The following is a 144179-nucleotide window of genomic DNA, read 5'->3' on the forward strand; positions in this document are numbered from 1 at the left end:
TGGAGAGGTTTTCCATTCGTTTCGCTCGGGGGACAATCATAAAGGCACTCGATCAGCTTTCGAAAGTGCGCGCATGATACGAGGAATGTGTCCTGTAGGCTGCGATCAGGAGCCAGGTGTTAGTTTAATTGTCCTGCTAAAAGAATCCCGATGTGTTTTCACTGCTGCCTGGGTTTCAACAAAGTCGAGCGACAATGGCTAAACAAATGTTATTTCATTGAAGCGAGAAATCGTCTTGGATTTTCATGATAGATAAAATGAAATCAGAATCAATGAAACAGAAATCGAATGGTAGCATCTCCGGTGGTTAGCAGATGGGTGGGTCCAGGTTGGCTTATTGTTAGTAGATGGGGTCATTTTGTGTTTATTACCAGGAAATTTCTTCTAGGGACGGTGTATCCTTAGTGACTGTCTACTAAGGATACACCGTCCCTATAGTCGCACTAGTGGCTTTTTACGGCCGTTTTGCTATTAATTGCTTCAAAATATTTGTTTATAAGTGAAGGTCACGAGCTATTTACTGAAATAGTTTCGAATAAACTTTAAGAGCCAGTTCGCGAGAGTCGCAACCCCTTCTTGTATCGATGTTCTTCGATCAGGCTGAAATTTTCAGGGATTGTTCTTCCATATAAAAGAAGATGTTTTGCAAAATTTAAGATATTTATATTAGGGGGAAGTGGGACAAAATGACCCCCAATGATTTAATGTTACTAAACATGCTAAATCATAAAAATTGTTATAACTATAGTAAAAGTGCACGGATTATGTTGAAATTTGGCATGATTACTCTACGTTATATAAACTTTAAGGTTGGCATGGTATTTGGATTTTGAAAGTACTTCAAATCGAGAAAAACGAGTTTTTCATAAAAAGTTTAGCGATTTTCAAATCGATTTTTTTCTTGCCAACCGAACTAGGTCAAAAAAGTAAATATGACATTTTGTAGGGCAACTCATGGGCTTTCATTTGAAATATGATCCAGATATGCCGTTTCAAAAATTTTCGAAAAAAAATTTTTTTTTTCGGAGTTGTGTTTGAACTCAAGCCATTTTGCGAGTACCGCAACCCCATTGCATAGAGAGGTTGTATTGATGTTCTCCGATCGAGCTGAAATTTACAGGAGGTGATTTCCTATACAAAAGAAAATATTTTGTAAAATTTCAGATTTTTATATTAGGGGAAACTGGTACAAAATAACCCCCAATGATTGACTATGAAAAAAAATATACAAAATGAATTAAACTGCTCTAGCTATAGTAAAAATGCATGGATTTGTGTGAAATTCAGATTTTTATATTAGGGCAAACTGGTACAAAATAACCACTAATGATTTAATATGAAAAAAAAATATACAAAATTAATTAAACTGCTATAGCTATAGTAAAAGGGGTCCAGATAGCCGTGGCGGTAAACGCGCAGCTAATCAGCATGACCATGCTGAGGGTCGTGGGTTCGAATCCCACTGGTCGAGGATCTTTTCGTAAAGGAAATTTTCTCGATTCCCAGGGCATAGAGTATCTTCGTACCTGCCGCCCGATATACACATGCAAAAATGGTCAATCGGCAAAGAAAGCTCTCAGTTAATAACTGTGGAAGTGCTCATAAGAACACTAATCTGAGAAGCAGGCTTTGTCCCAGTTGGGACGTAACGCCAGAAAGAAGAAGAAGCTATAGTAAAAATGCACGAATTTGTATGAAATTTGGCATGTTTACCTTACGTTATATGCACTTCAAAATGAACATGATATTTGGGTTGAAAAAATGTTTCATATCGTTAAAAAATAATTAATAAATAATAATGAAATAAAAATAATAAAACATCTACCGAAAGGCTAAACATTACATATAATTTGCAATTGGATTAGATGGACAAATTGATGTGAAGATTTGCGAAAAAGTTACACGTCTTCTCAGTGAGAATCGAACTCACGACTCCCCGATCTCTAGTTGGGGCGCGTTAACCACTACGCCATGAGAGGACTCATGAACGCAGAAGTTAACCTGAATTCGATTTCAGCTCAATAATCACGTGGTCCTCTTTCGCAAAGTGCACCTCTTTCGGAAGAATTAGATGCCCATCCAAACACAACGCTTTCTATATATATCCAATGCCTAGCCCGAGAGCGCATTGTTTTTTAGATATAGGAATAGCACACTACACTAGCCAGCAACTGCGCTGGCTGAGGTTTCTATTGTGTGGGCTTCCAATGGGTCGCGACGTTCTCAAACGACCGGTTACGGAACATGAGTCCGTTGCTCGATAAATACTTGTTTTTAATTAAGGCGTAGTGGTAACGCGCCCCAACTAGAGATCGGGGAGTCGTGAGTTCGATTCTCACTGAGAAGACGTGTAACTTTTTCGCAAATCTTCACATCAATTTGTCCATCTAATCCAATTGCAAATTATATGTAATGTTTAGCCTTTCGGTAGTTGTTAAACTTCCACTCGGCTGGTTGGCCGTAAACCACGATTCATAATTAAAACAAGTAATAAAACATTTTTTTTATTAATTTAGTTTTTTTAATCGACTTTTTTTTTGTAAACCAAACTAGGTCAAAATACTAAACATGAAGTTTTGTAGGGCAACTCAAGGGCTGTCATTTGCGGTGTACCGTGGTGAATCAAAATCCGGACGGTACCAATATCCGGACATTCTGATAATATTTACCAACAAAATGCTTAATTGAAGGTTAATATGATTATTTTAATTCTAAAATATGCTTTTTGTATAAAGATTATAACATAATAATATACAAAGTTATAGTTTAAAAGTTTAGTGACACCACATTGCAAAGATATGATGTAAATACAATTTAAAATAGTAAAAAAAAGATGTCCGGAATTCGAGCCAAATGTTTTTTTTAATCCGGACATTGTATTGGAATCGTATGTTTAGATGCCATAATTACACAATTTTCAAAAAAAAAACTGAAATAATACTTTGAACATTATCAACACATAAGTAAAAAAAATATAAACAATGTGCGTCGTTCATTGCGGATTCATTGAACCAATCAGTGATGATTGCAGTTTAAACCACAAACATGTCTGTCCAAACAACTAATTCACAAACATTGCTTACTTTTGCATTTTTAAACGTATACAGAACACATGCATTCTACTATTTATTAAAGGCATGATATACTTTGTTGATTTTGAAAAGCTTTGCTTGGTCCAATTTTAGAATTTCATGTTGAAACAAAGTTGTTTGGATTTTGATTTAAAAGTGTCCGGATTTATAACTATGGTTTGCTGCATTTTTCGTTGTAGTAACCAAGTTACAATAAGCACAATTTAAAGTTTATCAGCTATCTCATAATAATCTATAGTTTTTCAGGATTTGTTCGTCACTATTCAAAAAGGAACCCATTTGGCAAAACTACACTTTTCATAAGGAAAAAGTGGGTCAAAATGACACCCAATATTTTTGGGTCGGAAAATACACAAAATCGTAAGAACTACTGTAACAATTAAATGGATTTTACTGAAAAGTATGTTTATGCAAAAATAGATAATTTTCGTGGAAAATGCAATTTTTCACTCTTTCGTGAAATTTGCAAATCGAGGCCAGTAAAAGTCGAAATTCTATTCACGATATTCAATTCTATTCACGATATAAACAATACAGTGCACATTGGGGAATTCCGAACCCAAAGGTGGAAAAAATTGATAAATTCCACAATAGAGAGATAAAAAATAAGTTTTATAGCTCATTCGAAAGGAAATTTTCTCAGGAATCGATTGGTGATGGTTTCATGCATGTGGGGTCACTCTGGGATAAGCTATGGTGCCCGTTTTGCCCCAATTCCTTGAAAATTTTAGATTTTCATGTTGTTTTGAGTAAAACTATTTTATTGTGGAGATTATTTCCCATGAAATCCATCATTTCTAGTCCATTCAACAATGTTTCACAGAGAACGTTATAAAAAATGGAAATTTAGGGGATTATGGGGCCAAATGTACAATGAAATATTTTTGAAGAGGAATTTTTGTTTTAAATTTTTTCAACGTGTTTTATATTGAAATAAATTCCAAAATAGTCAAATAATCATGAATATAGCTTGCAGAAATAAGTTGTAGTAAAATTTTTAGAATATGTATGATAATTATGTATGCTCTATGCAACATATTGTGAATAATTTACCTTCTTATATCACAAATTCCAAACATTTCCAAACGATGTGCGATAGTTTGGGTAAACGATATTGATCTAAATGATCGATTGCCGTTAGCCTCATTGATAGGAGATAGTGGGAGCATATAGATTTTTGGCTATTTTTGCCCCAATTCCCCTAAAAACGATTTCTTTCGTAATTAATTCAACTTTATTTTCCCAAATCAAATTTATTGTGTACTGAATTGTTTATTCTGTATCTAATACAATATTTAAATCATAAAACATAGGAGACTTTGGGGATCCTTTACCCATAAACAAAAAAATAACCAAATAAAAAAAATCAAAAATGAATCAGGATCAGGTTAGTTATTCAATCATCACTGTAGCAATTTCGTAAGAGACAAATTGCATTTTACAAGAAATAATTTTGTCTTTTTATGGATATTTGGCATTCAATATTCCAATTGCCATCATACACTACAGAAAAAGTTATCATAAAAGTGATAATGCAGTTGTTAATAATGCTCAATTCAAGATTTTTCCAAAATCGATCATTAATTTCATTAGTATAATTTATAGTTACTATGTTTGTTATGTTGTCTCTACAATTGCTGCTAACAGATTGCTTGACATCAATGTTCCTCATGGTGAACCATACTTTGTTAATATTGTAAACAGTAATTATGGTTTCATCTGTTTGACTTAATTTCAAGCATGTTCAAGAGCCTTCTAAAATGCATAACAAAATTATGGGTGAAAATATGAAAAAAAATCCACGAGCTCGGCTAGGATTTGAACCCAGGACTCTTGTATGCTAGACGAGCGCTTTACGGGCTCGGTAGCTTAGTTGGTGAAGCGCTCATCTAGCATACAAGAGTCCTGGGTTCAAATCCCAGCCGAGCACGTGGATTTTTTTCATAATTTCACCCATGGTTTGTCCATCTTTACCACGCGTAATGAGTTAATTAATTTAATAACCATGCGGATTGGATTACCGAACAGCTTAATATAAGCGTCAATTTATTTTGAATTAAGCATTATTATTTACAACATCTTCAATCAAAATGTGCCATATTGAAATATATGGAAGACTTTGTTTGTTTATGATCACTTTTTCAGTAGTAGGGTGCAGGCAGAGCTATTTGGGCACTTCCACGCAATTTTATTCTCATGAAATTTCTTCAAAATGCAATTTTATTCTCATGAAATTTCTTCAGGTATGATTGTGTAACTAATTTAATTCTGAGTGATTTGTTTCAATCAGAAAAAAAACTGCAGATGGTTACTAAATGGATCCATTTTTGAGTGTTTTTATTTGTTTTTTTTTTTTATTTATGTGTAAAAGATCCCCCTAATCTCCTATGTTTTAGGATTTAAATACTGTATCAACTACTGAATAAACAATTTAGTACATAATAAATTTAATTCGGAGATATCTGTTCAATTAATTATGAAAGAAATCGTTTTTAGGGGAATTGGGGCAAAAATAGCCAAAAATCTATATGCTCCCACTATCTCCTATCAATGAGGCTAACGGCAATCGATCATTTAGATCAATATCGTTTACCCAAACTATCGCACATCGTTTGGAAATGTTTGGAATTTGTGATATAAGAAGGTAAATTATTCACAATATGTTGCATAGAGCATAAATAATGATCATACATATTCTAAAAATTTTAATACAACTTATTTCTGCAAGCTATATTCATGATTATTAGACTATTTTAAAATTTATTTCAATATAAAAACACGTTGAAAAAATTTAAAACAAAAATTCCTCTTCAAAAATATTTCATTGTACATTTGGCCCCATAATCCCCTAAATTTCCATTTTTTATAACGTTATCTGTGAAACATTGTTGAATGGACTAGAAATGATGGATTTCATGGGAAATAATCTCCACAATAAAACAATTTTACTCAAAACAACACGAAAATCTAAAATTTTCAAAGAATTGGGGCAAAACGGGCACCATAGCTTATCCCAGAGTGACCCCACATGCATGAAACCATCACCAATCGATTCCTGAGAAAATTTCCTTTCGAATGAGCTATAAAACTTATTTTTTATCTCTCTATTGTGGAATTTATCAATTTTTTCCACCTTTGGGTTCGGAATTCCCCAATGTGCAGTGTCTCATAACAGCCATATGTGCAGTCAGTCTAAAATAAACCAAACTCAATTATTTACAAAATGATCTCTAGCAAACATACCATCAAGGTACACACACATATGTGGCCCTCCCTATCGAAACCATCAAAACATTACCCAAATAAAAAAAATGCGATAGTTGATTCCCAACCAAACAGCGTGAGAAGAAACAACGCTTACTACTGAACTGCCGAGGCTGCTAACGAAAACATTGGTGCAATGCCTTTTTGTTATACACATAATCAATTTTGCAAGGAAGTGACATTTCTTTCAGATATGGCAGCGGCAACACGGTATGATTTAATCGGTATAACAATTACCGACAAGAGGTCTCCATACGTTGCTCACACCGTCCGGATTTTGATTCACCAGGGTACACCTCAAATAAAAGTCCTTGAGTTGCCCTACAAAACTTCATATTCAGTTTTTTGCCCTAGCTCGGTTGCCAAAAAATAAGTCGATTTAAAAAAAAACTAATTTTACAAAAAACAGGTTTTCCGCGATTTGAAACATTTTTTCAAATCAAAATACCATGTTCATTTTAAGGTTCATAAGTAAACATGCCAAATGCTCGATCGGAGAACATCAATACAACCTCCCTAAGCAATGGGGTTGCGGTACTCGCAAAATGGCTTGAGTTCAAACACTACCTCGAAAAAAAAATGTTTTTCGAAATTTTTTGAAACGGCATATTTGGATCATACCTCAAATGAAAGCCCATGAGTTGCCCTACAAAATGTCATATTTACTTTTTTGACCTAGTTCGGTTGGCAAGAAAAACATCGATTTGAAAATCACTAAAATTTTTATGAAAAACTCGTTTTTCTCGATTTGAAGCACTTTCAAAATCCAATTATTATGTCAACCTTAAAGTTTATATAACGTAGAGTAATCATGCCAAATTTCAACATAATCCGTGCATTTTTACTATAGTTATAACAATTTTTGTGATTTAGCATGTTTAATGACATGAAATAATTGGGGGTCATTTTGTCCCACTTCCTCCTAATATAAAAATCTTAAATTTAGCAAAACATCTTCTTTTATATAGAAGAACAATACCTGACAACTTCAGCCTGATCGGAGAACATCAATACAACTTCCCTTGGAAAGGGGGTTGCGGTTCTCGCGAACTGGCTCTTAAGCAACCTTACACCTATCTATTGTACATATAGTAGGATGTATTTTATTTTTAAGCAAAAGAGGATGAGTAGAGTGTGGTCTTCGATTTCGTTGCATGCTCCTGTAGGGAGAGCGAAGGAATCAAGGCCAACCGTGTTTGGTTCGCGTGGTGCGAATGTGAAAAGATATTCAATTTATTTATTTCGTCAATCAATTGTAGACTACATGTTTGCTTAATACCACAGAGAACAGACATGGAGGCTCGAACAAAATTTCATCTGAACCATGTGTAAAGGTTCGAATCAAACATCAGCGCACAGTGGGACGAAACTGAAAATTGACGGTCAAAACCTCTAAGAGGCATTTTAGCCCATATGTGTCTTCGGGACATTGTCTTGATTTAGCATCCCGAGTAATAATAAAAAATAATTTTTACATTAGACTTAATAGGGCACCCGATCAAAAAATATTTTTATGAAAAAACAAAATTTGGGCGGTAATTACTTCAGCAAAGTTTTAGATCCTTTCATTTTCAACAACTTTGCTGAAGATACTTGATATTTTTGACTTCGTTTTCACGGTTAAATTTTTAAATTTAACCTATTTTATTATAAATATCAGTTTTTTGACCATTTCTATGCTCAATGTGCAATTTATGAACATGACATGTTCTACAACATTTTATATATTACAAAAATACACAAATTTGTCGAATATATCAAAGCTGTGAAATCATCACATCGAAAGATATAATGAAATTATGTTAAAATTTATATAATTTTCGACCATTTTTCAAAGCAAGTTTCTCCTGAATCGGCACTTTTCGGCAGCCATATTTAGTATAATTTGATGCCTTAATATATCAGCGAAAGCCTCATGGTAATAAAATGATCGGGTCTAACAGGGCACATTGATTTCAACTATTTTTTGACAAGCTTGGAATTTCGATCTTAAATAGTTTTTTTTACCCTTTTTTATACTCACTGTGCAATACTCTGTATTTATTATATCACGAAATAACATATTAAAACAACACTTTTGTCACACTAAAGCTCAATTTTAGCGTCAAATCGTAGTTGTCGATAATTTGGCTTCTGTCACAATGCGTGAAAATTTTAAAAACAAATTATAATATGGTCGGTGTTCAAATAGACTGAACCAAGTGGTTTTCAATGATTTCAGGAAAACGCACCCCAGGCATTTGAAATATCAAAATATTTGCATTAGTTTTTTGTGATGATGCAACTTATCTATTTGATGAAACGTCTGTATCAAAATACCATCAGAAAAATAAAAAATAATGGAGGTCTTATCATATCTCTATGACACCAAAATACCATCTGGTCCAGTCTCTCTGAACACCGATCATATGTATTTTATGATAAAAAGCAAATAACAATAGTGCGTGAAACATTATTTTACCAGTTAAACACAATTCCTCTCATTTTTCAACCATTAGTTTGTTGTGTCGGCAGAAGTAAACTTATGTCCGAAATTGCTGACACATAAAAAACCTACCTAGTAAATTCTCAAAAATAGTATTTATTTTAATAAAAACATTGTTTTTTTTATGCAATACATTTACAGCTTGTCAGTTTATACAAACGGCTTCGACATAATTGTACAGATTTGTGATATTAAAAAATAACAGAATATCCCAAGTTTATTGATTTCACTGTGAGCACACAATAGGTCAAAAACTATCTGATGTCAAAATAGAATTCCATAATTGTCAAAAAATGGTTGAAATCAATAAGCCCTGTGAGACCCGATCATTCTATTGCCATGAGGCTTTCTCTGATATAATAAGGCATCAAATTATACTAAATATGGCTGCCGAAAAGTGCCGATTCAGGAGAAACTTGCTTTGAAAAATGGTCGAAAATTATATAAATTTTAACATAATTTCATTATATCTTTCGATGTGATGATTTCACAGCTTTGGTATATTCGGCAAATTTGTGTATTTTTGTAATATATAAAACGTTGTAGAACATGTCATGTTCATATATTGCACATTGAGCATACAAATGGTCAAAAAACTGATATTTATGATAAAATAGGTTAAATTTAAAATTTTAACCGCAAAAACGAAGTCAAAAATATCAAGTATGTTCAGCAAAGTTGTTGAAAATGAAAAGATCTAAAACTTTGCTGAAGTAATCATCGCCTAAAAAATTTTTTTTCAAAAAATATATATTGATCGGGTGCCCTATTAAGCCTAATATTAAAATTATTTTTTATTATTACTCGGGATGCTAATTCAAAACAATGTCCCGAAGACACCTATGGGCTAAAACGCCCCTAAGAGGTTTTGACCGTCAATTTTCAGTTTCGTCCCACTGTGCAGCGCCTCCAACGCAGACAGCCCGACAGACAAACTCGTTTCGACAACACGATGTCACTAGTGAACATCAAAATACATTAGCACACAAATCAACGCTAGCGACAAGTGGCAATTTTTGTCATCGACACTAGCGCCATAGTGTAAAAAGCGGCAAATTTGTAGCGTTCTCAATTTGACAACAGCGCCGCGTAACAGTAGCATAACGACATACTTTGAAATGACCAGTACAATGCTTTACACACGCTGACGAGAAAAGATGAACGTCTGTTTTCTGTGTTAATACTATGTTGTATTAAATCGAGGATGGATTACCAACTGGTGAGCTCGTTTCATGCTTATGATAATACATTTTCATCCTGTCAACGTTACGTTTATATAATTTTCAAACAAACTATAGATGGTTCGTCACTACCGTGTACACCAGGTAAAATGAACGTACCTCATGCAACCCATCGGGGTTTATTTTTAATTTGAACTCCTAGTTATCATACCCACAACGCAAAACCGTGTTTCTGATTACCTTCGGCTGGTTTGTTTTGATTCTGTGTTTCACAACGATCCATTTCACTTCATTGTGTTCCACGAATTTAATTACCTTTGAATCATTTTTAATTTGAACAATGTGTAAATTAGTGGGGGTCAAATTCAAAAGTTGTCAGATTAAAAGTAATCAAAGCAACGGGAATACCGTAAAGCGAAGTATCTTTGATGATGCGGGTAACTTTGATAGTAGGGGACTCACATCATACTAAGGCTATGATTTTTTGTTGGTATCGATAACATTTAAAGCTTATTCGAATATTAAAAATCGATGGCATTTTAGCATTTTTGAAACCTTTAAAAACAATCTGTTCTACAGCCATTATTTGATAAAAAGGTAAAGAGTTCGGCACTTATCCATGATAGCCCAGTTATAGCAGAACATGAATCCAGTCTCAAATCGCATAGTGAAAATCATTTTCACAAATCGACGTCGAATATCTCCATATAATGTTGAACACCTAGAGGTATGTAACGCCCTGTTTGCTCTAAGTGATTCATTCGGTTTTGTTCGAAATGTACGTTTTTAACTTCCTAAAATTTTTATTTATGTTTAATTCATTGTTAAAATGTGAATAGCAATCGATATCTTTACAGAAGTATTATTTCATATTTATTCATCCTGACTTATAATAGTGTTCGTAACGCATGTTTGAACATAAAACACTTTCGTAGTCGATATTTTCTACAAATGCTGTTATTTTATGAATAAAATCTTATCAACATTCTCTATTAACATTCTCCAATCAGGTCCATCCACAATGATTTACCCCAAAGCCAAAAATCGACTTTCAATTATATGAAAAACTATCGATCCATTTAAAACTAATCGTTATTCAATCCTTCAACTGCACACACGAAGCTCATTTTACCGGAAATCGGTGAGTTTCACCGTAATCTCAAGAGCTGAACAGTTCGGTGAAATAAAACACCGTAAGTTCGTCGGAATTTAACGGATTCTGCTGAATTTTTACCGAATACTGTAAAAATTTACCGTACTCCGTTAATTTATTTTACCGAACCGTTCAGCTGATGAGATTTCACAGGAATCCGTAAAATAATTTAAGTGTGCAATCGATAAGTAAAATACCAGTAACTGTTCTTATTTAAAAAATATAAAAAAAATCATTTAAATTTAAATTTTAAATAATTCTGTTTCATATTGTTTAAATTATATACATAGAAAAGTTCTTGCTGAAAACAGGTCGTCATCGGCACACATCGTAAGGGTTCCATTTTAATGTCACTGTTCGCTAGGAAATGCTTAAACTAAAGGTTCTTTCAAACTGGGGTCCGCCCTTACGCCTTTTCGTCCTTTACGCCAGTTAGCTAAATAGTTTGCAAAAAAGCCTATCTTTTATAAATCTTAGGTATTTCTTCACGCGATATGTCTCATAGTTTCCTTGAAATACATAGCAAAATTATTGGCATCGTATGGAGGACGGATATAGTTTTCATTTGAAGTTAAAAAAAATTTGGCGAACATTTTCCATTTGGCCGCTTTTTCTAAGTTCGTCAGAAAAAACGTTTTTTGTCATTAGCACACCGCTTGTTTTAAATACTACGATTACCATCAGAAAGCTGAGAAAAAACTGAGTAAGTTGGGCTACAAAAACTGGGTGAGTAATGGTATTTACCCTATGAAATGAACGACTTGCTAAATTATGTTATACGATTTTTATGTATATGGCGAGTGTAATCGAAGCAAACATCTTTTTTTTTGTATAACAAAAATAGTTATTTATGCAACAAGTTGCAAAATGATGATTTTTTCAGCACGAGTTGTACATTTATCCAACGAGGCTCGCCGAGTTGGATAAATACAACATTTTTTGCTATTTCGTAAAATGCCGATTCAACTGGATGAACTCTGAAAGCACAAACAAACATTTCAAGAGAATTCACATGGGCATACAGCCATGCGTAGTTGCAATTCAGTATTTTTCAATCACGTAGGCTGTGACACAGTAGTACCCATGAATGTCACAAATTTTCTCGCTCCCATCTGTATCATGTAGATCTTTATGAACCAATGCACGAAGTCACAATTTGACGTTTGAGCGGTGCCGTGTTATTTATGTGGCCATGGTAACGAGTGAATTCGGCACCGCTCAAACGTCAAATTAGTGAACTCGTGCATTGGTCCATTAGAGGAATGAACAGGTAAGAAAGAACAGATATGGTGGACGATCCGATCAGAATGGCCAACCTGTGTCGGAGCCTTATCGCACAACGGATGTAGACTCTAGTGAAGTGACTCGTCAAATGGAAAGTCACTTCGCTCGAGTCGAGAATGACAACCTCGCTATAGGACACCGACAATTCTCACCCCACGCCAGACGTAGAATAAACTCAAGAATCAGATGCAATTGGGTCCTAAAATTTTTAATGAAATCTTGTTTTTATTTAATAACATGAAAAAGCATGTTACTGTAACTACTTTAGCAATTTTTCCCGCTCAAATAATGGCTATATCATGTTTAAACTTTAATTTAAAAATTTGGTCCATAAATGAACCTTGACACTTTTGATCATGTTTGACGTTCGCTTAGTCGACAAAAACACCACAGGGGTTTTAGTTCGACCACTGGGGTTGTTCCTATCTGACATTTCGTAAGGGACACGGAAAACAAAATACACCCAAAATTTGAGTTTAAGCCAAAGGATGTGACAAAATCTAAAAAAATGTTTTTTTGAGCTTAAACCAACGGAAAACATTAGAAAATTGAGTAAACATGTATTTTTGGCCTAAACTTAAGCGTTTGGCTCTATAATTGGGACAGGGCTTTAGGACCCTATTGTGTTTATTATGTGCGGCTTGTAAGGCAAGACGAGTCGGTGAGGTGTCGACTCGCTTCCATTTGATTAACATTAGTAGCCTCACGTCACCCAAGGTGAGAACGACTCGTCTCGACTCACACGCCGCGCAGAATAAGCATGGCATGAAAAGCCTGGGACACTGGATTATTCGGTTGACGCCTACCAAAACAGTACTAAAAAGTACTACTTAACTCATTACGATACTCCTGAGTATTGACATTACGTCCACTTTGGGACAAAGCCTGCTTCTCAGCTGTTCAATTTCGCTATTTTTTTACATGTATGTTGGGCGGCAGTTAAAACGATAATTTATGACTCTAAATATCAAGGATTTCTTTTTAGGTGAACCTACCTTGATACCTTGATGGCTACAGCGTAGTATCACGCCATTGCCGGGCGTATTGTAGAGTTCCATCTTCGTCGGTCTTAGGCGAAACTTCTCCAGTTGCCCCGAACGTTTAGGGTCGCCAGGTCCTCTTCCACTGTGTAGCATGGTCACTTTTGTGTAAATATTATTTTAAGATTTATTCAATATAAATATAGATGTACATAAATTGTTATATAATTATATTTTTTTCATGTTCTTCAATGTAAATTTATTATTCGTGTTAATTTATTTTTCATTTAATCATATATTATTTCATTGTCAAATTTAACAAATTCAATAGTTCACTTAAATATATGCGATATTCAATATCACAGTTCAAAATGAAATGCACTTTTCCAAAACCGCATACAAAACTTGCATACAAGTCGCCTTCTACCAATACTATATCAAATAAAAGTCCCTGTCGCCTTACACACTACACCACGAAACACGAATAAGCCTAAGGTTCAAAGTTCAAGCCCGAACGTTAACGATCGTTATAAATAGATCGGAGTCCAAAAATAGACGGAACGATACAGGTCATTCAGATGGAATGGTAGCGAAAGAGATAGCGCTTCAATCGGTTCTCATTCGTAGTTGATGAGGATCGTCGTTTGAAAAGGTCGTGAACTTACTTCGGTGATTTTACGTACTTCCGTCCACGAAGATGTAAAATCACACCTTATCTGAGGACTTTCAGAATCTCTACTCGTCCATTTTGACCTGGACCGTGGAAGAGGCGAGAGTGCGTGAATAATCGTTAAGTGTCGCGATGTGTTTAATTTGGTAATTATTTAAAAATGTGAGAAGTCTTTTTAGATTAGAAATAATGTTACTTTTTGTTCCTTTCTGTAGTGTAGTAAAGTTAGCCTAAGTTCAAAAGGTTACGTGCGGTCAAGCTAGTTTGTGTGTGCGTTTGTGAATAAAAAAGGTTTCTCACGTTTCGCGTCGTTCTACCTGTTTCTTTTTCTGTTTTTTGTACGCCAGGATAGACTGCCTGGGAAATCAGTCTCTCCACTCACGTGTCTGAAGCGAACAGGGAAATTTGAATTAGTGAGTTCTTCCAGTGATGATACTCGTGAGTGGTGTCTTTTTGTGTCGGTAGAACGACGGTCAGCATCAACTATTTTTTTGAGAATCGCTTGAGGCGACCTCTATAACTGAGAAATCTCGATCCACTATACCTTTTGAGTTTTCTGTATCGTTTCCTAAATTGCTATTTGGACTCTTATAAAACAAACCCGCCCTGAGGTTGGGTTTCTTGCCGGGCAAACATAACTCGACAGACGGTCCTCTTCGGAGGTGGCGCTAAAGCCGTCTGTTTCTTGAGCCAGGGAACGAAACAGGAGACGTAAAACCTTTAGCCGTATTTTACGTGCTACAACTGCGTACTGCCAGCGTATTCGAGGTCTTCCCCGAAGCCGTCGACCTCTACCTGGTTCCCTGCTGAATATTATTTTTGTTGTTCTTGAGCTGTTTGATAACATCCTTAACTTCACCTATTGTGGGAGTTGGCAGGGAGACGTGCCATCCGCCGTACTGATGAAGCCATTTCTCCTGCTGTCTTGACCTTCCTCCTCTGCGCCGTTTAGGTGTTCATCGTAGTGCTGCTTCCACCTTTCAATCACCTCACGTTCGTCCGTCAAGATACCGCCATCATTATCCCGGCACAAAGCCTTTGCGGGATGCATTGAGTTTCTTGTAGAACTTACGTGTTTCTTAAGAAGGAAACAGCTGCTCCATCTCTTCGCACTCCAACTCTTCCAGGCGGCGCTTTTTGTCCCGGAATAGATGGGTTTGCTGTCTTCGCTTCTGTTTGTATCGTTCCACGTTTTGACGGGTGCCTTGCTGCAGCATCATCGCCCGCGCTGCATTCTTCTCGTCCAAAACCGTCTGACACTCCTCGTCGAACCAACCGCTCCGTCGATTTCCTTCCACGAACCCAATGGCACCTTCCGCTGCATTGTTAATGGCTGCGTTGAGACTACTCCAGCAGTCCTCAAGAGGGGCTTCGGTGAGCTCTCCCTCTTCCGGCAACGCTGCTTCGAGGCTTTGCGCGTAATCAGTTATGACTTCGGGTAGCTTGAGTCGTTCCAGATTGTACCGTGGCGGGCGTCGGTACCGAATGTTGTTCACAACGGAGAGTCGTTGGCGCACTTTAACCGTCACTAGGTAGTGGTCCGAATCGATGTTTGCGCCGCGATGGGTTCTGACGTCGATGATGATGCACGGATTAGACCAACACACGTTTTGAGATTTTCAAATCAGTTGAGCACAAACAGTGCATAGACATATCAAAACCATATGGTCAGATGGAACTTAGGCTTAGGGGATTAGATTATAAAATAACACAAAAAGATTGGAAAATGATTGTCAATGACAGAAGCTTGGAAATACAGTGGGGATTCGCTCGTTGGGGGTCTGCTACATGGAATGACTCGATTGTTGGATGTCCGCTGGTTGGAAAGTAATCCAACTAAAAAGCACTCAAACACTCAGAAACACGAGTAGTCACAGAATGACTAAATTTTATTAATTTATGACTATTTTCTATCTGCCTCTCTTTCATTCTGCAAGGAATTTTATTCATATTTGTCAATTCGCCTGGGTTGAAGCATCGTTCAGCTTCAACCCAGGTGAAATGACATTTAGTGTAGAAATTCACAGCAGAATGAAAGAGAGCAGATAGAAAATAGTCATTTATGCATACACTTTAGTCATTCTGTGACTATTTTTATTTCTGACTGAATGTCACCAGAAAATGTCAAACTGACTTTGACGTCTGAGAACCGTCACATTGAAGTCTTCATATATAGAACAAATTCATATGTATATGTGCGATTCATGACGGTTTGCTCTCCAGATGCGTTAGTGTGTAGCATTTTCACCAGCTGTCAGTCGTTCCAACTAACGGGTCGAATTCGCTAGATGGAAGGCAGTTGTGCTCCAACCAGCAGGGTTCTGAATTTTCGTATCAATGATGCGAAATCTACGATTTTTCGCACGTAAGGAGAATGCTTTTTTCGCTTCCTCGCGTGAACATCTTTTATCGCTCACACTAATTTTCCCTGGAGCTACGATGGTGGATAACCGAAAATCACTCCACTCTGTGGATAATTTGATTTTCACTCCATCATATTTTCGCTCACCAACTGCTCCGGAGAATTATCACTATGTGGATAAACAAAAACTAGTGCCGGCGATGGGATTCGAACCTAGAACATTGCTAAAAACAACCGCGATGCGTGCACGCTAACCATGCTACCACACCAACTTGACGAAAGGAGTGGTTAATTTGGTGCATAAAAGCAACTGCTGCTCGTGGCGATGGATGCAGGAAAAATTATCCATGGATCGGAGAAAGAGAAAACAAACTTCTCGCAGCTGCGGAAATGTGCAATTATCTATTTTCGCTTTGTTTTGTGGACGGATAAAATCCCAAGGCAGCTGATCGCTGAAAATTGCTGTGAGGGATAAATCCATTATCGTGAGAGTGAGTGAGAATTCGGAAGCCTGCCAACCAGCGAACCCCCGCTGTAATGTTAACCGATAGCACACTAGAGCACTTCAAAATAAAAAACTAATATAAAAATCGAACGAATAAACAGAATGGCGTCAAACGTATTGTGTTAGATCCAAGTCAGACGGTGGGGAGAAAAACGGTACACACGATCATTACAATAGCGCCAGTATTGAGAAATGCTTGATGGTCCGAATTAGAACAGGGTCCAAATTGGACCAGCTTCTCCTATGTATCATTGGGAATTGTAATCTATTTATTTATTTATTTATTTAGCTATGATGGAAGCTTTTTATTTGCGTTTTGTTCCCTCTCCATCCAACTGCATCGCTAGCCGAGCGGTAAGCGTTCGCGCTTGACAATCGCCAGATCCTCGGTTCGATTCTGGCCTGCTGCAAGTTTTTAATCATGATATAGTCATTTTTACTGTCGGAATGGAAGCTTCTCCTATGTATCATTGGGAATTGTAATCTATTTATTTATTTATTTATTTAGCTATGATGGAAGCTTTTTATTTGCGTTTTGTTCCCTCTCCATCCAACTGCATCGCTAGCCGAGCGGTAAGCGTTCGCGCTTGACAATCGCCAGATCCTCGGTTCGATTGTGGCCTGCTGCAAGTTTTTAATCATGATATAGTCATTTTTACTGTCGGAATGGTAAAATTGAAAACACAAACTGTTCGAAATAAATGCGCACAATCAAGAGGCGTTGTGTATTTAATAATTTATTTTACCCTCTGATACAGGTATGTTCCGTTTTTATCACGTTCCGTTTTTTTCACGATCCGATTTTGTCACGTTCCGATTTCGTCAACAAATTATTCCGTTTTTATCAACACACAAAAAAAAATATTTGTTCCTTTTTTTTCAAATGCTTGGAATATAATCTTAAAACTTATTTTGAAGCAATTCAAATGTTTTTCAATTTCCTCAGGGTTGAATTTTCGACATTTATATAGGTGGTATATGGTAGGAGTCAAGCAAGGCTGGTTCATTGTACTCTGTAGCCAGAGTAAGGTGGTCTCATTTGGCGAAAGTGGTCTGAAGGAGGAGCTGAACCCGCCTTAGTGTCAAGACTACGATTCAATATGGTTTAACTCCTTCAATTCCGCTTATCAATTAGAGTCTTCAAACTTAGCATGAGCTGTTCGACAAAATTGACGCATGCTTCAACAGTCGGAGATGCTCTGGCCACGTCCTATCAACAATAAGAAAGTTGCAGAGACCTCTACAACATGCATCATAGAATTCTCGATATGAATGTGGTAGACATATATGTTCAGTTCTTTGTCATAAGGGATTTACCTGAGAAAAAAACCAAGAATGTTTGGGCAACGGCCGTTTTTATTTTCTTTTTGATAAGACTGTCGACCCACTCATATTTTGGGCATAATCTTTTATCTCTTCAACTCGATATCATTATGCAAATTATAGCAAACAGCTATTGAGTAGGTCCTGTTCCAAGAGATAGAGAAGGAAGTTCAAAAAAATTTAGCAATCTACTAAAAATTCTGGAATCTCCATACAATAAGTTTGCATCGAGGAAGAGCGAGGATGGCTGAAATGGCTGACAATTCGAGAAACTGTCAATACTGGACGTTCCCACGTCCAGTATGTTCCCATCCCAAATTTTCTGCGATTTTGATCTTTGAGCAGACGTGCGCCCCTTGTCCATATGCAGACCAAAAGGTTAATTAAGAGTCTTATACCAACTGCAATACACTTACTCATTACACTTAACAAAACAGTTTCTAACAAAAATAAATAATTTATTGATGCTTTTGCTGGAGTTTGTACACTTTTGTGATTTTGAAGGGTTTATTTAATATTAGTGTTATTATACAAAAAACTTTAACTTAAGTTTGGTTCAGTGCCAGCCTATTCGTGATCCAATGCAAAGCTAAAAGGCAACGTTGTTCTAGAATGGCGATTAGTGCAATCCCAGTCCAAGTTGGGGTACCTCCACATGAAATGGCTCGATGGTTGGAAAAAGTACAACTAGAAAGCACTCGAATGTCAAGAGTATATGTCAAACTGGCTTTGACATCTGAGAACCGGTGCATTGAAGCCTACATTTATAGAACAAATGTGAATGTATATGTGCGTTTCGTGACGATTTGCTGTCCAGATACGTGAATCTGGAGCATTTTCACTATCTGTCAGCCGTCCCAACTAACGGGTCGGACTCGCTAGTTGGAAGGCAGTTGTGTTCCAACCAGCAAATTCCCACTGTAGTGTTAACTTTAGAAGGAAAATCCCTACAATCATTTTACTAATATAAATTCAAGGCACAAGAAACCGTAAATATTCATTTGAGTTTGCAAAACTTTTGCAACGTAACCAAAAATGTACCTTGGCAAAAAGTTCTCTGTCGATAACTGTGGAAGTGTTTATAAGATCACTAAGCTGAGAAGAAGGCTCTTTCTCATTTGGAATGTATTGTTATAAAAAAGAAGCAGAGGAATTAGGATGAAGAGAAGAAAAAGAAGTTATTTCGTGTTGAATCTTTCTTGAAAAAAATAACAATGATCAGCTTGGCCCACTTTCCACTTTTTAAAATACGACCCATCTCATAATGCAAAGTACAGCTATGTGAGTATCGTTTTAATATTCCAAATTACATTTATTGCAATTCTGACCAAGAAAACAAAAACTATTAATAATAATTCCCAGAATCATATTGATTGATTGGAGTCTGCAATTAATTTTCAGTACGAACCGATACGAATGAACAATCTGAATGCTCCTCACAGCTCCCAATCATCAATACCTACCATGGATACCTTGATGACTACAGCGTAGCGTCACGCCATTGCCGGGCGTATTGTAGAGCTCCATCTTCGTCGGTTTTGGGTGAAACTTCTCCAGTTTCCCCGAACGCCAGCGTATTCGTGGTCTTCCCTAAACCCGCTGTCCTCTTCCTGGATCTCTGCTGAATATTATTTTTGCAATTCTTTCTTCTGACATTCCCACTAAATGACCAGCCCAATGAAATCTGCCGTATTTTACATGCTTGATAATATTCGCATCTTTGTACACTTGATACAACTCATGATTCATGCGTCTGCGCCACACACCGTTTTCGAGTTTCACACCGAGTATTGTCCGCAGCACTTTACGCTCGAAAACACCGAGAGCTTTCCGGTCTGCCTCTTTCAACGTCCTCGCTTCGTGTCCGTAGAGAGCCACCGGAAGAATCAATGTTTTATACAGGGTGAATTTTGTTTCCGTTTGCAAGCTGCGGGACCTAACCTGGTTACGTAGTCCGTTAAAGGCCCTCACACGTCTTTTCACTTCGCGGGAAACGTCGTTGTCACATACTGTCCTAATCATCAATACTGTATATTTATTTGATGAAATTGTGTATTATCCTGATGAAACTTAAGTTTTCTGTTCAAACATGTAAAATATTTTGTGTAAGAAAATTATTCCGTTTTTGTCATGGTTCCGTTTTTGTTAACTGAAAATTGCCGATCGTGTTGACAAAAACGGAACATACCTGTATAGTATTTTCAACCGCAACGTTGTTCTCAGTGAAGGGTAGGTTTTGTGCCTATGAGTCTACACTGAAACAAGCGTTGAAGTAATGAGAACCATGAACAACTTTTTAAATTTACTATTCCAATCACGATTGAGCTATCAAGAACGCTTTTTATTTGCGTTTTGGTCCCCCTCAATCCAACCGCATCGATAGCCGAGCGGTAAGCGTTCGCGCTTGACAATCGCAAGATCCTCGGTTCGATTCTGGCTTGCTGCAAGTTTTTAACCATGATATAGTAATTTTTACTGTCGAAATGGTACCATGGTAAAATTGAGTGGCGTTGTGTAAAAAAAAATAGCAGTAAAAACAGGCACCAAAACGGTTCTATAGTCGAATGAAAGGCAGGGCTAACAGAAACTATATCGTTATTAAGGGCTGTTAAAAAGCCATTTTTGCGAGTGATGAGCCTCTGCGATTTGCTCTCCAGATGCGTGAGTCTTGAGCACTTTCACCAGCTGTCAGTCGCTCAACTAACGGGTTGGATTCGCTACTTGGAAGGCAGTCGTGTTCCAACGAGCAAATCCCCGCTGTATATATTGCTTATTGGTTTCATGGGATGCATCCATCCGAAATCCCACTTTAAACGTTGGGTAGACTGATCTTAGCGTGTAAGCTTTCAAATCGCTGACTTTTCATTTCTGTCCGTATACACGGATAAATAATTCGATACTAAAATGCTTAAAAGTTATACTAAAACCATATTCGGTCTATTCACTCCTTAGAATGCATATAACTGGTTTATACCTTCATAAGTATAATCGGTGTTTAAGATGCGCAATGCTTTAAAACGCTTTTATATTTATGCTTCCGTTACAGTTTTGTTTACTTTTCAGACCCAAACTAGAGCATAAAGAGAACCATAATCAAGTTAACGAAACAAATTGATAAAAATACATTTATTTATTCAATATTATGCTGAACATTAGAATTTGCACTCTTCATGTAATGCAGCGTTCTCAATGGAGTTTAACACGCGCCAATAGTTGCTTGACCATGTTAAAATGCTCGATTATCTTCTTCCCGGTGCCGTTCTCAGCGCATACTACCAACTCGCCTCCATAATATTGCACTTTTCCGCTTGTAAGAAACCTTATTCCGAATTGCTGGTTGTTTTGAGAAGAAAACGACGAACGCGTTGGTGGTTATTAATGGATCATTGAAGGTAGTTTTTGCAAGTGCTCACCGCATCAAAACAAAGGCGCCACTGTATATGGGATTTAACATTGTGATAGCATTGCTGTTCTGTCAAACACACAAGGCTACGGTGGCGCTATCTATGCTTTTCATAGCGGCCGTTTTAATTATTTTAATGATCCATTGAGCAAGTGAAATCTCAGGCAGATCAAGGAAATTGCTGAAAAAGATAGCTAAATTTTTAATTGGTGGGCTATGATATGCTTAAAATCCAAATATGTGAAAAATGTAATAATTGCTTTTCTAACTAGTACCGTTTTGTCTCAAATTCCGAACAGACTCATATTCCGAACACTCAGTTTTTGTAAGGCGGTTTGGTTGAAATGTTTCGCTGAAATATGTCACCAAATAACAAGGCAATGGTAGTCAATTGCTATACAATTATAAGGTTTCCAAAATAATTTATACCGTGGGAGTAGCGATGATTCTCTAGTTTGAGACCAGTAGAACAAGCTCAGATAAATTTATTTGCTAAATTATTCATTTGAATACGATTTATTCGCGTTGTTCGGAATTTGAATCAAGGTGTTCGGAATATGAGACAGAATAAACACAGTGTTCGGCATTTGAATCAAAATGTTGTTCCATACTTTTGCGTAAAAGCAATACTAAAACGAACTATATCAACATTATTATCGGTACATCCAACAGCTAACAGTTAGACTTTGCGAAAAAAAATCAAATTTACACAAATATCAACCAATGTATGCCAGTCAGATGCATTTGAAGTCACTGTTGGCGTTAAGTGTTCGGAAAATGAGTCAAAACGGTATTTCCAAAGTTCTCCGTGTACCAATCAAGTGAAACACAACTCTGCTGCAGGGGAATCAAATTGGACTGGAGATCGTTGCCAGTCTCTGAATAAAAATGCGCGCGTTTTTTTTTTGTTTTGTTTCCTTTGCTTCATCCATTTTTGTTTTGGTGGCATACTTTACGTCTTCAGTTCAATTCAAAAGCCATCAGCAGTCATTCCAAAGACAGCTATTTATATTCTAGTTACTTATAATTAAACCGTATTCTATATATATAGTGGAGAAGCATGTTTTTGTATTATTTGAACTGAATTCACAATGAAATCTAGAAGTTCGGTTCGAAATTGTACCAAACGGAAGGCTGTGACGACGGATGACGGGGTTTGTATTCACTTCGAAGCACGTGCACAATGTAGGGGGACATGAAGTAAAATGCACCAGTTAAAGAAGATGTGCCGAAACGAAGACCAAACAACTTGTCACGTATAAATTGTAATTGTAATAAACCCAATTGGGATGATAGTATTGTCTAACACAGAATACCTAGATTTAAAAAATTAATGTAATGTTCGATTTTCCTAATAAAGGAATTATTGTGTATTTCTTTCACTACTGGACTGCGAAGTGCGGCCTCATAAGTGCGAAAGTGTAAATAAAAGTGCGGGATTGCATTGAATCCGGTTAGTGCCTTCAGATCACTTATTCTTTGATTTACGAAGAATAAGTCCCCCGAAGACACCTACCCGATTTGATGCAATTGCGCACTTTTACTTCACCATGATGTTCAATCGTATTTTATTCCGAAAAATGACCCTTAGTAGATCCATAACTGTGAAGTGACTGTACTGCTTAAAAACTATGACTGAACCTCATTATTTTATCGCACAGGTTCCCCTAAAACGGCAGCGAGAGGTTGATCAGGAAGGATCCGTCCAATATGTGCACCGCCTGCTCCGGGACGTCCAGAACGATGCTGGCCATCCAATTTCGTCGGCAATGTCAACCTACGGCCACAGCAGCATCCTCCAGCTGCCCTTTCAACCGGGCATTCTCACGCAGGACACTATCCACCGGCATTACGAATCCCTGCCATGGAATACCACGTATCCTGTTCCGGTGGTAGTGCATTGCTCAACTACTGGAAATTCCGATAGGAAGAAAGCTGTCGAACCCATGCTGAGCTTGGTGAAGGCCAAAAAGAAGCACCTGACCACTTTAGCCTACATGAAGCTGCTATACGCGAGGAAAAAAACGATTTACCGGAAAGCGTGCAAAGCTTTTGCAGGGAGGCTGTATCCCAACATGGTGTACAAGGTGGCGGAAGAGATGGAACGCGATCCGGACAGGTGGTTCCGGGAAACTTACGGGTATGATTATTATTTTACTGGGGGAAGTCTGGCGGTTGTGGATAGGGAACAAGCAAGATGCATTATTAACTTAGTTGGACAGGAGATGAACGTGATTGAAGTAGTTCGGTTTGAGTTAGATGGAAATTGCGCCAAAATTGACTCCAGCAATCTGAAACGAATCGAACTGGATGAAGAAGATGGACCAGTTTTTGAGATTTGCTGCTTGGACGTGGACAACGAAAGTTGTGATACAGCTTTCAATGGTCTTAGAATTGCCCTCAGGAGGAAACGAAAGATTGAATTGCTCTGTGGTGATGGCGAAATCGATTGCTCAAATATGGAAACGCTTTCATCGGACATTCCCTTCATTAGTTGCTGCTTTCTCCGGGGGAGCAGCAGTAATTCGCTGATCTGCACTTCAGATTTGGGTAAATGTCTCAAAATTTGGGACTATGACAAAAGAGAGATTGTTCATGAACTCCAGCTTAACAAAAGAGGCGAAACAGACGATTGCTGGACCTGTGTGCGGTCTTTCGGAAAGAATCACATAATTTGTTTGGACAGGTCGTCGGTTAAACTATTCAAAACGAAAGCCAACCTTACGTTAGTTCATGGAACTACCCTTTCTACGTGGTTGTGGGCATGCGAAAAGGCTTCCTGTCTAGAAATTGATGCCGAAAACAAACTCCTATTTGTTGGAACCACTCATAAATTGCTCGTTCTCAAGCAAGTCGAACAGGAAGCAAAACCACCCGAGTTCCAGCAGATTATGACCTTCACCCACAATTTGAAATATTTTCCGACGATGATCCGTTTTGCCTCGAACTCGAACCAGAACTTTTTCGTGTGGATCTCCTCTCATCTTCCAGGCGATACGACAATCTGTAACTTTTCAAAAGTCCCCCCAAAACGCTATGCCACTGTTAATCTACCGAGGAAACCTTGGACCATTCAGGAGGCCTTCCATCTGGCGCGCCGCAAAGGGAAATGCATTTTCCCAGCTGCCAATCTCAAACAACGTGTTCAACTATTTCACTCCGGTTTAGCAATTCTAGTCGACCGCGAACGCTTCCATCTATTTCTGCAAAACTCATGCGGAGACGTATTCTACCAGCAAGTCATCCCCGCTTCCGACTCCACAAACTCCGAAGAAATCCCAGCGATTTATCATTCGCTTATGCTTAAACTCAACCACAAAAGCTCCTTCGTCCCCAAAGCGACAGATTTTAAAAACCTTCGAGGATTCAAGAAGATCCTGACCTGCACGAAACTCAACCCGCCAATCGGTCCGGAACCACTGGACACTCCATTCCACAGACGGCCCCGTTGGAAGCAGACGGTGGAAGAGCTCCATCAGTACAAGGATATCCTCGCGCAGGATATGCTCCAGATCTGGGGTTTCCGGCCGGATGTTACTCGGGAAGCGGAGCGCCGACGTCTTTCGACCGAAGAACCGATGGACGTTACGGATCGTATTTCCCACTGGTTGGACACCACGGCCGCAGATGAAGTTACATTCGTCAGGAATCAGAATCTCACCGCGCTTCCGGTGGAGAGTGAGGTCATTCCGATCGAAAGTGATAACGAGGAGGTTCTGCACAGCGTGGTGGAAGTAGGGGAAGACATTAAACCGTTACCGGATGAGGAGGCACCGGAGCTGGACGTGGTGTTTGTGAGGACGGCGATTATGTCCGAAGCGTTGGCAAGCTCAGTTCGGAAGTCTGCTGTGAAGCCAGCTAGGAAAAAATATGTAAAAGGGTTTTAGGAAAAACGCAGGGCAATTGCATTTTCGTTATAATGTTGTATTGAAGTGTGATTTACAGCCATAAATCAGCTCGTCTGTTTGATATTGAATTTGCTGAAGGAATAAATAAATTGTTTCAAACTTTTTCAAATAATGACGTTTGTAGAAGCAGTGTTTTGAGAAAGCCAAAACTAACGAATTCGTTTACGCGCATCATCGAAGCTATTTTATATCACAACCTTGTATAAAACGAAGTTCCCTGGAGGAATCTCTAGAAAAAATCCGTGAAGAAATCCTTATTTCCTACAGATCCCTGGATGATCCCATCTAGAAAAAAATATGGAGAAATCTCTGAAAAACTTAGAGTAATCTCTAGAAGAATATCTGGGAGAATCCTTTGAAGAATCCTTGCCAAATCCCTGGAAGATGCTTTGGAAAATCCTTTGAAAAACATTTTGCAGGAGTCTGTGGATGAGATCTCTGGAGAAATTTCTGAAAAAAAAAACGGTATAAATTTAAAGAGGAATCATGTAGAGATTTTTCTTGAGTACACTCAAAATAATCCATACGTAATTATTGCGTGAAAAATCACGTAGATCCATAATAATGAACCACAAGGTTGCGTATCATCACAACGAAGCGAAAATCGCTGTGTTGCTCCATCGTCGGAGATGGAGAAGTACTACAAGGTAGCAGTTCTCTTTTCGAACGCAAGAGCTTCTCTCTCGCGAAAGGGAAACCATCATTCTGTTTTTTGTATCTTTCACATTCTCCCGCTGCTCTTTGAGTTACCGCCGTTGGCGAACCGAACATGCGTCACTCAGCGTGCTGCTCGTTATTGCATGATATATAGTGGTTAGAACACACGCCTCTCACGCCAACTTATATTGATTTGAACAACCGATACCGTCGAATTACATACATTATATTCGTTACCGCCGTTTTTCTTGTCAAGATCGAAACCGCTCGGTTTACTGTATTCCCTAGATATAAAGGACATTCTCAAAATTGGTGGTAAGTCATTTGGCCTGATGTCGTTAGGCATAAGGCCATATGCCATGAAGCATATTGGAATAAAGGTCATTTTTCGTAATAGTCGTTTGGCGTAAAGAGTCTAAAAAACAGTTTTTTTATGTGGAATTCATTTCCACGTTTCTCTTGAACTCCACTGACGATTTCAGGCTTATTTTGGTATGAATTGGTACAAAAAAGATACCTTATCTCACAATCCTATTCTCTAAAATTATCTAAGGTATGCTTCGGCTTATTTAGTATGCACGGAGATAGGACTCAACTCAATTTTGGGTTGTTTCAACGCAATTCCGTAGTTGAGCCCAATTACTAAGTTTTGGATAACTTTCCAAGGTCCCAACTAGGTAGCCTTTAATTCCATTAGAAAAATATTCTCAATTTTGGGCAGTGTTTCGGAGAGCCTAAGCAAGACAGTTTGTTTTCGGGACGCCGGGAGTTTGTGTTTCGTTTTTGCGCGTTTTGCTGGGCAGTGCTTCGGAAAGCCCAAGCAAGACAGTTTGTTTTCAGGACGCCAGGAGTTTGTTTTTGTTTTTAATTTCGTGCGTTTGCGGGACGTCGGGAGTTTGTGTTTCGTTCTCGCGCGTTTTGCTGGGCAGTGCTTCGGAGAGCCTAAGCAAGACAGTTTGTTTTCGGGACGCCGGGAGTTTATGTTTCGTTTTCGCGCGTTTTGCTGGGCAGTGCTTCGGAAAGCCCAAGTAAGACAGTTTGTTTTCGGGACGCCGGGAGTTTGTGTTTCATTCTCGCGCGTTTTGCTGGGCAATGCTTCGGAAAGCCCAAGGAAGACAGTTTGTTTTCGGGACGCCAAGTAGTTTTACGGTTCGCGTTGTGTGAGTGCGAAAAGATATCCGTGTTCAGTCGAGGATGAATTATTAACTGGTGAGCTCGTTTCATGCTTATAATGACACATTTTTTCATGGCAGCATTATTTTTATGTATTATTCAAACAATCTTTGTTTGGTTCGTCACTCAAAGTGTCGGCATTATGCCTGTTTTACATAATTTCTATATACATATATTTTCTCTCTTTAACATTACTAAAAGCATCTTTTGAATGGTTCGACATTATAGATGCTGACGTATTCTTTAAAACTCCTACCAACAACGTTTCATCTCGAGACAAAAATGTACAGCGTTACTCTTCTGTAATTTTCAAACAAACTATGTATGGTTCGTCACTACAAGTGTCGGCATCATTCCTATTATTATTATTATTATTATTTTTATTATTATTATTATTATTATTATGATTATTATTATTATTAATATACACATATATTTTTCTCTCTTCACCATTACTAAAAACATCTTTTGAATGGTTCGACATAACGGATGTTGACGTATTTTTTAAATCTTCTACCAAAAACATCTCGAGACAAAATGCAAAACTAGCTTTAAGTTTAAGTCGTATTTTCCCTCCTTATCCATGGATCGCATCACTGACCAATGGTGACTCCCAGATCTTTTCCTCCCTCACTAATAAACACCCTTCCCGTGGTGATTGTGGAGATGCAGAGGTATTCTCGGTCTCTAGAAGCAACAATCATTACACCCTAACATTCCTTTCCCATCCCAACTGACTGTAAGGACTTGGCCGGCGCCGTTATTGATCAATAATATTAGATCTGCTAAAATTGTACTTCGAGAATAAGCGGAAACTCCCATTCCTTATTCATTTGGATCGTAGTGCAATTCTTACCAGGTCCGATCAATCACGGAGTAGCAACCATTGACATGTACAGTCAGTCTATGCTATGCTATGCATGCTATGCTATTAGAAAAATATTCTCAATTTTGTGTTAATTTACCGCTGGTCAAGAAAGAGTCATCATGCTACGGTGCATGGTTCACATTGGTACCCCCTCCTACCCCCTATTTATTCATTTTTCATACTAATAATCAAGGAAATACCCATTTTGACGCATTTCACCGATAGAATTTTTAATTTCTTCCCAACATGAAAATATGGCCCATATATTGATCTCTAGCGAGAAAATAATCCGATGTGTGACTAATAAAAGATTGATGTGAAAAGTAGGACTCAGTATGCCTCATACTGGTTTAACATAATGCTGACTTCTCTCCACTACATCGTTGAAACGGTGTGCTGTGCACTGATTAAATTCAGACATTTGTTTAGCAGAACCTGTTGAACAAATTGGAGTTTTAGAGGCTAACATTATAATATTATAGAGTGCGGAGCACGCTATGTCTGAGTCAGACGATTATAAAAATCTAATGTACATCGAATTTTTTCTCGCTAGAGATCAGTATTTGGTCTATATTTTCACGATAGGAAGGTTTCAAAATATTCTATCGGTAAAGTTGTTTCCATTCATTTTGTATGGGCTGAAATGCGTCTAAAAACGGGATTTCCATGGGGTTTAGCATGAAAAATCACTAAAAAGTGAAAAAAAAACACCAGTGGAATATTTTAAAACCTTTTGATTATGAAAATACAACCCAAACACTGTGCTCTAGTGAGAAAAAAAAACCCGATGTACGTTCGATTTTTATAATCGAACGGTTTAGACATAGCGTGCGGAGTTGATAAAATTGCGGGATCGCATCGGTTTGGTTTCCTCACCGTACTTATTTGTCATCTCATGTTGAACAAGTGCGGTGAAGACACCAAATCCGACTAGGCGTAATCCCGCACGTTTAATCACAAACCAGCATTTCTACCCACACGCAACGTGCGCAACGCGCTATCCTTCATTCCACGGCAGCAACAATTTTTCTTTCCAAGATCCTACGAGCCGGTCCCCAACGACTCGCGGCGAGCGTTAGTCAAAACTCGCAGTGAGCTTTCATTGCTACTTGCACTCTTCCCCGATCGCAACATTCCCCGAAGAGTTGTTAGAATCGAGCCAGACTGAGTGGCAAAATGCGCAAACACTCTCCCCGCAGAAGGCTCTCACAAGCCTCCCGACGATGCTATCGGTTCATTCATTCGGGAATAATGCTTTGCTTTCGTTTTTCCGAACGCGTTCATAAGCGGCAAGCGATTTCGAGTCGCACGAGGCGAGTATCAGTAACCTTGATGAACCATTCCCTGACTTCATCTGACTAACGTAACAGTTACCGGTCCTCTGGTGATTTTCACTGTGATGAACCCATCGATTCTACGAGGAATTTGCGTACTTGGAGTTCATTCCGAGCGTGTTCATTCCTCGATTCATTTTATTTTTCGATAAATAGTAAAGATGGCGTGAGTTGGAAATCAACGTAAAGATTTAGGAGACTTGTTATCAATTTGATCAAATTCTAAGGTAACTTTTCTAATGCCACAGTGAGACTTACATTGATTTGAATTCTGCCTCTCGACAGATCATCGAACCATTTTTCGGACAGCATTATTGTTAGCAATGCAGATCACATTGGTACATGATTCTGGAAGAGCTGGTGGCTATCCCGTTGGTGAAGTTCAAGCGTGAGTAAACTATTTTTATTTAGTTATGCTTTTAATTATTACTCTGTTTGCGATGTTCTCTCTCTAAAACAGAAAAGTGGCCTGGAACTGTCTGACGAAAGATTCGAGGATAACGAGCCGAAAACCCACATCAAATCCAGGCAATCTAGTACAGGACCAAATTTAATATCAGATGTGTCAGCATTGCTACGCCGAATGTGTAATACTGTGTGCCAAAACATTGGATCAATAAATGTTATGTTTTATTTTGAACAAGTGGTTTTAGTGAAAAATAATTCGATTTGAGAATAACAATGCAAAGGAAGACGGATAGCACCCATACAAAAGTTTAGTCAAATTTACTGGAAACATACCTTAGGCTCCATGCAACTACTTAGTAAAATATACGAACAAATCACGTAGCTATTACCGATAGAATGATATACGCATTCATTAGTTCGTTGGTTCATTCGTCGTCATCTATGATTACCGTAAAAGCTACGTGATAAGTGGGATGAAAAAAAAAACACGTATGTTTTCACGTAACAATGACGTTTGGATTATTTGAGTGTAGGTAATTCTTAGAGAAATTCCCGAAGAAATAACTGGGAAAATCTATGGAGGAATCCCTGGAGAGATCCCTGTAGGAATCTCTGAAACGTTAGCTGGGTAAATTGCTAAATCATTCAATGAAAGGTTATCTAGCTTAATTGATCATGGGATCTTAGGAAGATTAGGGGTAGTCGGGCGGTTTGGCCAATGGGGTGGAATGAGCACCCCTTGAAAACTGCATAAATTCTTGAAATTTCATCTTAAATAACATGCAAACCCAAAGCTGATGAAGAAATGAAGCAATAGATATGTTATAAGTCAGTGTTCAAAACCCAAAGAAAAATAAATAAATGATGTTCGAAAAAACTGCCCATATTGCCCCGAATGGCTCTTTTAAATTTCATCATTTCAGAATGATAATGTTTGACTGTTAGAATGTTCGTAAAAAATGTCTTCTGGCACGGAGTGTTTATAAATACTAATAACTTTCAAGTGTAGTGACAACATAATTGAATCTTGAGATTATATGAGATTATTTTGCAGTCAAAAATGGGGTGCTCATATCACCCCATCAGTAAAAAATCAACTCAAAAAATGACAAATTTTGAAAAATCAATCATTTATCCGTGAACTTTATAAGACAAATAAAATCATGCGGATCTAGTGTACTCATCTATAAATTGTTGGAAATCATGCAAACATTCGAAAAAATCATAATATTTTCAGCACTTTTATCGACTTTTCCTTAAGGTGGCCAAAGTGCCCCACTTTCCCCTACCTGGGTAGGTAGGTAGGGGTTTTCCTAATGTGGCTATCTAGGTAGGGGTTTTCCAAATGTTCCTAATGTGAGAAATTCTTAGTCCTGGAGAATGATTCCATTATTAATCTTTGGAGAGATTTCTGATCAAACATATGAATTAAATCAAATATAATCCTTGAAGAGATTGTTATAGTGTAACCTCTGAAGAAAGACTTGGAGACATCTCTGCAAAGATCCCTTAAGAGTTTTTATTGGATGAATCCTTGAAGGAGTCTCTGGAGGAATCTCTGGAAGAATATCAGGATAAATCTCTTGAAGAATTGAGGAATATCTGGAAGGATTCCTAGAAGAATCCTTGGATAAATTCCTGGAGAAATCCCAGAATAAAATTCACTTGAGTACTCTATGAAGGATTCACTGGAGGCATTCCTGCGGAAACTCCAGGTGAATTTTCTAGAAAAAATCCCTGTAGAGATTTTCCTGCAGAAATCCCTGCAAGAATCCTTGAACGAACCCCTGCAGGAACTCCTAACAAATTTGCTGGAGGTATTCGTGGAGCTCTATTGGAGCTGGTCTCAAAAATCATAGTGATCAAAAGTTCTTCCCGGAGGAATCACTAGTAACACCCCTAGTGTAATTCCAGGAGAAATCGCTGTACAGATTACTGTAGATTATCTTGGAGGAATTTTATTCCTGGTGAAATCACAGGAAGAGTTTCTGGAGACATTTCGGAAGATATATCGGGAGAAATACTTGAAGTAATCATGATATGTACCAGTTCCTTCTGAAACAATCTAACTTATCGCCTTTCTTGAAGATGGGGCATATTACCCCTTCTTTCCATTCCTTCGGTAGATTTTCAGTTTCCCTGATTGTGCCTATCAGCCGTTGCACAACACAAATAGCCAGCTTCTCCGGGCCCATCTTTATGAGTTATGCTCCGATACCCTCCTTACCAACAACTTTATTGTTTTTGAGCTGGTGAGATGTCATAACCTCCCTCAAAGTAAGGCCTGATTGATTTCCATCGTCCGTAGTACTGAAATATTTAAAAAGTGTGAATAAGTTAGCATGGATGTTCGAATTGAATTATTTAAAAATACATCGCAACTATTTAATGTTTCTCTCCTGAAATTCAGAATTATATTTATTACTTGTATTAATATAAACTATTCTTATATTTTACTTTTCATGTTTTTTTGTTCTCGTTTTTTCTTCTATATTTTACATATTTCACAGTCTGATGAAAAACTTTTGCTTCAGTTTTTTTTTTCTTGTTGTCCCTTTCTTTTCACCGCGCTTTATTTTTGTGGAAAAGAATTACACTAATGTTAATCGTGTCGTCGTAATCAACTTGAATACTTTCATTTTTGATAGCGTTTGTTCTGCACACGATAAGCCGACAGGGATGTTCTTGTAAGTTATTTTTTTAATAAACCGTTTAAATCGATTTGTTTCATTATTTATAGGAAATGGAAAAGTTGATCATCATACTTTCTACTCACATTCGGCCGGTGTTAGCTTTCGTACAGTAATCCTTCTTCGACGACAGGTGTCGGTTTTATACGTGATGGAAAAAATATAGCCTATAAAATTGTAGTTCAGAACAAAAGTCAATCATTTTACACAGAGTAGAAATGTGAAGAATATTTTCCACGTTTGCTATAAAGTTCTATACCAGTTTGCTTCAGTTTGCTCATCTGAGAATGATGATTCGCGTTTCTTGTCTAAAATCATGCATTAAACCTATGTCTTATCCTTCTCAAATCAATCCATTCAGTATGCTTCCTATACCAATCGATGAACCATACACTTTGCTAATTAAAATTGATTCGTTCCTGTGATACGCGGTATGTCAATGTGCTCGATGGACATTAATCATACCGACGGAACTCTGGAAAGGCTCAAATGAAACGTTCTCCTCATGTCTTAGTGTTTTTTTCTCTTAAGGATGCAGCTTTACAAACCGAGTGTAGTTAGTAACACATACAAACTATTATTATTTTATCTCATATCCTTGTAACGCTTCTACAAGAATTTTGATTAATATTTACTATTTTTGACCTCTTTAAGAGGAATACGTTGTTCGCTATACAGGTTGTTTGTTTCCCATCATTTTATTTTGGTTGGCTCCTGATAAATCACAAAAGAGAAACGATCGGTTGATTTTGCAAGTTGTCTTCGTTTTTTACGTTTATTTCGCTACGATCGCTTCAAGATGATCGTATCCGGCTTCGAAGATCATTGGAAATAAAAACTACTAACTAATGTGCAAAAGTCACATCACACTTCGGCTATCGCAGGCATTCAATAGGCTGGAAATAGCACTCAGTTCAAACATTCACATTCTAAGATCTACTATTGTTAGTTTTGTTTTCTACAGTTTGCCCATATTCATATATTCTCATACATGCCTTGTCCGATTCATTCAAATACTGGCACTCACACGTATAATCAACAAAAAAAGAGCAAAGCTAAATCGCGATTGCTGCGTGGACGATTATTTATCTTCTGCTGCTTTTGTCGGTTGGAACCTACTTAAACGAGCCGTAGCTTTGTAACTGTTGAGTTTGTGTTACTGTTAATTACTGTTGGCTACCTACAAGATTGCTAAACTAGCGCTGATTGTTTGTGGCAGTCCCGATCTGCCACTACTGAGCCGACTCAATGGTACTGTGTAGACAAAACGGAAAGACATTTGCGAAGAGGGAAAAAATCAATCGGGTAAAGAGAATCAAACAAAACAGAAACAAAATCGGAAGAAAATTCGGGAAACGGAAGCGTGTTTATCGATACAAGCTGCCCAAAATCTACATCGACAACGGTACAACACACATACACGAACGAACACACCAGCTACACCTCGGAAACCGGTTGCGTTTATCCATCTTCCTTGGGCGGCGTAAACCAGCCGTTCTTCTCGTGAATTTGGACCAACGACTTGAAGCTTTGCTGCGCTCGTGCCAAGCTGTACTGACCCTGGAAAATAGAAGAAGAAAATAAAGTTACTATCATATAATCAAAAAAAAAAAACTGTAAGTCAGTTAAGAAAACCCCAGCTCTAGTTCATATGATGATAAATTGTCGCATAACTTATGATCTCGCGCTAAAAGCCATTGGTAATCAAGTGTGTAGACTGTGGCCTAAAAATCCATCTTCCTCGTGCTGTGTTCGACAAGCGAGATTTTCCTAAGGGCCCATTCACATATTTCATAACGCTGAAGGGTGGGTGTCTTCAAGATGTTACAGGTCATACACAATTCGGAAAGTATTCTTACTAAATGCGTTCTGAGGGGGTGGGTGGGTGTTGAAAATGGCATTTTTGGCGTTATGAAGTTTGTGAATAAACCCTAATAGTGGCAAAGTAGATGTCGGCGTAGTAACTGCCAAAATGCCTATCAGTGACAACCATCTTTCATTCCGACTGCTACAATCGTCTTGAGCGAAATTTGAAGATGACAGTGATTTCAGTCGAAAAACTTTGAAAATGAGCATTACAAGTCTGTATTACATCTTGTCTCTATAACAATTCCTAACAAGAGATTTGTTCTTCTTTAAATTATTGGCTATTCTTTCGAAAGTTGAACTTTCAAAATGATTGTCGACATCTTAATTTTTAACGTTGTCATTAGTGATTTTTTCTTGATAACTAATCTTTGAGCTGTTTAGTGGAATACTTATAAATAAATAAAAACCAGTGTTTGGATTTTGATCCAAATAAGCCGATCGAACCATATTCGGAGATTGCAACAGTTCGCGAACCATGGTACATCGCATTCGGAGAGCCCCATGAATGTAAACATTCACTCTCTCGTTTGGTACGTGGCACGAGAGCGTTCAAGAGCAGCAACACTCAAACTGCAACAGTATCGAGTAATTCGGGTGATTTATGTTTTGCATAAAATTGGTAATAACTTTCCTATTTTGTGGTAATTTAGCCTTAAACACCCTTATTATAATCCATTGGACCATTGAACACCACTTAGGTTGCAAACATAGAACAGAAAATAAAAAAATATTCGCCTCTGTTTCTTGATCAGAATGAGAGTGGGTCAGCGAATGTAACAAGTGTTGACACACAGTGATCAGCGCCAAACAGTGGTGGTGTGTGTCTGTCTTGTTTTCGTTCATGGCTCGTTATCTTCCACGAACGATAAATGTAATGCGTGTTGTATGAATGCAGGCGGATAAGTGGGATGAAATTATGGCTCGTGTGCCAAAGATTGTTAAATTTTCCAAAGCCTAATAAAAACCTAATTTAGTACTATTCCATGTTTTATTTATGATTGTTTTATTAATTTATCGTCGACTGTTCTTTAGCGATGTACTGTTTGAATAGTTCACAACAACCGCGTTGGCAAAATTGAGTGCGTGTGCACCAGATTTTGGTTCTCACTGGGCCCTCAAAGAACAGCTATTGATTAATAGAAGGATAAATCTTTGATTACAAGATCAGGAATTGAAATCAAAAACAAGCAGTACGTTATATTCAGGTTAGCGGATTGAATTCAAGCAATTATAAATATTATATTAACAATATAGCACAGACAAACAGACGTAGCACTCTAATTATTTTCATCACACAGCAGAATGGCGCCCAATTAAAAAACCAAGCTATACCATGGATAAACTTCTGTAGAGTTTCAAAATAATGTATTCACATACGATAGAAGACCATTATGTATTATCAATAATAGGGTAGGTGTACCAGTTATGGCTATAGTGGTTCCCTATTTCGCCATACGTGATATCTTGAATTCCTTCACATTTTGAAAAATCTTTTGTATTTTAGCAGTAAAATAGAGGATAAATCTTGATGTTAAAACATTCGAAAAGATTAAAAATGTAAAAGTTATCCAAATTTTGCATATGGCCAAATAGGGAACCACTATGGCCATAACTGGTACACTTTCCCTATTTGCTAAAACATTGTACAAACTTGTCATTTGGCATAAAGCCATTTGACATAACGCCATTTGGCATAAACAAATTTCATCAAGAACAGACATATTTTGAAAGAAGAGATATAATTCTTGTTCGACTACTCAAGGAGATCAGTGGAACAAATTCAGCATCGTAATAAACTAAATCTTGTTTCTTCGTTCGATCAATCTAGCACTTATCACGTAAGGAATTTTAGCTTGTATTTATAAAAGCCCACTTAACTATTTAAACAAACATTTGAACAAAACACGATTTATTCTTAAACTAGATTTAATGTTAAAGTAAATTGTTTCACAAACTTATTGTAGACGAAATAAAACAGAAATAAAATGAATATCGCGCTCAGTAGTACGTCTAAAGAAGACAAAACAGCGCACAACAATTGGTAACAATTGAGTCGTGTACATGTATAGAGGATAGTTGGCAATTGCTGGATGGTCTTCATAATTGAGTACCGTCAAGCTACCATTCACCGTGCATTTAAGAAAAATTTGCACTTCAAAAATATAAATAACTTTTTCAAATGATTTGAGGCGTACTAGAATACCACTACGTAGCGTGCAATTATATCACAATTCAGGGAAAAATTTAAAACTATAGTAGTATGCGCACTTATTTTTAAGAGTATTCAAATCATCGTTTACAAACAAAAAACATGAAAAGTTTAAAAATTGTCTAAATATTTATTTTAAATATATTCTATAAATATATTAAATATATTAAAATTCTTATAGGAGGTTTGACTGTATTGTCTGAACTATTCCATATTCACTCAAAAACTAAATATGATGTAGTTTAATCACGACATAACAATAAATCTAATATAACCCAATAATTGCATGCCTTTCACACTAATGCACGGTAATATGAACCATATATATTGTAATGGGTCCATTCACCGTGCATTTGCGTTTCGACTGAAACACAATAAAAAATTCTAATTTGCTTCAAATCTCATTGCTGATACCATGAAATACATGTTACTACAGTCGACTCTCCACTTCTCGATGTTCTATATCTCGATATCTCTCCCTATGTCGATGATATCTCAGGTCCGTTCATCCTGCATACAATTTATCTCTCCACATCTCGATATCCTCCTTGTCTCGATATCTCCGTATCTCGATGTGTTCCTGTTAATTTTTCGTTCCCAGTTGTCTCTCTGTATGTCGATATGACCAATATCAAACGTTACTAGACCCAACTTTTGGGGTTCAAAACCAATTAAGAAAGTGCAATGACGTCTGATTGTTTATTATTTTCCTGGTAACGGAGGGTTTTTCAATCTAGTATTCATTAAAAATTTGTTCTTTGTCTCGATCTCTCCCTATCTCGATGGTCCCTTCCATATCGAGATGTGGAGAGGCGACTGTAGTAGTATCCACAGTGAAAACTTGTTGAAATTTTGAAAAATTTGATACTCTAACGTTAAAATGAAAATTGTGATTTTTTGGCGTTTCTACTAAGAGTGTTAAAAAATCTCATTATTGAACAGAATTCACATGATTTTGACTACATAAACTAAGTTTTTTTAAATGCATTGTAACAAGAACTATTTAATTGCAACAGTTCTATATTATTTCGCTAACAAAACAATAATTTGTGCATTTTATATGTATATTATGTAGGTATCTGTATACGTGCAAGGTGAATGGAGGCAGCAGGGTGACTGGTGACTTAACGGTAGCTGTAGAAGTAATCTAGATGCTCTTCTAGAGATTCGAGTATTGTAATCCAACAATTCTAGTTATGCCAAATAGCCATTATGCCAAATTACCATTATGCCAAATTTATTTATTTTTTTATTATCGTCAATCAAAGTAGACTACATGTAGTAGACTACAGAGTTAAAATATAGGGTTGCAAAATGGTGAGTCGACAACCAGGAAGGAGCGTCCAACATAGCTCTGGTCCTCACAAGCCCCTACCTCACGCTTCCACGGGTCTAACGATGACAAAGACCGCCAGCAGAGGGTTGCGTACTTTGCTGGTAGTGCAACCTGGGCACTGTTGTCCTTCTGACATCAGCTAGAGTGAGGAGGTGCCAGGTGGGAGCTTGGGATTTTTACCCTTTCCAAGCGAAACTCGTACATACAGCCGTATGGAATACCACCTTTAGTACTTCCTTCGGGAGGTGACCGAGCGTCTGGTCCATCTGACCAGGGGCTCAAGCATGGTCTACCTAGGATGTGGCGGGGTTTCATCAGTGGGCTCTGGTGAATCTCTACAAAAAACCACATATCTGCAAGTAACCCTGAACAAGCGACCTGGTACCGCTTTCAAAGTACCTTAGCCCTCTGGAGTGCCAACCGGCACATCAGGATGGATGCCAGTAAAATCCTGATTATGGTATACTGGTCACAACGCAGAACAACGGACAGGACACGGATTACGGATTGGATACGTCGACTAACAGTCGTGGGCTGGCAGCGTACTCTACTGTTCCCTGAGTAAGGAAGGGTGACACCAACTTGAAACGGCGAATAGGACTATGAGGAAACTGCCTCCGTCCTGATAAAACCTTGGCAGGCCTTCGTGTACGTTCGAAACTCGTCACCAACCTCGGTGAGTAGTAGGCTCAGATGTAACATTCCTGACTTACGCCGATCCGGCTCTGAACACAACCCCCATGAAGGATTGTGTCAACCCTAGCATGGCCTCCCTGCTTGCATAGACAACCATGGGATCACGAGAGGCGACTATTTACAACGAGTAGAGATAGCGGCTCGAAGGGGGGACCCAATCGAATGGAGCAAATAATCGATTTGGATGGAGAATCTAGTGGAGGGAACGAAGACGCGATAGTATTCGCAAGGAGCGGAAAGATGCAGAGATCGCCAGTGATACCACAGACGGTAGCAGCCAGCACTAGCAGATGCAGAACACCGAGAGAGCTACCGGGAAACCAGCGGGATGCAGGCTTCCTGAGTCAAGTGCTCACACCAAAGTCGGGGAGTAGCACCGCTCAAGACGACCGGCAGCATGATAAGTCGGAGCTGTCGGAAGTAAAGAGGAAGGTCAATGAACTCTATGAGTTCGTCAAGACGAAAAACAACGTCCACCTCAGAATCAAGCAGCTGGTCACGAGCATCAAGTCTGCCGTTACAGCCGCAGAACGCGGGCAGAAGGAATTGCGGAGTAGAGCGGAAAAAGCCGAAAAAGCATTAACTTCGGTGAATGCAACAGCCGTTGAACAGGAGACGCCTAGGAGCAATCCGACCACCCGCACGGAAAAAAGAACGAGGGATACACCAGGAGAGGAGGAAGATCCCAAAAAGCAGAGAAGCGGCAATGAGTGCGTCAGTGAGCAGAACGGCAGTGGATGGCGCACCGTGAAAGGTCAAAAGGAGAAGAATACAGCTCGTAAGGAGAGGAAGCGGCAAAAAAAGGAACCGAAGAAGAAAGAAAAGCAACGGTCACCTCGCGAGAGGTTCAGGGGCGATGCTCTTGTCATTGAGGCAAGCGATAAGACAAGCTACGCGGCGATTCTCAGTAGAGTGAGAGAGGACCCAGAGCTTAAGGAGCTGGGTGAAAACGTGGTGAGAACCAGGCGCACCCAGAAAGGTGACATGCTCTTTGAGCTTAAAAAAGATCCGTCGATCAAGAGTTCGGCCTGCCGAGAGCTCATCGCGAAGTCGCTGGGCAACGAGGCAAGCGTGAGAGCCTTATCCCAGGAGGCAGTGATCGAATGTAGAGAACTGGACGAGATCACAACAGAAGACGACGTGAGGGGTGCACTGCTATCTCAATGCAACCTGGAAGAAGCACCACAGTCCATCCGGCTGAGGAGAGCTTACGGAGGTATGCAAATAGCGACGATCCGATTACCAGTCGCAGCAGCCAAAAAACTCGTCGAGGCTGGTAAGATCAAGGTGGGATGGTCGGTTTGCCCGCTGAAACTGATCCTTCGGGAGACAAATCCGGTGGAAAGATGCTTCAAATGCATGGATTTCGGCCACCGGGCAATAAACTGCAAAGGCCCGGACAGGTCCGAACACTGCAGGAAATGTGGTGTAAAAGGTCACGTTGGCAGGGACTGCCTGAAGTCACCTAGGTGCATGCTGTGTAAGGTGGAGGAAGGTAACGCCCATACGACGGGTGGCTTCAAGTGCCCCAAATATCAGAAGGCGAAGGCAGGGCAGTAATGATGATGGAGATAACGCAGGTGAACCTCAATCATTGCGACGCCGCACAACAACTGTTGTGGCAGTCGACAACAGAAACAAAGTGCGACATTGCGATCATTGCAGAACCGTATCGGGTTCCTCCCGATAACGGCAATTGGGTAGCAGACAGAGCAGAGACGACGGCGATTCAAGTAATGGGCCGATTCCCTATCCAAGAAGTTGTCGAACGCTCATACGAGGGCTTCGTGATCGTTAAAATTAACGGAATCTTCGTGTGTAGCTGTTACGCCCCCCCGAGATGGACACTGGAGCAGTACACCCAGATGTTGGATGTGCTAACCGACAAGCTGATCGGTCGAACGCCGGTAATAATAGCAGGAGACTTCAATGCTTGGGCCGTGGAGTGGGGTAGCAGACTGACCAACGCGAGAGGATACAGTTTGCTGGAAGCTCTAGCGAAGCTCGACGTAAGGCTGTGCAACGACGGTCTCGCTAGCACATTTCGCAAAGACGGTAGGGAGTCCATCATCGACGTGACCTTCTGCAGCCCGTCACTGGTCACCAATATGAACTGGAGAGTTAGCGAAGAATACACCCACAGTGACCATCAAGCGATCCACTACTGCGTTGGCCAGAGAAGTTGTGCAGTATGGCAGAGGAGGAATGGAGAACGAAGGTGGAAGACGAAGCATTTCGATAAGGATCTTTTCGTCGAAGCACTCCGAACAGTAAGCGACGCTCCAAACATGGATGCAGGAGAGCTGACAGAAGTGTTGGCGAGAGCGTGTGACGCAACTATGCCGAGAAAACTGGAGCCAAGGAATCAACGGCGTCCTGAATACTGGTGGAACGACAGACTCAGCACCCTTCGCGCAGCCTGCTTAAGAGCCAGAAGACGCGTGCAGAGAGCTAGATCCGAAGCCAGCATGGAAGAGCGTAAAGTGACCTACCGACTGGCCAGAGCCGCCTTCAAACGGGAAATATCGACGAGTAAAACGAACTGCTACAAGGAGTTGTGCCGGGAAGCTGACGCAAATCCCTGGGGCAACGCCTATCGAGTAGTGATGGCGAAGATCAAGGGCCCAGTTACCCCAGCTGAAATGTGTCCCGACAAACTGAAGGCGATAGTGAACGGTCTCTTTCCTACGCATGCTCCAACAGCGTGGCCGCCCACACCGTACGCTGACGTAGATGAGGAAAATGCCGGTATACAAGTGTCTAACGCCGAGCTGATAACGGTTGCGAAAGGATTGAAGCTGAACAAAGCTCCCGGACCAGATGGTATCCCTAATGTTGCGCTAAGGGCAGCAATCTTGGCGTTCCCAGACATATTCAGGACAGCGTTGCAGAAGTGTCTAGCGGAAGGCTGCTTCCCAGACAGATGGAAGGTGCAGAAGCTGGTGTTACTGCCAAAACCGGGAAAACCGCCAGGAGATCCTGCTTCATATAGACCAATATGCTTGCTGGATACTCTTGGCAAACTTTTGGAGAAGGTCATCCTCGGCAGGCTGACGATCTACACGGAAGGCGAGAACGGATTGTCGAAAAGGCAGTTCGGATTCCGTAAAAAGACTTCGACGGTGGATGCTGTTCGGGCAGTCATCGCGTGCGCGGAGAAAGCTGCCAAGCAGAAGAGGAGAGGCAATCGATACTGCGCAGTGGTAACAATAGACGTCAAGAACGCGTTCAACAGTGCCAGTTGGGAGGCTATTGCCGCAGCCCTACACAGAATGCGGGTTCCCGGATATCTGTGTAAAGTTCTGCAAAGTTACTTCCAGAACCGGGTACTGGTCTACGACACGAACCAGGGACGGATGTCAATTGAAGTCACGGCGGGAGTTCCACAAGGATCCATACTTGGTCCAACATTGTGGAACATGATGTACGATGGAGTGCTAACCTTGTCACTGCCGAATGGAGTCGAGATCGTCGGGTTCGCAGACGACGTCGTTCTCGCGATAACTGGTGAGACTGCGGAGGAGGTGGAGATGCTGACGGCGGAATCGCTAGACACCATCGAATCGTGGATGACTGGAGTCAAGTTGCAGTTGGCTCATCATAAAACGGAGGTGGTGCTGGTCAGCAACTGCAAGGCGGTACAGCAGTTGGAAATCAACGTCGGAGGGCACGCAATCCCATCGAAGCGCTCTCTAAAGCAACTCGGAGTAATGGTCGACGACAGGCTAAACTTCAACAGCCACGTAGACTATGCCTGCGAAAAGGCTGCGAAAGCTGCTAACACCGTAGCCAGGATCATGCCCAACATTGGAGGACCAAGAAGCAGCACGAGGCGTCTTCTAGCGACCGTATCATCGTCTATACTGAGGTATGGAGTCCCGGCTTGGGCTGCAGCGTTGGGAACCAAACGTAACCGAGATAAGCTGGCAGGTACGTTCCGGCTCATGGCTATACGGGTTGCGAGTGCCTACCGCACTATATCATCGGAGGCAGTGTGCGTTATCGCCGGAATGATCCCCATCTGCATCACTCTGGCTGAAGACATCGCATGTTACCAGCAAAGGGACACACGGAATGTGAGGAATACCATTAGGTTGGACACAATGGCCAGGTGGCAGCAGGAGTGGGATAACTCGGAGAAAGGAAGGTGGACCCACAGGCTCATTCCTAACGTGTCGGTGTGGACGACCAGAAAACATGGAGAAGTTAACTTCTTCCTGACCCAGTTTCTGTCAGGCCATGGATGCTTCCGGAAATATCTGCACAGATTCGGACACGCAGAATCTCCACATTGTCCGGCCTGTCCAAATATCGAGGAGACACCGGAGCACGTTATATTCGACTGCCCTCGATTCAGGGATATACGAAGCGAGATGATGCCAGAAACCGCAAGCGTTCTAAATCCGGACAACATCGTGCAGAACATGTGCCAGCATGAAAGCACCTGGAATGCGGTGAACAGGGGAATAACGGCGATTATGTCGTTGCTGCAAAGGAGATGGCGTGAAGACTAGAGAGCTCCGGGTCGCGATCGGAGTAGGCTAGATCCTCCGTCGGGGACTAGACCGAGTAGAGCGGGCGTAGCGTAGTATCGGTTAATAGTCGTCGGGGCGCCTGCAAACCGGAAGCCATCCTCCAACCGGAATTGCAGAACCGACCCTGGCACTTGGCCGACCAACGTCGAGTCGGAGTAGGCTGAGTCCACCGCCGAGTAATTCGCGAAATAGCACCGGCAAATGGTCGTCGGGGCGCCTGTGAACCGGAAGTTTTCCTCCACCGGAATCGCAGGACCGACCTCGGCATCTGCCCGGCCAGCTTTGGAGTAGGCTAAGTCCACCGCCGGGGACTAGTTGAGTAGATAGCGTTGTTGCACCGGCAAATGATCGTCGGGGCGCCTGTGAACCGGAAGCTTCCCTCCACCGGAATCGCAGGACCGACCTCGGCATCTGCCCGGATAGCATCGGTTCGGGAGATCTTCCGCCGCCGGGGAAATCTTCGTCGGAGTAGGATAGATCCACCGCCGGGGACTACTCTGAGTAGTACGTAGCGTATCACCGGCTTGAGTCGTCGGAGCGCCAGCGAACCGGAAGCCATCCTCCAACCGGAATCGCTGGACCGACTTCGGCACTCCACCGGCCTGTATCGAATCATGAAGAAGCGCGTAGCCGGAGTAGGATAGCTCCACCGTCGGGGACTAAGCCGAGTAGCATCGATCGTCACAAACCAGTTTTGGGTCGTCTGGGCGCCAGTGAACCGGAAGTCATCCTCCAACCGGAATCGCTGGACCGACCTCGGCATCCAACTGGTCAACAAGGAGAGCTCGAACAGCAGCAGCGGAGAACAAGTCGTCGTAGAGCAACGAAGTGCACATGAGCGTCCAGTAGAAGATCAACAGAGCTCTGATGCGAGGCCAGCCCAAGGGAAGTATGCGTCGTCGCACAGAAAGCTGTCCAAAGTCCCGGCGAGATGTTCAACCGCCAATTGGGCAAAACGCTCCAAAAGCGAACAAGCAGAACAGTTAGAGGCTGAGATTGAAGAAGTGCATGAGCACAGAAGTGCATGAGCACAGCCCTCCCCCGATGAAGTTGCCTGATGTAGTTCCGGGGGAGATCGAGGCACAGGAGCAGTAGGGAAAGTTTTTTAGTGGTTAAGCACGCCTAACGTGAGTCCCACACCGTGCCAACACACAACAGGCCAGGCTTTTGAAGCTTTTTTGAACCCTACTATAAAAAAAAAAAAAAAAGAGTTAAAATATATTCATAGGATACTACGCGACATTGTTAAGTCTATTGTTTCGCAATGTTGATTATATAATCTCATCATTCGGTTTAGAGGAGAAAATTTTGCATAATTAGTACGACGGTGATTAATAAAAAACAAGTTACGATTCCTCAATTGCCGGGAAGGAATATAAAAATTTAAACTGTTTAATAGGTTAGGACAGTGGTCACCAAACTGCGGCCCGCGGGCCGCATGCGGCCCTCAGCAAGGATTTGTGCGGCCCGCGGAGTGATTTTGAATATTAGAGTTGTGCGGCCCGTATCTTGTGATTTCAGAAGTTGAAAAGATATATTCTGCAATATCTGGCAAACGTTTCTCTGTATTAAGCCATTCGATAATTTTCCAGATTTTCTCTTCCTCATGCGTTAAGAAACAAAGGACAACAGTTTCAATTTCTTAGTTCCTTCAAGTCTGATATCATCGTTTCTTTAAAACACCAAAGTTTTCAACGTTCTAGTACCTCAGTTTTCAAAGTTCTAGTAAGAAAGCGATTTTTCTAAGTATTTATATATTAATTCTAAAATAACGCTGAAGTCAAAGTTTTTATTCGGCTACGGTTTTTCTTCTTCTATGGAGGTTAATTGTTGAGATTATTCTAATGTTACAATTATTGTATTAAAAAATTATTATAATATTGAAAGTTTATCAAACCCATCCTCATCTTAAAAGAAATAATCCACCCGCCCTATCTCTTGAATCGGTATTGAATTGATTATGATCATGATGTTTCACTTTCGGAAATCCTATAATTTTTTTCTTTTATCTTTGCACGAAGGATGAACTCTTGAGAATCCAGGGACATCAGTGTTATTTGAAAAGATGATTGAAATCGCTAATAACTGCCAGACATAATAGGCACGCAAATTCCAGAAATCACCTGCCGACCCTTAAAACAAGATGTGACACCTGGCTTCTTATTAGTTTTCTTCTTCTCTTGTATGATCCGTGTGTTGCTAGAAAACTGGAACACATCATTGAAAATTGAAAAGGAGAGAGAAAAAAAGCTGAACACAGAAGGTGCTGAAGATATCGTACAATAATCACTGCTGTCTGGAGGACCAATCAGAGGCTGGTTCATTTTGACACGAAATTTAAGTAAGTGTTGTCGAGTCTCGTTTCAAATTGACCCCAATCGTTACCCATTCAAGTTGAGTAACAAATGTCGAAATACTCGATTGAATGAGTCGTGCCAAACGAATTTTTGGTCGAAAGTAATTCTAATCGAGTCGTTTTGGTCGAACTTCTATGTTTACATCTAGTGGCCCGCGACGTGTTTTAAGAGCAAAGGGGTGGCCCGCACAACCAATTAGGCTGAGGACCACTGGGTTAGGAGAATCAATACGATGCGAAACAATATCGTTCACGAATGAAACCATATAGCGAATTCGCGGCGCTTTCTCAATGTCTGAATATCAAAAAGCATGCATCTTGATTCATAAGATGGAAGAGGGAAGGATGTCCAGTCCAATTTACGAAGAGCATATAACAGAAATTGCTTTTGAACTGATTCAAGACGTTCTTCGCGTTCTTCATGCGTCTTCATAAAAGGAGACCATACAATACTACAATACTCTAATATAGACCTCCCGTAAGTGACGTACAAAGTTTTGATAGTGTATGGATCATTAAAGTTAAAACCAAAGCGTTTGATAAAACCGAGCATATTTGTTCCTTTATGTATAATGGTGTTGTAATGATCGATAAAGGTGAGTTTTGAGTCTAAAATTACGCCTAAATCTCTGACCCTATCGCATTTTTCAACGATTTGATTTCCTAAAACTACAGTTGTTTCTTCTGTGTTTCGCTCTCTGCTAAAAGTAATTAAATTACATTTTTTAACATTTAACTGAAGTAGGCTTTTACTACACCATTCATCAAAAATAGATATTTCACTCAGATAGATGTAAATGTCGGCATAGTTGATTTCCATGAATAACTTCATATCATCGGCATAGCATATGCTTAAAAATGTAGGAAATATCATTTACATATAATATGAAAAGAAGAGGTCCTAGATGTGAGCCTTGAGGAACTCCTGATGTAACATGGATAGGATTCGATTTTCTACCATTATATCTCACTATTTGTTGCCGATTTGTTAAATATGATTGTATCCAGTTTAAAGATGGTTTATCAAATCCTATTTCTAACTTGAAGAGTAACATAGAGATGTCAATGCGGTCAAATGCTTTGCTGAAATCAGTATACAGAGCTTCTACATAGTTACCATTGTCCATAGCATTCAAAATATAATTGGTGAATTCTAGTAAATTTGTAGAAGTGGAACGGCCTTTAAAAAATCCATGTTGTGCATTTGTAATTCTGTTCCTTAATTGCCCAAACAATTTTCTATTAACAATGGATTCAAAGAGCTTTGGAATACAGGAAATTATAGCGATTCCACGATAATTACGAATATCAGTTTTCTTCCCTGATTTGTAAATAGGTACTAAGAATGATTTCTTCCAGATTTTAGGAAATTTGCCGGATTTTAGTGACATATTGAACAGCCAAAACAAAGGAGATGTTAATTCAACAGCAAGCTTCTTCATAAATACTGGAGGGATTTCATCAGGTCCTGCACTTTTTGTGCATCCAATCCTTCCAAGCCTGATAAGATGTCTTGTACACTTATCTGGTGCACACTAATGTCATTTGAGGGAGCTAGCTTCTTCATCGTCAAGTTGCATTTTTGATGGTAGATTGTTTAATTTTAATTTTGTTTTAGTATAATTAAGGAAACTTCTTGGGCATGACTTTATATCGCTCTCAATTTTTCTATTGTACTCTTCAAGTGCAGAATTTATAGCAATGTTCAACTGTTCCCATAAGTCCAGGTATTTCTGCATATTATCATCACTTTCATGTTTTTTATAAATTTTGTGAGCCTTTTGCTTTCGATTTTTTAAATTTCTGATATTTCTATTGAACCAGATGGGATTTTTTGAATTACCAATAAGTTTTTTTCCTTTTGAGAGGTACCTCTTCACGAATAATTTCCATTAGTAAATTGTAAAAGATATCAACAGCATTTTCGACATTATTTTCTTCTCTGATGCCCTTATGCCTGATGACCCGTTCCCTAGTAACCTGGTGTTTACGTCAATTCATCCATATAATAGTGAATCAAACTCACTGATTGGACGGATAAAATGATATATGCGCTTGCAGATGACAAAAGTAAGAAATTAAACAAAAAGTCATCCCAAGTCAACTTTTGAATGTTAATCTTTAAAAAATTCACAAATTATTTGACCGAAAATGTTGAAATCAAAAATGTAGCTGGGGACACAACAAACGTCGGCCAGGCGAACATGGACAGATCAAACATTCACGTTATTATTTGTTATTCCCCGAAATTTCATATCATTTGACTACTTGCACAGTTATTAACTGAAAGCTTTTATTGCCAGAATGCCAAAGAGCTTTAATACAAACTCCACTTACCTTCGTCGCACCGAACTGTATTCGCGCTTTGCCCTTGACTAGCGTGGCCGCTATTTGCATTATAACGGCTTCCACGGTGTACGCAGAACTCCAGCCTTGTTTCGTGAGCAACTCCATACAGATTGCACCTCCCACTAGGACGTAACCACCTGAAAAATATTGAACAATACAACGTTAGTCACGCTTCTTTTTAATCAACCCCGAGGGTTATTCAAGACATGGTCGTCTTCCATTACCGGAAATGATTGGGTGTACGACGCGTACGAACGGTGGCTCGAATGGGTACGTCTCCTTGAACATGATGTTGAGCAGAATGCTGTCCTTGCCTTCCTTCTCCTTCAGTAGCACCAGATCGTTGTGCAGCGGGCTGTCCGGATCAACGGACATAAGTCGGATGTTCCACTCGTAGATCGAATCGTTCACCAGCTCTATCGAGTACATGTTACTTTTGAAGGAATCCGAACGATAGATGTCCCGCAGTTCTTTCATGAGCCGATCGGTCGCCTGCACCGAACCGGATACGGAGCCCTGGAATTCAATTTTAATTAGATTTAGTTAACCATAATTACACCACTCTACTTACCTTCAAGTAGTCCTGCCTCTGAGTTTGCCTCAATCTCTCTAAAGTCGCTAAGTGTTCTACCTCCATTTCGTCTTTCTGTAATTTGGAAAAGAAGATAATGTTGTCAGAAAATGCTAGAAAAATTATGGTAACAGATTGCATTATCTGTTCAGTATCATTTTTAATGGAAGATAATGTGAATTGCAGAAAAAGAAACTAAAACCCACCAAACCACAAAACCGCGAAGATGGTAAAATACCACGCATGACACAGTGCTTAAATGTGAAACAATGTGCACCAAAGTCACCGGTCTCCGTAGCAGGTACACACATTCACTCGCACACACGCAAGAAGAAGACATCGAAACAGACCCGAGCGGAAACAGATTCCCAGTTTGATGTGCTTTTGATCTCGTAAAACAAATTTAATTGCAGTTTCGTTATGCCCGCTCATATCCTTCGTAAGTCTCTGGTGGGTGTCGGTAGTCTCCAAGCGGGCACAGCAGGATGACAATGAAAAATGAATTCGTTACAGTGGTTTGCATTGGTTGCGAGATTGCAGATTCAAGATGGTGTCACAAAAGTTTCATCTAGCTTGAACCTCCCAGGAAAACGATAAATTTACAAGTGCACCTTAATATTTGAGTTAAATTTCGTTTCTAATGCATACTGTACTCTAGATTTGTCTAATAGTTTGGCGTTAGTGATTATTCATCGAAAATCACCGAACTAAATTGAAATTACTAGTATAAGCATTGACCGTACAATTCGTAGTTGCTACTCCGTGATTGACAGAAATAATTAAAATTGCACAGGAAATCAGCAAAAGTAGCACAGGTTAGGTTGCGAAAGTTGAAAATCTTACTTACGCCGTTTTGTAAATTCGGAAATTAAATGTTCTAAAAGTGAATATCGAGTTGGTTTAACCCTCTTTTTTTTTTACCATGTCTTTATTAGAGTACAAAATTAAGTCTATCAAAATTTACAATTCAAATCTAAAATTATCTACATTAACGTTTGCTTCAGGTGTACTCCCTCTAATACCCAAATTTTTATTTTCGATTTAAATATCATTTTTCGTTATCAACGCTCCGACATCGTAATCATCGTCATCAACGAAACTTCAAAACCAGTTTTTCTGTTCAAAACTAAAAATCATCTGATGAAAATGTGTTCACTGTGTTTCGGTTGGAGAATAGAATACAGTGAACACATTTTCCTGTAAATTTGCTTGATTTTGAACGAAAAAAACTGCTCTTGAAAATTCCGAAATCAATGACGGATCCTGCCCCCTTAAATCGTTCTAAACACGTTTTGGGCAATGATTTATTTTTATTCGCAAATTTATTATTTTTTTAAGATTTTTATAATTATTATTTTTGAACATTCCTATCTTTTTTCATTTTTTCTTGAAGCCTCTTCTGGTTACTGATTTTTAGCAACAATAAAAACTTAAAATTTTACAGTACTTTTGAAAATATTATTATTCTATTTTTTTTCTGGAACATATTTTATTTTCCGTATAACTAACGGAAAAAACAGTTTTCAAATTATTTTAATACAATCGCCTCTCCACATCTCAATATCGAAGGGACCATCGAGATAGAGAGAGATTGAGCCAAAGAACATTCATTTTATGAACACTAGATTGAAAATCACTCTACTAGGAGTGCTTCGTGAAGCCCAAGCAGGACAGTTCGGTTTTGCGTCGTCGGATAGATTTTGCTCACGGTTTCGCGCGTGTTTTCGTCTCCGAAGAATTTTTTTTTCTGTTTTGGACCGTCTTGATGGGAAGGTATTTGGGAAGGCACAAGCAAGACGGTTTGTTGTCGGGACGCCAAGAAGTTTTGCTGTCAGTGGCAGTTTTGTGTTCAGTCCAGGATGGATTACCAACTGGTGAGTTCGTTTCATGCTTGTGATAACACATATTTTCTTGAAAGCGTAACTTTTAAGTAATATTAAAACAAACTTTGTATGGTTCTTTTTAACATTATTTAAAATTATCTTTTGAATTGTTCGACATTGTGAATGTTGACGTATTTTTTAAAACTTCTAACATATCGAGACAAAATGCACAGTAATACTCATATGTAATTTTCAAACAAACTATGTATAGTTCGTCACTACAAGCGTCGGCATTATTCCTGCTTTATATAATTTAAAATATATACATGTTATTTTCAGTTTTCGTCATTAATAAAAACATCTTTTGAATTGTTCGACATTACAGATGTTGACGTATTTTTTTAAGCTTCTACCAAAAACTTATCGAGACAAAAATACAAAACTAGCTTTAAATATAATTCGTATATTTCCCCCTTGTCCATGGATCGCATCATCGACCAGAGGTGACTCCCAGATCTTTTCCTCCCTCACTAATAATCACCCTTCCCGTGGTGATTGTGGAGATGCAGAGGTATTCTCGGTCTCTAGAAGCAACAATCATTACACCCTAACATTCCTTCCCCATCCCAACTGACTGTAAGGACTTGGCCGGCGCCGTTATTGATCAATTATATTAGATCTGCTAAAATTGCACTTCGAGAGTAAGCGGAAACTCCCATCCCTTATTAATTTGGATCCCAGTGCAATTCTTACCAGTTCCGATCAATCACGGAGTAGCAACCATTGACATGTACAGTCAGTCTATGCTATGCTATGCATGCTATGCTACTAGATTGAAAATCACTCTGAGCAATTCTCGCTGAAACCAAGCCGCCATCGGCACCCATCGTTTGAATTCCAATTTTATGTCACTGATCGCTAGTTTTCGATAAAACTTAAGGGTAGTCCTTTCTGTTTTCTCAAATTGGTGGACCCCTCGTACGCCAGCTAGCTGAACAGTTTGCGAAAACGCCCATTTTTTGATAAATCTTGGGTATTTCTTCATGGAATATGTCTCATATTTCACTTGGAACACATAGCAAACTTAGTGGCATCGTATAGAGAAAGGATATAGCTTTCATTTAAACTTGAAAAAATTTTGGTGGCCATTTTGAATTTGGCCGCCATTTTGAATTTTGTTAGAAAAATCGATTTTTCACCATTAACGCACCGCTAGTTTTGAATTCTGAGATCACCATCAGAAAGCTGAGGAAAAATTGCGTAAGATAGGCTACAGAAACTAGGTGAGCAAAGGTATTTACCCTATCAAATGTACGATTTTCTAAATCATGTTCTACTATTTTGACGTACATGGCGAGTGCAATCAATGCAAACATATTTTTTTGTACAACAAAGAAACAAGTTTTCAATCGTTGGTGTATTATTTGAGACAGATGAAGAATAGGAGTATTAATTTGAGTGAAAAAATCTGGCGGCCATCTTGGATTTTGACGCCATCTTGGTTTTAAGTAGTAGAATGTGTTTTCACCTTGTTAGCACTCAACATGTTGAATTTCAATGCTACCGTTACACTTATTCTTCTTCTTGTTCTTCTTTTTCCTCACGTTACGTCCCTACTGGAACAGAGCCAGCCCTTCAGCTTAACTAGTTTTAAAAACAAATTATCAAATAGGATTTTTTAACGCTTATTTGCTACCTGAATGATTCTTCTGCATATCTTCGAGTTGTAAAATAGCATTATTTCTTTCATTTATTTGATCCAAACCATTGATACAAATGAACAATCAGTTGAACAGCTGAGATAAAATAAGAAAGATAGAATCTGATTGATTTTTTTAACGGAGGCCTTATAATTCAACATGATGAGCACTGAGATGGTAAAAAATCATGCAACTGCTAAATACCAAATACCGAAATTATACACCTGCCTTTCGGCATTACATCCACATTAGAACAAAACCTGCTTCTCATCATTCAATTTCGCTATTTTTCACATGCATGTTGGGCGGTACTAAAAACGATACCTTATGACTTAGAAAATCAAGGATGTTTTTTGCTTCAAAATTTAAGACTTTCATTATAACTTAATGCACTTTTGCAATATTTTACGTTAGAACTACAGATATTACCACAAGGCTTACTAATGTCCCGACACGCAATCTATAAACTGCATACAATGAACAACAATGCATAGGAAAAAAAATGTTTGTTTAATACCTACAATCAATGTTTTTTGACGGTTTTCATTTATTGAATTTATTTAGTCATTATTACTGAATTCAAAGATATGTCGAAGAATTATCCTGTTGTCAGAAATCGCATTAAAAAAGAAAATTCCTGTTTAATAACCTGGATTTATAACTATTTATAGCTGAGTATCAGGCTCGGTTCTAGTAGGGACGTAACGTCAGTAAAATGAAGAATAATAAGAAGAGTATACGTAACCTTTTTTTATTGGTAGCCTCTAAATTCGACATGCTGAGTGCTATCAAGGTAAAAAATTCTACTACCTAAAATCAAAATGGCGTCAAAATCCAAGATGGCCGCCAGATTTTTTCACTAAACATAATATTCTTATTCTTTACTCGACTCGAATAAAACACCAAAGGTTGAAAACTTGTTTCTTTGTTGTACAAAAAATGATGTTTGTATTGATTGCACTCGCCACATACGTCAAAATCGTATAACATGATTTAGAAAATCGTACATTTGATAGGGTAAATACCATTGCTCACCTAGTTTCTGTAGCCTTTCTTACGCAATTTTTCCTCAGCTTTCTGATGGTGATCTCAGAATTCAAAACTAGCGGTGCGCTAATGGTGAAAAATCGATTTTTCTAACAAAATTCAAGATGGCGGCAAATTCAAAATGGCCGCCAAATTTTTTTCAAGTTTAAATGAAAGCTATATCCTTTCTCTATACGATGCCACTAAGTTTGCTATGTGTTCCAAGTGAAATATGAGACATATACCGTGAAGAAATACCCAAGATTTATCAAAAAATGGACTTTTTCGCAAACTGTTCAGCTAGCTGGCGTACGAGGGGTCCACCAATTTGAGAAAACAGAAAGGACTACCCTTAAGTTTTATCGAAAACTAGCGATCAGTGACATAAAATTGGAATTCTAACGATGGGTGCCGATGGCGGCCTGGTTTCAGCGAGAATTGCTCTCTACTAGGAAAGTAATAAATAAACAAACTTCGAGATATCGAACATCGAGATGTGGAGAGTCTGCTGTAACAACAGGCTCTTCTTCTGTTATAGGTTGATTGTAGGAAATATAAAAGGTACGACTTTTTGCATTACACGTTAAATGAACCCCAGGCATTTGTAGGTTATGAAAAATGCAATTTTACAAAAATACAGAAAAGCTTCAAAAGGCATAAAAAACATTCCTTATATGCGTGTTATGAGCCAAGGTTTAAGCCAAAAAAAAATTTTTTTGATTTTCGAGCTACGAAATTTCCGAAGTGTACCCCGTCTAAAGGCGGGGTTGGGTATTAGAGGGTTAAGGCGGAACGTGTAGAATTTCATCTGCGAAGCACGTAGGATCTATAAAGTAAATTTGTTTCCTTTTCTGACTTAAGACTGTTTGAATAAGTTTTCGAGATATTATCAGATTGGTGATAAAAACTTGATAATGCCCTGAGTTTGAATCACTGTATTAACAGTAGCTTCTAGGGGGGCATAATCGTTATCCGAAATCGTAAAGCTGTAGGAGCTTTTTTTGATCATCGGAATGGAGCATCCTATTGATCCTAATTTAAAAGGTGAAACACTCTCCTTTCTATGGAAGCTCCAAAGTTGATTTTTTTTTTGAAGAATACAATATAAACCGAGAAAGATGAATATTTTTCAATAGTAATATACCTACTATCCCTAAAAGCAAACTGTCCCATATGGAAAATCTAGGCACTGAGAATTTAACGCTCAATATTTGAAGTTGCTTCTTCGTATTGACATTGCTCATTGCATATGTGAATACTTTAATTCAATATTGTAATATAGTTTGGGCTCCTTATCAAGAAACACATGTAATCCGTATAGAGTCAGTTTAAAAACAGTTTTTACTTTTTGCTCTTCGAAAACCAATTGGCAATTGTCCCAATCCTGCTTTTTATAAAAAAGACAAAATATATTTTCTCTTTGAGTTAATCATTTTTTTTTGTCAGTAGCGATAGGGGTAGTACTGGGACTTTTAATCTGCCCTAAGCTCCTGCCCAACATTTGCTTTTATAAGCCTCTATTACATTCATCACACAGACGTTCCTAAGCAATGTTGCTCAAATGGTCACTGTGTACCCTAGCAGCAATCAACCCTTGCCGTAGTTTTGCAGTCTATTATTCCAGACTAGTATAAAACTATGATAAGACTTGAAATGCTACTAAAGTGGTTGAAGTGAAGAACGAAATAGTTTTATTGAAAGGTCCTCATTCCCCATTTCATTTCACCAGTCACTGTCACATAATTACCACACTTTTGCTGTCGTCACTTTTGTTTTTAACACTATCAGTAATATCACCGATTATCACTCATTAACTTTTGTAATACACATCAAATATGTATATATGCAAAAATGGTCAATCGGCAAAGAAAGCTCTCAGTTAATAACTATGGAAGTGCTCATAAGAACACTAATCTGAGAAGCAGGCTTTGTCCCAGTTGGGACGTAACGCCAGAAAGAAGAAGAGGGTGAACCGATTCCGAAATGTGGCCAATGCTTATCATTCGTTAAAAAAAGGTTCAATAATTAATTTTCAAAATTTTTCGACCAGTTTTTATATTTTTCCTACAAAACATGGATAGAAAGCTTCCATTTAATATAATGACGGTATTCAAAAGACTTCTGATTGATTAAAAAATATCTTTGTGAGGCGAATACTGGTACACTTACCCTACCTAAACACAAACAACCATTTATCTATTTTATCCGAATGCCTTTATCGAGGTATGAGAGCAACGAACAAACAAGCATCGCTTAAAAAACTTCACAAACAAGAGAGAGCCCATGTAGAAAATAATGATGGCCAGCAGCGTCCCAGCGCCAGAAGGGAGACTAAGCGGGCCAACCCCATTCCCATGTCCAGCTGTATGCGTCGGTGTAAAATGGTTCATCCAAATCGGTAGCGTCAAATCTGCACTGCCGCTAAAGGGACCACGTTTAAATTCGGTTGCAAATTGTTTTGGCAGTGCTTCAAAATTCCATGAACTTGTTTGTGACTTTTTTCTGTTTTGTAGTGTCTATATAAGGGTGACCCATAATCATAAAACTACAAAAATCTCAAGCTACACCCCTCAAATTTAATCATTTGGACCTCCAGAAATTACTGTGAAAATTTTAGCGTAATCTGTAATGAAAGAGAGGAGGGTGCCCAAACGAGCTTGAAGATTGTATCGAGAAAATGCATATATGGGAATATATGGGAAAAACTGTTTCCACTTCATTTTTGATCATATGATGAGCTGTTGTTGATGAAATTCTGTCTTTAGTGGCTTGAAGATTCTTTTATCAATTGAGAAAAGACTGCAACAAAGAAGTTATATCTACAGAAACTGAAATTCGGTTTCCCCCGCCTTGAGAATAGCATCTCCATATAAAAAAGGTTATTATTCGAAACTTCATGGAATTCGTTCATATTATATAAGTCGAGTTTGTTTGAGTTGCTTCGAATGTTGTCGCATCATTTTAAAGTGACTTAATAAACAATAAATTATGTATACCTATTTACACCGTAGAACGGTATATAATCTGGCGTGCCGAATACAGGTACGATGGCGCATTTCAGTGCATCTACCCTATTTGGTCAATTTTCTCCAAACAAACTTCAAGCTCGTTTAGCTTCCCCTTAGTTTTAATGGATTCCACTTAAGTTTCTACAGTAACTTTTGGTGTTCAAAAGAACAAATTAACAAAGGCTTACCATGCCCAAACAGTTACGGATCACCCACAGTGACGGATCACTTTGGCGTTCAACATCGGATAACTCGCTCAAAACATAAACGTTGACGTAAAACATATTTTTCCCATGTTATACTATTTGTCTTCTACCATTTGTAATGTTAAACACAACATTCAACCGCTAAATAACAATGTTTTTGACAAATGTTTAGATGGTACCACACAGCTATCATTATATTGTCATTTTCTGTAAGAAGTGCCGTCAGCATTCATAAGCTCCCACAGGTGGTAAAATTCAAATGTTATAGCATAAAACATGCTCATTCGCTTCGATTTAGTATGAATTCATCTTTGGAAAACATTTTTCTTGATTGTTGATTCTAAATACCGAATATTAACACTTCTAACTAGTGATCCATAATATGGACCAGGAAATGATTGTTTACCACGGTTATGGATCACTTCCAAAGAATGTAGATTTCTGCCATTTTAAGCATTGGATTTGACATTTTCAGACAATAGCACTAAGGATAAAACTAATAAAACATCAAGATTTGTCAATTTTGCATTTTAGCAGACAAAAATGGGTGGAAAACTTGGTGTGGAGCGAAAACAGTTCATGTATCAGTTACTACAATGCAGTATCACCAAAAAAAGGGCATTTTACCCTTGTTTCCAGCTATAACACTGCTATTTTTTGCAGCAATATGTGACACATTGTTAACTTTCGCCAAATCATGCAATACAGATGCAATGAGTTGAAAATCTCTTGATTTTGCGCACTGATCCATAATATGTCACAATTTGATCCATAATATGAAAATTGATCCATAATATGGTTTTCAGAAACCGATACAATTTTTATTTTTTATGCAATCCTATGTAAATATTACACTCAAAACAGTTTACTAATCGAAGTTCCAATTTGAAACGATTCAATTCGTGCTTTTAAATTACAATTTTACGTTTTCCATGTCGTTTTATTAAATTTTATAGGTTGGACTCCACACTATTTGATCCATAACTGTGGGGTCATGGTATAAATGTATAAATGCAGTTTGATAGTTTTAGGCCACCCTAATCTACATCAAACATAAAAATGCGTCTGTCGGTAGTTTTGTTTTACAACTGAAGGTTGAAATATCATGCCACCAGCATAATGTAGCATGCAAAATTTGCAAATTTTAATTCTTCGTCTACCGTATAGAGCATCAAAGCTCATGGTGTAGTAATTATTGCTAGTGACTATTGTTTTATTTATGAGCTGGCAGATACTTTTGGCTAGATAAAATGCAGAGTTGGAGAGCCACGACCTTCAGCCAGCAAAACGAATACAGGTGATGCCGATACCGTCGCCTCCAGCCAGTCAACGAACGGAAACAACCCACACGAAATAGGCCACCCGATAAGGGTGGAGAAAAAGTGTGTCAATGCATTGTCTCCACTTAAGCCAGTATCGTCCCCATCGCTTTCCGTTCATTCCCCATGAGGATAAAATATGCGCAGCACGGGTCCATTTTTTTGTCCTTACCTTGGCAGCATTTCGACCATCGTCCATTTCCAGGGGAAGGTCCTCTTCCGCTTCGCTGTCCTGGTCGCTTTCTTCTGCCACATCATCTTCGATGTCATCACAGTCTGAATCGATCTCGTCGATCTGTTGTTGTTGCTGCTGCTGCTGTTGGAGCTGTTGGTGGTGCAGCTGGTGGCCGGCCTGGTGCGCGGCCAGGTAGGGCGAGGGAGTGCCGGGTGCGTAAGGTTGAAACGGTATCGTGAGGTTGTCCAGATCGGGAGGTAGCGGGACTGTGTGTAATCGGCAGAGTTCTCGTAACAGTATATCGACCTAGAATGATAGAACAGATTGGAAATGTATTTAGTCACCTGTTCCAGACAAGAAATGCACCGATATTATTCAGGATATGAAGGCAAAACTTTTTGCAATTTCTTATCATAATAGGTCGTTTTTCATCACGCATTCTGCGCCAATTCATAATGCCATTATGTGGTGTCGATAGTATAATTACGGAAAGATTTTTTTAGGCAACTCTTTTGAGAAACTATAAAATAATGGTGAAAGGCTTTCGACATGAGCTTGAGCTTGATTGGCCGCCCATGGTTGCTACTTCAGTATTGCCAGATCAGCTAGGCTTGCACGAGGAACCATGCGTAGTTAGCGTAGTTAGCGTAGTTACGGTATACTTTGTAGATTGGATACTAGCAACATTAATGTTTCGTTTGATAATCTTATGCGAGACTGCCTTCAAGAACAAGGCAGGGGGAATAAACCTTGAACCAATCTTGAATAATATTACCAAGCGCATGAATATTGCTATTCCTGGCCACGCCCATCTTTACCGTTACTTGGGATAGGGGAAGGAATTGTTGATGTAGCACTTACTTAATGAGAGGCCACCGACTCAGCGACGCCCTCATAAGAGCTACGGAGGTGGAGTTTGGGAGGGGTATAAAGTCAGGTCAGGATTCGCCTGAGAAGCTGGCGATGGACCTAGGGTATTTGTTGTTTAAAGGTTTTCAATTTAATATTTTGATAGCTGGCAATCGAAAGAGAAAACATGATGTATATTTAAATTTTAAGACTATTAGTTTTCTGCTAAGTATTGGCTACAAAGCAGAACCGATCCCTCCAGGGTCATCGGATGGTTCCGAAAAAAAAAAACAATCAAAAACAATTAAAAAAACGCATTTTGAAATTGTACAAGCACACGCGCTCTAACCTGCGTAAAATAAACCGACCGGAACGCGCAAACCGTCAGTAAAAACGAGCGAAAAGTAAAAACCGTAAAAAAAACAAAAATCAGTTCCGTGACAACTGATAATGTTAAAATGTGTTATCGAACACTACACTCCGCCCGGAAAACGAAAAAAAAAACGATTTTATAAGTTTTGAAGCATTGCAAATAACTTTATACATAATCAAATTAATTTGCAAAATCCTATGCCTAACAGTAATGGAACAAACTCACCGGATTGATGCAGTGTAACCTTGTCTATTCCCTCCGGACGGAAAAATATGATTCGTCCTAGATTCCACGGCAAGGCTTGCACGAGGAACCATGCATCCTCAAAGTGTAAGTATAGCGCTATGTTGGGAGTGGTTCCTGACCTATCAGGTATCAGGTAGGTAGGCCTATTTCATCATCTACCCGATGGGAGAGGAAAGGGAAGGGAAAGATGGGAGGAAATAGGAGTGGGATCCCTTGAAGAGGGAAAATCGCATAAGCGAATTAAGAGCATGTAGCTCCATACCACAATGGGTTCGAACAGCGCCCTAAAAAGGACACTGCAAAACGCATGAGCGTAAAGAGAGCTTATAGCTCATTACCACAGCGGGTTAAGAATACCATAAAGTCCTGAAGATTCAGGTTTCTGAAATCAGTTTCACTTAATAAGTGTTTACCAAGTAATTGGAATCGCAATTACGCGAAAACTTGACAGTTACGTATAAGGTGATAAGAACTTCCATAATCGGAATCACAACTATCACACACAAATGTATCAACACACTGAATATTTGCCATGCGATAGTTGAGTCGGCAGTGGCCAGTCAAGGTTGTAACCAAGCGACTGCAATTCTGCTTTGACAGATTTGTTAAATACTTAGCCACCCTTGGGATGGCTCAGTAATGTACAGACGTCCACTCGTCCCGCGAAGGGAGTTGTGAGGAACATTTCCTATAAGCAAAGTGACAAGCAATTGTGAGATCACTCGAAACAAGGACATTTGTGTCCCAATTCACCGGAAGTGGAAACATCCAAATCACTAGGATTTCCAATGGACGGAGAAACTCCATGGAATTTGGTCACAACCAATTCCCAGTTTGTGGAGTATAACAAATGCAAAGTCTGCGAATTTACATTCTTATGTTCATACAGAGATGTAGCGATGATCAGATAATGATTCATCTTCTGATACATGCCAATTCGTCAAATCGTGACTGATTCTATTCGAGCAGAGCATTGTCTAACACTTCTACTCTAGCAGATACCATGAAGGTTTGGGGATTTCCTACAATAAGTAATCCAAGATTTGAAGTACTTAACGATCAACGCTCCGTCATCGTAATCATCGTCATCATCGAAAATTCAAAAGCAGTTTTTATGTTCAAAACTAAACATTATTCGATTAAATTGTGTTCACTGTGTTTCGGTTGGAGAACAGAACACAGTGAACACATTTTCCTGTAAATTTTATTAATTCTGAACAAAAAACTGCTTTTGAAAATTCCGAAATCAATGATGGATCCTGCCCCCTTAAGCATTCCATCAGACTGGAGCTTCTCAAATTGATATCATTGCCCACAATCAGCAGAAGGCCTTTTCATAGGCAGTGAACGACAACTCGTTTGAAATCATCCGTCGGGGATGGTTCATCATGTGGTAAATACACCACAAAACGAAAGACGTATTTCCTATTGAGGTCACATACAGAAATATCAATTGTGACAGCACATACATCTCTGGTTGTTAACTTAGAAATGAGTGTAGCGACGCCAGCGCTATTTACGAGCACGCATGCACGAGGCATGGTATGCGATTTTGCCATTTCATGTTTCTGAAAGTAGCAAAAACTGGGTCCACTAGGTTTCCTAGATAAAAGTTTACAAAAGTAAGGTTTTTGAACTAGCGCCACTTGAGCTGTACCATTTGCATGAGTCTACAAAGATTGATCGTTGCTGACATTTTATGCTGGAGATTGATCTAACTAAGCTATCCTAGCCGTAGCCACTACCCAAACTAGGCAGGATTAAGCTTTTCGCAATCTCAGAACGAAAAAGACCAGCAGCGAACAAAAACCAGATCGGTATCTCTTAAAAGTCGCCAAAGGCTAAAAGCACAGAATATACTGTGAAAAACGCATAATGCGAAACCATAAGAGGTGAAAATTTAAACTAAATTACATTAAATGTATTAATAATCCCACCCTCATTTAGCCTCAGGCTTGAGACTGAAGAAGGGCAGCCAATTATCTCGGAGAAACACAAGGTCACCTTCACCATTGCTCCGGGTAGCACAGGAAGAGCATAATACTGTGGAGGGCGCGCTGGAACTCCACAGGCTCCGTTTGCGGCTAGGTTTTATTTAGACCGCCTAACCATTCATTCTTAGGCACGGTAAGCTTAAAGCCGTATGAATTAGGGGTCACCTGTGAGGTGGACTTTTACCACCGGAACAGGCAGTCCGTAGTGTTAATTCTTAGCCAGTTGAAACAACCGCTACCGACACTACGCGGCTATCTAGGCTGATCGGAAAAATGAAGTTAACATTGATTATTAACTCCTGACGTACCCAAACAGCCCTTCAGGTGAAAGTCTTTCGACATGAGCTTGAGCTTGATTGGCCGCCCATGGTTGCTACTTCAGTATTGCCAGATCAGCTAGACTTGCACGAGGAACCAAGCATCCTCAAAGTGTAAGTATAGCGCTATGTTGGGAGTGGTTCCAGACCTAACAAGTTTTTAGACGAATAGGTTAATCATCTTTGTCAAAAACACCACCTTAGCATCCAATTACTGGTTGGAGATACAAGCAAATAATATGTTTGCCTACTAGCGCCACGGATCCGGGTCATTTGGTCGAATGCCATTTAGCCGTATGCCGTTTGGCCGAACGCCATGGTAATTTGGCCGAATTCCGTTTGTCCGAAATTGAAAACAATAAACAACTACAATTAGCATGAATTTGTAATGAATTTTAAAGCAGAATTTCAAAGAAAAGTTAATTCTTAAAGAGGGATAAATTATCATTGAAATACAGTTCTTTAGTCAAGAAACAGTTAATGCTGAAAGAAGAACAAATGTAAGCAATATTCATTTATTTGCTAGCGATAAGAGCTGCCAGCATAGGTTTTCGCATTGCATTTGTAGTCAGCTTTTGACAGTTATTAAAACTACTTAGTTTATTAATTAAATTCTAGCTATCACAAGTTTGGCTTCTTCTTTTTACAGCGGAGAAACAGTAAGCTTCTTTGACAATATAGACAAGCAGACGTAACGCAGACTGTTGAGGTACACTGAGGGTGTAAATGGTCTCTCAAGCAACCAGTTCGGCTTCCGGAAAGGGAGGTCCACCGTAGACGCTATTCTGACGGTTAAGAAAACCGCTGAGATAGCACTCCAGCGTAAGAGGAGGGGGATTCGCTACTGCGCAGTAGTGACTCTGGATGTTTAATAGTAACTGGAACGCATTTAATAGTGCCAGTTGGGCGGTTATTGCTGATGCGCTCCTGCGTCTGGGGATACCCGAGTACCTGTACAAGATTCTCGGAAGTTACTTCCAGAATCGGGTATCAATCTATGACACAGAGGTGGGTCGGAAGTGCTTTCACATAACCTCAGATCCCGCAAGGTTCCATCCTAGGTCCGGTGTTATGGAATGTCATGTACGACGAGGTGTTGAGATTAAAATTCCCGGCGGGTGTGGTCATCGTTGGCTTTGCCGACGATATTACGCTGGAGGTCTACGGTGAATCGATCGAAGAAGTGGAATTGACTGCAGCCCACTCGATCGCAATTGTGGAGGAGTGGATGAGCTCCAGGAAACTGGAATTGGCTCACCACAAAACTGAGGCTGTTGTTGTGCAAGCGGTGATCAGTGTAGGCGACTGCACAATCACTTCGAAGCGCTCCGTCAAACACTTGGGGGTGATGATCGACGACAAGCTTACCTTCGGTAGCCATGTCAATTATGCCTGCAAGAGAGCCTCCACAGCTATTGTGGCACTGTCCCGGATGATGTCCAATAGCTCTGCGGTGTACGCCAGTAAGCGTAAGCTTCTGGCCAGTGTCGCCTCGTCCATTCTGAGGTATGGTGGCCCGGCTTGGGGTACGGCTTTGAGTACCGATAGCTACCGTAGCAAGCTAGAGAGTACTTATAGGCTAATGTGCCTGAGGGTTGCGAGCGCGTACCGTACCGTGTCACACGATGCACTCTGCGTCATCACCGGTATGGTGCCTATTGGTATCCTTATCATGGAAGACATAGAGTGCTTCGAAAGGCGCGGCACAAGAGGCATACGCAGGACTGCCAGACTGGCCTCTATGGTCAAATGGCAGCGTGCGTGGGACAGTTCCACCAAGGGAGTGTGGACTCACAGGTTGATTCCGAGGTTAGATATTTGGGTCAATAGGCGCCATGGGGAACTAACATTTCACCTGACACAGGTCCTTTCGGGTAGAGATGGTCGGGTTTCACATTTTTAAAACCCGAACCCGACCCGTACCCGACTTTATTTATTCCCGGACCCGACCCGAACCCGAGACAAAAATTAAAAAGCAAACCCGGACCCGACCCGAACCCGAAAAATTTTCGCTGTTCAAACCCGTACCCGACCCGAAACCCGATAAAATAAAAAAATTCGAACCCGAATAGAATCCGAGTTCGGAAAGATGATAAATTTATAGTTTCTGATGCATAGGGAAGCTTTCCGGTTGTTACTTTGTGAACAATTATCCCCAAACCCGATACAAACCCGGTTGAACCCGACATTTTTCAAGCCCGAACCCGACCCGTACCCGATGTTTTTTTAACCTTCAAACCCGACCCGAACCCGAACCCGAAAAAATAAAAAAAAATCGAACCCGAACCCGACCCGAACCCGTCGGTAGTGCTGCTGTCGTGGCGCCGGCCTTCTGGGTTGGATACGAGCCTCTGGTTGTTCGGGGCAGGTGGAGGCCCCTTCGTCAGCAATCCCAGCTGGTGCTAGCTGATAGGGCCTTCAGTAGTTCAAATTGCGAAGCCCGCAGTATCAGTTCTTGATACCTACGGTGCAGCTGGGCGCGGGCGTTGTGGTCGACCCTGCCCGCCTTCAGCGGACAATGGAAGGTGAGGACCACCTGGGAAGCTGGCAAAGCGCCAGCATGCTACCTTGGTGGACCCCCCTAAGCGTGTCATCGATGTTCGTTGCTGCATGGCTACGCAGCTAACCTGGAGGTTGCGATGTGCAATAGCCCCTCTCCGAAGCAATGCCTTCTTGGTGGTCCCGGAGAGACGAAGGGTTTGGCGGCAATGGGAATGGTTTAGTGGGTCGGGGGTGTAGTCCTGTTTACTGCTTGCATGTAGTAAATGGTCCCCAACCCCACACTCCCGGACCTTGGTCAGGAGTCTGTTGAGCAGATTATCCCACCATTGCTAAGAAGGAAAAAAAAGACGTAACACTCGAATTATTTTCACCGTTCATAAGAATAGTGCCCAATTTTTTAATATGATAGTTGGCCGACGGGCCACTCGTGACGCTCGTATCGCTTTTGTTCGAGTTTGACGTTTGCGCACTACCGCCACCTAGTTCCTGGTTGACCAAACACAGTGTTTTAGCGTTCGCGAGACTATGTTTTGAATTGATAAATGTTCTAGCTGTTACGTCTGTTTGTCTGTGGTGCAGAGTTCAGTTCATACGTTGCAATCTTAATCTTGGATGAGAATAACATCTCACCTAAGTTATCCCTTGAGCTAAACATAATATGGTTTTAATAAGACTCTTTATGAGCGTATTCTAAGCCTTAATTCCAATAACTATGGAAAATATTCCAATATGAGAACAGCCTATGATCAAAAGAAGGAAAAATCTCTTATAAAATTTTAAGCAAGTGTAAAGCAAATAACTGTTATATCAGTGCCAAGAATTGCCGATGATTTAAAGAAGGTTAAAATTTCCTATTAAAATACAAGCCTAATTATTGTCAATAATGATAAAACCAGTACAAATCGAAAGAATAGCCTATGTACAAAAGAAGAAAAAAAATCTGATGAAATTATCAAAAAACACTGCAAACCCTATCACACCGTTGGTAACCCAGAGGCGAACCGACCATCAACTTAGAGTCTTGACGCAAGTTCACAACTTTGGCCTGAGTGAAAGGATCATATTAATTATCTCTAGGAGCACTTATATAGCGACAAATATGGTATCCCGCCACATCATAAAGCTCAACAAATTAATTTGCTGATCAGCTATTGGGCCACACTTATGAATGCTACACATCAGCGTTGAAAACATTTTTTTGTTCGTATTTCGGCCAAACGGCATTCGGCCAAATGCTCAGACGCCGCACCACCTTGGGAGTATTTTCCAAACTACTATGCTTTTAGGTGAATAAATCTCATTTAGCTGAACTCTTCTGTCGAAGACACCAATTTAAAAAAAAACATTTCTAGTAGCGTGCCACAGTCAAATTTGAATAAATACGATAGTTTTGTTACAAGATACACCATTTTGTGAATTGCTTTCTAATTAGGCCCCATCAGTTGAACTAATTATAGAAGAATGCTGAAATTTCAAGTCATATTTAGAAGACAATCTCCAAAAATCAAATTAACATATCGAAGTGCCTATTTACGTTATTGTTGTAGTTCGAGATAGTTCATTCAAGCGCAACGCGATTAAAATTTACATTACAATAACAGCATAAAAGTATACTACTTTGGAATGTGCCTAGCAGCTTTTCTGGCTGAATCAAGATGCTAAAATGCCCCTGAAAAAAAAATTTATAACCCTTCACAGGTCAATGGTCTCCCTTGGAGTAATTTTTCAAATTTTAAATTGCGTTCAAGTTTGTCATCTTATCGAGCTAGTCAGACAGTCACTCCACAGTTATTGATGAAGTAAGGGTCATTTTTCAGAACAAAATATGATAAGAAATCATGGTAACTAAACAAAACATAATTACTAGACTCAAAACACTTCGTACGTTGCGAGGATTTATTCACCATAATTTACATGGGGTGCATAGACGAGCCAAAACTTAAAAATGTGCATCAGTCTGATGATTACCTCTTGTGTTTTCATGAATACAACGATTACATTTACAAATGTGTTGGTTTTAAAATAAATTTAAACGTTTTCCATCGCACAGATGTGGATGAGTAACAGAGAAGGAATGGATTACACTAGAGTGCCTATAAACAAGAGTTACGTCATGTTCCAATGTTGACAGCTCTCGAGCGGTGATAGTTTTTAGCAAAATCCATTCATTTACTTAAATGCAAGGAGCTACACACCCGGTTACCAATGACTTTTAGGGCGAGGTCATAATTTATGCGAGATTTGTATGGAAATGGCAGTTCGCCACCATTTTGACATTGACGCCACTCTGGATGCAACCGACTCATATTATGGATCAGAACACTACAACAGTAATTGATCTCCGAGGTAAATAAATGGTGTGTACGTGAAAGCTAACGTTAGCGTTTCATTCAGAATCACCTTATCTTTTATTCACAACTGTATGGCTTTCAAGGCCCTACAGTGAATAGACAGCTTCTCAGAACATGGTTGGCATTTTATTTCATAGGAACAGAAAAATGTATGAAGTCCATTATAATTGATTGAAAAACATTCGAGATTAATAGTAAGCAAGGTAATTGTTTTTTTGCGTAATTGCAAATCTAGGTATTTGATGCGAAATTTTGCGTTCGATCCTGCATTGATCCATATCTGTGGGTTATCCATGACTGTGAGATGAATATATGTAAATATTAGTTATACAAAGGTTATTACAATGTTTACAATGGAAAAATACTATTAATAAAAAAATATGATTGCATTGCTCTTCAGCGTTGGCAATACAAGATTAAACCATACCAGTTGAACCATCAACATTTGAAGGGCTATAACTTTTTTCAAAGGTAATTTAGCAAATTACTCTATTTGGCAAAACTGTTAAGTATAGTTACTTTCCTGCTGATTCTATAGCTTATCAAAAGTCTAACTCTTTACAATTAACAGAATTTAATTGAATAGTGATTTGAGTTTAGTAGAATCATTTTGGATGTTGCTTACTACGTTTTGACATGTAAAAAAATCAGAAATTTAAGATCATGTGTGTTACCTCTAGAAACCGTTTTGTCTCAAACTCCGAACATAACTCATATTCCACACAGTGGCGATTTCAAAGGTAAGACAATTCATGAAAATGAAAAATTGCTATAAGAAGTCTAGTGTTGGAACATGAGTCATGTTCGGAATTTGAGACAAAGCGGTATTTCGCCTTCTTGTTCTATGAACTAGACGTCTTTTTTTTCATGAATAAAAATATTTTTTTTTGTATGGTATTCAGTTGGAGCTGCCTGACAGCTTAACTTGTCAAGGCTGAACCCTCGGTCTGGCTTTTGCCAAGTTTCCCCTCTACCAGGACCAATACTCAGACGGACTAGGCAATGGCGCCCACATGAACACTGTTATTTTTATTAGTATTGTGACGTGGTAGTTTTTGAAAAATACCCATATTCCCTTGCTTCTGAGAAAAGGAAGCATTGTGAAAATTAGCAGCTCCATCGGAATTTGTTTGAAATAGTTGTGTAGTAGTGTCATTACTAATACTGTCTAGTCGAAATGGTTTTGAATAATTTGTCATTCAAGTGCTATTCTGATTACTCCTGTCTTTTACGTAAGATTAGAGTCTTAAATGTCAATTGTCGTCAAGTTTTAACAAAATTAGGCTGTTTAGTAGTAGTTCTAGTTAATTTAATTTTTTGTTGTTAAAAGTGTTTATTGGTCATTACGTTCATATATCCTTAAAGAAAAAAGTAGCTTTCGTTGTCTGTTCAACAATTTTTCGAAACTAGCAAGTGTACCCTAATGATCGATCTCAGCGTCTTACTTTCCATAGTCATTTTATAGTGAATATTGAAGAGTAAAGTTACCTTAGGCTTCTATGGGGCTCTGCACAGAAATCAGTCTCACTCTTTTACTCCTTCATGAAATTAGTCAACAACAAGGCCAGTTAACGTCAAAACCTCATACAAAATCAAAACAGTGCAGAGCCCTATTACAGTCTCCTACATGATTCACTTTTCGGTGGCAAATGCAATGCTTCACAACGCCTACTTTCTACTTGTAAATTTTGCGAAAATGAAGCTGGAATTAGATTATTTATACCGCTGTTATAAAAGAGGTATTTCTTATTATGGCGATGTAAAAACCATATTAAAATAAGATTGTCGCCACTTATTTCTACTCAGTGAATCTACTAGTCATTTTCCTAAGAGTTCCTAAGTATTCCCTACGTCGTATATGATAACGATGTATCTAGCTAGCTAATAGTAAGAGTGGCTACGGATCATTCTGGTTAGCAAAAGGCAAACTGAACGTCACCAATAGTATTAATGTCCACTTCGAATAGATTCATTATTTGAAATGGGCATCAATTCTATCAATGACGCAGAATGTCCGTTGGATCACATCCGAGATATTATTGCGTCTATGCCATATGAATTATGACGCGGCTTTAAGCAAAAAGTGCCAAAATGTGATACCACCACTACAGGTTACGCCTTTGGTTTCCATCATATGGGCTAATGGATTATGCCCTCCCATCGCGGCAAGGTAGCATAACCAAGGGGAGGGATCTTTTTTTTCATGAATAAAAATATTATAACTAAACTTTCAAAGCACCAAATATAAAAATAATATAACTAAACTTTCAAAGCACTACAATATTGCGACTATTTCATAATATCGACGGCTAGCGTATAATGTTAAGTTATTCTGAGGGGATCGGAGGCTCCAGGCACATCCTAGAATGTTTTATGACACCGTGTTAAACATACTACAGTCAACTCTCCATTACTCGATATTGAAGGGACCATCGAGTTAGGGAAGTATCGAACAACAGAACACAAAACTAGTACAACTGCGATCCAAGGGACGATCGAGTTAGCCATGAAAACCAACTTTTACTATGGGTCTCTAACTCAACATCGAATTACGGAGTATCGAGTAAAGCCTGATTTGCTGCTGAAAACGAATCACTAAAAAAATTTCTTGACGATTCCTTGCAGAAATTTTCTACAGCGACTCATGTTTGAACTAACATTTCTTTTCAACTCGGTACTGCGATCAGAAAGAAACGCTCTCTTGATCGATTCCTTGCATAAATTTCTCATGCATCAATACAGGCGAAGTAATTAGTTTTCAGCAGCGAATCAAGCTTAAGGAAAAGTTAAGTGTAGGGTAGGTGTATCATAGTGGTTACCTATTTCGCCATACGCGATAATTTGAATGTTTCCACTTTTTCGAAAGGTGTTAAGTGTTTGCTAGTAAGATATAGGATTAGAACACTTAGCAGAGCAACAAACTATGTTTTAGTAAGGATAAAGATATTATGCCAAGAAGAAAACTAAGAAGATGCATCAACTATCACTGTTGAACTGGATTACCTAGGATTATTGCCATCCAACCAAATCACACTTTGATGCAATTTGATACAGCAGCATCATTGAATAATCAACCGAACCAGTATCACCCGCATCACGTACGCATTCGATGGAGTAATACAGCAAATCCCGCTAGATATAATGTAATAACCATTATTGTTATTGTTATGACTACCGTTGCAACTAGCGCACGTTCCAGACAGATGCGCACAGATATAAAAAAACAACTAGCAAACGAGAGAAAGGGTTCAACATTTCGTGCTTGTGTCAGGTATGGTGATAAGTTTGCATCACTCGAGTTATCTGCGAAAAATGCAAATACGAGAAGATTGGAATTGCTTGAAACAAATACTTCTGTACTACTCTGCTAAATAACACTTCCATAGATTGTTAAGAGAAGCACAACAAGAGAAATTCTGTGCAAAAAACTTATATTTTTTTTAATATGGATTAGCATAGCATTTTAACAGACAAGCAATAAACTTATACGACTTATAGAGTTCGCAAACGTTTTCTGTAAAAATAGTGAGTTAATCCTCCAAAACGATTTGTGTTGGTCAGTTCGCTTGAATTCTTCCAAAGTAACCAATACTTAGAACTAATTGATTCACGGCGGAGCTTATCTACAGCTACTAAAATATCGAGTAAACACCGGAAATCGTAAGCTACTCCTTCTGAGCTGTCGGCTGGGCTTCGCTTCGTACGTATACACTCACTTTTTCGCATTGGACCATGTAAGTAGGGCAACCGATCGAGTACAGATATGGATAATGAGGGTGGCGGTAGCTAGAGCCATACATTCTCCTTTACAACTCACCTGATTTATTACATGATTATCGTGGCCACGGGTGTTGGTAAGTATTTGTACCCGCGTTTGTTATGCTGGTTTCTTCACTTTCGGCAAACCATACTGGCGGCGTGGAGGGGTATGTTTCCTGGAATATAGAAAAAAAAAGGAATTGTTGAATTTCGATGATCTGGAAGTCTATCTAAGTGACGCTATATATCAACCGGATTGAGACTTAAGTTATAAGCGGGTTCATCTTTGGATAAAAAAATGCACCCACCTCTATATCTATAGGTTTGATTTGTAAAAATATACTGAAAGAGGTTTGGTTTCGGTTATTCCAGTCTTTGCAATTTATAAGAACGATAACTATTGTATCACAGAAGTAGGAAATGTGTATCTTTAGCAAACTACATCCAATTGCGGCATTGCAATTCACTTTCATCATTTCCAAACGTAATACATAATCAGTTGATGATCTCACTTATGTTTGCTTTTCGTACCTCCAAGTTGGCTCCGGATAAGGCAAGAATACTACACAAGCGTTATCAATTATCGGTTTTTTGATATTTTTTTAATGAATAATCCTTATATTATGCATTGTACACAAAGATAAGAATCATATTTTGACTAGTGTATAGTTCAAGCCATAATTTTTCAATCTGACGTATTTTGTTCCAATTCGCAAAGAAAGGAGACTGTCGCCGTTTTGCCGGAAACTCTTGAAGATCGCAAACTTCTTTCTGAAACATCTTGGATAGAAGAAGCACATTTTTTTTACTTATGACGACAAACCTAAACGTTTGTTCAAAGTCGTCTTGAAAGGTCTTTCAAGTGACTATGAGTCACCTGAAGAGATCAAAAAATGGATTAAATGATTTACTTGGTTTTCCCCAGTCCAAGTAATCATTATGAAAAAGAGAACCAAATCTGGAATGCTTCGGAAAGGGCTTTCTCAAGAATATTATTAGTTCACTTGAATAAAAAAGATCTAAATAATATTAGAGCTTTAGAAAAAACGTTCAATGTCCGTGTGACATGGAACATTTCCAGACCCCCGCTCAGTGCCGTCGGTGCCAAAAGTGGGGTCATGGTACAAAACATTACCGCATGGATGCTAAATGGACCAAGTCGAAGATATGAATAATAAATAATGCATAATTTGCGGAGGTTCTTTTCACGCTAAGGACGTGCTGTTCAGTGAAGGAAGATACCGACAAGTTCATATGCGCAAATTGCGGGGGCAATCATAAATCTAACTTTTGGAATTGCCCTTCTCCGTAGGCGGAGTCGGCGAGGCCTCGTGCCAGGCAGATGAACGGTGATATCCGTTACGGTTACGGTAACGGGTCGTTTCCGGAATGGGTTACATACATGGCCTGATTCGCTACTCACCGCACAGTACGCGCTAGTGTCTATGCACTAAAATCGTCAAAAGGTAACGCGAAAAATATTTGTATGGCAAAATACATCTAACGAACTATTTCTGAAAATTGGGAACTTTTTTCAGGAAAATATTTGGTACTGGTTGTTACGTTAATGATAATGACTATCACGCCTACCATCTATTTTTTAGATTAATGCTGTCATTTATGAGAAATTTGAAGTTAGATGCCTTTTCCCATACAAAATAAAACGAGAAAACTTCTGTTGATCAACTGCGGCCAAGAGCAAAGCAGGTAATCTTTTCCCCTTTGCTAGTAGAGTATCGAACAATGCTCATTTTTTCAATTAACGATCGCTTGATGAAGAATCGTACCCATCAGGAAGATTATAATCATGCTCATTCATTTTTTTTTATTGTTTCAAATCAAATGGAAAAACCCTGCCGCAAAAGGAAACTTCTACTCCTCCTTTTCGTATTACCGAAAATTCTAACGGAAAAACATCAGATAATGTACCCACTTCAAGTGATATGTTCTTGCCTCTGATTTTAATTTCTAACTGAACAATAGAATCAAATGATTGATGCAATGTTCAAAACCACCACTATGACTGAAGCAGTTCAAGTTGGTGTAAATTTACTAATCAAATTGGTTATTGGTTATTGGTTTACGTTTTTCTAATGGATCCATATAATTATTTAAATATTTTCAAATTGGAGTTCTCGTTCTTTGAATGGTAAAAAGGACGAGCTGTTTAATTTTCTAACAGTCAATAGCATACAGTACTGGACAGAATAAAGTACGTCAATCAAAGCACTTGAAGCCGAGATCCAGACCTCCAAACTTAACCATTTTGTACGAAAAAACGATCAAAGCGTACTTTATTCTGTCCAGAACTGAAAATATACCAGTTATTACTGAAACTTATTTAAACCCTGTATCCAAACTGAATAGAGATCTAACTTCTTTGTTTATCGTAATTAATTGATTAATCGCAGCATGTGAGGGGAGTTGCTATTATCAATTCAAAGGCGTATAAAACATCAACTGGTTTTCGTCATTTGAAACTTCAGGTGTTTCTGTTTGAAAGCACAGCTTGGTAAATATACTTTCATAGCTGCCTATTTGCCTTTTGAATGTTCTGAACAGCTCGTTAATTTGCTCCAAACCGACTTGCGAAAATTGACTCGCAATAAGTCAATTTTTTTGTCCTTGGTGACTTTAATGCCAAAACATCGCTCATGGAATAATTCTCAAATTTATTCCAACGGCAGAATTTTATGTGATGAGTGCTCTTCAGAATATTCAATTCAATTCAATACCCTGATAACCCTTCATGTTTTTTCGTCTTCTATAAACCTTCCTACGTCTTCTGGTCTTAACCGACTCTAGTCACCTTTGTAGTCAACTGGTCTTTCATGCTAATTTTTGATACTGATTATGTCCCTGTTACATTTCAAATATCCATGAAGGCGATTCTCAATCCTATCAGCCCACTTGCAATTATTTTCGAGCCGACTGGAATATATATATATGAAACATATATTGACTCTAATCTGGATGTTAACATTTCTTTACAAACAAAACTTGATATTGACAATGCTTTCGAAACTTTAACAAATTCCATTGTTGAAGCCGGGGCATTGCAATACCAAAATGTGAAGAAAACTTTGAATCCGATCTAAACTTTTGATCCGTCTTAAAAAAGTGAGGAGAAGTCGATTTCAACGCACTTGCAATTCAGCTATGAAAATTATATGGCAGGATCCACAGAAAGAAATTGAAAAACGATTTTCACAATCAAAGAAACAAAAACAATGCAAGTAAAATTTCTCATTGAACCCTGGCTCTAAGCCCTTTTGGAAATTATCTAAAATCTTGAAAAAACTTCAGAAGCCTATACCCGGCATTGAAAGAGGAAAACAAATTATTACTGACTAATTGCAAAAAAGCTCATAACCTTGCTATGCAGTTTGGAAGCGCGCACAATTTTAATTTAGGACTTACTAGTCCAATAGAAAATCAAGTTACTCAGGACTTCGAAATCATTCTCAATAAAGAGAACGTTTTCGAAAATTCCTGGGAGACTGATTTGGAAGAAGTAACTAGCTTATCATTCTTGGTTAATATATTTAACAAATGTTCTCAGTTGGCATATTTCCCTGACAAATGGAAAAATTCTAAGGTTGTTCCAATTTTAAAACCAGACAAAAATCCTGCATAAGCTTCCAGCTATCGTCCAATCAGTTTGCTTTCCTCTATCAGTAAACTTTTTGAGAAGGTCATTTTGAACAGAATGATGGCCCACATCAACAAAAAATTCAATTTTTGCCAATGAACAGTTCGGATTACGCCATGGACATTCGACCACTCATCAACTTTTACGTGTAATAAATTCTGTTCGTTCCAACATATCTGAAGGCTATTCTACTGATCTTGCTCTTCTACACAGTTCGAACGAAACATGTAAATTTCTGAGACATATAATGCAAATAATTGGAGCGTGGTATATAATGGATATTTACATGACATGTCATGTAAACTTCAATTATATGTCATGTAATCCAGCAGGATTCTGTGTGATTACATGACATATAACACAAATTTACATGATTGCAAACTTAAATTTACATGACTTCATGTTTACATTGCATAAATGAAGTTTACATGACGTGTAATCTTCATTATTTTTAACTGTGGTAGACATATAAAATGCATTCGACAGTGTGTTGCATGAAGGCTTGATAGTAAAATTAAAAAACTTTAATTTTTCAACACACATTGTTAGAATAATTCAAAGTTATCTGTCAAATCGTAAACTTCTGGTTAATTATTAGAACTCCAGGTCTGAAAGACTTCCTGTATGAGCTGATGTTCCTCAAGGCAGCATTTTGGGACCAATTTTATATAATATTTTCACATCTGAGTTACCTGAGTTACCTCAGGGATGTCAAAAATCTTTATTTGCGGATGACACAGGCCTCTCCGCCAAAGGACGAAGCCTGCGTGTCATCTGTAGTCGATTGCAAAAAGTTTGGATTCATATTTACAAAAATGTAAGAATTCTCCCAATGCTTCCAAAACTCAACTAATTTTATTCCCACATAAACCAAAAGCTCTTTATTTGAAACCTTCAAGTAGACATGTTGTCACGATGAGAGGGATTACAATAAATTGGTCAGATGAAGTTAAGTATCCATGGTTCATGCTAGATAAAAATTAAACTTTCAACAATCACATTGAAAGCATTCAAGCCAAATGTAACAAATATGTAAAATGTCTGTATCCACCTATTAACAGAAAATCGAAACTTTGTCTTAGGAACAAGTTTTGATCTTCAAACAAATTTTCTAAATAAACAATGTTTCAAAAATATACTAAATATGGCATCTTTAGAAACATATTGATAGATCACCTGTGCCAAATGCGGCTAAAATTCTAACATTTTTTTCCCCAACAGAACAAACCGCAAAAACTCGATAATCATTTGCATCCATTTCTCCTCACAGTCGACAGCTGACGGTCGAAATTCATTTCCACATGACCTGATTGCACGAGAGCGTGTCATCATCTGCTCCTCACAACTCGGCCAGAATAGATAGATAGCCCTCATCCTCTTCTCGGTTGGGTTTGCTGGCTCAGGTCAAAGGATAACAGCACCTCTACTGTCACATTTTTCCATCCATCCTTCCAGTTTCGCAACTTGGTTGGTGTTGATGGCATTCACATTGCTAATTTGCATCATCCGCCAACAACCATCCAACCAACTAACCAATCAACATGCACCAGCAGCACGAAAAGAGATTAACCACTGACGTTGGAGGGGAAAAGCAGATGCAAATAACACGATAATTTAATTCAGCCATCAGCTATCGATCTCAGAGGCTGCCACCAACGTTTTGAAAAAGAAGGCTAGATCAACAAGATGAAGAACCCATATTGTTAATGAAACATGATACTATCCACTTTAAACAAAAATGTTGAGCATACAGTCAACCAACAGTTATGGATCAAGTAAGGGTCACTTCATAGAAGGAAATATGGACGACTTTCATTCTATTCATTCTGCAGAATGAGTCGAAGTTATTTGAAATCGTGTTCGATAATTTTCAATTTGTATTAAATTTAACACATATTTTCAGAATGTAAGAATATGGTTCTCGGGGGCCTTCCTTAACCGAGTGGTTAGAATCCGCGGCAACAAAGCAAAGCCATACTGAAGGTGTCTGGGTTCGATTCCCGGTCGGTCCAGGATCTTTTCGTAATGGAAATTTCATTGACTTCCCTGGGCATAGAGTATCATCGTACCTGGCACACGATATACGAACGCGAAAATGACAACTTTGGCAAAAGAAAGCTCTAAGTTAATTACTGTGGAAGTGCTCATAGGAACACTAAGCTGAGAAACTTCGGTCCCAGTCAGGATGTAATGCAAAAAAAAAGAAGTAATTGGTTCCCCACAGATATATCGATAATTTTGACTCAAGAATAATTTCTGAGAATGACTTATGAGTGTTTTGCATGCATTTAGTTTAGAACTAGTTCCGAAGCTTTTGGTGTTAGAGAAAAACTTTCTGGGGAGAAGTTGTAGTGAACCATTCGAGCAAAAAAAACAGGGCGAAAACATATGTTTTTTTTTCATGAAAAAAACAAAAAATAAAACATACTTTTCGCACATTTTTTTTAAATTTTAGTTATATAATCTTGATAGGAAATAGATGTTATGCCTACTTCTAGAGAAGTGAACATAATTATCGTTATGGTTCAGAAAATTTTTAAGGTTCTCACTCATTGAGCTGAAATCGATTCCGTTTAACTTCTGCGTCCATGAGTCCTCTCGTGGCATAGAGGTAACGCGCCCTATCTAGAGAACAAGGAGTCGTGAGTTCGATTCTCACCGAGAAGACGTGTAAATTTTTCACAAACTTCACATCAATTTGTCCATTTGATCCAATTGCAAAGTATATGTAATGTTTAGTTTTTCGGTAGTTGTCAAACTTCCACTCGGCTGGTTAGTCGTAAACCACGACTCATAATAAATTAAAACAAGGATGGATGAAATTGCAGTGAGCGAAATTAGAAGCGTGCGCGAAATATGATAGCATCACTGTACTGCAAATCGAAGTTGGTCGATTCCTGTGACTGACCGATTTGACATGGAATTCGTCTATGTTTCGAATTCATGGTGGCGCTATACAAGACCAAATTATGTGCAAATACAAGGGCTGCAAAATACATTTGCTATCATGAACACACCCTGAATTTCACGATGATTTCCCAACTGGTAGCGACAGAGTATCTCGGTAATAGGAACTTTTGAGACCTCTTGACTGGAAAAGACATCAAATAGGAACCAAAAGACACCAAACTCATTTGACTGTAATTATTTAATGATTTTCTCCAGGTATTTCATTACACTACTCACACTCACACTCACCTTGCCACCTAGTCATTCTGTTCCACACGTATTTCAAATGATCATTACCCATAATAGTGGGTGACCCATGATAGTGTGACCACTGTAGTTACTCCGAGGGATTTCTTCGGAAATTCAGGATGAGGAGTTTTTACGGACTTCCTAAGGAAGTCCGCCAACAATTTAGTTTAAGATAACGCCGAGGATTCAAAATGGAATTTTTCTGAGGATAACCACAGAAATTACCTCAGAGATTTTATCAGGAACTCATCGAAAGATTATTTCAGAAATTGTTTAAGAAATTCTTACGACCTCCAGCAATTTATACAGTGATTCTTCCATAGAATTTATCTTTGAATTCCTCCAAGATTTCCAACCTTCTTTGAGATTGTAATCAGTAATTTCTCCAGGGATCTACAATTTTTATTGTTTTTTTAGAAGATTTCAAATAGTAAGAGATTTGTTCTAAGGTTCTTTCAGGAATTCCTACAGATTTTTTTAGAAATTTTTCAAGGAAGTGTCAAAGATTTTTCAGGCATTTTTCTGGAATGGCTCCAGGAGAATGTCAACGATTTTTTCAGAAATGATTAGATACATTATTATGCATTCCTAAAGAAAATACTAATGAACGGACGGAATATCAATTAGGGAGCCGGATCCTATTCATGGCACTTTTGATTCACTTCGGCTGTCGGCAGTGGGGTTTTCGAAAGCTAAAGAGCATATATTTGGTCCCAATATGTGTCGTACTGATGCGTTTCTTATTGCAAAATTTCAGACAATTCGGCCGAGAAACACCCTCCCATGCCAAAGTGAATCATGGAAGTGCCCAAGTATCGTAAAATGGGGTGAAGTTGATCACTTTTGAGCGATTCTGTTCTATAATCCCTAGTGTATTATCATCCACATATTTTTAAAACCTGTACTGGTTGGATGTTCATCAAATTATACAAACGAATTTTGTACAAAATTTTATCATAATAATAAAAACAAATTTTAGAAATCAAAAAGTGGAATTTTTGATTCCGGTGTGAAGTTGATCAATCACTGGGATAGGTTTCCTAAAATAATGAGATATGCTATTTAATAAATTTGGGATCACTGATTCTGAATCGATTTCCAAGAATCTTACAACTTGTTGATAAATCGGTCAATTTTAGAATTGAATTTTGTAAATTACAGAATACATCACATTAAACGCCTAAAAGTATGCAATTTTCTCTGAAAATATGTTCTTTCTCACAAAAAGAACATTTTTTTCTCTTAAAATGAATGTTTATCCTCAATGCAAATTCAAAACTGGGTTCACAGAACATATTTGTAACGTATGAAGCAGTTCATTTAAATGGTTTTTTTATAAAGCCTTGGCAATAGTCGAATGTTTGGAGTAGAACGCTTCAACAGTTAATCAAACATTTTCTTAAAATCTGTTTTTCTATTGTATACTTATCTTGAATGGCAACCCGAATTTAGAAACATCAAGAGCAGCTATCAGGTAACGCGGTGTCATAGAAATTGTGATAATTGAAAACGGAGCATAGCTCTCTTGGCAGTTTATACATATGGGTACGGTCCCCACTGGTCAACTACACCCCGAGTTACGGTATCAAAAAAAAAAAACATTGTTTGAATCTCATTCAAAAATCAGCAAAATCAACAACTTTGACGATCAAAATCGTCACGCGCTTGAACATTTCTGAAAGTAGTAACGGATTCAACATTTGTCCCTCTGAGTTTTTGAAGGAATCCATATGAAAATAACTAGAATAAAAACTCGAAATAAATCAAGGCAGGATTTTTTTAGAATTTCTTAGAAAACCCTGAAAGAATGTCTTCAAAAGCTCGGGATTTTTTGGAATTTCTTGGAAGAACTTTAATAGGAATTTTTGAAGATCTCTACAGTAAGAAGTGGAGAAGGCGATGGAAGAATTAGTAGATTTCAATTCGGACATCTTCAAGAGTTCAAGCAGTAATTCACCCAGAAATGCCACTATGTATTTCTTAGGATTTCCTCCAACATTGACGATCAGGATCTCTTTAACCCTTATAGGCCTGAGTAAAGGCAAAAAAATACTAAAGCCTTCTCCGCTCAGCGAAAATTTAACGGATTCAAATAACTCGTACACATATCTAGTTTCTTAAAATGGCCAGGTAAACTCGGGAATATTCCTGTGGCTAGAGTAATTGCGATAGGTTACTGGGTCAATGCGAGTAATATTGGGACATGCTAAGTTATCCTTATTTCTACACTGTTCCTTCAACAGGACCTAACTGATATAAGGGATTTCTCTTCTTCGATCCACTATTTCGCTAATAACTTCACTAAATTAGATAAACCTGTAATAAGGAAAGAATTGTTGTTAGTGGGAAGGAAAAAGAAGCTGCGATTTATGTAACCTCAAAAAGTCATTTAGATAGAAATATAAAATGTAGACACCTCTGCTGACGAACAATAAAAAATTGAATCAAAATAGTACTATTTACCAGGCTGTAAAGAAAGCGTCGACACGTCTTGCGTCGAACCATTCAACATTGTTTTTGACAAGAGCTAATGTATAAGTTTTTCAACATGAACAATTTAAAATAGAGCAACTACTAGTTGGAAAAACTCAGTAAGTTTTAGAAGAATTTCTAGACAAATTTTCAAGAAAATTATTGAAAAAAATAAAATAATAGCATCCCAGTAGAAAATATCCTGTAGAGTCGAAAAGTAGTTACTTAAAAACATCGATCGGAATCCCAGAAGAAATTTAAGGAGGAGTGATCGGAATAAATGCTGTAGTATTTGTTGGCGTGAAATATCAGAAGAAAAGAAAAAAAAAGTGAAAAGTCAGAAGAAATCATGTAAATGATACATCTAATCTAATATAATCTCATACTAACGCAGCAAATACATGAGAGCATCCTGGAAAATAACGAATTCAAAAATCCGTAATTTTTCTGTTCAAAATGTCAGGCCAAAACAAAGCGTAATCTACTTGACTGATATTGGAAATTTATCTATACCCCGCAACAGCCTTGAACTGCTCTGCGATGCATAGATGAGGCGATTTTTCCGTTTTTCTGAGGAGTAAAAACTGAACTCAAAATTTGCAACACATATCCTCAAGCGATTCGAGTGAGAGTGCAAAGATATGCAAGTTTTTTTTTCTGGTACTATCTATCTCTTGTTGCGATGCTCAACTTTACTCACGCTTCAAAAGAACTCTTGAGAGTCCCGCCCAAACAAGACAGTCCTCAGGGAGTTGTGATGGCACTTTGTTTTGATGGGATTTTACTGTTATGTTTTGTGCTGCATCTTCCTCGCTCATTTTTCGTCGCCTCTCTGCTTAGTATTTTTTGCTCCCTCTCAACGAGGCAAAGGTAGCACGCTGCTCTAGAGAATGTCACCCTACTTGATGATGTATTATCAAGCCTGCCCCGTAATTGAGTGATAGAAGAAAGCGTTGACTTTCCGTGCCCATCGCTTTCATTTAATATATTATGGTTCCTTCATGTTAATAAAATAAAGTATATTTCATCTGATAATATTTGAGAACTTCAGCTTATTCAAAAAATTCATGTAACGCAATTTCGGGTGAAACTGATCATTTTCATCTTTTTTTCTAATCTGTTTTCGGAAATGCTGGCAATGCAACTGAATGCAGGAAAACAAGTTGGCAAGTGAGCCTCATTGACTCATGTACCGAAAGTTTCTAACAAATGTCATTTTAGCGCTAAGAAATATCTCTAAGCTATTAAAAATCTCATTTCGGGGTGAAATTGATCACTTGTCAGTGCAATTTTTGTTAGTTTTCAAACCAACTCTACATAATAAATTTGAGCTCTCTGAATCCGAATATGCTTGCTAAATTCTTAACAATACAATATTTAATGTATACAATTTACTACGAGTATGTAAGTTGTACGAGGAACTTAATGAGGAATTTCTGGTCGAATTTACTGAGGGCTGCAGTAGGCCTTGACTAGGAAACATGTATTTTTTCTGCGTCTGACATTTTTTCTTTTCTTCAGGAGAGGAAATTTTCGGACTACAGCCTGATTCGCTGCTGACAAGTAATTTCTCGGGGTGGTAAATGACTGAACAATGCGTACCATTGGTACTTCGCGTACCTGCAGGTATAAAATAGACCCCATTTGTGGTCCTTAGCCTCTTGTCCAGTAACTCCTATCCCTACCTAGGGAAGATCGGGTAACCAACCCTGGTGGAACCTTGGTCGTATGCTGACAGGGAAGGGGGGCTCCTCTCTTCTGAGGGTGTAGCTTATCAGAGCGTCTGTTCTCCATGTTGGGGGCGGCTCAAAACAGCGTCTGTTCTCCATGTTAGGAGCGGCTGATCATCGTCCTAGTGCCAGCGTGGGACTCTAAACAGTGCTGTGCACGATGATCCTCCGGCGAGACAGGGGGTTGGTGCAGGCCTTACAAGCCAGCCGTAAAAATCATCAGTACAGGAAGCATACAATGTAAATTCGGACCGGAACAATCGGCATAGACCCAGGCATCGAAAACGGACTAACGATTGGAAACTCGGAACATGGAACTGTGATTCTGTCAATTTTTAGGGAAGTACCCGCATTCCTTCCGAATTATTGAGGGTCCGCAAGTTCGACATCGTAGCGCTGCAGGAGGTTTGCTGGAAAGGGTCGACGGTACATACGTATAGGGATGGTTATACCATCTACCAGAGCTGCGGCAATAGACATGAGCTGGGCACAGCTTTTTTCGTGATGGGCGAAATGCAGAGGCGCGTGATTGGGTGGTGGCCAATCGACAACAGAATGTGCAAATTGAGGATCAAAGGCCGTTTCTTCAATATCAGCATAATCAACGTGCACAGCCCTCACCTAGCAAGTGACGATGACGATAAGGACGCTTTCTACGCGCAGCTGGAACGTGAATACGACGGCTGCCCAAGCCATGATGTCAAAATCGTTATCGGAGATCTCAACGCTCAGGTTGGCCAGGAGGAGGAATTTAGACCGATTATAGGGAAGTTCAGCGCTCACCAGCTTACGAACGAAAACGGCCTTAGACTGATTGATTTCGCCGCCTCCAAAAACATGGCCATACGTAGTACCTACTTCCAGCACAGCCTCCCGTATCGGTACACCTGGAGATCACCCCAACAGACTGAATCACAAATCGACCACGTTTTGATTGATGGAAGGCACTTCTCGGACATTATCGACGTCAGAACCTATCGCGGCGCAAACATCGATTCGGACCACTACCTTGTGACGGTTAACGTGCGCCAACGACTCTGCGTTGTGAACAACATTCGGTACCAACGCCCGCCCCGGTACAATCTGGAGCGACTCAAGCAACCCGAAGTCGCAACTGAATACGCGCAAAGCCTTGAGGCAGCGTTGCCGGAAGAGGGAGAGCTCACCGAAGCCCCTCTTGAGGACTGCTGGAGTAGTCTCAAAGCAGCCATAAACAACGCAGCGGAAGGTGCCATTGGGTTCGTGGAAGCAAATCAACGGAACGGTTGGTTCGACGAGGAGTGTCAGACGGTTTTGGACGAGAAGAATGCAGCGCGGGCGATGATGCTGCAGCAAGGCACCCGTCAAAACGTGGAACGATACAAACAGAAGCGAAGACAGCAAACCCATCTATTCCGGGATAAAAAGCGCCGCCTGGAAGAGTTGGAGTGCGAAGAGATGGAGCAGTTGTATCGTTCTCAAGAAACACGTAAGTTCTACAAGAAACTAAATGCATCCCGCAAAGGCTTTGTGCCGCGAGCCGAAATGTGCCGGGATAAGAATCTTGACGGACGAACGTGAGATGATTGAAAGGTGGAAGCAGCACTACGATGAACACCTAAACGGCGCAGAGGAGGAAGATCAGGACAGCAGGAGGAATGGCTTCATCAGTACGGCGGATGAGGGAGACGTGCCAACTCCCACAATAGGTGAAGTTAAGGATGCTATCAAACAGCTCAAGAACAACAAAGCAGCTGGAAAGGATGGTATTGGAGCGGAACTTATTAAAATGGGCCCGGACAGGTTGGCCACTTGTCTGCACCGATTGATAGCCAGGATCTGGGATACAGAACAGCTACCGGAGGAGTGGAAGGAGGGAATAATATACCCAATATACAAAAAGGGTGACAAGTTAGAATGTGAGAACTATCGAGCGATCACCATTCTTAATGCAGCCTATAAAGTGCTTTCCCAGATCATCTTCCGCCGTCTATCGCCACTGGCAAGCAGATTTGTTGGAAGTTATCAAGCCGGATTTGTGGACGGTCGATCGACGACAGACCAAATCTTTATCAGGGTGTCGACTCAATTTTGAAAATAAAATTCCCTGACTTTCCCTGACCTTCCAGTCATTTTCCAGAAAAGTTCCAGACTACTGAGTTGGTTAATTTGAACCGAAATAAGTAAGATTTTTACAAGAAGATACATATTCGTTATGTTAGTGGTCGTATGAATAAACTGATCAAAAGCTTTTACTTTATTGAGATATATGTACCTGCCAGATGACATTCTTGAACGTTTATTCAAGTTGATATGATAAAACCGATAAAACTGAACAACTGAGAATCTATTTACTTTTCAAACTTGAAGATCCGTATGAACAAAGATGTTCTCGGTTAGTGAACTACCTTAGACCTAACTTAAAATTTTAGGCATGAACGATAATTTTGGACTCCTTCCTGATTATAACTATTTAAAAAAGAGGCAACACTATTACGATCATCCACCATACTTTTTTTGTTGGAAGAAAGCTATCCTCAAATTTGGCTGGACTCTTGAAAGATTTCCTCCAGAAGCTCCTCATCTCCAAGATTCTCTAAAAATTGTTAGAAAATTTCTTTCAGCCTTAAATATTTCTAAAAATAGCATTTGGATTTCCTAGAACTATTATTCATGAAATATATATACAAAAATATTTTTCAGGATAACATAATTTTTTTCCAAATTGTTTTAATTTTTTTTCTTAGAATATCTATGATAATTCTTCACAATGATTCGTTACAGTTAATATTTTTGGATTTCGATATGAATTACCCCTAGTTTTTCTCCCCGAAAAAAATATCTAAATGTTCTTAACAGAATGCATTCAGGGCTTGAACAATGCGCTAATTAGAAGGTTTCTAATGTTTCTCTTGTACTTGTCGTACCTTTAGCAATGCTCCGAGGAACCCTTCTACAAATTCATCTAAGAGTATCTCTAAGTAATATCACAAATTGTCAATAGCAGAGGCAAAAATCTGAAATCCACTCAACAGTAGCCAAACAAAGCCAATCACAGTCAGCGAAGCCAGTGAAACTCACGTCCATCGCTGCTGTAGGCGAAAAGCCTTGAAAATTGCAAAACACCCGTTGCTAAGGGCAACCCAAAATTACAGTAGAAAAATGTTCTATTTTCCGCTACATTTCCCACATTAAGGGGCAGGATCCGTCATTGATTTCGGAATTTTCAAAAGCAGTTTTTTCATTCAAAATCAAGAAAATTTACTTGAAAATATGTTCACTGTATTCCATTCTCCAACCAGAACACAGTGAACACATTTTTATCGAATAATTTTTAGTTTTGAACAGAAAAACTGCTATTGAAGTTTTGATGATGACGATGATTACGATGACGGAGCGTTGATCGTTAAGGCGAAGTAGGCCGTCATTGAAATTTGTACGCGTCGTTGATGATTGTTGCTAATTCATCTCACGATTTCGAATAAAAGAAAATCAGTTGGGTTTGCACTAACACAGCTGAAAAAGTATCAGCATACTTTATGCATGTTAGCGCGTACAGTGATACTTTTTCAAATCAATATAAACTATTAAGACTGAGTTTTATAACTTTAAAATGCAAGCTGAAAAGTCATCATTGTGACCAAAATGAATGATGGGCTACTTAGCCTTAAGAGCCTTCAATGACACTTACGTTTTAGAAAATTCATGCACCCAACATAGGCTACTTGATGAGATTCATGTTTTTGAACTACTGTACTGGGAAAGCCACGTGATTTTCGCGAAATTCAAGCCTACTACTATTACCATTCCCAGCACTGGTCAATAGATTATCAAGATTATTTCAAATGATATTCCTGAAATTTCTGCGTATTTAATTAGTAATTGAATTTTCTGGATTACTAAAAATAATCGAGGAACTTTGAGAATCATCCTCAGAATTTCTGGAGAATTTTCTGGGTCCTGGTTCCTTAGTCGAGTGGTTAGAGCCCACGGTTGCAAAGCAAAGCCATGCTGAAGGTGTATTAATTTAGCATGATCAATTACTTTGCAGACAATAAACTCGTTTGATGTTGTAGTATTGATATTTTTTCCCTGACCTCAAGTGAAATTCCCTGATTTTCCCTGACTTTCCAGGTCAAAAATAAATTCCCTGACATTCCCTGACTTTCCAGGTTTTTCCAGAGAGTCGACACCCTGTTTATGTTGCGGCAGATCCTCCAAAAGTGTCGCGAATATCAAGTCCCTACGCACCACCTATTCATCGATTTCAAAGCGGCCTATGATACCATCGACCATGAAGAGCTATGGAAGATTATGGACGAGAACGGTTTTCCCGGGAAACTGACTAGACTGATCAAAGCAACGATGGATAGTGTACAGTGCTGTGTGAAGATATCGGGTGCTTTATCGGACCCGTTTGAAACACACAAAGGACTTCGACAAGGCGATGGTCTTTCCTGCCTCCTGTTCAATATTGCGCTAGAAGGTGTTATGAAACGGGCGGGCTTCAACATGCGGGGCACGATCTTCAATAAATCCAGCCAGTTCATTTGTTTCGCTGACGACGTGGACATTGTCGGAAGAACGTTCCAGGTGGTTGCTGAACAGTATACCAGGCTGAAACGTGAAGCAGATCGGGTTGGATTGAAGGTAAATACGTCGAAGACGAAATATCTGCTGGCTGGAGGAACCGAGCGCGATAGAGCTCGCATAGGCAGACGCGTAACGATCGACGGGGATGAGTTCGAGGTGGTGGACGAATTCGTCTACCTCGGATCATTGATAACGTCGGATAACAACTGCAGCAGAGAAATTCGAAGACGTATCATCGCCGGAAGTCGTGCTTACTATGGACTCCACAAGACCTTGCGGTCTGGTAAACTTCACTTCCGTACTAAGTGTACCATGTACAAGACGCTAATAAGACCGGTAGTCCTCTACGGGCATGAGACGTGGACAATGCTCGAAGAGGACCTGCAAGCGCTAGGAGTTTTTGAACGACGTGTGCTTAGGACGATCTTCGGCGGAGTATGTGAGAACGGCGTATGGAGGAGAAGAATGAACCACGAGCTTGCGCAACTCTACGGTGAACCCAGTATCACGAAAGTCGCCAAAGCTGGAAGGGTACGATGGGCGGGACACGTTGTGAGAATGCCGGACAACAATCCCGCAAAAATGGTGTTCAACTCAAATCCGGCCGGTACAAGACGAAGGGGAGCGCAACGAGCTAGGTGGTTTGACCAAGTGGAGCAGGATCTTGGAAGTGTGGGGCGATCGAGGAATTGGAGGTTAGCAGCAATGGACCGAGTTAGTTGGCGTAACATTGTGACGCAGGTCATGTCTTGAAGGACGTAGAGCCAGCAAAAGTAAGTAAGTAAGTAAGTAATTTCTCGGCCTATCTTGATGCATGGGAAATTTCTGCAAGGAATCGATCAAGAATGCCCTTTTTTCTGATCACAGTACGCAATTGAAAAGAACTGTCAGTTCAAATGGGAGTCGCTGTAGAAAATTTCTGCAAGGAATCGGCGAGAAATTTTTTTAGCGATTCCTTTTCGGTAGCAAATCAGGCTTACGGCTGTAATTGAACGCATTTTTGAAGGTGGACGATTGTGTTAGGATGCGTTTTTGTGGAGGAAAATCAAGATCAAGATCAAGATTCGAAATACGTTCGTTGTTTGGACTGTGGAGTTTGAAGATTGTTCCTGAATTTTGGCAAGTACACAAGCCTAAAGTGGCTCCTTTCAAGAAAGAATTCACCTTTTTTTCAACGAATTAGATGAGTACAATTTTATTTTTTTTCTTGATTTCTTAGTTTAAGTTTTGAATACCTAGTTAAATCGATTGTTAAATCGTAAACAAATTATGGATGGTTCGTCACTGTAAGTGTCGACATAAGCTTTTATTTCAGTTTTATAAAATTGTTTTGTTAGCTACACGTACGTATTCTTTTAAATGTTTCTGGCAATTACTAAAAACAACCTTTGAATAGTTTGACATTAAAATTGTCGACGCACTAGATAACTAACTGATGAATAACTTTTTCAAATTGAGGCTATATGAATCGCATCTCTTACCAAGGTGAATCCTGATCATGTAGCTTTTAAACCTTCCTAAAACAAAACTCCTTCCCGTGAAAACCATGGCGATGCAGAGATGATTTTGGTCTCTAGTAGCAATGAACGTCACACTAACATTCCTTTTCCTCATCGATGACCTAGGGACGTGGCTGGCGCCGCTATTGACATTACTAAATTTGGAGTCCTCGAAATTGTACATTGAAGATGGTATGCTACTCCCAAGCTACATCTGTTGGTTCCCTGTGCAATTTTGATTATTCCAGTCAATCGCGGAGTAGCAACTACGAATTGTACGGTCATCAATGCTTATGCTTATTCTTGGTCGAATTTACTAAGGAATTCCTGGAAAAGCTTTTAATATGGATGAACACCTGTAGGGTTTCCTTGAAAATTCATCAACCCATTGCTTTTTTAAAGCTGTGAAACTAACCTTTGATGATCTTTTTTTGAAGAATTATCTAGATTCTGAATAACTATTTGAGAAATCGGAGAAAAATATAGTGGGAAAAACTCTTGAGGAAATCTTGGAATAGTGTCAGGCAAAATTTTCAGAGAAATCTCTATAGAATTTACTGAAGGTAGTTGCATTGGATTTCCTACAGCAAATCCTGCATAAATTCGTCGTAACATTCTTTGAGAGATTTTTGGATGAATTCTTGCTTGAATTTGTAAAAAATCTCTGCTTTTAAGGTAATTAAGAATTATTCACTGGGGAAAAATTGTTTCAGATTTCCTGATGGTCATTCTAGATTTTGTAGTATTCAATTAAGGTACCGTGGGGCAAGTGGGTAATGGATATCGCATAGTTGGGATTCTTCAAATCCTAGAGACTTTAAATTAAAACAAATGAGGTCGTGTATACTTTTTAGCTTGACTCCCACCAAATATAAGCAGTATGCTTAAGCTTATTTTTATGTTAAATTTAAAAAAAAAAGTACAGAAAAAGTTTTTGAAAAACGTCTCCTTACATTTCAAGTGGGAAAAACGTCTCCTTACCCACAAGTGGGGCAAGTGAAAAGTTTATCGTTTTGAGCAATAAATTCAAAAACTAACAGTTATTTTCACGATTTTTATTACCTTTAACATTTATCAAGGCGTCCCAATGAACAATAACATAAGTAACATGTAAACAAAGAAAATTTTATACTTGTTACTTGAATTTTCTTCTGTTCAGTTATGTTTGTTGACATGATTCGACAACATTATAACTGCGATATATCCAATGTTAGTTCTTATATCATGGGACAGCAATTGCATTTCTGCTCTGTAGAATTTACACCGCTCGTTATTTGTTAAGAAAATCGAATATCACGTCGAATGACTCTTCTGGAGAAATCAAACGGAATCCTTCAATAAAGTATTTAGAAACTTTTTTTTTTTGTGGATACACCTATACCCCATTTTTTATGTTCTGAACTAGCTTTACATAGACATTCCACGAGATTTCCGTGCTTTCTCTTATCTTCTTCTTTCTGGCATTACGTCCCCACAAGAAAGTTTCCAACCCGAAAAGATCCTCGACCGGTGGGATTCGAACCCACGACCCTCAGCTTGGTCTTGCTGAATAGCTGCGCGTTTACCGCTACGGCTATCTGGGCCCCTGCTGAGGCCTGCTACTAGCCTTAATGATTGCATACGATTGTAAAATCACGAGTTTAATTCAACACTGATCCATATTTGTGGGTTATCGATAACTTTGGGGCGATTGAACTGAATTTCTTTCAATGGGGGTCTTGTTTTTCGGTTCAACATGTTCAGAACACAACGTCTGTTGGGACCTTTCAATAGCAAGGTCAAGTTTCCTTCGATAAAGAGCCAACTTGCCTGCTGCATATGCATAGCCGTTTCCGTTTCAGAGTACACGCATGCATGCGTTGCAAATATTGCACTGTATTTTGTTGCGATGAGCAAAAGCCCTTCGCATGGTGGTGTCTCTTTTTCTTGCTCTTGATTTTGCATTGCCACTTGCGCAATCGGTCGGAAAAGCTGAGTTTGTTTATGCAGCCTCGTGTTTATACTACACATACTTCCACCAGCACAGCACAACAGAACATACCTCCGCATATTGCTGTTCACTGAATTGGCCTAATGGAGAGGTCCTTGACATCGTCAAATCGGCAGCGGAGAACCCATCACACGAATGCAATGAAGCATAGCAGTAATAACGGCAAACATGTAGTGACGGTGCCGTTATGCACGAGTGTATTCGTGCATTTGGGTATCCTTTCCGTTTGAGCAGTTTCTAGGTACTGATATGTGATCGAAGTTTTATTGTGTAATGATAAAAGACCTTAGTAGGGCCATCCATACTATAAGGGGTTTTCCTTAGACGAGTGGTTAGTCTAAGGCTACAAAGCTAAGCCATGCTGAATGTTGTATGGGTTCGATTCCCGGTCGGTCCAGGATCTTTTTGTAATGGAAATTTCCTTGACTAACCTGAGCATGAAGTATCATCGTACCTGCCACACGATATACGAATGCGAAAATGCCATCTTTGGCAAAGAAAAGCTCTTAGTTAATAACTGTGAAAGTGTTCATTTAACACTAAGCTGAGAAGCAAGCTCTGTCCCAGTGAGGACGTAATGCCAAGTAGAAGAAAAAGTTAGTATCTCCGAATTTTCTGAATTTAGACTGGTATTCTTGAGCCCCATTATTGAAATCAAGGTATCCTTCAAGAAAATTACTAAATCGAATCTCAACATGGCCTTGCCACTATACTCCGATGTGCCATAGATTGACGGCCGGATCAGCATTGTTAATCCAGGAAATCCGCTCATCGGGGGACTGACTGACATACCTCTGCCTGCCACCCACACTGATTGAAACAGAAACTCACGTCTAACAATAGCCCTCAACTACGCATCGCCGCAATATGTAACATTCGTGCGAAAATAAAACCGCGATGAATCATATTACAAGCGTAAAGTGTGCGAGTGAAAATGAATGGTCGAACAGCGTGAAAGAAAAAGCTTTCCATTGTTACGACTGACACGTTTCCACCCGAATGAAACGTCACTTCGGACCTTATTCCACTAGCAGAGAACCAGGGATTCATATGGCACTTTTCTCGCGTAACAATTCGAAATGGCCAATACTCAGATTGTTGATTCTGAGAAAATTCAATTTAATTCCTATTCCTTACAATTCAAATCAATCAATGTGATTTCTTGTTCGTTGAGTGACGATTTAGCGACCGTCCATAAATGACGTAGCATTATAGATGGGAGGAGGAGGATTTCGTGACGAATCGTGTAACCATGGAAAATAGGCTACGATAAGGGAGGGGGTGTCAAAAAAATGGCCAAAATATGCTACGTAATTTACGGACGCTGCCTTACAGTAACTACATGTTTTCCTTTTTTTAAAGGCCAACGTTTGCGAAATTTTTCGATTGTAGGTCCTCTTGATGGCGAGTGATTCTATCAATAGGCATCAAACCCGTGTTTACAATTTGATCATAGGCCCTTTAGAAATGCAACGCGAGATTTGAAAAGTTTTCCCAAGATTCTGCTTCGACGTCGTTCATGCCTCCTGATGAGCTATTGAAGGATCTTTGACCGAACGGGGAAGTGTTCCCAGTTGAAGGCAACCGATTCGAGGAAGGAACTTGATAGAAAGTTATTCTTATCGCTGCGACTTGTGACAAACATCGCGACCATTCGGTTTAGGTTCGTCGTCTTTTCTCGCTCGGCAGAATCCATCATTCGGTCGACTCGACATTCGTCGTCTGGGTCGTTGAAGGTGCAAACGCACACAGAGTGTGTTTGTAGCGCAAGGACGGTCGGCAGCAGCAGCAGCAGCAATGACGCCAGACCAGGCTTCCGAATTCTCACTCACTCTCACGATAATGGATTTATCCCTCACAGCAATTTTCAGGGATTAGCTGCCTTGCGATTTTATCCGTCCACAAAACAAAGCGAAAATAGATAATTGCACATTTCCGCAGCTGTGAGAAGTTTGTTTTCTCTTTCTCCGATCCATGGAGAACTTTTCCTGTATCCATCGCCACAAGCAGCTGTTGCTTTTATGCACCAAATTACCCACACCTTCCGTCAAGTTGGTGTGGTAGCATGGTTAGCGTGCACACATCGCGGTTGTTTTTAGCAATGTTCTAGGTTCGAATCCCGTCGCCGGCACTAGTTTTTGTTTATCCACATAGTGATAATTCTCGGGAGCAGTTGGTGAGCGAAAATATGATGGAGTGAAAAATAAATTATCCCCGGAGTGGAGTGATTTTCGGTTATCCACCATCGTAGCTCCAGGGAAAATAAGTGTGAGCGATAAAAGATGTTCACGTGAGGAAGCGAAAAAAGCATTCTCCTTACGTGCGAAAAATCGTAGATTTCGCATCATTGATACGAAAATTCAGAACCCTGCGCCAGACGATATGTGAGAGAATCAGCAAAACACAAAAGGGACTCGGCGACGACGACGGTGATGACACACCGAGAAAACGACAGTAAACAATTTCAGATAGATTTGCTCTAAATTGTTTTAATTTGTTTTGTGAATGGAGCTATCTGGGTTCTTTTACCGGTACGGCCCAGGATCTTGTAGTTCTGAAAATTGCTTGGACTTCTCTGGGAATGAAGCATCATTATAGACATGGTATTATTGTTCCAACCATATGACATAAGAAAGTATAAATGCCAATTCTAAGGGACCTTCCTTAGCCGAGTGGTTTGAGTCCGTCATGCTGAAGGTGTCTCCTGGTCGGTCCAGGATCTTTTCGTACCTAATGGAAATTTCCTTGACTTCCCTGGGCATTGAGTATCATCGTACCTGCCATACGATATACAAATGCGAAAATGGCCAAGATGCCAAGCTCTCAGTTAATAACTGTGGAAGTGCTCATAACAACACTAAGCTCTGTCCCGGTGAGCACGTTAATGCTCGCTATTTACTTAGCCGTTAAAGATCTTACCATGAATTCATGAATAATCTTACAAGAAATTTGTTGTGAATGACTAGAAGAATTCACTGTAAATCTGCAGAAATCCATACAAAATCTCGTCTGGAGTCTCATCAGAACTTTGTATTGGGGACGGGCCTGGAGTAGTGGTTAGAACTCGCGCCGAAAACCTGGGATCGAATCCCATCCCCGAGATAGTCACTTATGACCTAAAAGTTAGAGTGACGACTTGCTTCGGACGGGAAGTAAAGTCGTCGGTTCCCGAGGAGGAAAGAATAACTCGCCAATAACTTATGCATACCATATTTTGGTATCATACCAAAATTAGGTATTGTTCAGTTATCAATACCTCATTTTGGTATTATAATGGTATTTGAAAAACATGTTTAAAACAATTAAAAATACTTCATTTTGGTATTCGACAGCTATTGAGGACTGCTGGAGGTATTGAACTAGTATTGGAAAATTTCACTTTTATATGAAAATCCATCAAGTATTATTTAGGTATTACAATACCTGATCTAATTATCAGCTTGGTATTTGTAGAATATGCAGAAGGTATTATTTGAGGTATTTTACCTCATATGCAGGGCTCATTCATACCTCATTTAGGTTGTAAGTATTGGAAATTATCTGGTATGGAATACCTCAATTTGGTATTCAGCAGTTATTTTCTTCTGCTCGGGTTCCGAGATGAACTAGCCAAGGGCTAAACATTTCGTTAATAAAAAAACAAAAGTGAAGATTCCCGATAAGAATAATAAAATGATCCTGATTTCAGTTAAGATCCCTGCTAAATTTCTGATGGTAATCCATGAAGTAACCCTTTCTAAAAAAAATCCTGGAAGAATTTCTATGGTAGTAAGGGTTCTGATGAGTGGAGAGCTTTTTAGTGATGCAAAGCAGTGACTGGTGTTGCAGATAGGTTGAGCGCACAGGAACTTCACAACATTTATTAAAACATTGAATTTAATTAGCGACGTTACACAAAAAAAACAGCGTTTAAAGACGGCGTGATGAAAAAACGTTCAACAACGGCGATCACTCAACTGGAATTTTCTGATTTATTATGGACATATTTGCCTTTTTGAGATTATCTATTGAATCTTTTACTGTGAGTCTATTCTGTAAAGTGGATATTGTTTTGAGCTCTAAGTTATCGGCTAATTGGAATAAATGAAAATTATTTATTGAAGCTACTTTCTCTAAAAATGTGATGTGTCTTGGTAAAAAATCAATTTGCATGATTTCTTTGAGGAGTGCTTCGTGAAGCCCAAGCAGGACAGTTCAGTTTTGCGTCGTCCGATAAATTTGGCTCACGGTTTCGCGCATGTTTTCGTCGCCGGAGATTTTTTTTTTTTTTTTTCCTGTTTTCAAGCGTCTTGCTGGGTAGTGCTTCGTGAAGCCCAAGCAGGACAGTTCGGTTTTGCGTCGTCCGATAGATTTGGCTCACGGTTTCGCGCATGTTTTCGTCGCCGGAGATTTTTTTTCCTGTTTCCAAGCGTCTTGCTGGGTAGTGCTTCGTGAAGCCCAAGCAGGACAGTTCGGTTTTGCGTCGTCCGATAGATTTGGCTCACGGTTTCGCGCATGTTTTCGTCGCCGGAGATTTTTTTTCCTGTTTCCAAGCGTCTTGCTGGGTAGTGCTTCGTGAAGCCCAAGCAGGACAGTTCGGTTTTGCGTCGTCCGATAAATTTGGCTCACGGTTTCGCGCATGTTTTCGTCGCCGGAGATTTTTTTTTTTTCCTGTTTTCAAGCGTCTTGCTGGGTAGTGCTTCGTGAAGCCCAAGCAGGACAGTTCAGTTTTGCGTCGTCCGCTAAATTTGGCTCACGGTTTCGCGCATGTTTTCGTCGCCGGAGATTTTTTTTTTTTTTTTTCCTGTTTTCAAGCGTCTTGCTGGGTAGTGCTTCGTGAAGCCCAAGCAGGACAGTTCGGTTTTGCGTCGTCCGATAAATTTGGCTCACGGTTTCGCGCATGTTTTCGTCGCCGGAGATTTTTTTTTTTTTTTCCTGTTTTCAAGCGTCTTGCTGGGTAGTGCTTCGTGAAGCCCAAGCAGGACAGTTCGGTTTTGCGTCGTCCGATAGATTTGGCTCACGGTTTCGCGCATGTTTTCGTCGCCGGAGATTTTTTTTCCTGTTTCCAAGCGTCTTGCTGGGTAGTGCTTCGTGAAGCCCAAGCAGGACAGTTCGGTTTTGCGTCGTCCGATAAATTTGGCTCACGGTTTCGCGCATGTTTTCGTCGCCGGAGATTTTTTTTTTTTCCTGTTTTCAAGCGTCTTGCTGGGTAGTGCTTCGTGAAGCCCAAGCAGGACAGTTCAGTTTTGCGTCGTCCGCTAAATTTGGCTCACGGTTTCGCGCATGTTTTCGTCGCCGGAGATTTTTTTTTTTTTTCCTGTTTTCAAGCGTCTTGCTGGGTAGTGCTTCGTGAAGCCCAAGCAGGACAGTTCGGTTTTGCGTCGTCCGATAGATTTGGCTCACGGTTTCGCGCATGTTTTCGTCGCCGGAGATTTTTTTTTCCTGTTTTCAAGCGTCTTGCTGGGTAGTGCTTCGTAAAGCCCAAGCAGGACAGTTCAGTTTTGCGTCGTCCGATAAATTTGGCTCACGGTTTCGCGCATGTTTTCGTCGCCGGAGATTTTTTTTTTTTCCTGTTTTCAAGCGTCTTGCTGGGTAGTGCTTCGTGAAGCCCAAGCAGGACAGTTCAGTTTTGCGTCGTCCGATAAATTTGGCTCACGGTTTCGCGCATGTTTTCGTCGCCGGAGATTTTTTTTTTTTTTTCCTGTTTTCAAGCGTCTTGCTGGGTAGTGCTTCGTGAAGCCCAAGCAGGACAGTTCGGTTTTGCGTCGTCCGATAAATTTGGCTCACGGTTTCGCGCATGTTTTCGTCGCCGGAGATTTTTTTTTCCTGTTTTCAAGCGTCTTGCTGGGTAGTGCTTCGTGAAGCCCAAGCAGGACAGTTCGGTTTTGCGTCGTCCGATAGATTTGGCTCACGGTTTCGCGCATGTTTTCGTCGCCGGAGATTTTTTTTTTCCTGTTTTCAAGCGTCTTGCTGGGTAGTGCTTCGTAAAGCCCAAGCAGGACAGTTCAGTTTTGCGTCGTCCGATAAATTTGGCTCACGGTTTCGCGCATGTTTTCGTCGCCGGAGATTTTTTTTTTTTTTCCTGTTTTCAAGCGTCTTGCTGGGTAGTGCTTCGTGAAGCCCAAGCAGGACAGTTCAGTTTTGCGTCGTCCGATAAATTTGGCTCACGGTTTCGCGCATGTTTTCGTCGCCGGAGATTTTTTTTTTTTCCTGTTTTCAAGCGTCTTGCTGGGTAGTGCTTCGTGAAGCCCAAGCAGGACAGTTCAGTTTTGCGTCGTCCGCTAAATTTGGCTCACGGTTTCGCGCATGTTTTCGTCGCCGGAGATTTTTTTTTTTTTTTTCCTGTTTTCAAGCGTCTTGCTGGGTAGTGCTTCGTGAAGCCCAAGCAGGACAGTTCGGTTTTGCGTCGTCCGATAAATTTGGCTCACGGTTTCGCGCATGTTTTCGTCGCCGGAGATTTTTTTTTTTTTTTCCTGTTTTCAAGCGTCTTGCTGGGTAGTGCTTCGTGAAGCCCAAGCAGGACAGTTCGGTTTTGCGTCGTCCGATAGATTTGGCTCACGGTTTCGCGCATGTTTTCGTCGCCGGAGATTTTTTTTTCCTGTTTTCAAGCGTCTTGCTGGGTAGTGCTTCGTAAAGCCCAAGCAGGACAGTTCAGTTTTGCGTCGTCCGATAAATTTGGCTCACGGTTTCGCGCATGTTTTCGTCGCCGGAGATTTTTTTTTTTCCTGTTTTCAAGCGTCTTGCTGGGTAGTGCTTCGTGAAGCCCAAGCAGGACAGTTCAGTTTTGCGTCGTCCGATAAATTTGGCTCACGGTTTCGCGCATGTTTTCGTCGCCGGAGATTTTTTTTTATTTATTTATTTATTTATTTTTTTTTTTTTTCCTGTTTTCAAGCGTCTTGCTGGGTAGTGCTTCGTGAAGCCCAAGCAGGACAGTTCGGTTTTGCGTCGTCCGATTGATTTGGCTCACGGTTTCGCGCGTGTTTTCGGCTCCTAAGATTTTTTTTTCTGTTTTGGAGCGTCTTGCTGGGTAGGTATTTGGAAGGCACAAGCAAGACGGTTTGTTTTCGGGACGCCAAGAAGTTTTGCTGTCAGTATCAGTTTTGTGTTCAGTCGAGGATGGATTACCAACTGGTGAGTTCGTTTCATTCTTGTGATAATACATATTTTCTTGAAAGCGTAACTTTTAAGTAATTTTAAAACAAACTTTGTATGGTTCGTCACTATAAGTGTCGGCATTATGCTTTTTTCTTATACAATTTCAATATACATATATTTGTCTCTTTTATACGTTATTAAAAATTATCGAGTTCTGTTTGATCTTTCGACCTTGACGCTTGCTTTTACCGGAGCGAGCGACGAGGGCAGGATCAAACATGTCGCGCGTCGGTCTAGTAAGTGAAAAAGTGGCGTGATCGGGGAGTTCGGTTGGAGTAAGTGAAAAAGTGCCGCGATCGATAAGTTCTGTTTGATCTTTCGACCTTGACGCTTGCTTTTACCGGAGCGAGCGACGAGGGCAGGATCAAACATGTCGCGCGTCGGTCTAGTAAGTGAAAAAGTGGCGTGATCGGGGAGTTCGGTTGGAGTAAGTTAAAAAGTGCCGCGATCGGTTCGTTCTTTTTGATCTTTCGACGACCTTGACGCTTGCTCCTGGGCAGTGCGTCAAGAAAGCCCGAGCTGTCGTCCGTGTTTTTTTCGGGTCGCGCGCCTATTTTTTTTTTTTCTGAGTGCTAGCCGAGCAAACGAGTGAAGCTGAAAGTGGATTGTGGCTGCTAAGTCAAGGATAACGGATCAATTGGTGAGCTCGTTTCATGCTACTATTTCTAATCTATAAAATATGTATGACTGCACATTTAATCGTTACAATGGTGGGATGTAAATATGATGTTTCAACAAACTATGGATGGTTCGTCACTGTGAGTGTCGACACAAACTATGATTCATGATTTATTTATGTTTAACATTTTTTTTTCAGAACACCCCTTATATACCTTTATTTTTGTAATTAAAAAAACTTTGAATGGTTCGACACTACAAGTGTAGACTTGCGAAAGGTTCACTTTATTCAACAAACTTTGGATGGTTCGCCACTGTAAGTGTCGGCATAAGAATAAGAGTGTTCTATGATGTCCCAACCAATTGAGTCTTTTGTTTCTTTTCAAATGAGTAAAATATAATAACACATGCTTTCGTACTGACAGCTGTAGGAATGTTACATTTAGGTATTTGTTCAACAAACTTTGAATGGTTCGTCACCTCAAGTGTCGGCATAATTTTCCTCTACATAGAAATTATATGAACAATTATATTTACGTATAAGCATGTATATATCTCACAAATCATTGTTTATCATGGTCTAATCGCTTATCAAAGTGAATCCTTTGCCCAACGATCCTCCCCATTAACAAACATCCCTCCCAGTAACCTTTGTGGAGATGCAGAGGCAAACACGGTCTCCAAATAGCAAAGGTTACACACTAACATTCCTTCCCTCAATCCCACCTGACTGCAAGGACATGGCCGGCGCCGTTATTGACCTTGTATAAATAGAGGCACTGAATTATGCACACTGAAGAAGATTATGGCCAATCCCAGCTGAACTTCTAGTTGATTCTTTGTGCATTTTCTCTGACTTCGGTCAATCACGGAATAGCAACCATTGATATGTGTAGTCAGTCTAAGCTAAGCTAAGCTAAGCTAAGGTAGTAAGGGTTCTGATGAGTGGATGGCTGAAATCACAATGAATCGCAAGTCAGTCCCATCTGTAAAAAGAAGAATTGAGAAGTTGAGAAAATAGGCTGTGAAGTTTCCAAACTCGTTTTTCATACGAATATTCAAAACATTCCAGAGGATTGGAACATGTTCAAATCTTAACGAAACTTTCACAATTTGCTTTTTACTGCAATATCTTTCCGATAAAAAAATAAAGATGATCGAAACACGATTCATTTTTGTGTTACACGGAGCGGAAAACTGTAGTGGGACTGATATGCGGTTACTTTTTATTATGAGACAATTTGACTTGCTGTTTTTTCCGAACAAATCTTATTACCTCATTGATGCAGCTGAAAGAGCATTGGAAAACTGAACTTAATTCAATTTTGACGAAAATGCAGAAGGGACTGACTTACGATTCATGGCAGTAACAATCTCGTTGATAAAGATAAAAAAAACTGTCTAGGATAAGTTCAACTAATAATCCTGACAACGATTCATTAAGAATCAGTTAACAATTATACCTCAGAAATCCACCAAACTGAATTCTTGATGAATCTCTCCAGGATTTCAGTAGATATCCCAATAAATTTGCCAATTTGTTGGCTCAGCTTTTCGCCAACCTCGTTGAAACTACTGGGAATTTCAAGCAAAAACCGGCCAAAGATCTTAGCTTAGCTTAGACTGACTACACATATCAATGGTTACTATTCTGTGATTGACCGAAGTCAGTGAAGGTGAAGATAAATCGAAGCCAAACTTCAAATTTTCAAGAGCACGGATCTGGAGAACCAAACATCCGTTTAAGCTGAAAACTTAATCGATTGGTCACTAGCTGGTGGTGACCAATCGATTAGGTTTTCAGCTCAAACGGATGTTTGGTTCTCCAGATCCGTGCTTTTGAAAATTTGAACTTTGGCTTCGATTCATCTTCACCTGAAGATGCACATATAATCAACTAGAAGTTCGGCTGGGATTGGCCAGAATCCTCTTCAGTGTGCATAATTCAGTGCTTCTATTTATACAGGGTCAATAACGGCGCCGGCCACGTCCTTGCAGTCAGGTGGGATTGGGGGAAGGAATAATAGTGTGCATTCTTTGCTATTTGAAGACCGTGTTTACCTCTGCATCTCCACATGTTAGTTAATGGGGAGGATCGTTGGGTCATTGGATTCACTTTGATAAGCGGTTAGACCATGATACAATGATACCATGCTATTATTTGTGAGATACAAACATGGTTATAAATAAAATATTTTCAATTGATATGACGAACCATTCAATGTTACACACATACAATCACAACACATCACAGAACAATCTTATGACGAATCATTCAACGTTTGTTAAATAAAGTGAACCTTTTGCAAGTCTACACTTATAGCAGGGTGGCCACCCAATTTCGATTTTGAAATTCCCGCTTTTTTCCAGGGTTTCCCGGTATATTTTACAAAATTTTCCCGGTTTTTGATCCATTCTTTCCAACGACTTTAATTAACTTTTCCTAAATCGTTTCTATGAAAAACACTTCATTTTTTTTAATCGTTTTAAATTTGTTTAGTTGTGTTTCCATAGTGATTTGAATGTTTATCAATACTTTCACTATTGGAACAATAAGTTGACTATTAGATTGTTCTAATCTATATAACATGTTATTCTGAAAACTATGGCATAGTATAGTATTCATCTCAATCAATTTGTCTCGCTTTCGTCGAAGATCAATGGAGCTCTGGAGCTATATATCATAGGGAAGAGATTGCTAATTGTACCAATAAAACAGATCCTACTCTTGACACGACAGGGGTTTAATTTGAATGCTATTTGAACCATATTTACCAACAATATAACCTTTAAGCCAAACTTCGAATTTTCATGTTCAAGTGTCAAGATCTAGAGAACGTGACAACCGTACGCTTTGAAAATTTGATGGATTTGTTGTATTCTGGTGATCATAAAACGAACAAAATTTCAGCACTACACATTTTATATGAGCTGTAACAGCTTGATCGTTATTTAAATCCAGTGGCGATTCCCTAACCTCAAATCTACCTGTTCCACGATTAGAAATTTTTGAACTTCAGCAACAAATTTGCATCTAATGAGTAGAGATTTGTTAGAAAGGACGATTTTAATCATCAACTTTTTGATTTATAATCTAAATTTGTCGAAATAGTAATTTTTAGAGTCGTAGAACAGGTATAAAGTGAGGTTACGAGTCGCCACTGTTTAAATCTTAAATGAGCCCTTATTCAAAATTTTGTTGATTAGATTACTAGTGACATATTGAAAGATTTTATAAATAAAGACTTGTTTTAAAGTTGTGGTATTCAGCAATTACAGAAGAGTGCAAAACCAATCTGCAATAAGTAATTAAACTTTGAATCAAAAAGTCGAGTACAAAAAGTTAGAGAAAAGTTGAAAAAACATTGGCCCTGACAGTGCGAGAACAAAAATTCAAAAAAATAGTTCGAAACATTGCTAAGAGTGAAACATTTTGTAAGAAATATGGTGTAGCATAGTAGAAATTAAATCACTAATGTTTGAAAGATATTTGTTCAAAATTTAGGATGTCTCATGGCAATATCATTAAACATAACTACTTTCTATAACTTATTTTGGAAGTTGATGTGTAAATTACAGCTTGAAGATGTTCGTTCAAAACGATTTACCCGGTGATCTTCTCAAATTCCCGGTTTTTCCCGTCTTTTTCCCGGTGGATTCAAATTCCCGTCTTTTTCCCGCTTTTCCCGGTTCGGTGGCCACCCTGTTATAGTGTCGAACCATTCAAAGTCCTTTCGTAATTACAAAAATAAAGGTAAAAAAGAGGGTTTTGAAAAAAATATAAGAAAAACGTAAATAATTTATGAATAAAAGTTTATGCCGACACTCACAGTGACGAACCATTCATAGTTTGCTGAAAAATCATATTTACGTCCCATCGCTGTAACGATTAAATGTACAGTCATACATATTTTACAGAGAGAGTAGCGTGTGATCCTCTGACTGTGACGCTTGCTCCTGCGGGGGCGGGCGAAGCAGTCAAGCAGGATTAATCGTGTTACGCGCGCTGTGCAATGGGGGGAAAAAGTGGCGTGATTCGCGGGCTTATTCAGTAGTGTGAGATCCTCTGACCGCGATGCTTGCTCCTGCAGAGGCGGGTGATGCGGTCAGAATAGATCATGTTACGCGCGTAGTGCAGTGAAAAAGTGTATAGTATTGTACGGTTAGCACAGTGCGGCGACGGAAAAAAACAGCAGTGCATTCTGGTAAAATCATTCCTCATTATTACTTACTCATCTATTACTATTACCATTTAAAACTCAATACGTGCCAGTTTCGAAAATTTAATTTTCGATTCGGGAAGTGTAAAAACATTTCAGATATCCATTTGATATCTGGGTGTTTTTATGCGGGGCTTACTGTAAATGAAAATGACCTCAGAATGTGTGTGTATTTACTGCCATTCTTGAAATGGGTCGTTGGAATTTCAGTAGAGCTATCACCTTTCATCTCCTGGGCTAAAATTGTCTGCAGATATACAGATATCGAAGGGTATCAATAAATACATGCATACAATTTTCTTCCATAAAAGCACTGCCGGTCAGTGGTAGGTGGATTGTATACACACACACACAGTCATACATATTTTACAGATATGAGATAAAAGCATGAAACGAGCTCACCAGTTGATTCTTCATCCAGCAGCCACAATCCATTTTCAGCTTTACTTAACGCACAGACTAACTAGAGAAGAAATCACTCTGGAGACGCGAGAAAAATAACACGTTTGCTTTTCATGCAAAAGATCGCTCTGATGACACAAAACAAAAACACAATACTTGGGCTTCCACGAAGCACTGCAACCCAGCAAAACGCGCGCAAACCGAAAGGTCGAAAAATAAACAATACCAACGAGGCACAAAACCGACTCGTTTGCTCGTTTGCAAAGCACTCCAAAAACAAAAAGAGAACGCGCAACCCGAGAGAGAAAAATCTGACGCTTGCTCGGGCTTGCTCGACGCACTTCCTTTCAATACTTCTCCTTTCTTAAACCATAAATCCTTTCATAGAAGCAAAGTTTGTAAATGTAAATATTTATGTATTTTGCACAGAGGCGTCGCGTGGTCTGATTATCAACCTGTGCACTTCAAATTTAGCGTCATATTATTTTTGAATTATTGGGTTCAAACCATTATTTTTAAGTTAATAAAAATGTGTATACATTGGCTACTAACCTTCGTTTTAAAATATAATTTTCTTCCGATCTCTCAGTTGATTCAAAATATTTAAGATTGTATGTGCTAATTTATCAACTCAACCAACACTCTCTCAATTTTAATGATTAGTCATTATTATGGGCAAATTGTAAAATTGAATATTATAAATATGTGTGACGATTTATAAAACACTGGATTATAGCTAATATTGCAATACTACAATCATAGCTTACATATCTTTACATATAATTAATTCAAAATCGGTAGCATCGTGTAGTGCACACTAGTGTGGAACAACTTTTTGGATTGCTTTTAGGTCCCATAACAACTGTGCAAAATTTCAGCTCGATCGGAGAAACTATATTTTAGCGCCAGCCGTTCAAAGTTTGTATTTACTATGGGAAAACTTACTTTTGCAAAGAAAAATCGCCAGAGGTCACCCATTGATCTCTATAAAAACTCTGAACACATACCTCGATAGGTATTTTTACTATGAAGAATATTGCCGAAGACCGCGAAACAATCCGACACTTGTGAAAAAAGTCACTTTCCTTGTCTGTTCAACAATTTTTCGAAACTAGCAAGTGTACCCTAATGATCGATCTCAGCGTCTTACTTTCCATAGTCATTTTTATAGTGAATATTGAAGAGTAAAGTTACCATAGGCTTCTATAACAGTCTCCTACAAGATTCACTTTTCGGTGGCAAATGCAATGCTTCACAACGCCTACTTTCTACTTGTAAATTTTGCGAAAATGAAGCTGTAATTAGATTATTTATACCGTTGTTACAAAAGAGGTATTTCTTTTTACGGCAATGTATAAACCATATTAAAATAAGATTGTCGCCACTTATTTCTACTCAGTGAATCTACTAGTCATTTTCCTAAGAGTTCCTAAGTATTCCCTATGTCGTATATGATAACGATGTATCTAGCTAGCTAATAGTAAGAGTGGCTACGGATCATTCTGGATAGCAAAAGGAGCAATTTGATTATTGGCCCTTTAGAATTGTGAAGCAAAATGTTTTTAAGATTTCTTCCGAATAAGGCGGCATCCATAAATTACGTAACGCTCTAGGGGGAGGGGGAAGTAGGCTCGAGCGTTACGGTTCATACAAAAATTTGAAATTTTTCATACAAAAAGCGTTAAGGAGGGGGGGAGGGGGTCAAGAATTTCCAATTTTAGCGTTACGTAATAAATGGACGCTGCCTAAGCCGTTTAGAAGTTTTAAGGATTTCAAACAAAAAAGTAGAATGGAGTACCTTGTTCCTTTTAATTCCGCCCTAAATGCTTTATCTTTGACAGATACGGAATGATCGGAATAAATGCTGCAGTATTTGCTGGTGTGCTATCTTGAATAAAATTTAGAATAATCGGTGAAGATTTTATTTGCGAGGAATGTTTAGAAGCAACTATGAGAGACATTCGTGGACGAAATATTGGAGAAATTCTAAGGAGACAAACTGTAGGAAATTAATGAGGAATCGCTGGTCGAGTTGAAGAATTTCTTCAGAAACTCTAGAATGAATTTTTGAAGATTTTCTTGTAAGAAATGTAGAAATTTTTGGAAGTTCTAGAGTACTTACCAAAAATGCAATCAGGCAAATCTAATGAACTGCCACCAACAGCACACATCGCCATGAATGAGCCAACAAACGGGTAAAACACAAAACGCAATTCGAGACCGAACGGAGGAACCCAAACGAGAGAGGTGCCCGTCGTCGATCCGAGAGAAGTAAACGGAGTCAGCCAGCAAGCAAAAAAAAATCTACTTCATCGCCCGCTGACTGACTGACTGGTGGTCGGTCTCGGTTCCCCATAAGAGCGTACGTAAGAAGAAAGAATAAAATGAAGCCAAGGTTCAGCGCACTCACCGTAATATTGGCATGGATGTCGTACTGCTTTCCGTTGCGGCCGATGAATCGACAGCTCAGCTCGTCCACCGAGGCGTTCAGGATCCGGAATCGTTCGTGGTTCTTCGTAAATATCTGCTCCAGCGTTTTGATCTCCAGCTTCAGGGTGTTCAAACACGCCATTTCTCGAACTCCTCACTGACTACGCCAGCCACTTCACACTCAATGCATTTATTTACCAGGAACTGTGTCCACACTTTTCGAAGATCCAACCCTCACACGCACACTCGAGCACTTCTCGTTTTGGATCGGAAATCTTTCTCCGATGATTACTTTTTTTTTCTTCTGGGGATAAGAACACTGAATCAGACACTTTTTCCTATGAATCGACTCCTTTCGATTCGGCGAAAACTATTATATAGTATTTACTTGGGTATCTTTCACTTCACAGCTGGAAACAAGAACAAAACTTTGGATTATGTACTCCGTTCTCTTCGATCACCGTAACAAACTTCCGATAGCTGCTGCCTGGTAGGTTCGTGTGCTCCTCATAGCAGAGAGACCCATATTCCTGCACTTAATTCCGCTAGCCACATAAATACAGCTCGCACTGTTTGTTCACCATATCACTCCGAGGTAACTTCTTCGAATTTGAACGGTGTTATTACCTACCGAACGGCTAGGTACTGCTAGGCATTTTCTTCGATTCTGACTGACTGAATCAGCCGACTCCCGTCCGTCGTAAGTAGCAGCAGAAGCAGTTCCTTCAGTCAGGTAGATATAGAGCCTGAGCAGAATATGGTGAACAATGAGCAATTCACTTCTTGGTCGTCTCGTCGCACACTTTTGCACTCGCTGATGATGGGTAATTCGGTGTTGCCAGATAACCGAAGCATGTTTTGATAGGGCATTTTCGAGTGTATTATATAATGTTAACTATTCAATTGTTTATAGATGAGGCGGTAGAATTTTCCTAAAAAATAAGGAACAATCGTCTTCAATTTAAACTCCACCGGAATAACTCCGTGGATATTCCCAAACCTTCTCATAAAACTCTAAATCAAATTAAATTGAAACGAAGGATATTACTCAATAATATTTACAGTTGATATTTTGTATCGCTGTTCTTATCGCTGTTTCGATACAAAAAAATATAATTGGAGCTCGCTGAATTTTGGGAACTTCCTGAGCAGAGTGCTTAGAGTCGTCCGCGGTTACAAAACAAAGCCATGCTGAAGGTGTCATAGAGTATCATCGTACCCTGCTACACGATATACGAATGCGAAAATGGCAACTTTGGCAAAGAAAGCTCTCAGTTAATAACTGTGGAAGTGCTCATGAGAACACTAAGCTGAGAAGCAGGCTCTGTCCCAGTGAGGACGTAATGGCAAGGATAAAAATACGAAGTTTTAAAACAATTGAATGAGCTTTTAAATTTTATATCACTTATAATTCTAACTAACTCTACTCTTTAACAAAACTACAAACAAACAAATGTTTAGTGAATTAAAATATATATTTTTTGGATCATAACTGCTGTCAGTACATCAAAAAATCCTAGCGTCTCACTTTCTGCCAGGGGATGAATCAAAATTTAAATTTCATAGTTACAAAATTGGACATATTCGTAGTTAGGGTGAGCAAAATTTCAGTTCAATAGCTACGAAGGCAAAAAAACTGATGAAACCAAGAGACTACTTTAAAACGTATTCAGCTACTACCTGTATGCGCAAGCCGCTTCGAAATAAATGGTCTACAACAGTGGTCGAGGCAGTTTCACCAATGAGGGGAACGAGCACAAACCACATAAATTCTTGAAATTTTATCAAATACAGTATGCCAATGAATGTGAGGTTTCTAATCGATTCTATAACATTTCCCAGAAAAGCATTCCATCGAAACCCGTTGCCCAGAATTTCACTCACTAGAAAACCAATCCGTAGCATGGACCATTCCCCAAGAAATAATGTACCTACTTCAAAGTTTTGAAATAATCTAGTTAAAAATATTTATTTGAAGCTATAAAAAGTTGTTTACAAATACATGAAAAGATTAACATTGGTGCTAATTATGAACACGTTAAAAATAATTCAAATTTTATTTGCAAATGAACTATCACAGTAGTTTAACTTTTATTGGCACTTATGAAGACTGATAGATCAGTCTAGGAGGAATACAATATCCAATATTTATTTAAAAGAATTTACAACTCATCACTATTCTGCACAAAATAGAACTACATCCTTCTTTCGGTATAGTAGTTTCCAAATGTATAATTTCACATGTATGTTCAATTTTTATCAAATGTAGTGATGTATGCAGCTTTTCATCAATATTTCAAGAAGGTGCATCATAGCTTATCTTTTGGGGCTATCCTGAATGGAATAAAGACGTTCGTAGTTTCATATTATACGTCTCCGATATAACTATTACGTCCATTCGGCAAAATAAAAATGTACTATTCTGCACATTAAAATGATAAGCTCTTCTATACGTCAAATCAAAAAAAAAAAATACGAATGACTTGTTGAATTTTGCACAAAATAAAGATGTACCCTTCTTTCAGTCTTATCCTGTTGACGATATAGACAAAATGATCCGTAGGGATACCATATGGCAAGAAGGCATTTGGCATGATTGATTAAATGATCAAGGAGCATTTGACATAATGGTCATTTGGCCAATGACCATTTGGCATAACATGAAGAACATATTTTTTGAAAAGAAGGAGCATAAGTATGGGTGACGGGGTTGGTGGTCTAATGGCTACCGCTTCTGCTCCACAAGCAGAAGATCATGGGTTCAATTCCAGGCCCGTCCCTTTCCTCGTAATTGATTATTCTCTCACTTGCTTCTGTCTTCCATTCTTAATCTATTACACTCAAACTATTCGTTCATAGCAAACGCTAGAACAAGTAACAGACAAAAAACCATTTCCCTAACGCTTCCATTCTTCCACGCGCACGCCTTTCCTTACGCCTGATACATAGGCAGTCTGCTAACCACAAAAGCAAACATCTCTGCCATGCCTTTCCCCCAATCCATACACTCCCGCATAGATGCAGTCGGACTCCACGGTCTACAGTGGGCCAGTATAAGTGCAACATCAATTTCACCCCCTTCCCCACATTGGTCTGCATTCTGACTAAAAATAGAACATAATAATACACTGATAGGCAAAATAAAGTGCCCACCTCACCAGTTTTCGAATTTTTCTCATTGATTTGGTTCAAATTAAAGTTAACACACTTAAATCTTTTTTGATATTTAATTTTTGATATTCTTTTAAAGTTGCACTTACGAAATTTTGATAAAAAAAAAGAATTTTACTCAAGGAAAAAAAAATCAATTTGTATTGAAAAAAAAAAAATAGTGACAAAATAAAGTGCCCACTTCCTTCTTGGCCCCAGAAAAGATGATTTAAGAAAAATAAAAAGCAATTTAATAGTTAATGTGTCCTCCTGGCCTTAAGGACTTGCTGTAGGCGCTTTGACATGCTTTTCACCAGGTTTTGTAGGTGTTGCGGTTCTAGTTCTTCCCAGACGCGCTCCAAGGTCTCAAAATAATTATTTTTGTTGGTAACACCAGTTTTGTCAACCCTGGCATCGAGAATCGCCCACAAATTCTCGATGGGGTTGAGGTCTGGGTTTTGTGGAGGTCATTCCAGCGGTTTAATCCGAGAAGACCGGAAGAAAGACTTGGTCTTCTTGGCAGTATGCTTCGGATCGTTGTTCTAAAGAAATGTGAATTTCTCTTCAAGGCCCGTCTGGATCAGCGAAACCTCCAGATTTTACCGTAAGATGTTGATGTAGGAATCAACTGACTTATAAGTGCAACTTCAAAAGAATATCAAAAATAAAATATCAAAAAAGATTTAAGTGTGTTAACTTTAATTTGAACCAAATCAATGAGAGAAATTCGAAAACTGGTAAGGTGGGGACTTTATTTAATAGCTTTCCCGGGAAGCTCACAAGATTGATCAGAGCAACGATGGACGGTGTGCAAAACTGCGTGAAGATCTCGGGCGATCACTCCAGTTCGTTCGAGTCTCGACGGGGACTACGACAGGGCGACGGACTTTCGTGCCTGTTGTTCAATATTGCGCTTGAAGGTGTCATGCGGAGAGCCGGACTTATCAGTCGAGGCACGATTTTCACGAGATCCGGACAATTTGTTTGCTTCGCGGACGACATGGATATTATTGGGAGAAAATTTGAAACGGTGGCAGATTTGTTCACCCGCCTGAAACGCGAAGCAACAAGAGTCGGGCTAATGGTGAATGCGTCGAAAACAAAGTACATGCTGGTTGGCGGAACTGAGCGCGACAGGACCCGCCTAGGAAGCAGTGTTACGATAGACGGGGATACCTTCGAGGTGGTGGACGAGTTCGTCTACCTCGGATCCTTGTTGACGGCTGACAACAATGTTAGTCGGGAAATACGAAGGCGCATCATCAGCGGAAGTCGTGCCTACTATGGGCTCCAAAAGAAACTGCGGTCAAGAAAGATTCACCCCCGCACCAAATGCACGATGTACAAAACGCTCATAAGACCGGTAGTTCTCTATGGGCATGAGGCGTGGATTATGCTCGAGGAGGACTTGCAAGCTCTTGGGGTTTTCGAACGCCGAGTGCTAAGGACGATCTTCGGCGGCGTGCAGGAGAACGGCGTGTGGCGGCGAAGGATGAACCACGAGCTCGCTCAACTCTACGGCGAACCCAGTATCGTGAAGGTAGCTAAAGCTGGAAGGATACGCTGGGCAGGGCATGTTGCAAGAATGCCGGACAACAACCCTGTAAAGATGGTTTTCGCCACGAATCCGGTCGGAACAAGAAGGCGTGGGGCGCAGCGAGCTAGGTGGATTGATCAGGTACACCAGGACCTGGAGAGCGTGGGTCACAGGCGAGGATGGAGAGAAGCGGCCATGAACCGAGGGAATTGGCGAAATATTGTTGGCGAGGCTTTATCAAGATAATTGATGTAAAGCCAAATAAGTAAGTAAGTAATCATGAATAGGTGGATTAGGGGCATACAGACAAATGCTTATTTTAAAACCATTGAATGGCAATATGTTTCAGTAACCCTCGGCTGGTTTCCAAGTTCGTGATTAGTCAGGGTGTCGATTCAATTTTGAAACTAAAATTCCCTGACTTTCCCTGACCTTCCAGTCGTTTTCCAGAAAAATTCCAGGCCACTCAATTGGTTAATTTGAACCGAAATTAGTACGATTTGTACAAGAAGATACATATCCGATTATTTGCATGATGTAAAGTTTATGTTATGAATAAGTTGCCCAAAGCTATCACTTTACTGAAATATATTTGCCAGATATAATTTTTTTATCGTGTATTCAAGTTGATATGATAAAATTGAGCAATTGAACAAAGATGTGCTCGGCTACTGAACTACCTCAAATATAATTTCACAAGTTTTAGGCATATACGACAATTCTGAACCCCTTCTTGATTGAACATGAATACACCTTTTTATATAAGAAGCAACACTGTTACGATCATCCACTATGCTTTTTAAGTGTAAAAAATTATCCTGAAATTTTACTATTACTTTTTCCAGGTAAAATTCTAGCTATTGCCGAAGAACTTTTTTAAAGAATGGCTTCAAGAAATTCCACATAGATATCTCAGAAATTCCCCTTGAAATTCTTGAACATATTTGTACAGATATTCCTTCAATATTTCTCCATGACGATTTCCCCTAAAAGCTTCTTATCTCCAGGGTTTTCTAAAATTTATTAGAGTATTTCTTTCAATCTTGAGTTTCTCCAAGAATAGAATTTGGATTTTTTAGAATTACAGGGGATAGGCAAAATGATTGAGATAGGCAAAATTTTGGCTAAATTCAAATGCTTACAACTTTATGAAAAATTGATGAAATTCGATGCATCCGGAAGCAGTCGACGGCAAATTTGGTCTAGTTTCAGGAACTTGCTTGGACATGAATATTGGCCATCGGCCACCGATTATATTCCGGATTTTCCGAGGTTAGGGTCAATAGGGGCAGTATGGTCCACCTAAGCAAAAGTTCTTGAAAAGCATAGAAAAACAATACAATTTAATCGATCCATAAGCTCAATTTGTAGTTTGAAGCATCTCCTTTCATACCAAAGTTGTATTTTGGTAAAAAGATTACTTAGAATTTTTTTGGGAACATTTTTGAAAAACACTATTTTGTGTGTGACTCTACACTATACGGGGCGAAATGGTCCCCCCTACGGGGCAATATGAGCCACCATACTAAATCTTATTATTTTAATTGGAAAACCATTTGCAAGGCTTAATTTAGAAGAAGACAATAATGTATGATAGAGTTTAGTACAAAAACTGAGTTGAAGTCTGATTTGAATCATGAAATGGTATGTTTTGCTGACAGTTCAATAAATCATGGTACTAAGAGCTTCAGTTTTCAAACATAGTCGTTCAAATAAGTTTAACCAGTTAAAAATTCTAGTTTTAATTGAAATCACGTGCGATAACAATATTGCAATTAAACTGCTAAAATGACATGGCATTTTTGGTTATCTATTTTTGTGATAAGATAGCTTTGACCGGCTATGACCATATTGCCCCGTTCCTAGATGTTTCATATAAATTATATTTTATTGAAAATTTATTTTAGAATCTATACAATTTTGTGCACATAATGCCTATGAATAATGGAAGAACGAACTGCTGTGAAAAAAATTGAAGTCAATAAACAAAACTTTATGCAAAGCTTATTTTTACATCCAAAATCTTATAAGATTTTCGTAGTAGCATCAACATTTCAGATTTTTATCGATATATGAAGTTCCAAATCAGTTTTTTGCCTAGTTTTCACGGTGGTGACTAATTGAAGAATACTTTATAAGGTCCTAAGGTTATTGAGATCAAAATCTGTGTTTTAAGCTCAAATAAAAGGTGGCCCATTTTACCCCGTATGACCATACTGCCCCGCCTTCCCCTATATCCAAATGGCATTTTTTCTGTCGCTTGTATTTTTGTGTGGTGTGAAATTGTATAGATGTGTACAATTTTCCTAGAAACTAGAACTAAAGGGAAGTCGAATGCCGGCGGACGCATTAAGATTCGTTGAAAAACTTCAGAAATATGACAATTTCCGTAAAACTGGTTCCGGAAAATATGGTCAGGTCATTACCAATCATGTAAATATTATTCGAATCTATATGCAAGTGACGTCAATCTTCAAAATGATGCTTTCAGCAGCATTTTCAGAACCATCAGATGCACTGAACACTCTATAGTAGGTTCCAGGTGCCCTGGGGGAAGTGACCAATTAGGAACATATCTGGAACCATATCAATATGGGCATCAAACTTCAATATTTTCAAAGATGAAGAGCATTTTCAGCACCATCGGCTGCCATGGCCACTCTACAGTTGGTTGATGCCCCGAAAAGTGTGACCAATTCAAAACATGTCCGGAATTACATCAATATGAGTATCAAGTATCAAGATTTTAGAAGCTGACTCTTCCGAATTGGCCACATGCTCCCGGGAGCATCATGTACGAAAATCTTGAAGTGTGATATCCATACTGATATGGTTCCAGGCACGTTCCTAATTGGCCACATCCCCCAGGGGACCTGGAACCTACTATACAGTGGTGATTGAAATCAGTTGCTCTGTAAATGCTTCCAGAAACATCACTTTCAAACATATTGAAGCTGTATACCCATATCGATCTGTTTCCGGCCAAGTTTCAAATTGGACACATCCTCCGGGGCACCTGGAACCTACTATAGAGTAGGCATGGCAGCCGGTGGTGCTGAAAATGCTTCCAGAAACATCACCTTTGAAAATATTGAAGTTTGATACCTATATTGATATGGCTCCAGATGTGTTCCTAACTGACCACTTCCCCTAGGGCACCTGGAACCTATTATAGAGTGGTCAGTGCATCTAATGGTTCTGAATATGCTGCTGGAAGCATCATTTTGAAGATTGATCCCGGACCAGTTTTACGGAAATGGTGATATTTCTGAAGATTTTTAACGATTCTTAATGCTTCTGCCGGCATTCAACTTCCTATTAGTTCTAGTTTCTAGGAAAATTGTAAACATCTATACAACTTAACACCGCACAGAAATACAAGTGACAGAAAAAATGCCATTTTGACATGACCTCGGAAAATCCGGAATATCTCCGGGGGCAGTTGGCCAATATGCATGGCCAAGCAAGTTCCTGAAACTGGACTAAATTTGCCGTCGACTGCTTCCAGATGCATAGAATGTCAACTTAAAGTGACTTGCTACCAGCTCTGCTATTTTAATTTTTCTCAATACATATTAGGTAAAATATTTTTTCATGTTTCAATTCAAAACAAAGAAGAATCATAACACTCTTCAACCAACCTGGCAACACTGACCCGACCCGTCCGACATCGACATCAGCAGCAAAATGAGAACGGGGAAAATTTTCCTTTCTTCTTCCGCCCCAACCAAAACTGAAACCCTGAAAAAAAAAAACTCCGTCTCTGGGGGCTGACACGAAGGCAAAGACCCTCACCATGTACCCTTTGATGCCTCTGGCCGAAACTGTGTAATATCCAAATTGGCAAACAACAATGGAAGAAAACATACGAACTTCTTTCTTCTGAGAACGGGATCTTCTCTGGGAACCTGGCAAACGCAAATCCGTCGATCTTTCTTTTCCACAAGACGAAAACCCCTCCGCGACGCAGCACTTTTTTCTTCTTCAGGCAGCAGCTTACTCACTTCCAGGTGGCACCAAATCGCACTTTTAACTCCCTTTACGCAAGATAAAAAGCCTTTTTCCGTCGGAATCTTTACACTACTGTCTGGTGGCAGTGAAAATCGACGTCTTCGCGAAAATTACCATTCGATTCGAGAACGGAAAAAAGGTTTCACAAGTCCGCACATCGACGAGCAATTAATTTACGTCCGACCGAAACTGCGAGCAAACGAGGAAAACGACCAAACTCAGCCGTGAGTGACGAAAAATCTGCCTTTGATGGCCTTGCGGTCGTTGGCCAGAAAGAGATGCGTATAATAAGATGGCTGCGCGATGCTGATCAAAAAGGGATGAGAAATTTTTATGGAGTTCTCTTTTGCTCTTTTGGGTTTCGTGTTTCGGAAAGAAAAACAGATGCCAGAGTTCACGAACACTGGCACAAAAGAAAACGTCAAACTGACAACTGCAATCAGAGAGCCCATGTAGCAATTACGAGGGGCTTGAAAGGAAAAAATAATAAGACAAACCACACTGAAATGTTTTTATTCTCAAACAGTGCACTCTCCGGTAAGCCTTTTCACGAGACGTTTCAAATCAACAAAGCAACTTCTATGAGTATAGCAGGCCCATGTATGCACCGGTCCTCCACCGATGTACACAAATGCATACACGAGCCTGCCACATAAAAAAGCCTGTAGAAACATTAACCTTAGAATGTTAATGAACACTTTTTAATTTGTACCCCACTAATTTGCACATCGTTCAGATTAAAAATGGTTCAAACGTCATTCAGCTCATGGAACGGAGTAAAGTGAAATGGAACGCTGTGGAACGGAATGTAGAATAAAATAAAAAACAGCCAAAGGGGTAACCAGAAGTACGATTTTCTGTTGTTCGTAGGGTGACTAGAAGTTCAAATTAAAAATGAGCTCCGATGGTTTACATTAGGTACCTTCCGAATTAGCGGGAGTGCACGGTAATTTCTTGGCCTATCTTGATGCATGGGAAATTCCTGCAAGGAATCGATCAAGGAAGCGCTTTTTTCTGATCGTAGTATGTATTACGGTTCTTTTAAAAGCTTTCCATTCTGCGATAACCGCAAAGTTCTACCGCAGCTGTCAAAGTTCTACCGCAGGCTTGAAAATCATTAGGGGGATTCACTTAGGGTTTATTCACAAATATCATAACGCCAAAAATGACCATTTTAGACACCCACTCACCCCCTCGTAACGCTTTTTATATGAGTGTTCAACACATTTTGTATGAGCTGTAACACGACAAGGACACCCACCCACCCCCTTCAGCGTTATGAAGTTTGTGAATGAGCCCTTAATAGCGTAAAGTGTTGCGTAAATCATGCTAAACTGATTATCCTAAATGTTTCATCACATTGCGTAAATTGCCGATGAAACTTTTCAGAATGATGTCATTCGGCACTGTTGATCTAAGAATGCTATGAATATTAGGCAAATGATAATCAACAAACATTATGAAATCTGGTTGCGAAGCAGAAAACGGTAAAAATGGTGGACATTGAGGAAAATGAGGAAAAAGCAAAAACATTGGACATATTGCAACATTTATGTGAATATAGCTAATCCCCGTTGGACTCCGTTTTTCTTAACAAGCAAGTTTAAAGTTTTTATTGAGTACTACCCTTTGTTTATAGGTTAATAGGATGATATGTAGGCGTTTGAGTGTTGTGGCCGAAATAGGTGATAAAATTTCAATTTCGATGAAACCCATCAGATAAACGACGACAAACAGTTCATTGACCGTTATGGCCTAGGATCACATTCTAATCATGCAATCCGCCTAATAACATTTTTATACAATACAAAACGTATTGACCCAGTACTGGGCTGTCTTTTTGTCAATTAAGTATTACATGAATAATGCCGATGATCTGCAAGTCGCAGCAGACACTCCGACGGAAACGAAATTGTATGAAACTGCCTCAAAACAAACCATGTTGGTAAACGGTTGCGATACAATTCTCGATACAATACCAACCATTTGCCTTATATTATGATCTCCCTCGGTAATCTAGAATAGGTTCGATGATGGGTTCTTCATTGAGATGGCCACAAAAAATACGTAAACAAATAAAATAAATGAATGATGTTTGCAGCAGACAACATACACATCGCTCATTTGATATTTCAAAATTTTGAAGTTGAACATTTCATGTGAAATATTTCATTGCAAACGTTACGCAGAATACAACTTTACGCGAGTTTAAGTGAATACTCCTATTATATCATTGAACCAAACCACCTAATCAAAGTATGCTAATAGAGTCCAAAGCGTTGAAAAACAACAATCATTAGCATGGCTTCCAAGGCATCATCGCTGCCGATCGATGATTCTTTGTGGAAATCAGTAATGTGAAAGCTGCGGTAGCTTTCTGTTCAACCGTACAACGGAAAGTTATCTCTAAAATTGCAATATGCAGTTGAAAAGAGATGTCAGCTCAAACGGGAGTCACTGTAGACAATTTCTGCAAGGATTCGGCTAGAAATTTCTTTAGCGATTCCTGTTTAGCAACAAATCAGGCTTAAAGCCTGAGAAAGAGATGTCAGTTCAAACGGGAGTCACTGTAGACAATTTCTGCAAGGATTCGGCTAGAAATTTCTTTAGCGATTCCTGTTTAGCAACAAATCAGGCTTAAAGCCTGATCGCTAAAGGAATTTCTTGCCGATTCCTTGCAGAAATTTTCAACAGCGACTCCCATTCGAACTGACATTTATTTTCAACTGCGTACGGCGAACAGAAAAATTATCGATTCCTTTTTTTAATGAATTATTAGTGTGGACGAAATACAGATTCTCGATCCAGCCCACTTTTCAGGTCCCATTTGGGTCCTATAACAACTGTGTGAAATTTTACCTAGATCGGTTTAACTATAATTTAGTATGGGATTTACTGTGGCAAAACTCACTTTTGCAAAGAAAAATCGTCAAAGGATGCTCATTGACTTCTATAATAAATTTGAACATTAATATTATGAAAATTTATTGGCTTTTCTCGGTGAATGCAATACTGTACTCAGAGTAAAAGGGAGTAAGCCAATAAATTTTCATAATATTAAAGTCATGCGGTGAATAAACCTTATAAATGTAGAACCAATTTGGCAAAGAAATTTAACTTCAGTTCGAATAGGATCACTTGGGCAAATTAGGGGTAAGCGAGATTAGACGCTAAAAATCCAATAAGTAACGTCAGTTTCGTATCAATCTCCGAAAATATGCCAACGATCGATAGAACTGTTATATATGCCGAACAATATAGTTAACAGGTCAAGGCGACAAATTTTTGCCTGTCTAGTGTTAGTAGTGATCAACACTACAACATCTAGCCGTTCGAGACCAGGACGTTAGGCAACGATTTGTCGTTTCGATTGTGTTGTTCACACATATGGCCCTCTTCTTCTTCTTCTTTCTGGCGTTACGTCCCAACTGGGACACAGCCTGCTTCTCAGATTAGTGTTCTTATGAGCACTTCCACAGTTATTAACTGAGAGCTTTCTTTGCCGATTGACCATTTTTGCATGTGTATATCGTGTGGCGGGTACGATGATACTCTTTGCCCTGGGAATCGAGGAAATTTCCTTTACGAAAAGATCCTCGACCAGTGGGATTCGAACCCACGACCCTCAGCATGGTCATGCTGAATAGCTGCGCGTTTACCGCTATGGCCCTCTGTTAAAAACAAATTTTCAACTTCTATTCATTTCTCTCGTCGCTCGCTTGCGATTCTATCCATCTTGTCATTTCATTACTTTCGTTACTCCCTTTCACTCTGAGTACAGTATTGCATTCACCGAGAAAAGCCAATAAATTTACATAATATTAAAGTCATGCGGTGATTAAACCTTATAAATGTAAATAAATTTGAACGCAGACCTCGATATGTAATTTTTAATGATGAACATTGCCAAAGACCATGAAGCAGTCCAACTCTCGTGGAAAAAAAGTAAGAGGTTGTTTCCGAGATACAACCGCCAAGTTGACGTTGGATAACGTTAGCCTCTTATATTTCCTGGCTTGATGTGTTGTCGTTTTGTCAATTATTCATAACTAATCAGATATTGTATGATGCTACGAGATGAATTATAGCAAGAATGTAGTAAACACATAAGCAAATATTACACATATAACTCTTTAATACACATTTGTTGGCCCTGAAAACAATTACGCCAGCGAACAGGTTGAAATCCTCCTCGCCCGATAAGATTTGCGGTGGTGATGATGATGGGCGCTTGAACAAGCGGCTTGGGCTGATTTTCTTCAGCCATCTCATAGCCAGCGATTTCACAAACCGGACACTGGATTTGCAGCAGCTTAATGATTGTAGATTTTGGTGCAATTTTATTTATTTTTGTGAAATGCTTACTGCAAATCACTAAAAATTTCAAAAAAGCTATTAGGGAAAGTGTACCAGTTATGGCCATAGTGGTTTCCTATTTGGCCATATGCAAAATTCGGAAAACTTCCACATTTTCAATCTTTTTGAATGTTTTAACATCAAGATATAAGCTACACTGAAAAGAATTTTATTGTAGAAACTACTGAATCCATGGTAAAATTAAGAACTGCACCAACGATTTTCAACCGACTACACTAATCTGTTAACTCTACCGAAACATAGTCAACATCACTACACAAGAAAATATATTCTGTTTATTTAACCACAGTTGTAGTATTTATGACTGGAAATATTCTAGATTTGACAAGTTTGGTATTATACTTTTGACCACACTGTGTTGTACGGTGGAGGTCACGGATCGAAATACAATGCTGTGTAGTCGAAGTTACTATGGACATAGTCACATTTACTGCACTGCTCAGTGATTTTCACCAGATTATAGTAAACTTAACAGATTTTTGTAGTCGGTTGAAAATCGTTGGTGCAGTTCTTAAATCTACCATGGATACAACAAAATTTGTTAGCGTGTATATCTTACTGCTAAAACACAAAAAAACTTTTCAAAATGTTAAGACATTTAAGTTATTACGTATGGCGAAATAGGGAACCACTATGGCCATAACTGGTACACCTACCCTATTTAATTTACCGATTGTTCTGTTGCTGTGAGTATTGCCAGTAATGTTGCGCTTCACGGTAAAAATATTTTCAAAACTCTTTCAAAATTTATTTGTTTTCCTGGGTGAGGATATCGTCGATCGCCATTCCATGCTCAGGTGATGGGGGCGATTTAACCTAAGAATCTGTACAGCGTACGGTCCTGCCACTTCAGAGCGTAGCCAACAGAATTCCGGATGACTTCAGCACATCGCGGGTTTTCTCGTAGATGAGACCGAAGCACTGTGTTTTATTTTCTCGTTTTCATGCGCTTTTTGAATAGCGCCCAAATCGTTGATTTTAGCGATATAGTTTGTTCGAAGAAGTTTCTTGGTATATTAAAGCGCAACTTTTGACGAAAAAAGTTTTGTGATCAATCCACCTAGCAGTGAGATAGAAAAACTATTTTTTTTAAACATTTAGATAGACATATGGTGTCTTTGGCAAAGTTGTAGAATTGGCAATTCGAAACAACTTTGTCGAAGACACAATTTTTCTATCTCTTATACTTTTTAAGATTTATGCCGTTGTATGTGAATGACCCCTAAAAATCATATTTTTTATCATAACTTTTTTCCAAGATTTTTTACATTTTTTTGTGTTTTCTACAAAGTTGTTTGTCATAGAAAAACCCGTGTTTTTGCTGAACATTTCATTACCCTATCTTTTGAAGTATCAAAGTTATTCATGAATTACTCTTTTTCCAAGGGGTAGTTTAGGCTTCTATAACTGGCTTCGGTGCAAAATGGCGCAGACAACTCTTACAAACCATGAAAGTACCATATCTCCCCTTTCGGCAGTTGATAAAAACTTTTGTCTATAAGCGTCTTTGCATGGGCTTTTACTATCAAACAAATATGCCTCATTAAAACGAATTCGACTGATAATTCTTTGACTTCAAGAGATAGAGAGGTTACTTCCGTTATACGCATAATTGTCCCATGTTCCAAAATATGTAGTCGAGAAAAACGCGTTTAAAGATTTTAACACATTTAGGCCTCATATTGACCAGGTGTGTGGCAAATTGAATTGAAATCTTCATAATAGTATAAAGAATAGCGTGCTTATTAGAGTCAAGAGTTTGTATTATGGGAATAAAGTAAATTTGGCTACGAAATTCAAAGTGGGACTGTTATGCCTAGAAATACGGTTTTTTTGGTGAATTTCTACACATAACAGTCCCACTGAGAGTAGTAACCAATTATGTGCTAAGCATACTGCTGTGGATGACCGTTCTTACGTATTTTTTTTTCCTTCTAAGCAATGGGGGGATAATCTGCTCAACAGACTCCGGACCGAGGTCCGGGAGTGTGGGGTTGGGGACCATTTACTACGTACAAGCAGTAAACAGGACTACACCCCCGACCCACTAAACCATTTCCATTGCCGCCAAACCCTTCGTCTCTCCGGGACCACCAAGAAGGCATTGCTTCGGAGAGGGGCTATTGCACATCGCATCCTCCAGGTTAGCTGCGTAGCCATGCAGCAACGAACATCGATGACACGCTTATGGGGGTCCACCAAGGTAGCATGCTGGCGCATTGCCAGCTTCCCGGGTGGTCCTCACCTCCCGTTGTCCGCTGAAGGCGGGCAGGGTCGACCACTAAGCCCGCGCCCAGCTGCACCGCAGGTATCAAGAACTGATACTGCGGGCTTTGCAATTTGACCTACTGAAGGCTCAGGCCCTATCAGCTAGCACCAGCTGGGATTGCTGACGAAGGGGCCTCCACCTGCCCCGAACAACCAGAGGCTCGTATCCACCCAGTAGGCCGGCGCCACGACAGCAGCGCTACCAGGATGTTCTCCCCGCGGCCACTTAATCGCTGTAAGGGTCGATTTCGACCGTAGGGCACCGGTATGACCTACATAGCCGACTGCGAACCCTTGGACCACCTGTTGATTAGCGTCTGCACTAGTCACTCCTCGAGTCCACACGCCACCTCCTTTGGAGTTCCGAGACGATGTGGGTGATAGCCAATGAAACGGCATTCCAGCCAAACTCGTCTGCACACATCCTCTGGACCAAATTGTCCGGGGTCGTGTCCCGACCGCATGTGGCAAACATGCGGTCACGCATTGTGCGGAAACGCGGGCACACGAACAAAACGTGTTCCGCCGTTTCCTCTAAACCTGCACAAACTGGAGGTCGTTCTGGCAGTCCTGCGTATGCCTCTTGTGCCGCGCCTTTCGAAGCACTCTATGTTTTCCATGATAAGGATACCAATAGGCATCATACCGGTGATGACACAAAGTGCATCGTGTGACACGGTACGGTACGCGCTCGCAACCCTCAGGCACATTAGCCTATAAGTACTCTCTAGCTTGCTACGGTAGCTATCGGTACTCAAAGCCGTGCCCCAAGCCGGGCCACCATACCTCAGTATGGACGAGGCGACACTGGCCAGAAGTTTACGCTTGCTGGCGTACACCGCAGACCTATTGGACATCATCCGGGACAGTGCCACAATAGCTGTGGAGGCTCTCTTGCAGGCATAATCGACATGGCTACCGAAGGTAAGCTTGTCGTCGATCATCACCCCCAAGTGTTTGACGGAGCGCTTCGAAGTGATTGTGCAGTCGCCTACACTGATCACCGCTTGCTGCACCGACTTTCGGTTGTTGACAACAACAGCCTCAGTTTTGTGGTGAGCCAATTCCAGTTTCCTGGAGCTCATCCACTCCTCCACAATTGCGATCGAGTGGGCTGCAGTCAATTCCACTTCTTCGATCGATTCACCGTAGACCTCCAGCGTAATATCATCGGCAAAGCCAACGATGACCACACCCGCCAGGAATTTTAATCTCAACACCTCGTCGTACATGACATTCCATAGCACCGGACCTAGGATGGAACCTTGCGGGATCTGAGGTTATGTGAAAGCACTTCCGACCCACCTCTGTGTCATAGATTGATACCCGATTCTGGAAGTAACTTCCGAGAATCTTGTACAGGTACTCGGGTATCCCCAGACGCAGGAGCGCATCAGCAATAGCCGCCCAACTGGCACTATTAAATGCATTCCTTACATCCAGAGTCACTACTGCGCAGTAGCGAATACCCCTCCTCTTACGCTGGAGTGCTATCTCAGCGATTTTCTTAACCGTCAGAATAGCGTCTACAGTGGACCTCCCTTTCCGGAAGCCGAACTGGTTGCTTGAGAGACCATTTACACCCTCGGTGTACCTCGACAGTCTGTTGAGGATGATCTTCTCGAGCACTTTCCCCACCGTGTCAATCAAGCATATTGGTCTATACGCCGACGGGTCACCGGGTGGTTTCCCCGCCTTTGGCAATAGTACCAGGCTCTGCCTCTTCCACGCATCTGGAAATACTCCCTCGTCCAGGCATATCTGCATAGCAGATCTGAACATACCGGGAGCCTCCAAGATTGCGACTTTGAGGGCCAGGTTTGGAACTCCGTCCGGACCTGGTGCCTTCCCCATGCTTAGGGATTTTGCAATCCCTACAAGTTCCTCATCGGTTACTCTATCCTCATCGCCAGCCCCAATCCCCGGCGGTCCTACGAAAGGAGGCCATGCATCTGTGGAGATTGCTCCGTAGGAGCAATTGCACCTCTTGTCTTCGCCATAACGATCCTGTAGGCATCACCCCACGGGTTCGCGTTGGCACTCTGACAGAGTCCCTCGAAGCAGGCCTTTTTGCTTGCCCTTATCTCGGACTTCAGCGCGACTTTGGCAGCGGTGAACACCGCCCGTCGTTCTTCACGCTCCTGCTCGGTACGTGCTCGCTGCATCCGTCTCCTGGCCCGTAGGCAGGCACGGCGCAGGTTCGCAATAGCTTGAGTCCACCAGTATGTCGGTGGTCTCCCATTCCTAGGGTGGACTTTTCTAGACATGGTCGCTTGGGCCGAGTAGGTTACGCTCACGGCGGAGCGCCTCCCTAAGTACTTCATCATTGAAGTACGACGTCTTCCACCTACGAGGGCTTGGCCTTCACCTAGCCGCTTCCTCAACCCGCTGCCTGCTGTTGTTGTAGTCGACACTGTAGCGAACCGCCAGGTGGTCGCTATGAGTGTAGGCATCGTCTACCCTCCAGTTCGAACTACTCGTTAGGCCAGGATTACAAAAAGTAACGTCGATAATCGACTCCACTCCGTTACGGCTGAAGGTACTTTTGGTACCAACATTAGCCACATCGACATCTAGCACGGCCAGTGCCTCTAGCAGGATTTGACCTCGCTGGTTCGTGTTACGGCTTCCCCATTCCACGGCCCAGGCATTGAAGTCACCCGCTATTACAACTGGCCTTCGCCCTGTCAGCGTGGTCGTCATACAGTCCAGCATCTGCGTGAACCGCTCGGTCGACCAACTCGGAGGCGCATAGCAGCTACAGAAGAGGACCCCATTTACCTTGGCGATCACGAAGCCCTCGTAGGTAGTAGACACCAACTGATGGACAGGGTATTTACCCGTTGTCCATATCGCCGCCATTTTTCCGGATCCATCCACGACCCAGTTGCCGTTGCCGGCGGGTACTCGGTATGGGTCCGATATGATGGCGATGTCCGTCCCCCACTCAGCAACTGACTGGTACAGCAGTTGTTGAGCTGCGTCACAGTGGTTCAGGTTCAGCTGCGTTACCTGCACTGTGACTTTTCGTTGATGGCTCGTTTGAAGGTCGGGCACCTTGAGCCTCCCGTTGGGTGATTGTTGTTCACGGACTTGCCGGAACAAATCAAGCACTTGGGAGGGTTCTTGCAGCCTAGTGCCTTATGACCTTCCTCACCACAACGCCTGCACAACTTGGTCCTATCAGGGCCTTTACAGCCCCAGGACTTGTGTCCAGGTTCCCTGCACCTAAAGCAGATCACTGGTTGCTCATGTATGTTCAGTGAACATACTGACCAACCAACCTTGATCTTACCTACCTTAGCGGACTTATTTGCGTCTGCCACAGGTAGGTGTACTAAGGCCACCTGAGTACCTGCCGGACCTTTCCGTAGCTGAACGGCGGTGGTGGGCACCTGCACTTCGCACTGTTGCCGCAGTGCCGTGACGAGCTCTTCTGCGTTGGTGATCTCGTCAAGGTTCATCACCTTCAGAGTCACTGACTGCGTCAGAGCCCTCACTTCAACACCAGCGCCAAGGACCTCTTCCGCCAAACTTTTGTAGGCGGCGCCCTTGCGCTCCTTGTCACGCTTAAGCTCGAGGATCATATCACCTGTACGAGTGCGTCTGACACTGCGTACGTCGGCTCCTAGATCCGCAAGCTTCGCGTCACTGCGCATCGCCTTCAGGACTTCCGAGTACTTGGACTCTTCCGTCTTGATGATGATCGCATCACCCTTTTCGCGCTTGGCACCTACCCTCCTACCTTTCTTAGGTCTGGTATCCCTGCGCTCCTGATTCTCCTGTTTCTTCTTCTTCTTCTTCCTCACTACGGTTGTCCAGGGGGCGTCCCCCCCTGCTCCGCCCTGACCTGTGGTGATGGAGGACCTCTCAAAGGTCGCAACCCCCTGTTCCCATCACTCCGTGAGGGGCCAGCCTTTTCGGGCCCACCCTTCTCGGCTTTCCGGGACGCCTGACTGGGGTCCGATTTTCCGGCACTTCTGCCGGTTTTCGGGGTTAGTATCCGCCTGGCCTTACGAGCGCCGCCGGGTAGCTCCTCCCCTGACGGCTGCCTCGCGCGCTTCTGCGATTGCTTGTTGTAAGCATTCGCTTCCACGCTTTTGGGGATGCCCGCGAAAACGAAGGGTTCCGTCTGGGTAGACTTCGGCACCTTCAATTCCACGGGTTCTGCCGCAGCCACAGTCACCATGGGTTCAGCATGGTTCTGCTTGGCCGCCAACATTGACTTACGAAGTCTAAACAAGGCCTGCTTGAGGTCCTTGCTGATGTTAGACTTCGAGGATGCAAAGTCAATTATGGAGTCGAGCTGCTGTGCAGCCACTTCCATCGCAGAGAGCCCATCTCTACTTTTATTGATGGCCCTCATCAACCACGCTCCATCCATAACTTCACCCGATGCGTTAGCCGAGGATGAAATATGGGTTCCAGCACTGGCACTACGTGCACTGCTGCCTCCTCCTGCTTCTACTCTCCTCAACGGAGATCTAGCTAGCCCACTTCTTGCGAAGGGGTTCGCTTCCCTACTACTGCTACTACCTGCACTACCACTACTAATCTGATTATTATTTGAATTTGTACTCATTTTGGATCCCACGAGTAGCACGGGAAAAGAGGTCCACCACGCCAGAGCCCTGCATTAACGCGGTAAGGGACAAAATACTGTGAGGGGTGCCCAGGTGCCCCACAGGCTCCGTTAATGGCCGAACATCTTTTTCACCCCTTCGACCTTCGTTCTTACGTATAGATTGTACCGAATGTAGAGGACGTATATCCTCAAGACTATGTTAAGGCACCTAATGAAGGCTCAAGTGACATGTGACAAACGGAGCCGCGTGTGGGAAGAGAAAAAAAAAAGATTTTATAGTTTGTGATGGAAAGCAAAGTTTTCTATATGTGTGATAGTGAGAAAATGTATGAGTTAGTGAAAGAAAAAGTGGATGAGTAAGTAAGAGAGTTTCTTCTTCTTCTTTCTGGCGTTACGTCCCCACCGGGACAGAGCCTGCTTCTCAGCTTAGTGTTCTTGTGAGCACTACCACAGTTATTAACTGAGAGCTTACTATGCCAATGACCATTTTTGCATGTGTATATCGTGTGGCAGGTACGATGATACTTTATGCCCTGGGAAGTCGAGAAAATTTCCAACCCGAAAAGATCCTCGACCGGTGGGATTCGAACCCACGACCCTCAGCTTGGTCTAGCTGAATAGCTGCGCGTTTACCGCTACGGCTATCTGGGCCCCTAATAGTAATAGTAATAGTAAGAGAGTTTATAAGATTAATTAATTCCTAAATCGACTCTTGCAGCTGCAGGCTTGACAGAAACTCATCTGCGAATTCAAGGTTATTCTGCCGAGTAAATATTTAACTCAAAATTCACGACACAAATCTTCACACGCTTTGACATTTTTTTGGACTTTGTTTGCAATACATATCATGATATGTTTGATACATCGCAAATTAAGTTTTAGAACCACCAACATATTTGCAACTTGCACCGAAGAGCCAACTATGCGGAATAACCCAGTATGTGGCCAGGTCATCCTATTCTTCTTTTGACTTGACTTTGACTTCTTCTTGACTTCATCAAGTTTGATGTGTCGCAAGATAGGTCTCAAGACCGCCAATATAATGGCTACTTCTTCTGGGAAACAGGGTATCCAAAACAACCTGGCATGTTATCAAGTCATCCAGGAACTATTGAATTACCCTTCTTTAGCCTTGATTTGTGAATTTATGAAGTTTGATGTTGCCAGCTAGGTTTCAGAACCGACAGCCTAGAGGCCATTTCCCCCAGGAAACCGAGAAATCAGACCAATCCAACATGTGGTCAAGTCATTCAAATACATTTGAACCACCTGTAGACCTAATTTTCAAATTCATGAAAATTGATAAGTCGCAAGCCAGGTTTCAGATTCGCCAATATAATGGCCACTTCCACCAGTGAACCGGTATTCGGACCAACCCAACATATGGCTAAGTCATCCAAAAATGGTCGAACTATTTTTTGGTTTGCTAAATCATGAAGTTGGTTTGTCGCAAGCCATGGACTCGAAATTAACGTTCAACGCTCCGTCATCGCAATCATCGTCATCATCGAAACTTCAAAAGCAGTTTTTCTGTTCGAAACTAAAAATTATTAGATGAAAATGTGTTCACTGTGTTTCGGTTGGAGAACAGAATACAGTGAACACATTTTCCTGTAAATTTTCTTGATTTTGAACGAAAAAACTGCTTTTGAAAATTCCGAAATCAATGACGGATCCTGCCCCCTTAAAGTAATTGCTGGTTCTTCAAGTGGGATTATTTAGGTACTTCTCGTAATGAATCCAAAATTACGGTGAATTTCTAATCGATGACGGCGGTTCAAAAAAAATTAAAAAAATGTGATTGACCCTGAAAATTTAACTGAAATTCATTGAAAAACCGATGGGAAATAATATTATTAAATTGAAAATTTCAATCAAATTTGACGTCAGACTCGCATGAATGACGAATGCATCCCGATAATACAAACACATAACACGGATTGTGTTCCACATGGGATGTAAAGCCAATGTAAGTAGATGTTCAAAACGATTTTCACAAACACCAGCTAATTCAAAACTCACAACTGAATATTTTGTTCAAGATTAGCGCAGCGAATTGTATAGTGTGACAGTTATGCGAAGAAATACAGTAGTGGGACAGTTATGCGTGGAAATCCAACAATGGGACCAATTGACTTGGCTTGCTTTTCATTAGGGGTATTCACTTAAAGCTGCGTAACTAAGGTTCTGCGTAATATTGACATAAGAAATATTTCAAATGAAACAATTCTTTTCTTGACTCATCGTTGACGAATTTATAATCAAGATACCGTTTTGTCTCAAATTCCGAACAGACTCATATTCCGAACACTCGGTTTTTGTATGGCGATTTGGTTGAAATGTTTCGTTGAAATATGTCACCAAATTACAAGGAAATAGCTGTCAATTGCAATTCAATTTTAACCTTTCCAATATATTTTTTACCGCGGGAGTAGTGATGAGTCTCGAGTTTGAGACCAGTAGAACAAGCTCAGATAAATTTATTTGCGAAATTATTCATTTGAATACGATTTATTCGTGCTGTTCGAAATTTGAATCAAGGTGTTCGGAATATGAGACAGCATAAGCACAGTGTTCGGCATTTGAATCAAAATGTTGTTCCATACTTTTACGTAAAACCAATACTAAAACTAATTAAATTAACATTATTATTGGTACACCCCACAGCTAACAGTTTGGCTTAGCGAAGAAATCAAAATTTACACAAATATCAGCCAATTTATGCCAATCAGATGCATTTGAAGTCACTGTTGGCCTTAAGTGTTCGGAATATGAGTCAAAATGGTACCCAACCAAAATCGTTCAAAAATTTGTTTTTGTTTGAACTCAATTCGCATTTTACAAGAATTTGTGCATTTTCGTTCGCGTATAAACTATTAAAATTCTTTCAAGAAGCGCACTCAAAATTAAAGCTTAAGAAGTGCTGAAGGAATACCAGGTCATTGCACGTAAGCTGCTCATGAGGAATCGGAACGCTTCGCTATTCAAGATCAAAACCTTCGCACCGGCCCCGATCGTGGCTAAGTGGCGTTTCTGGTACTTCCTGCGGCAGCTGCGTAAGTTCAAGCAGACGACCAGTGAAATCGTTTCGGTCAAGTGCATCCTGGAGAAGACTCCACTGCGGCTCATGAGCTTAGGCATGGTTTGACTGCGTTACGCATAACGTACTTTTACTTAGTGCTACAGCGACACGCCTTCGCGTCACTGTGTCCCACTCCATCAAAATCGTCAAGGTTGAATCGGTGAAAACCTCCAAGACCCGTCGTGTTCACATCAAACAGTTCTACGATTCCAAGATCCGCTTCCTGCTGGTGCAAAGATACCATCACAAGCCAGTCTTCCCAAACGAACACCGAACACGTTGGTTCAGGCGGTTTCGGTACTCTCCTTGTACTCTGTTTTCGTGTGCAAACCGAAACGCTCGAAACTGAACCTAAACCCAAACATGTGTAAAGTGAACATCGGTGCAAACGCCGGTTCGAAAACCGGTCCATTTGTACCTCGATTGCAACCGCGGTTCATATTTTGGTGCAAATCTTCGGTTGGGGGCTGTCCATTAATTACGTAAGGGTTTATGGGGGGAGGGGGGGTTTGAGATTTCTTACGCGTCATACAATCTATTTTTAGTTTTCATACAAAAAATCTTACCATGGGGGGAGGGGGGTTGGAAAACCTCGAAAATTGTCTTACGTAATTAATGGACCGCCCCTTGCATTCGAGCTTCAGAACGATGACACAAACGGAGAGACAGAAAATTGTTGATATCAACGCTTATCAATTTCTACTTATCGTGTCTTGTAGTTTATATAGTAAAATGTATAGTAAAATCCTTGTTTTTTTTCATAAACTTATAACTGAATGTTACTCAAAGTATTGATCTCAATTGATCTGCCTCAATTAAACATTTATTCAAGCCTCAAGGGTCTTGCGATTTGAACCAAATAGTTCCATATATGATCGTAGAAATTTATCCGCGTGGATTTCAACCGTTCTCTGTCTGCCTGCTTTGTGCCATTATTTGAACCCAAGTTTGAACCGAAGTACACATGTACCGGGTTCGGTTTGATACACTGGTACAGAGACGAAGCGCGTTTGTGGTTCAACACAAATTGCAATGTTCAAACCAAAGTTGCACATCGGTTCGGTTCATGGGAAGACTGTCACAAGCGCTACCGGAAGCTGTTCTCGTTCTGCCAACCAGATACCTACTACTAGTGAAGAATTCGGAGCCGCCGTTTATTTAGCTGTTGATTCCAGTCTTTTTTAAAGAGTGAAACCAGTGCTTCTAAATGCATTATTAAAACATGTACAGCCAATGTTAGTTCTAATAAATCAAAAGTTATAGCTCGTATAAAACAAAAAGGTAATTTTGTCTGATCGTTGTCCAATAGTAGCTCTTTCGATAGGTTTGAACATATAGAGAAAATGCTCCATCAAATGATCTGGCTTCGTTCAATGTTTAAATTATCGACTTTATCACTAATTTGTGAACATGCGAAACCTGAGAGATATATCATATGATGCCATTAACACGAAATTTTCGATGATAATACCGCATTATGAGACATCCCGTTTAAAATATTTTCAAGTAGCTTCAGTACACCAGTATCAATCCATTATCAGATCCACTCATGTTCCATGCAACAAAGATGCGTTAATAAATTGACTTATTTGTGCAAACGGGCAACCATTAAAAAAATTGCTCAAGTAAACTTACTTCCATCATTAGCGTCGTAATAGAACATGTGTGGAAACTTTTGCACTGACGATACATAGTTTTGAGAACCACTTCTTGGTTAGATGGCTAGAACAGCTGTTATCCAGACGCTTCCACCTAATGTTTAATAGGCCTATTCACATGACGTCTCAAATCAGCTGATCGGGAAGCACTTTGACAGTTCTTCTATGAAAATGACAGGCTCGTGTTAGCACCGGTCCTCCACCGATGTAAACAAATGCATAGACGGATCTGTCACATGAAAAGGCCTATTGGCCCATTTCCCATATATGTCATCCCATTTCGATCAAAGTATAGATGATTTTCTGTTGCGGAAGCATTCGCGGACTTTTGGATAATCATTTGTTTGAATGTTTATTTATCTTCTGACAATAGTTGTTACGACGACGAACGCATTCTTCGATCGATTTGACCTGACTTTCTTGTTAGTTTCTCCGGCAAGCGATAATGTAAGTAAAATGTATCCCGGGAAACTAATCCGTAAAACCCATAAACAAAAAAATTACGGGGAAGTAATGCAAAATTTGAGAGGCCCATGTCAACGCTTGCTGAGAATCTAAGACGATTAATTTGTCGCGGTGTTATCAGGTCCAGAGAGAGACTCGCGAAGAGGAAAAATATCAACGTCACATGCAGGCCAGATTCCCCTCTCACGAAACGTCAAATGCAGCCCACCGTTTTTATGGCTGAAAAAGTGAAAAGTATTGTGTTCAAAGTAAATTGTTATTAAAAACCTCAGTCAGCGGAGCAGTTTTTTCCAAAGTTGCTGATAAATCTAAGCAGAAGATTAATTATTTCTAATGTCTGCTACGTTTGCTGGCATGAAATTACACTCAAACGGCTATTTATGATTCGATGTGATGCAAACTCAATCATTTTTTGCTGAGAGGTTCATGTGAAGGTTTGAACGGCTTGCGCATAATTGTTATAAACACAAAGTGGAATAAGAAAAAAACTCAGCAATCACAGAAAAAGAAGACCGTCTTCGCGAGTCTCGTCTCAGATCAGGTCCATCCCACTCGGGCTCAGATTGGGTACCACTTCTAGTAATGCATTTGTTCCATCGGTAGTGCAAAAGGTACCCAAGTTTGACAGATCGCAGTACACTTTTCACGGCATTTTAACCATAATATTTTGGGCAACTGCTAGGGACATCGAAGTCTTTAATTTGTCTTTGGTGTTATGATATTTAGTTTCCTTGAATTAAATTAATACAATTCTGTACGCTTTTTTCAAAGGGGCAAATTTAACAAAAGTGTACAAATTTGCAAATTGATTTAAGACCTGGAGTGAAATCACTATGTTGCGTAGTTTTTAAAAACACCGTGTAATTTTAGTTTCGTTTTTTAACATTAAATGAAACTAAAAAAAATAAAAAGGCGCAATTGAGTTTTGAGCAATTTTTTCTTTCGGGGCTATAACACCCGGTTAGCCGCATATAAACATACGGAGGCAAAAGGGCTAACCTGAACGACTAATTAAATTTAGGGCAGTTGCCAATTTCGTGAGTATTTTGCACATAAGCTATATAAAAATTAGTTTCCTCAATTTGTTTGTGATAATAAAGGTTGGAATTACTGCTGAGAACTTCTCCGAAATGAGGCATGAGGCGTGGACTATGCTCGAGGAGGACTTGCAAGCTCTTGGGGTTTTCGAACGCCGAGTGCTAAGGACGATCTTCGGCGGCGTGCAGGAAAACGGCGTGTGGCGGCGAAGGATGAACCACGAGCTCGCTCAACTCTACGGCGAACCCAGTATCGTGAAGGTAGCTAAAGCTGGAAGGATACGCTGGGCAGGGCATGTTGCAAGAATGCCGGACAACAACCCTGTAAAGATGGTGTTCGCCACGAATCCGGTCGGAACAAGAAGGCGTGGGGCGCAGCGAGCTAGGTGGATGGACCAGGTACACCAGGACCTGGAGAGCGTGGGTCACAGTCGAGGATGGAGAGAAGCGGCCATGAACCGAGGGAATTGGCGAAATATTGTTGGCGAGGCTTTATCAAGATAATTGATGTAAAGCCAAATAAGTAAGTAAGTAACTTCTCCGAAAATGTGTTTTTGTACTTGAAAATGAGTGTTCGTTGTATTATGTTTTCACGGCATTAACTTCCATGATCACCATACGAACAACAACGGTAACAACGTATGGATTTTTCCTCCCGTTGGAACACAACCAGGCCGGGAAATGCACCTGTAGATACTAAACAATCCTTATCACGGACCTCATCAGAATTCATAGATAAAAATAGTTAAATATCCAAGATTTTTTTCATGAAGCATACCTTAAAACTAAATAATTAAAATCATAAAACAGACATACTTGGAACTTTTAATCGATAACACATAGCTCTTGGAGCTTTAAATCTTATTTTGGAGCTCGTCGACCGTTAATTTATAGTCATCAGGACTATCGTTCATCTCGCATCTGCAGGAGTGATCGCTCATCTCGATAATGCGAAGAACCTTCACCTTCAGTTAGGATGGTTGATAACGCTCCACTCTATAAGGTCTAGGAGATGATGCTTCTGTTAACAGTTAGCAGGGGTTTCTTATTCTAAAATCTCTGGGTTTTGCAGGCAGCCGCCAAACGCTCCTCCTTCAGCAGGACAGTAAACGGTGCACTCCTCGTCCACAGATTTGAGTTGCTTCCAGTTACAAATTAGGAGAACTTTCATGACAATCTCAGTATTTTTTTAAATTTTGGTAATAAAAATTGTTTATTAATTTTGAGTCGAGATTCCATTAAAAATGTCCTAATCGTTTAGTATCAAGTTGGACGTATTATTATTTATCTTTATTTGAGTGGCTTTTCGCCCTTGGCGAGTTCGCCACTTTAAAACATCAAGTTGGATGTTTTTTTGGCTTGTTTGTCTTGCTCTAAATTTTGCATCGACAATTTGATATTGAACTTATATCATCTCAATTTGCAAAAAATATTTCCTTGAAATTTAAACACAAAGAATATTTCCACTCTAACGGCCGTATAATAGCTCTATAAGTTGAAAATGGTGAATAAGAAATGAAACGATTTGTTTTGTTTTGTTCAAAATCATCTGAATCTCAGAAAAAAGCATCTAGAATACTATTGAATTACAAACACCAAAAGCGTTTAAGCCACCTACCATTTATTTTTAATTCTAATAATGTAAGTTTTTAAGTAATCGTTCTTTACTCTAGATTGATTACCCTCTTCTTCCTCTGCTTATCATAGAAATGAAAGATGCAAAAAACGTGAGGGAATGTTACACGGCATTCTAGATTCTGCTCTGTTCCTTATGTGCCATAAAATTTTGGGCAACAGCAAGGGACATACTTACTTATTTGGCTTTACATCAATTATCTTGATAAAGCCTCGCCAACAATATTTCGCCAATTCCCTCGGTTCATGGCCGCTTCTCTCCATCCTCGACTGTGACCCACGCTCTCCAGGTCCTGGTGTACCTGGTCAATCCACCTAGCTCGCTGCGCCCCACGCCTTCTTGTTCCGACCGGATTCGTGGCGAACACCATCTTTACAGGGTTGTTGTCCGGCATTCTTGCAACATGCCCTGCCCAGCGTATCCTTCCAGCTTTAGCTACCTTCACGATACTGGGTTCGCCGTAGAGTTGAGCGAGCTCGTGGTTCATCCTTCGCCGCCACACGCCGTTCTCCTGCACGCCGCCGAAGATCGTCCTTAGCACTCGGCGTTCGAAAACCCCAAGAGCTTGCAAGTCCTCCTCGAGCATAGTCCACGCCTCATGCCCATAGAGGACTACCGGTCTTATGAGCGTTTTGTACATCGTGCATTTGGTGCGGGGGTGAATCTTTCTTGACCGCAGTTTCTTCTGGAGCCCATAGTAGGCACGACTTCCGCTGATGATGCGCCTTCGTATTTCCCGACTAACATTGTTGTCAGCCGTCAACAAGGATCCGAGGTAGACGAACTCGTCCACCACCTCGAAGGTATCCCCGTCTATCGTAACACTGCTTCCTAGGCGGGTCCTGTCGCGCTCAGTTCCGCCAACCAGCATGTACTTTGTTTTCGACGCATTCACCATTAGCCCGACTCTTGTTGCTTCGCGTTTCAGGCGGGTGAACAAATCTGCCACCGTTTCAAATTTTCTCCCAATAATATCCATGTCGTCCGCGAAGCAAACAAATTGTCCGGATCTCGTGAAAATCGTGCCTCGACTGTTAAGTCCGGCTCTCCGCATGACACCTTCAAGCGCAATATTGAACAACAGGCACGAAAGTCCGTCGCCCTGTCGTAGTCCCCGCCGAGACTCGAACGAACTGGAGTGTTCGCCCGAGATCTTCACGCAGTTTTGCACACCGTCCATCGTTGCTCTGATCAATCTTGTGAGCTTCCCGGGAAAGCTGTTCTCGTCCATGATTTTCCATAGCTCTATGCGGTCGATACTATCGTATGCCGCCTTAAAATCGATGAACAAATGGTGCGTAGGGACCTGGTACTCACGGCATTTCTGGAGGATTTGCCGCACGGAAAAGATCTGGTCCGTTGTCGAGCGGCCGTCGATGAAACCTGCTTGATAACTTCCCACGAACTCGTTTGCTATAGGTGATAGACGACGGAAGAGAATCTGGGATAGCACTTTATAGGCGGCGTTTAGGATGGTGATTGCACGATAATTTTCACACTCCAGTTTGTCGCCCTTTTTGTAGATAGGGCATATAACGCCTTGCTTCCACTCCTCCGGTAGCTGTTCCGTTTCCCAGATTCTGACTATCAGCCGATGCAGACAAGCGGCCAACCTGTCCGGGCCCATCTTGATGAGTTCGGCTCCGATACCATCCTTGCCAGCGGCTTTGTTGTTCTTGAGCTGTTGAATGGCATCCTTAACTTCCCCCATCGTGGGAGCTGGTTGATTTCCGCTGTCCGCTGTGCTGACGTAGCCATCGCCTTCGCTGTCCTGACCTTCTGTGCCTGTGTTCTCTGCGCCATTCAGGTGTTCATCGTAGTGCTGCTTCCACCTTTCGATCACCTCGCGTCCGTCCGTCAAGATGCTCCCATCCTTATCCCGGCACATCTCAGCTCGCGGCACGAAGCCTTTGCGGGATGTGTTGAGCTTCTGATAGAACTTCCGCGTTTCTCGAGAACGGTACAGCAACTCCATCTCTTGGCATTCCACCTCTTCCAGGCGGCGCTTTTTGTCCTGGAATAGGCGGGTTTGCTGTTTCCGCTTCAGTCTGTATCGTTCCACGTTTTGCCGCGTACCATGCTGCAGCATTGCAGCCCGCGCTGCATTCTTCTCCTCTAAAACCTCTTGGCACTCCTCGTCGAACCAATCGTTTCTTGAGCTCCGTTCCACATATCCGACAACGCTTTCGGCAGCGTCGTTAATGGCTGCTTTGACTGTCCTCCAGCAGTCCTCAAGAGGGGCCCTATCGAGCTCGCCCTCATCCGGCAACGCTGCCTCAAGATGCTGCGCGTACGCATTGGCGACATCCGGTTGTTTCAGCCGCTCGAGATTGTACCGGGGCGGGCGTCGGTACCGTACATTGTTGATGACGGATAGTTTTGGGCGCAGTTTCACCATCACCAGATAGTGGTCGGAGTCAATGTTGGCGCCACGATAGGTTCTGACGTCGGTTATGTCGGAGAAGTGCCGTCCATCGATCAAAACGTGGTCGATTTGCGATTCTGTCTGCTGAGGTGATCTCCAGGTGTACCGATACGGGAGGCTGTGCTGGAAATAGGTGCTACGAATGGCCATGTTCTTGGAGGCGGCAAAATCTATCAGTCGTAGGCCGTTCTCGTTCGTCAGCCGGTGGGCGCTGAACTTTCCAATCGTCGGTCTGAACTCCTCCTCCTGGCCAACCTGAGCGTTCAAATCTCCTATGATGATCTTGACGTCGTGGCTTGGGCAGCGGTCGTACTCGCGTTCGAGCTGCGCGTAAAATGCGTCCTTGTCATCATCAGTGCTTCCGGAGTGTGGGCTATGCACGTTAATTATGCTGAAGTTAAAGAATCGGCCTTTGATTCTTAACTTGCACATTCGTTCATTGATCGGCCACCACCCGATCACGCGCCTTTGCATATCACCCATCACTATAAAAGCTGTTCCCAGCTCGCGTGTGTTGCCGCAGCTCTGGTAGATGGTATGATTACCTCTAAACGTTCGCACCAATGCTCCTGTCCAGCACACCTCCTGCAGCGCTACGATGTCGAAACCGCGGGTCTTCAGTACATCGGAGAGTATGCGAGTACTTCCAATGAAGTTGAGAGATTTGCAGTTCCACGTACCGAGTTTCCAATCGCTAGTCCATTTTCGTCGCTGTGGTCTTTGCCGATTGTTCCGGTCCGTATTCTCTCGTTGACGTTCCTGTGCTGATGTGTTTTTACGGCTGGCTCGCAGGGCCTGACACCAACCCCCTAGATTTCCGGAGGACCATTCCCCCTAAATGTTCGGAGGGCCATAGTGCGCAGTTTAGCTTAGAGTCCTTCTCTGGCACTCGGACGATGATCAGCCGCCCCTGACATGGGGAACAGACGCTGTTGTGAGCCGCTCCTAACGTGGAGTACAGACGCTCCAGGTTTGCAAAAGCAAACCCCCCCTTCCCTGTCAGCATACGACCAAAGTTCCCACCGGGGGTTGGTTACCCGATCTTCCCCAAGGTTACTCGTACCCCGGCCAGTACCACGAGGAGGTAGGGATAGGAGTTGCTGGGCAAGAGGCTAAGGACCGCACAAAGGGGTCTATTTTATTCCTGCAGGTACGCGAGGTACCAATGGTACGCCATGCCCAGCCATTTACCGCGCCAAAGTTGTTCCTTATGTGCCATAAAATTTTGGGCAACAGCAAGGGACATGGAGGTCTTTATATTGTCTTTTTAAAAGACACCGACACGTTAATGCTTCCAGTGGACGATTTGCCCTTTGAAGGAAGCACCACACTAGACAACGGACTAGCATGCAACGCCCAGTGGCACAGTCGAAATACGTTTTCTGTCGAAAAGTTTTCTGGCTGAGGCGGGAATCGAACCCACACTCCTTGACACGATGCGGCTAAATGCTTGGTAACACTAACCGCACGGCCACGAAGCCCACAACAACGAAGCCCCTTTGGTTCAACATTTACGCATTGGCCGTTTTTACTTACAAAATGATCAATTGGATCTAGCCTTTTGGCACTTCGTTTGACCTGAAATTTTTACCGCAGCTTGTAAATAACTTAAAATTTGCTCAGTTGGAAATCACCAGCATTTCATAACCAAACATTTGAGTTATCACAAAACTCATATTTAAACAAAAATGACAATATTTTGAATGAGCAATCATAGAAAAGATTAAGAGCTATATACCAAATAAAATAAATTAGGTTAGTAGAACATGTTTGGGTAAAACTTCTTGTTTTCAAAATATTTTTAAATTGAAAAATTGACTTTTTTAATTTTATGTTTGCGATAACTTAAAACATGTGCGTAAAAAATGTGAATTTTGAGCTAAGTAAAATTAAAATTATGTCTGGATTGCGATTAACATTTCAAAGTCATTAGAGCACTAGAAGCCGAGACTTTGACCTAAAAACTTGACTATTCAACAAACATTTATCTCATTCATATTGAAATTCATTTAAATAAACTATTGTACGATCTGATTACTAAAACAAGGAGAAAATGCAAAACCATTTTTCGATATCCTTAAATTCAATGAATATATGCCACCCTTTCTGGAGACTACCTATTTTGCAACAACCTTTGAGTAGAAATCTAAAAAAAATTTGGACGAGTTTTTTCGTTTAATTCTGTACATTTTTTGAAAAACTTACAGTGTAAAAAGCTTGCTCGCCGCCACCAGGTGCGCTAGTGTTCGCGTTGATTTTGGCAGCTGTTTTTGATGTCATCTTTCCTATATGTTCTGTGCCTTGCTTCTACTTTGACAAATTTGCCGCACAAATATCGGCTTTATCATATATAAATTTAAAATTTTAAAATTGGGATTCATAAACATTGCTCCTCGCAGTCCTCGATGAGGTGAATCGCTTTCTTCGCTTTCCAGGCGCAGTTCTTTCACTCAGATTGTTTTGTGGCGTACGGTTGTGCGGTCGTGATTAATTTTGCGGGTCTGAATAATAGATCATTTCTGTGAAAGCTGTGTATCGTGAATTAATTAATCAGTGGAATCTTCTGCAATTGTGCGTTTCATTAGTGCATACAGTGGAAATGGCTGTTTATTTACTGCCCAAAACACGATTGTAAGTACCTTCGATGATTACGTCGATATAGTGGGATGAACATCAGATCGGTTTATGATATTGTGACTTAGTTCATATTTTAACATCCGACATCGGCGTCTTGAACGGAATGGAAACATGTTGCGTTAGTTATAGGATTAAGACCATTATAATACACACCACGACGCATAGCCAGACGTATGCACGATTCTTGTGCCTCCCTGGTAGATATAGGATAGATGAAGGTGGTCAGCACATAGACTTTGTTGGCTTTCTTCAGTCACATGTTTCTGTGCCTGTTGGGCTTGATTTGGCTTTACACGAGACAACCTTTGGGAATGTGATTCTTTTTTTAGACGTGCGTTTCGTTGTTCTTCTGAATCGAAGACGATGGACTTGAACTTGGGCAGGAATATGAAAGGCAGTGTGTTAAGTGGCATCAAATCTATGCGCCTTCATTCACAGTGTTTAGATGCTGATTACACAATCACATAGAATGGTTAGATCTAAAGCCGCTTTGAGGGTGCGTCCCATTGTTAGGAACTGTTAGTGCTAGTGCTGTTCGTCAACTCATTCATGATTTTCAAACATTTACGGATATCATATCATAAGAATTTGAAATGATCATAGTCATGATGTGTGTAATGATTATTTTCGTTTATTAGTATCATTTCAAATATTGCATTCATTTCTTCTCGTGTTTTGTGCTAGAAAACACTATCATCCTAATTTGGTAAAACTAAACAAAAATATTAAGCTCTTATTAATGTTTTGTTAACAACGTAGTACATTTAATTTGCCGTAGCAGTTATAAATTTTACCGGTGAGTTGATTTCACCTGCTTATAAGAGAGAAAAAAAAACGCTTTCAATTAAGTACAAACTATAGTGGAATTGAATGGTTTAGTACTAAATACGATTTTTCATCTACTTATAGGTATTCATCTAAACAGCACGAAGATTTATTAGCTTTCAATTAATTTAACCTAAACATACAATGCAATCTTTGTGGCAATTGTTAATAAATTTATTCGACATTTGTTCCAATGTTTCAACATTGGATATTCTGTGTAACTCATCAATACTAAAGAGGGAGCTTCAAATTCTTTTTTAAAATTTTATTTTGAGTCCTCTGCAGAGCTTTCTTCCTGGTATTACAACTGCTAGTCCATACTGGAACAGCATACAACATGGCTGGCCTGAAAATTTGTGTGAGGATTAAAAATTTGTTCTTAAGACAAAGTTTCAATTTTCTGTTAATGGGTGGATACAGTCATTTTATATATTTGTTACATCTGGCTTGAATACCCTCAATTGGTTTTGTGAAAGTCAAATTTGTATCTAGCATGAGCCCTAGATACTTAACTTCATCTGAATTTTTGGAACTCCTCTCACTGTGACAACATGTCTTCTTGAAGGTTTCAGTTAAAGAGCATTTGGTTTATTTGGGAATATTATAAGTTGAGTTTTTGAAGCAATTGGAGAAATCTTCCATTTTTGCAAGTAAAGTAATAATTGCTAAAAAAAAAACTTTTTTAACCGCTAGAAATACAAATGGAGCACTTCTCTCTGGCATTTCTCAATGAATTAATGAATGGTTTCTTAAAAATATGTATCAATGGCCAACCATGCGTATGTTCTGGGACAAATTCTCGTGAGCACTCCTGGGAGTAATTCTTGAGAACTTTCTGGAACATCCCTAGAGAGTTACCAGAAAATTATTGAAGAATCTTTGGATGAAGTAATGAACTAATCTAATACCAGCGGCATCGTGCTATACACAGCACGAGTGTGATGGTTCCAACGACTTCTGAACGTTGGATCACTTTCGATATAATCTACCAAAGCATTGCTGAACCTCTTGACGATTTTCAGAGCAATTCCTATAGAACTCCACTGCACACTCTCTAGAAGTTTTTGGCTAATTTAGAATTACCGTAAACATTTTTGGAAGTAGTTCTTAATCAATTCCTGAACAATTATTTGATCAAATACCTACTGATATTCTGTAGCACAATTCATAAACATATTTAAAGCAGGTTATAACCATTTTCTCAAAAATAGCTTTGTTTTTGCAGAATAGATAGAATTCCAGCGATATTTTTGATGGAATTTATGCGCGATGAAACATTTTTCAAATATCTTCAGTTTCTTCTGAAAACGTTTGCGATTAGTCGGGTCACTTCAGTGCAAAGAAAAAAAACTACGCATCATCACAAAATGTGTATCCATCTGTTATCTAGGAAGAGATGAGGGAATTCGAACAACCTTACTGGTTGTAAAGACATGCAATTTGGGCCATTTTTGTCAAATTTGTTCAATAAAATATATTTAATGGTAATATATATGTTTTTAGATTTAGAATCTCTTTGTATGCAAGTCTGAGTTCTGTTTGATCTTTCGACCTTGACACTTGCTTTTGCCGGGGCGAGCGACGAGGGCAGGATCAAACATGTCGCGCGTTGGTCTAGTAAGTGAAAAAGTGGCGTGATCGGTGAGTTCGGTTGGAGTAACTGAAAAAGTGCCGCGATCGGTTAGTTCTGTTTGATCCTTTGACCTTGACGCTTGCTCCTGGGCAGTGCGTCAAGAAAGCCCGAACAGTTTTTTTTTTTTATTCTTTTTGGGTCGCGCGCTTATTTTTTTTTCCTGAGTGCTTTTTTATAGCCGAGCAAACGAGTGAAGCCGAAAGTGGATTGTGGCTGCTCAGTCAAGGATAACGGATCAATTGGTGAGCTCGTTTCATGCTACTATTTCTAATCTATAAAATATGTATGACTGCACATTCAATCGTTACAATGGTGGGATGTAAATATGATTTTTCAACCAACTATGGATGGTTCGTCACTGTAAGTGTCGACACAAACTCTGATTCATGATTTATTTATGTTTAACATTTTTTTTTTCAGAACACCTCTTATATACCTTTATTTTTGTAATTAAAAAAACTTTGAATGGTTCGACACTACAAGTGTAGACTTGCGAAAGTTTCACTTTATTCAACAAACTTTGGATGGTTCGCCACTGTAAGTGTCGGAATAAGAATAAGAGTGTTCTATAATGTCCCAACCAATCGAGTTTTTTGTTTCTTTTCAAATGAGTAAAATATAATAACACATGCTTTCGTCCTGACAGCTGTAGGAATGTTACATTTAGGTATTTGTTCAACAAACTTTGAATGGTTCGTCACCTCAAGTGTCGGCATAATTTTCCTCTACATAGAAATTGTTCATATCAAATGAAAATATTATATTTACGTATAAGCATGTATATATCTCACAAATCATTGTTTATCATGGTCTAATCGCTTATCAAAGTGAATCCTATGACCCAACAATCCTCCCCATTAACAAACATCCCTCCCAGTAACCTTTGTGGAGATGCAGAGGCAAACACGGTCTCCAAAAAGCAAAGGTTACACACTAACATTCCTTCCCCCAATCCCACCTGACTGCAAGGACGTGGCCGGCGCCGTTATTGACCCTGTATAAATAGAGGCACTGAATTATGCACACTGAAGAAGATTATGGCCAATCCCAGCCGAACTTCTAGTTGATTCTTTGTGCATTTTCACTGACTTCGGTCAATCACGGAATAGCAACCATTGATATGTGTAGTCAGTCTAAGCTAAGCTAAGCTAAGCTAAGCTAAGCTATAAATTTAAAATTTTAAAATTGGTCCAAATTTGAAACTTGACACTTTTGATCATGCACGCTGTGAACTAGACTATCGAAATTCATATATGAATTTTAATACATTAAATGAATACATTTTGCTTATGAAAGGTGGAACGATTATTGCAATATGAACGCTTTATGTACCATTTTAGCATCACCTCACATCAAGGCGTCGATAGGCACGTGGTGTACGCACGAGCCTATCGATCGCAAGGTACTTGGTTCGATTGTAGGTTGCTGCGAAAACATTTTTGGTTCTCAAATTTTGGTTTCATAAGGAAAGCTATGGATTTCAACCCAATTTATTGTGGCAAATTTTCATTAGTTTCATAAGGCAAAGCTATGAATTTCAACCTGATTAATTGTGGCTGAAGGGGGTGGGTCGGTGTTCTCGAAATGTTACAGCTCATACAAAATTCTTAGAATACCCATACAAAAAACGTTACGAGGGGTCACGAGGTTTAAAAAATGGCCATTTTCGGCGTTATAAAATTTGTGAATAAACCCCAACGAATTTCAACTGGGGTTTTACATTTTAAAAATTGCTAACGCTGGGGGTGTTTCTATCCGACATAGGCCTGAACAGCCTGTACAATGCTACCATACAAATACTCCAGGAGAATCTTTGAAGTATTTCAAATATAGACCTGTTTACTCAATAAGATTCACTTACATTGCTTAAACGAATATTATTGATTTTCATAATACCTACACAGGAAAAATTTTTTGAAGATGTAGATACTTTAGTAATTATAAAACCAAAGATATAGAAACATTACTCAATTCCTCTCCGAAATTATATGATATATGATACAAGTTACCCCGTTTGACGGTATTTCATACGTTCTATGCCATAGAGGCTTCTTCAGAATCATCCTAAGCAACATTGCCTGCCTGAAAATTTGTTGGATAATCAAACAATAGAAGAACAGTTTCTTTACTTCAACATAAATATAATAAAAAAAAATATCCCATGCGTACTACGCATCAACACCGGAACAGCGCATGCACCAATCATACCGGTAATGAATGCTAGAATTGTATACAGTCTCGACAACTTGTAGATTGTTTGTCATTTCTCGCAGTGCCGTCTTGCTTGCAGGAACAACGAGTTCCTTTCAGTTCCGAGTCACCGCAGTTTCCCAGTTTGAGTGTTGAAAAGTTCAAAACGTGAACCGTGACATACAAAAGTTAACCTGTGTATTGTGGTCTGGTGCAGAAAAAAGATCGTTCAAGAGTGGTACTGATGTGCACGATATTAAGATAGGTGAAAAAGATCCACCGTTATCTGGAAACAGGACAAAATCCAACCAGACCAAAATATAGACTTGGTGTTACAATTATCCAAGCATAACATAACATAGTCAATTGTTTAGAAGATGAAAATTTTGACTACCAGGACATTTGAAGTGAATGACTTTGAAAAAGGAGAACTTTTGGATTCCTACGATATCAAGAACTTTTTTTTAAATTCTTCATTAGCATCTTTTAAATATTACATTCATTTCTTATATCTAGATGTTCTGTGTTAGGTAACACCATAATCCTAATTTGGTAAGACTAAATTAAGCTTTCTTTAACATTTTTGAAATTTTGGCTCTCCTGTGCTTAAATGATTTTTATTATGGTAAATAGCATCCTTTCAAACTTTGAAATGTTTAGTAAGAAATTTGACTGCGCACACGCCATTTGAAGTTTATATGGAGATAACTATGGAAAAAGTCAACCTTTTGGTACAGCCCTCTATCTTTTCGTCATAATGTTTTATGGAAAAGTGAACAAATTCTTCTTATGTGAAATCCTTCCAGCTACAACCACAGACCACATTTTGTTTGGACGTCAGGATAAATGGTTCTACATCAACATCAAATTGGTTTGCATGTAACTTGTTTAACCAACTGTTCTGCAGGCAACATTGCACAATGGTCCGAATGGACATTGGAGTTTGTTCACTTTCCATAGATTATTATGACGAGCAGTTAGAGGACTGAACACTAAGGCTGGCTAAGAATTATTGGCGCATTTGCTCAAAAGGACACGCGGTGTATCCCAGAGGAAAGGAACAACCGCGGTTTTGCTCCCTTTTTACTTCATTCTTATGGGAGTTAACATTGCGGTGTTTCACCAAACGCGGTTGTTCCTTTCCCATTAACGCCCGAATTATTTCACATTTGTAGAAATCACCTGATTCTTTCTGGAGTATCGCAATATGATAAGTTAATGCTAAAACCGTCATTTGAATGGAAATCTACGGTCACATTTTGTTACAGTACACAGTGGGTCATATGTACGCAAAATACTGAAAAAATAAAAATACTTCATTATTTTCGCAAATGTTTGAAGTTGGTATGGTGCATTCAAAGTGACAAGATATTATGACAAACATAATGTAAACGGTAATAACATGTTACCATAAATATAAATAACAAAACGAGGCTTATTTGAAAAGTACACCACAAAATGATGCTGAATATGACATATGTACGAAGCACGCACAAGAACATACACGTACATGCACAACACATACTCGTTTTTACATACAAATATACATACATTCATACACATATAGTCGCAGTAGTCGCATTCTCCTCCTTTATTTGGCTACGGGGTACATACATATAAAAATTTCCACACACTCTTATTTACTGAGATCTCAGGAAATTTGTTTGACGACTTCTCGGCTGTGCGGATATCGGTTAAAATTAGCCGAGATTCGGCATTTTAATTTAAGTGTGCACGAATATTATAATTTTTTGTCGTAATAAAAACCACTAAGGATTTTGCAGGATTCCCAAAGTATTTACATATTGTTTCTACAGGACTTTTGAAGGTTTCCCACACACAAAGAAGAATATCACAGAATCCCAATTGGAATTTTTCCAAGATGCTCATGAATAAAAAAACACATACGGAACTCCCCTAATTTTCATAATTCCCGCAGTATTTCTACACAATTCCCAAAGAATTCTTACAGGTTTCGCACAATGCTCTCTGAAAATTCTCACATGGTTCTCACCAATAAAACCAATCCAAATTCCCAAAGGGGTCATGCACAAATTACGTCACGCTCCAAAGGGGGGGAGGGGCGTTCAAGCCAAGCGTGACAACCCTTATAAAATTTTCGAAGGACTAATTCAAAAAACGTGACAAAGGGGGAGGGGGGAGATGGTAAAAAGTCGAAATTTAGCGTGACATAGTTTGTGTACCATCCCAAAGTATTTCTACTAGATTCTCTCAAGAATACTAACTGTTTGACATATAACTATAAGATAAGATTTCCAAAGGACCTTCACAAGAATTCCAACATTCTAGTAAGATTCCCAATGTATGTTTAAACTTTTTGCTCACTATTGCCGCAGAATTTTTACAACATTCGCACTGTCTTTCAACATAACAAATACAAGCATCTACACTAGAATCTCAAAATCCGCACTGGAAA

General features: G+C 39.9%; 2 protein-coding genes, 1 long non-coding RNA gene and 1 pseudogene across 3 annotated transcripts; 3 read left to right on the forward strand and 1 right to left on the reverse strand.

The window, feature by feature from the left end:
• Positions 1 to 22629: 22629 nt before the first annotated feature.
• LOC5564170 lies at positions 22630 to 25719 on the forward strand. The gene is made up of 2 exons (XM_001648445.2): positions 22630 to 22856; positions 23364 to 25719. The coding sequence occupies exons 1-2, from the start codon at positions 22794 to 22796 to the stop codon at positions 25587 to 25589; spliced, it is 2289 nt and encodes a 762-aa protein (XP_001648495.1). The 5' UTR covers positions 22630 to 22793; the 3' UTR covers positions 25590 to 25719.
• Positions 25720 to 29064: 3345 nt separating this feature from the next.
• Positions 29065 to 30282, forward strand: LOC110678972. The gene is made up of 3 exons (XR_002502102.1): positions 29065 to 29869; positions 29928 to 30030; positions 30103 to 30282. It is a non-coding gene; the product is annotated as an uncharacterized LOC110678972 (long non-coding RNA).
• A 2152-nt stretch (positions 30283 to 32434) lies between these two features.
• Positions 32435 to 113177, reverse strand: LOC5564183 (ubiquitin-conjugating enzyme E2 Q2). The gene is given in 9 exon segments (XM_021854376.1): positions 32435 to 34300; positions 48079 to 48227; positions 48315 to 48606; positions 48662 to 48736; positions 57916 to 58224; positions 70368 to 70418; positions 70420 to 70485; positions 104207 to 104636; positions 112918 to 113177. Coding segments are annotated over 8 exon segments (1203 nt in total). The 5' UTR covers positions 104369 to 104636; positions 112918 to 113177; the 3' UTR covers positions 32435 to 34201.
• Positions 113178 to 124478: 11301 nt separating this feature from the next.
• LOC110678120 lies at positions 124479 to 128369 on the forward strand (annotated as a pseudogene).
• The last annotated feature ends 15810 nt before the right edge of the window (positions 128370 to 144179 follow it).

Source organism: Aedes aegypti, chromosome 3 (assembly GCF_002204515.2).
Source record: "Aedes aegypti strain LVP_AGWG chromosome 3, AaegL5.0 Primary Assembly, whole genome shotgun sequence".
NCBI lineage: Eukaryota > Metazoa > Arthropoda > Insecta > Diptera > Culicidae > Aedes > Aedes aegypti.

Excerpts from the sequence above, each read along its gene's own strand:
- LOC5564170 (XM_001648445.2), top strand. The coding sequence starts at position 22,794 with ATGAAATCTAGAAGTTCGGTTCGAAATTGTACCAAACGGAAGGCTGTG. Across the intron at positions 22,857-23,363 it reads CTGTGACGACGGATGACGGG|GTTCCCCTAAAACGGCAGCG; the intron begins GTTTGTATTCAC and ends TTTATCGCACAG.